Here is a 144,179-nt window from a genome sequence, read left to right on the forward strand (position 1 = left end):
GAGAGAGATAGTATATTAGAAACTCAGAAAGTGTATTACTTCATTTTGAATAAGTGATAAATGGTACGCACCTAGACAAAACAAATAGTATAAAAAGAGTAAATAAAAAGCTGTATTCCGATCCTTGATGAGATGCATTTCACATAAATGTAAAAAGGCAGACTCCTAGCTAGTTAGCTATTTTCAGTGATATGCAAAGAGCAATTTTTTAATCTACACTATATTAAAAGCACGAAGATCGTTAGCGAAATGTCGTACGTCTTTTTTACCCTTTTAAAATTGAGTTTACATTGAACAAAATAGTCATTTGGTAATTTATCCTATATTTAGAAATACTCATTTAATTATTTTCCTAATATTTAGGATTTGACTTTTCAATACCTTACCATTCTAAATTCCTACACTTTTCAATTCACATTATGTTTCGACCACTTTATAGTCCTTTTTTAGGAGGGTTTTTTTTATTAATGAATTTTTACATATTAATTTTTTATAAAAATATATTAGGATATTGGATTTCAGATCAGGTGAACGAGCACTTGAACTCCCTTTCAATTTGGGAGTCTTTATTTTTAATAATTTTTTTTTTGTATTTGAACTATATATACACAAGATTTTACTTACAATAAATTTGTTCCTTATTTATATTATATAATCTTAATTATAATTCCTTCTATATTGTTTTACTAAATAATATAAAAAGACATGTTGATTTCTGGCACTTTGCTTGACGAGGTATGAATTGCTCCTTAGCAGATGAATTCATTAAGCTTTTCTTTGTCGTTCTTTAGAATAATATTGTAAGCTTTGGTAGTCTTCTGTTATTTTATAACTTTACATAATCACTTATCAATTCTTTTTGGAGCTTACACTTTTTTCTTTACTTTTAATTTTATAACTTAAATACATTATTATAAAGTAATAATGCAATTTTTTAAAGTTGTATATTTTGCTATGGGTACATGTGCGAAGTGCGCACACTAAGACAAAGACTTTGAAATGGTCTTAAAATAGGTTTTACAATAAACAAAATCGTAATTAAATAATTTTTCTAATTTTTAGAACTTTGAAATCAACTAATTTTTTTTTTCCTTATTTAAATTATGTAGGAACTTCTAATATTTAGGAATACAAAATCAAGAAATTTTTTATTTACATAAGTCATTTTCTTATTTAAATTGTTAACGATAGTTCAATTATAGTTTACTGTTATGTGTATCTAGGGCTGCTCGATGGGCCGGGCCTGAACCGGACCGGACCGGGCCCGCGGTCCTAACGGGCCTGGTGGGCCGGTCCTGGGTGGGCAGGTCTAGGTGGGCCTCCTGAGCCCGTCACGGGCTAGTCTTCATGGTTGAGCCCACGAGCCCGGGACCGTTTAGCCCGGGACCGGCAGGCGGACCTGGGCCGGTCCTGGCGGGCCTGGCGGGCCCAACGGCTATTTTTCAAAAAAAAAAAAAAAAAAATCTCCAACGGCCATATTTAAAATCTAGCCGTTTGGGCTGAAAATATGACCGTTTTTTAAGTTAAAAAAATGGTCATTTGGCCCCAAACTTTATTTTAACCCCAAACTTTATATAATTACACTTTTCCCCATTTCTCAACTATAAATACCCCCTCATTCTTTCATTTTTATTCACCAATTCATCAATATCTCTCAATATCTCTCAATCTCTCTCAATCTCTCTACTACAATTACTTAATTTATTGTTGAAATTTCGTGAAAAATTGTGAAGTTGTTGAATTGAAGTTTTCAAGTGTTCAACGATTTTCAATTTTCAAGAAGTTGTTCGGCAATCCGGTAAACTCGTTTCAACTCTTACGTTTTTAGAATATATTTTTGTGTGGTTTAGTTTGCATAATTATAATTAATATGGCATTTACTTTGAAAAAAATGTTTGGTAAAGGAAAAGATAAAACCGGTGAAAGTAGTGGCCAACCAACTACCCTTCCCCCGGCTCCCCGACCTAGAAAAGATAAGCAAGTTGAAAGTAGTCGCCAACCTAGACGTCCTCCTCCTTCCGTAATTCTTGATAGTGATCACCCTTGTTTTCAATTTACCGATAGTGAATTTTATCATAATGTTGCACCAGGTGATAGATTAGATGATGAAATTATGAATGCTCTTTATCCTAATGAAACCATCTTAGAAAATAATGAGGAAAATGAGGATGATGATGAAACTCAAGCACCGGATTTAGATGATACACCTACTAGTCCTCTTAATAACCCAAGTGATGCACCGGTCGACCCACCTGTAGAAACTCCTACTTTTAATAGAGAACCTGCTAAACGCCTAGAAACATCATTAGTTTGGAATTTTTTTACTCAAGTAAGAGAAAAAAATAAGGCTAAGTGTAAAACTTGTGGGAAATTAATGTCGCATAAATATGTAGGAGACCGTAGCGGCACAGGTAGTTTGACTAGGCACATAAAAACACACCCTAGAGATAAGGCTAGATTTTTTCAAATGAAAGCGCATCTAGAGGGGACAAGTGTAGATTCTGCGGTTAACCCTAGTACAGGTTCAAATCTAGTTCAACCAGGAATTAACACTGTCACTGGAGGTATTTTATATTACGATCCAAATAGAGATCGTGAAGAATTAGCAAAGATGATTACTGTTATGTGCTTACCTTATACTTTTGCTTCTAATCCTAATTGGGTTCATTATATTAGAAGAGTGTTTAATCCTACTTATAAAGGTTGGCCTCGCGCAACAGTTAAGAGTGATATTTATAAATTCAAACATGAATATGAACAATATTTGCGTTATTTATTTACTCATATACCTAATCGGATTTCTATTACTACTGATATTGGTAGAAGTGGTAATGATTGTGATTACCTAACTGTTACAAGTCATTGGATAGATGAGGAATGGATAATGCAAAAACGCATAATTGCATATAGAATAATTAATTCGCGTCACACAGGTAAGTTTATAGCTAACACTGTTGCAGATATTTGTAGATATTTTTGCTTTAGCGATAAAATAATGGCAATTTCAATGGATAATGCTTCTAGTAACACCAGTGCTATAGGCATGCTTACAACAACACTAAATCCTGCATTTACTAATATTTTCCATGTTAGATGTATTTGTCATATTTATCATTTAATTGTCGGTGATGGTATGCGAATATTAAACATAGAAATTGAAAAGGTTAGAATGGCTCTTAATTGGCTTTTTTATTCAAACCGTAGAAGTAGACTTAGAGAGTATTTTAAAAAATGTGATGAATATGGCCTTAGAGAAAGAAAGGTTCCTAAACCTTGCCCGACTAGATGGAATTGTATGTACGAAAGTTTAGTAGTAGCATATGAATATAGAAACCCAATTAATGCAACGTTTAATTCTCGGGTAGGTGGTGAAGATGATGATGAAATGCTTACCACTCAAGATTGGACTAATGTTAAAATTCTTTTAGATTTTTTAGAACATTTTCAAATTGCAACAAATGCATTTTCTGGGCAATATTATCCTACTATTTCAAACTGTTTAGTTTATATTGCAGCACTATCTGATTTGTTTGTTGAATTTAGTGAGGGTGGGGATATTTATGAACTTGCTATAAATGAAATGAAACAAAAGTTTAAAAAATATTTTTTTCCTATCCCTCCTATTTATGGTCTTGCTGCAATGCTAAATCCTACAATGAAATTGGGAGGTCCTCATTTTTGGTATTCAAATATTTATAAGGCTTTAGATCTTTCAAATGAGGAAATTGCGACACTTGCAGATGCAAAAGCTTCAATTAAGATTAACGCTCAAACAGTTTATAATGCTTATCAACTTGCCTTAGAGCATGCTAGGCCAACTATTCCAACCCCTACTTCGTCTAGCTCACAATCCTCTAAAAGAGTTGCGGGCTTAAAAGCTCTTAAATCTTGGACGGAGTTCAGGGGGTCTCAAGGTGAAAATTATGATGAAACTTCACATCTAAATGAGCTTCAAGTTTATTTGTCTCAGGGACTTGAAAAGGAGAATCCAGACGGCTCTTTTGATCTTTTGGAATGGTGGAAGGCAAGGGAAAAACATTTTCCTGTTCTTGCAAGGATGGCTCGGGATATTTTATCAATTCAAGCTTCAACTGTTGCATCAGAGAGCGCTTTCAGTCAAGCAAGACTGCAAATAGGTGATCATAGAGCGTCTATGAGGGATAGCTTGGAAAAATCAGTATTGTTTAGAGATTGGATCCGCTCGGAAAGAAGAAACTTTGGAATTGCAGAAGCACAACCGGCGATAGATGAAGCTTATGAAGAAATGATAGCGGAACTTGCGGAGGATTCGGCTTCGCCCGGAAGTGGTGATGAACAAGCTTCTTTTCCACCACCACCAACGCAACCTCCTCCGAACCTTGAAGGATTTATGAGATTTGTTAGAGATAATACATAGAATAATATGTAACTTGTATTTTGGCACATCTTCCTTAGTTTTTTTCCTTCTAATGGTGGTATTAGTACCTTGTTGTGCTCATTCCATTGGGGGAAGGATGACTAAGAAAGATATGTCATTTTTTGGTAATAAAATTTATTGCTTCTACCCATGAGCTTCTTTTCGCAATATTTCTTTGTCTATACTTAGAATTATTTATAAGCTACAATATATACATAATATACAATATATATACTACAAGAAAATATATAAGAGAATATATATACATAAGATACAATATAATATACTACAAGAAAATATATTATGCGAAAATATATACATAATATACAATATATATACTACAAGACAATATATTATGCGAATATATATACATAATATACAATATATATACTAAAAGAAAATATATTATGCGAATATATATACATAAGATACAATATATATACTACAAGAAAATATATATAAGAGAATATATATACATAAGATACAATATATATACTACAAGAAAATATATTATGCGAATATATATACATAAGATACAATATATATACTACAAGAAAATATATAAGAGAATATATATACATAAGATACAATATATATACTACAAGAAAATATATAAGAGAATATATATACATAAGATACAATATAATATACTACAAGAAAATATATTATGCTACAATATATACATAATATACAATATATATACTACAAGAAAATATATTATGCGAATATATATACATAAGATACAATATATATACTACAAGAAAATATATAAGAGAATATATATACATAAGATACAATATAATATACTAAAAGAAAATATATTATGCTACAATATATACATAATATACAATATATATACTACAAGAAAATATATTATGCGAACATATATACATAAGATACAATATATATACTACAAGAAAATATATTATGCGAATATATATACATAAGATACAATATATATACTACAAGAAAATATATAAGAGAATATATATACATAAGATACAATATAATATACTACAAGAAAATATATTATGCATGACAATTTAGTGTTTTACTATTGTTTTGTTATTTTCTTTTTCGTCAAGCACTTTAATAATTAGATATACATATATACTACATATATATTTTTAATATAGCCATGATACTACAAGAAATTGTCTTTAAAAATAAAAAAAATAAATAAAAAAAGCCCGCTAGGCCCGCGAAGCCCACGAGCCCGGCACATTAAGCACAGGACCATGTGGGCTTAGGCCCGTCACGGGCCGGTTCCACCCATTGAGCCCACAAAGACCGGGACCGCCAGAGCCCGGGACCGCGAGGCCCGACCCGTTAGGCCCACTAAGGCCCGGGCCCGGGACAAAATACAGCATTATGTGTATCGATGGTTTGAAATTCTAGCATGTAGAAGAAATTAGTGCGCACGCACTCATGATGGTTTCATCAAATGCTAATTAACTAAACCAAAGAGCAAGCGGAGGGCAACTAAACTAAATATGCTATGGGACAATTAGTTCCAAATGAGAGCCGTTAATAAGAGTCCGGAACCTAAATGTTGTGTTTTTGGATTCAAAATACATAAATAGGTGGGAAAAAACTTAATGACCAAAATACAATTCTGAACCACGTTTTACCTTAACGCCCGTTTGGGACGTTAAGGTAAAACGCGTTTCAATACTACATTTTATTAAAATACCTTTTGTAAACGCGTTTTACCTGGAAGCTGATAAGACGGCTATGGAAAGTGCGGTTTATAAAAGCGCTATATGTAAAGCGCTTTTATAAACCGCGCTTTACATATATAAGTACTCGTCCCCTTCCCTTTCCCCCCACGTTCTGCACAGATCCCTCCCTTTGTTTAAAAATTTCAGCCGTCGCCCCCCCCCCCTCTCCATTAACGAGATAAAAAATTCGAGTGGACCCCACCCGTCCCATAACAACTAAAGAGTGTTAGTCCCACATCCTAGCTAAGCCTTCTATTATCGTGGATCGCTTATTTCAGAGTGAAATTTTTAATTCTTCAACTTTCCGAAAAACATAAATCGAGGTATACCGATTTAGTTTATGTCGAAACTCGTATAAATAATGCATATTAGTTGCAATAAAACTGGTATGTTATTTTTATCCGGACTAAGATATGAATATTCTAAAAAAATATGTAAGAATTGCGAAATCATTACTATTTGTTAATAAAAATATTAATAAATTACTATTACTGTTTTATATGTATTTTTGTGAATGTTTTGTGATTAAAATATATTTGTTGTTTTTTATGTGGTTTATATTATTTATTTGCTTAAAGACTAGTAATATAGTGCCCTTTTAGGTTAGTAAAATGTAATGTCTGTTAGCGTGGTAAAATATAGTGTCTTTTAGCGTAGTAAAATGTAGTGTCTTTTAACGTAGTTTCCCTGTAATTTAAGTATCTCTTATACTCAAAAATACGTCAAAATAACTGATAGATCAAACACAAACTCTGTCCAATTTTAGTCAACATATATTTGGTGTTACTGGGCCGCAAATATCGAGCCTGGAACCCATACTGTGAGCGCAAATATCGAGACTAAGGAGGTGCACTGGGAAAATACCGCGACCGCGAGCTTATAGACCTCAAAAAATTTTCCTTTTTCGCGTAGGAGAAGGTATAATTGTTTTAGTCCGACCCTACTTGGTATATATACATGGAAAAATGGTATTTTGAGGAGGTAGCACATATTTTTGACACAGATTCGACCTAAGAAGGCAGAGACACAATAGGAGCAAGACAGAAAATTCTTCTACGTGTTTTTCCTTCCTCTTCCTATTTTTTCATTGTTGGTTATGACTTTTAGTATTGTAGTTTTACACACTATTATAAATAGCTAATTTGTTATCTAGAGTTTTGATGGAACCTTTTGTAGGATAAATACTCGTTATGTTTTTATATAATTGAGCCGTTTGATTTCTCTACTTGTTCAACTACGTGTTTATTGCTGTTAATTGAATGGTCATCGATTGACTGTGCATATTTATTATGTGTTACTTGAGAAAGGACACAAATTTAGGTGGTTGTTGAACAACATCACTCCTAACGTATGTGAGAAATCAATACAGCGGGTTCAAAGGTAGGTTTAGAAATAACAAAGTCTTAACGTGGTCATAATGAGCGGTTAGATAAAGCCAACTAGCATAGTTCGAAAGAATATGTCTAGTAAATTGTTGTAGTTGCTCGAGAAAGAATTACGTCACCTAAGGTGCTCACGATCAGTAGAGAATACATAAGCGAAATTGTTGGGAAAATAGCAGGAACGATTCCAACATTTGGGGAAATCATAACTCGAGACCTCCTTAATTTAGTCTCTAACCCTTTGTCTCGTTAGTTGATAATTTTACCAGTTTCTAGTATTTGCTAGTTAATTAGTTAGAAATATAAATCTCAATCTTTATAATTTAGAAAATTGTTCAAACTTGTCTTTTTAGTGATATTAAACAGATATAGCTAAGTCTTAGTTCTCTGTGGGGTTCGACTTCAGACTTTTAGACCAAATTATATTTGCAGCGATCGCTTTTCCTTTTTAGCACAAGAATTGGGCGTGATCAGTCACTACGTTTTTTTTCCATATATTTAAATATTTTGAGTCCAAAAAGACAACATTTCGATTCCAGACTCTTAGTAAATAAAAAATAGCCAAATACATAGACAAACCAATAGACTTGGCCCAATTTTTCTTTTTAGCACTTTAATTCAGTCTTGTTTCATTTTGGCCAAATTTAACAACGTGTCTATGTATTTGGCCATTAAAAATTGTAAATCAATCCTTGATCCTGATGAGATGTATTTCACGCAATGTCAATAGAAGGAGATTATCCATTGGATTCTTTGCAGTAGATATAATTATGGCTATTTGTATTGTAGAAAGAGAAGCCAGAGGTGATATGACGGTGTTTGGGCAAAGAACGAAAGAGAAATTAAAGCGAAAATGAAATTATATAAGTAAAGAAAAAGAAGAAAGAGAATGAACTAGTATAAGTTTAGGGTTTATTTAGTTGAAGGAATGTTTTTTTTTGCCGTGAAGCTTTGGACTTAACAAATTATCCAATAAAATTCTTTATTTGCAATAGTTAATTTGGATAAAATTTGGAGTGATTTAGGTAAAAGTAAATTTGTAAATGGGATAAATAAATTTGACAGCCTTGATTTTTAATAGTAGTAGAAATGATCGAGTATCTGCACAATGCAAGAGTTTAAATCTACAAGAGAACACACTGAATATGTATTGTAAAATTTATGAGTTACACAATTTGTTATAGAGACTATATATATACGGAGTACCATACAATACAAAATACAATTTAAGTAAATATAACTACATAGTAATACGTAATAGCTACAGTGACCCCTGTGGCTTTAGCTCTTTTACCTAGGTACATTATTGTTTTCAGATAAATCACTGCCACAAGCAAACTTAGCTTACATAATGTCTTGTCATTAACTCTTTGAGTGCAGCTAACACCCCTATCAAGATCCATTTCTTTAGCCAAATTCAAATTCAGATAGTGGTTGTTAATCCTTCGAGCAGGTCTATTTTAATTTAAATGACCTCTTATGTTTACAAAAAAAAATATCAATTACTTGCTTTCTTTTAAAATTTATTGTTACTCTAATAAATGATATCTGTAGGAGTACATTTTTTTTAAAGTGTATGAATCATTTTCTACAACTAGGGCAAGGCGAGAAAGAAGACTTCGTGAAATGTAAACAAGCTGATTAAAAAAGTAGCTTATAGATTTATCCACGAGTGCATCATCTCATGTTGCAAATAAACTTATTGAAGAAGATGTTAAGTATATCAAATTCCACCATGAAGTTAAAACCTTAAACTTATGCAAACAAAAGCATATATAAATACTTTGACCGATCTAAACATGGTGGTATGAAGTTGGACCTTTTTATTATCATCCAGTCTCTACTTCAAATTCAACTTAAATTGTTACGCTAAAAAAACATACTCTTTGGTTATCCTGTTCGATCAAACTTTCACTGTTCAAAATTACCTTTTAGATTATTTTAAAATTGAGGTGTTTGGCATAGTCTGCAAGGAAAACAAAAATTATTTTGATGGGGAGTAAAAGTTTTTTAAAAAAAAAATTAAAAAAAAATGTAATTTCCCCCAAAAGCGGCAACAAGCCTTTTTTTTAATCTTTCTTTTGATAAAAATACCCTTAACAAAGAATTGTATAAATCAAAATAATTTCACTCTATTTAGCTATTCTAAACATAATTCTTTTAGGGTGTGTTTGGTATGAAGGAAAATATTTTTCAATTTTTCCATGTTTGATTGGATTAAATGTTTTGGAAAATATTTTTCTTATCAACTTATTTTCCTCCAAATGGAGGAAAATATTTTCCTTATCAAGAGAAGAGAAACATTTTCCAAAACTTCTTCTCAACCTTCTCCACCCTCACCAACCCACTCACTCTCCTCTCTCCAAAAAAGGCTTTTTTTTCTTCAAATTTTAGTTTTTCTGTTACCACCCACCCTACTACCCATCTACTCCACCCCACCCTCCCTCCGAAAAATTTTTTTACCTTATTTTTTATTTTTACAATTTCAAATTTCTGTTTTTTCATTTTTCTGCACCATCTACCCTCATCCCCCACCCCACCCCAACCCCCAACAAATAAAAAAATTACTTTTTGTTTTGTAATTACAAATTTTTGCTTTTTTTCATTTTTCTGCCTCCCCCCCCCCAAAAAAAAAAAAATTAAATATATTTTTCAATTTTAGTTTTTTTTATTTATCGGTTTGAAGGTTCAAAATTTTACAAGTTTCAAAGTTATGAGTTCGGAAATTTATGTGTTTTGAAGTTTACAGGTCTAAAAATTATAATGTTTACGGGTTCGAAATTCCGCGGTTTCGAAAGTTTAGCGCTTCGAAAGTTTATGAAATTTGTGGATTCGAAAGGTTGTTGGTTTGGAAGTTTATGGATTCATGTTTATTATATCTAAATTATTTATGAATACTCTTGAGAAGTCATTTTCCTTAATTTGCATACCAAACACCGGAAAATGAATAAGATTACTATTGTTTTCCAAGAAAAATATTTTTCGTTATACCAAACACACCCTAAGTCTATGCCTTTCGACGAACGATGCTATTAACATGATCAGAATATGGAATGCCATTCCAATTTCCATTTTCCCACTAATAGGAAAGTAAAAGAAGAATGCAGAAAATAGTGATATACACTTACCCCAATCTTCCTAGCTTGATCATTCACATAACTCCTATCTTTCCTCTTATGAGTCTCAATCCACACTTTGTCGCAATCAACTTCTTTTCCCTGTTTCTTCTGCAAGTTTAAAAAGTAAAATGAAACTAAATAACTCTTGTCACATTAAAGCGACAGTAAGTACATCGTATTAAACTACCATCAAAGCCCTTCTTCTAGCCAAACTCATAGTACCACTAGTATGGGGAAGTGTTTGTTGTCCTCGAATCCGTTGATTTCTCAAGCAAAGCATCTACGAGTCAAAGTAAGAGAATTTTTGTTACATATAAAAAAGCGACAAAGGGCCCAGTTGCATTTATGGGTGTTAATCGGGCCGGGCTGACCCGTTTTCAGCCCGCTACTGTTCATGTTGGGACGAGGCCGGGTTGTGTACGTTCACGTTTAGACTAACGGTGCCCTGAACCCGTTAAACCCGAATTTCCTTAACGGCTGAACACGGGCTGCAGCCCGTTAGCAGCCCGGTTTTTGTTTGATTTTTTTTTATTTTTTTAATTAAATTGGACCGTTCCCAACGGTCAAATTCAGAAATGACCGTTGGGGAACGACCAGAAATTGCAGAAATGGCCAATTTCGGTCCCCCATTAATAATATAGCCCTCCCACCCCAAAATCTATAAATAGCCCCCCTTCTTCTTCATTTTTTCTCACAAATTCACTCTTTTACTACTCTAATTCTCTCTCAAGTATCAAATTCTCAATTATTTAGTTTAGCCATTACAAAATTATTATAATCAAATATCAATTATTCAAGTGAAGTGTGACATCAATTATCAAGTATTCAAGTATTATCAACTATCAAGTTTCGGTCTATCAATTGAAGTTTGAATTTTGATATCAAAAATTCAAAATTAGTGTGGCATAAGGAATCCCGGTACACTCGTTCCATCTCTTTCTCTTATTTGGTGTACACTTACTTTATTAATTAGTTTCTTAATTTAGTTTCTTAATTTAATTTCTTATTTGAATTTCTTAATTTAATTTCCTAATTTAATTTATATAATGGATTTACTTAGAGCGGCCAAAAAAGCGTGCACTAGAGGTGGTAGTAAGAAAATTTCAAAAAGAACAAGAGGTGGTGTTGGTTCTTCTAGTAGCTTTACACATATTTCTGAAAGTTCACCTGAAAATTTAAATGTAGATTATGAGCGAATGCAAGAAAATTATGGTGTAGATGATGATTTAGATGCTTTGTTAGATGATATTCAATCACCCGATAATTTTGACACACCACCACCTACACCTAGTAATGCTAGTCAAACTCAAAATGTTAGGGGTGCAGGTGCAACAAGTAGGCCTCCTCTCTCTATTAAGAAGAATCGACGATTAAGAAGTAAGTGTTGGATGTTTTTTGAAAGACTAGAAGATCAAAAAATATATGTAAAATGTAAAATTTGTAGTGAACATTATAAACATGAGCCCGGTAAAGGAGGGGGAACGAGTCAACTTCGTAGGCATATGGAAGAGAAACACCCTCTTGAATGGGGAGTAGATGAGTTGTCTGGGCAACAAAGACTTAACCCGAGTACTGGTGGGTTATTTGGGAAATACGATATTAAGAAAGATCGGGAAGAATTAGCTAAAATGATTGTTTTAGGTTGTTTACCTTTTAGTTTTGCTTTTTCACCGTATCTTGTTACTTATATTCAAAGAATTTATAACCCTATGTTTAAAGGTATTCCTAGAAGTACTTGTAGAGCTGATATCTTTAGGCTTTTTGGACAATATCAGACATATATACGTTATTTGTTTGCAAGTCTTCCTTGTAAAATTTCTCTTACTTCTGATATTGGTCGTGCTGTGAATGGAAATGATTATTTGACTGTTACATGCCATTGGATAGATGATAATTTTTGAATGCAAAAACGTATTATTGCTTTTAAATATGATGAAGATCAAAGCCATACTGGTGCATTTATAAGTAATACTATACATGAAGTTGCTATATTTTATAATCTTGCAGAAAAAGTTTTGTGTATGTCATTTGATAATGCTTCTAACAACACTGCTGCTATTACAATATTAAAATTGCATCTACACCCACCAATTCCTGAAATATTTCATGTTAGATGTGCATGTCATATTTATAACTTGATTGTGAAGAGTGGCCTTGAATTATTTAGAGATGAAATTACTTTAATTAGGAGAGTTGTTGGTGTAATTCAAGGAAATAATAAAAGTGCTAGATTAAATGCATTTAAGGAAAAATGTGTACACTATGGACTAAAACCAAGACTCATGCTTGAAGAAATAGTTACTAGGTGGAATTATACTTATTTGTTCTTAAGATGTTGTTATAAATATAGAATGCCTATAACTGGAGTTGCTAATTCTCATTGTATCGATCCTAACCGTTTGTTAACATCTAGAACTTGGGAAGTCATTCATGATGTTATACAATTTTTACAAAAATTTTATGTGGCTACACTTGAGTTTTCTGGAGCTTATTATCCTACCATTTCAAATGGTTTAGTTCATATTGCTGAAATTTCTCTTTTACTACATAATTTGAAGCAGAAAGAAGGATATGCTACTGTTGTTGAATCTATGCTAGATAAGTTTAAAAAGTATTTCTACCCAATTCCCTATATTTACCTAATTGGTGCTATTTTAAACCCTACTGTCAAAATGATAAAGTGTCGCCAATTAATTAGAGCTTTATATACTTATATGGATATTGGCCCAACTGAAACTCCTGCTATTGGCACTTGTAATTCTGAGCTACACACACATTTACAAACTTTATATAATTATTATGCTAATATTGTTGATGCTTCTTCGATTGTAGATGCAAATATTCCTTCAACTAATCCTTCAACATCTGGAACAACTATGGATGATGATGATTGTGTTCAAGATTATCAGATTTGGTCTCACTAGGAGAGCATCAACAAACCAGTAGCAGGAATATTGATGAACTACAATTCTACTTGCAAAAGTCACCAGAGCCCCTCACAAAGGATTTTCTACCGCTAAGTTGGTGGAGGAGCAACTCAAATCAATTTCCTGTTCTTTCAGCCATGGCTCGAGACGTGCTAAATGTGCCGATTTCAACAGTCGCATCAGAGAGCGCATTTAGCCAAGCAAGGCAGCAACTAGGAGATACCCGTCATTCATTGGGCAGCAACGCTTTGGAAATTCTAGTGTGCTTCAGAGATTGGATAAGATCAGAACGGCGAAATCAAGGGCGTGACGAGGTAGACGAAGAGGAGGACCAAGAAATTGGAGATATAATAGTTTATGGTTCCGATTCAACCAATCCTGGAAACCAAGAACCTCATGTTGACATGGAAGAACTTACAAAAATGATGCAAAGCATGTGATGTACTATTTCTTATTTTTTATAATTATTGTAAACTTTTAAGTTTTAATTTGCAAGTTCAAAAATAAAAAAAATAAAAAAGAACTTACAAATTAATTTGAAATATTAAAAATATAAATGAAAGCCTTCGGAGTTTGTTCCTTACATTTGCATATTGGTCTTATACTCTTATTAAATAATTTTTTGTAGCCACTTACTTTCCAATTTTAATTTTATAATTATAAAATACAAATTTCAAATTTAAAACTTTAAACTTCAAAGTTTAATTCTAACCCTTAAAAGTTTGCAAATACATAACTATCAATAACATTGAATAAGAAAAATAAAATTTAAATTAAAAAAAAAAAAGAAAAAAAAATTGAGCCCGACCCGCCCGAGCCCGTGTGAGCCCTAACCCGTACCGGCCCACGAAAACCCAAAAAATCCCATCCCTATAACAGCCCGTTATCCCCAGCCCGCTAACAGCCGGCCCGCTAACCGAACGGGCTGGGATTTTTCCCATTCAGCCCATCCCAGCCCGCCCGATAAACACCCATAGTTGCATTAAGCAAAACGAAAAAGGGAAAAAAATAAGTCACATTAATGGCAGAGAAGAAGCAGCAGCAGAGACAAGTAGTGAAACAAGAAAAAGAAGAAGAAAAAGAACCTTTGTTTCCTCTTTAAAATGATAGTTAACATACAATGTCCATTGGTCCATGGGAATGCCTTCTGGATCATTCTTGATGATATCCTCTTTACTCAACAATGGATCCTCTGCCTCATGCCATAGTTTAAGCCTGAATTCCTCTCACTTTTTGTTAAGTGAATTGTTAATCCAACCTTTTACCTTTTGCGGATCACTCGTAAAGAAAAATCGAGACTTCACCGAAAATAATATATGTTACTTTACTGCTGACAGAACTATAACATACAAACCAAGAAAAAGAATTAAAAGGCATTACCATTACGAAATTATTAAAAGAACGGTTCACAAAAAGTTTAGGCATGGATGCCCAATTCTCGAAGCCAATAGGAAAGTATCGAGGATTTGTAGCAAGCTGCCCCCAAAAATCCTGCAAGAAGGCCAGCTGATTTTCCAATAGGTTGAGCAAACTCATCACATTCTACAATTATACGCGATCCATTCTCCAAGTTATGGATATCCTGAACCTTCAACCTAATAGATTTTATCACTTGACGTTTATCTGTAACAAAATAAAGAACATATAAAAATATTAATCGAGGAAATAAAATCATTTATAATTTATATGTACCTATAACATCGACAACCCAATCACGAGGCTCCGAGTCATCTGTAACTCGTCTACGTGTAGTTGGTTGTGAAGAGACTCCATCAGATGATGAAGATGGAATGACATTCTGTGACGAGACTCTGTTAGTTGATGAAGCTAGAATGTCATTCTATGACGAGACTCTATTAGTTGATGAAGGAATGTGATTCTGTGAGGAGACTCTATTAGTTGATGAAGCTGGAATGCCATTCTGTGACGAGACTCTATTAGTTGATGAAGATGGAATGATAGATTGTGTATGACGTAAAGAGTCTCGATCAGAAAATGAATATGAAGCTTGAGCCTGAGACTGAGCATGTGATGACTGCTCTGGAGCAAGTGAAGAGCTCCCTTTGATTGATTTGAATAGATTTTTCACCCGAATTTGCTTTGGCATCTCTACATATATACATGGTTGAACAAAGTGACAACCAAGTTCATATGCAAACATAGAAAATCAATAATATGCAATTTGCAATTTCAAATACAACAGAGAATTTCAACAGAGAACATTTAAGCAGAAACAATAACATAGGCCTGCTTAACAAGGATCATATCGCCATAAACAAGGAAAATAAATGAACCTTGAATACCATATTTAAATAAACAATCATTTGGATACGAACATTGAAAACCATTACAGCTACTAACCAAACGAACTATAATTGCCGCTCATATGTTTAATAGAATCCAAGAAGATTAAGTGGAGGTTAAAGTCAGTAGTATGTTATAAGGCCTGCTGTTGTGACAGAAAGAGAAAGAGAAAGAGAGAGAAAGAAATGCATTGTTTTCCAATGCTTTCATAAAGATTTTACTTTCATTTATTTACCTTGCCTAGCTTCCCAAATGTATTTATCAAAGCCTTGTAAGAATGAATATCTGGGGTTAATCAAATGTTGATTAAATTGCAATAAGCACAATCAAGCTCATTAGGAATCACACCAACTCCTACTTTAGATTTGATATCATGAAGTAATAACATTAAGTCACAACAGATTCTTCTTGTACAAGAACTAGATATTCTCGGCTCCTGAGATCATATTAAGATACAGATGATTGGATAGAGGAACAATGACTTAAAATGCAGCTAAATACAAGCCACAAAGTATAGTAAGCACAATAGCATCTAGGCTACCATATGTTAAAATGCAAACTAAACAAAGAAGATCGAGTAACAGAGAAATAAATTTACCTTTGAAAGAGAGACAAGTGAAGCAACAGATCTACAGTGACACCACCTATAAAATGGGCAAAAAAGCATTAGATATGATTTTCCAAATATGAGCAAAATGATTTCACCTCTCTGTTTCTATATATGACCAAGATTGCTTCTTTTCCTCTAATACAAAAGAACCTCAATGGTTGTAGCTTATACAATAATATCAAATAGATGCAACAATAATTACAAGTGTTGATACACAATAGCTGACCAATAAAAGTAACAACAGATACAACTCTATCAATTCATAATAGCTGAACAAGTCAACAATTTATAATGCCAAAGCAAAAAAATAAGGAATTTTCAATATTGTTGACCAACTATAATCATAGATACAATTTGGATTCTTAAACTACAAATGGTTTGGCAGTGGCTCTTCAAATATGTTCATCTTCCCCAATCTCATTTTCAATATTGCATTCACCTAATACTTCATCAATTTTATCCTCCCGACTCAAAATTAGATTATTCACATCATCAAAGAATTGATCTAAGTCTTGCACTGAAAATGGCTCATTCTCAGGAACTTCATTCTCTCCTTCTCCCATTTCATACAAGTCTTTTGGTTTCAAGTGAACAATAGTACTACATTCTTTATTCACCTAATCATCCACATAATATACCATTTGAGCTTTGTCACGCCCAAAAAACCGAGGAGCGCGACCGGCGCTCAACCGAGTAAACCCGACTGAGCAAGCCTGTTAGGTTTCATTCTACCCAAACTAATCCATTAATAAGGAGGAGATGAACTCCATTAATCATACTTTGTACATATATCATTTACGACATCCATTTCATTTCCATTAGTAACTTCATTCATAATTTTCAAAAGATATTACAAGTTTTATACATATTTTCCAAATATCAATATTTCTAATTCAATTCCCCATTACCAACTCCACCCACAACCTGTCTACGGAGCCTCTAAATACAACTGAAGAATAATATGAAAATGCTGGCAACAAGGATCCGGCTATACCTCAAAATATAAAAGTACATGATAAATAGATGAAACAAGACCCCGAAATGAAGTGGGGCTCACCAAGTCAGCTGAAAGGAAGATGCATCACTAGCTGCGACCAATACTGCCTGCTATGGAAACACCTACATCCATTTAAAGATGTAGAGCCCTCGGCAAAAGGGACGTTAGTGCCGTCGAATAGCACTAGTATGTATAACTAAACACCATCTCCATAGAAAGAACTATCATACAAGAACAAAGAAATCATAAACACCATCTCAATAGAAAGAACTATGTTACAAGGACAAAGAAATCATAAGGATTCAACAAAAACTTTAAACAATCACCACATCATCAAATAAAAGGAATCACATAGCTTTCACATAATTTCCATACCTCTAGGTTGGGACATTTCAAAACTTTGCATCATCGTTCACAATAATTCACAATGCCACTGTTCATAATACCATTGTTCACAATATGAACATCATAACCAACTCCCAATTTCAATCACAATTTCTTTGCCAATATATATATATACATATTCCACCGTGAATCTTAGCACGGAGTCCGATCTCGGCCCGATCGACTAGGCCGTCTTATTTGAGATGTGTACCTCAATCACAATTTCATTGTCACTTTTCAATCTCAATATCAGCATAATACCACCATGTGTGTGACATGGCGTCCGATCACGGCCCGATCGGCTAGGCCGCCTTACCAAGACGTTTTCCCTTTTTCCTCAATCATCTCATTTCAATATTTATTTCACATATCAATTCATCGACACTTGGGACCACAATCATTACATCATACTTGGCACTTGGCTGTATTTCATAATTCGAGTTCTTTTCACAAATTTCAAATCAATATCAATCTCAACAACAAGCCATTCAATTCAAGAGGTCAAGTACACATAAGAGGAAATACGAATCATGTTCATATAGAATATTTCAGAAATAATACACCTCAAGTTCATTATCAATGGAACTTCAAACACAAAGGGTTCTTCCAAAAAGGAGGGGACACACCAAACCATAATAGAAACACGCATCAAGTCATAAACAAGCAGTTGCACCAATTATTCTTGAATTACTCCTTTTCAATCACGACAATATACAATTTAAACATCGGTGTATGTAACAACTTGGATCATATTGGAGGTACTTATAAGGCAAATCATTATCTCGAACAGCCACTTATGGGCATAAATTGAGTACAAAGCCTTTAGGCCACTTTATTGTTGAAGTCATTTACGGAAAGTGAAGTCAAGACTCATTTCATAATCTATTTCATATTTTCTCATGTCATAGGCATCACCAAGTACAATTATAACTCAAGCTCTTGGCACGTTGGCCACACACTATTTTCCAAATTCATTTGATTTATTTCAAACATCTTTATACATAGAGGATTTCACATAGTTTGGCATAATAATCTCAATTTCAATCTTGATTTAAGGTCTAGGCATTTCAATACATGATTCATATTCTCCGCACCTTTTTAAATCATCAAGAATAGCGCATCGATCATATTGAGACACACCTTTCACGTATATAAAGTTGCAACACCAATTCATGTGGAATTAACAATCAATACATCAGCCCAACTTTAATCTTACCACATTTACACAAACACCAATGTAGGTCAATTTTAAAAAGAGGAGATTTTAGCCATACATACCTCAATAGAGATTTCCTTAAATTCCTACAAAATTCTGGGACTCTTGGCAACTTCAATCTATTTTGGAAATATAACAATCTCAAGGATGAAGACCTAGTGTTTTTTTCCTTGTTAATCTTTCAAGATTTGAGCAAGACTTGAAGAAAAATTAATGAGGGACACTTTTCCACTCTAGGGCACTCTCTCACTCTAAAAATATCCGATTTTAGCTAAAAAAAATGATCCATTGCATTTATTTGGCAAAATGAGGTTGTTTTATAAAAAAAGCCCAATTTTTTGCATAGCCGTGTAGCGTGGGGCGCCGCATGGGGAGCCGCGGTTGTGAAAAATGTGCTCAGAAAACGTTTTTGAATGCTCTCTGTACCTCCCCGCATGCGCGCCGCATGGGGCGCCGCGGTAGTGTAAAATTCTATGCTGCTTTAGGTAACATGGTCATAACTTCTACTGGGAGTGTCCAAATGAGGAACGGTTTGAAAAGTTGGAAACTAGACTCAACGACCTTTCATTTGATAGGTTATTAATACATAATACCTTATATATATTTTTATATGCTCGTTCAAAGGCTAGACTAGTGCAAGTACCTTTGGAATCTTAGCCTATTATGAAATTTTCCCATTTGGCTTACACTTAGGCCTCTTCTTGGACCCCACCTTACTTATAATATGACTCATACACTTGTTTACCAAATCCAATTCACTTACATCATATCTATAGCACATAAAATATTATAATTAGTTTACCTGGCACCCCGAAATCCTATATTGTTTCGCAAAATATTTCGAGGCCTTACATTCTCCCCCACTTAGGATCATTCGTCCTTGAATGGGAGGTAGAGCCCGACCCAAATACCTAACATAACATATCTCTTTTCCATCCTACCTCAAGTCCCTAAATTTTGACTAACTCCCAAATTTTTCAGAAATTTCGGCAGCATCTCCTTTGTAACTAGGCCTATCCACCTGTTAGAGAATCACCCAAAACCATCCTAAAAACTCATCCATAACTCGACAAAACGCCACAATGTATATACCCATAACACTAATTCTCAGCATCACAAGAACTACATTATCATAATGACACCTGAACATGGACTGCACATTTTTAGATCATAACACCTATACGGTACATTTCAAGTCAAAGCTTATTGATATACAATCAAGAGAAAATACCTTATTTCCACAACACTCTCGGCCTTCAATGTGGCCTCTTATACTTACAGGCTTTACCATAACACATTCACGGAAACAACCCCAACCTCCAAACTTATCTAACAAGGATGACAACTAGATACCTCACATAAGCTAACGATCCATTAACTTCACCTTCAATAATTTCCACCGGAATGATACACAAAGGATATCCAACTGCCTTCTTAGACATAGACACGTGAAAACACAAAATAAATGGGGAACAACTATGGGAAAACTTCATACTCCTAGCATGGCCTAATGTGAAATACACTTATATGACCTTCATTATTAACTCACATAACATCTTCAGGAGAAAATATTGAGAATAACCTATTCACCCTCCTAAATTCTAAATCTCTATACAAACACCCACGCTAAACCTTTGATGACCTTCAACAATTACTCTAAGATGTGCTATCATAAACTGACCATAAAATCACCTATCTAATATATGGGATCACACGGGGATGCTTCCTCTTTGACATGTTTGAACCTTCAATACCTAATAGATTTAATACAATGAGGAGCAACGGAGTTCAAGATCGGCCTGGAATTATTCAGCAATATATTAAGGCGCTCAGCAGAGTACTTCTTGAGGTTATATGCAAGGGACATGAAAATTACTACTAACAATGCTGACAGGGTTAATCATTGTGACGACATTAATTATTAGACAAATGAGGCATATGGGTAACTAGTACCTTTGCAATAGGAATCATTAAGGAGGAATATTCAAGTACGTGACCCAGTCGTCTCCTAGAGTGTAGGGAAAATCCAGTTATCAAGAATGAGAATATTCTGGCACCTCAAATGCGATATGGGTTTCAAAAAAAAATAAGAAGTTGAATTACACTCTTAACGTTAAATGACACAAGGAATCTATGCCACAAGCCCATGAGGATGAAAAGAAGTTAAACACTTACAAGATTATCATATTTCAAATAGCTTAACCCTTCCTGATAATTGATCCTATATGAGAGAAGTAAAGATACAATAACTTGTCTTCCAAATAAATATGCTCATGATATGTGCAAAAATCTGAAGGCATCTAATCTCAACCTTTCACGGGTGAAACCACATAGCTAGAACATCTTAATATTGGGATGAAATCATGTATTTGTTAGAGGGGTTCTAATGGTTAACATGATGCTCCAGGGAGAAAGACAAATAACACTCCTACCCACCCAGGAAGGTGGAATACCAAGGGTAGCAAAACTCCCCGCATATGACAATGACATAGTCAACGATTCTCGAAGTTGAGGGTGTAACACAACCAAACTCAATGAGATAGTATACAATAATCATGGAAGGTTTGCAGATGTTCATAATGAGTTCTCCATGGATTTTGACTTGAGAAATACCCAGATGATAATGAAAGAAAGAAAATCGTGAGAAACAGGCGTTATGCTACGATAACCCCCAAAGGTGCGCTTGGTCTTGACGGAGAGCCTAGTAAGGGTCCTTATGAGAAGGGAAGTGTTACAATGACACATAGAAGAATATGTTCTCTCATGGTTATCGAACAAGTGTTGGAAAACTAGCACAATGAATTCACTAACTTAAGAATACAATTAACACGTTGTGGAGGTATAAAGAGAAAATAATCATTTGTTATGATCTGGACATGCTTCTGCTATACTAACTTCCAAACTGCAATACAAGACCACATCATGGGAGACCACAATACTAGGAACCAAGTGAGCTACTTGCTACGAGATGTCCCAAGTGGACACGAAAGTTATACCACGATGGCGACACATGATCTTCCTATGACAGAGATGTGAGGATCTAGATTTTCAGAGAGACTTTATGCACACGGTGACCATTTCGATTGACATGCACTCATATGATAGGTGCTGATGCATGCTCTCATGTTACTTGACAGTGAGAGGGTTTCGTGATGATACTCGAAAGAGAGTAGAGTGACTGTTCAGACCATAGAAGCCATATACACCAATAAGTAAAAGAGTGACTCGAGAAGGATCGCAACACTGGGATGCTTTACATGGAACTTGACACCACATAGGTAAACTTTACGACGGTGCATGCATAGGCCCAAGTGAGCAGATGTTGTCCATTTAAATAAAAAGATCATGTAAGAAATTTATCAGGTATAGTCCCTTGTTTAGAATTTAGAAAAGCAAGTAGGAAGTATTAATAGTGTTATAACTCAATTCAAGAACATAATTATAGAGCTCAATTCCATAGGAGGCTGTAAGTAAGAGAACTGTGATTGGGAGGTTTCGTGAATAATACGTCTCGTTTAAAGAGTATGTGCATGCAATGTTTTGTGATTCAACATCTTGTTAAGACCATGTTTGTGAGGACTCTTCACTATGGATGTACATATACAACAAGTAGAAATTTTATGTTGTTCATATTGATATACTAAGGAGTGACTTACCTGGTGACTTTAGGTTGATAGGGCAATAGCTTAATCGATACCCCTCGACTCCACATCCCTAACGTACGTTGATAACATACCGATATACTACATGATCTGGTGGTGCAGAGACATTAATAGGAACAAGGGTATTCCCTTTAGCAAAAAGTTCTACCAATCCCTCTACGGCTCTATACATTCTTATAACAAACTCTTGGGCAATCTCCCTCAAATTCAATGGTAGGTCATTCCCCCCTTTACTGCTTCAAACTCGTGGATTATGGTTTCAAGATTACTCATCTTGAGAGTAAGACATAGCGAGGAAATTAGCTCCCTATCTTGAGCTCTACTGCACGATCTGGAGTATCAAAAAAGGGTGAAATTCCTAAATGTCCGAATAGCCTCCAACTTATAGATGTGGTCGACTACACACCGATAAGAAGGAATCTACTAGACACGGCTCCGAGACATCCTAGGACACTTTAAAACCTTAGGTTTTGATACCAAGTTTGTCACGCCCCTAAAACCGAGGAGCGCGACCGGCGCTCAACCGAATAAACCCGACTGAGCAAGGTTGTTAGATTTCATTCTACCCAAACTAATCCATGAATAAGGAGGAGATGGACTCCACTAATCATACTTTGTACATATATAATTTACGACTTCCATTTCATTTTCATTAGTAACTTCATTCATAATTTTCAAAAAATATTACAAGTTTTATACATATTTGCCAAATATCAATATTTCTAATTCAATTCCCCATTACCAACTCCACCCACAACCGATCTACGGAGCCTCAAAATACAATTGAAGAATAATATGGAAATGCCAGCAATAAGGCTCCGGCTATACCTAAAAATACAAAGTACATGATAAATAGATAAAACAGGACCCCGAAATGAAGTGGGGCTCACCAAGTCAGCTGAAAGGAAGATGCATCACTAGCTGCAACCAATACTACCTGCTATGGAAACACCTACATCCATTTAAAGATGTAGCGCCCCCAGCAAAAGGGACGTTAGTGCCGTCGAATAACACTAATATGTATAACTAAACACCATCTCCATAGAAAGAACTATCATACAAGAACAAAGAAATCACAAACACCATCTCAATAGAAAGAACTATCATACAAGAACAAAGAAATCATAAACACCATCTCAATATAAAGAACTATCATACAAGGACAAAAAAATCATAAGGATTCAACAAAAGCTTTAAACAATCACCATATCATCAAATAAAAGGGATCACATAGCTTTCACATAATTTCCATACCTCTAGGTTGGGACATTTCAAAACTTTGAATCATCGTTCACAATAATTCACAATGCCACTATAATGGTTCACAATATGCACATCATAACCAACTCCCAATTTCAATCACAATTTCTGTGCCAATATATATATATATATATATATATATACATATTCCACCGTGAATCTTAGCACGGAGTCCGATCTCGGCCCGATCGGCTAGGCCGTCCTTTTTGAGACGTGTACCTCAATCACAATTTCATTGTCACTTTTCAACCTCAATATCAGCATAATACCACCTTGTGTGTAGCATGGCATCCGATCACGGCCCGATCGGCTAGGCCGTCTTACCAAGACGTTTTTCCTTTTCCATCAATCATCTCATTTTAATATTTATTGCACATATCAATTCATCGGCACTTGGGGCCACAATCATTACATCATACTTGGCACTTGGCCGTATTTCATAATTCGAGTTCTTTTCAAATATTTCACATCAATATCAATCTCAACAACAAGCCATTAAATTCAAGATGTCAAGTACAAATGAGAGGAAACATGAATCATGGTCATATAGAATATTTCAGAAATAATACACCTCAAGTTCATTATCAATGGAACTTCAAACACAAAGGGTTCTTCCAAAAAGGAGGGGACACACCAACCATAATAGAAACACGCATCAAGTCATAAACAAGCAATTGCACCAATTATTCTTGAATTACTCCTTTTCAATCACGACAATATACAATTTAAACATCGGTGTATGTAACAACTTGGATCATTTTGGAGGTACTTATAAGGCAAATTATTATCTCGAACATCCACTTATGGGCATAAATTGAGTACAAAGCCTTTAGGCCACTTTATTGTTGAAGTCATTTACGGAAAATGAAGTCAAGGCTCATTTCATAATCTATTTCATATTTACTCATGTCATAGGCATCACCAGGTACAATTATAACTCAAGCTCTTGACACGTTGGCCACACGCTATTTCCCAAATTCATTTGATTTATTTCAAACATCTTTATACATAGAGGATTTCACATAGTTTGGCATAACAATCTCACTTTCAATCTTGATTTAAGGTCTGGGCATTTCAATACATGATTCATATTCTCCGCACCTTTTTAAATTATCAAGAATAGCACATCGATCATATTGAGACACACCTTTCACGTATATAAAGTTGCAACACCAATTCATGTGGAATTAACAATTAGTACATCAGCCCAACTTTAATCTTACCGAATTTTTACAAATACCAACAAAGCTCAATTTCTAAAAAGAGGGGGTTTTAGCTATACATACGAGCTTTCCTTAAATTCCTACAAAATTCCAGGACTCTTAGCAACTTCAATCTATTTTGGAAATATAACAATCTCAAGGATGAAGACCTAGTGTGTTTTTCCTTGTTACTCTTTCAAGATTTGAGCAAGAATTGAAGAAAAATTAATGAGGGACACTTTCCCACTCTAGGGCACTCTCTCACTCTAAAAATATCCGATTTTAGCTAAAAAAATGATCCATTGCATTTATTTGGCAAAATGAGTTTGTTTTATAACAAAAGCCCGATTTTTTGCACAGCCGCACCGCGTGGAGCGCCGCGGTTGTGAAAAATGTGCTCAGAAAATGTTTTTGAATGCTCTCTGTAACTCCCCGCAGGCGCACCGCATGGGGCGCCGCGGTAGTGTAAAATTCTGCGCTGCTTTTGGTAATGTGGTCATAACTTATGCTAGGAGTATCCAAATAAGGAGCGGTTATAAGCGTTGGAAACTAGACTCAAAGAACTTTCATTTGATAGGTTATCAATACATAATACCTTATATATATTTAGATATGCTCGTTCAAAGTCTAGACTAGTGCAAGTACCTTTGGAATCTTAGCGTATTATGAAATTTTCCCCTTTGGCTTACACTTAGGCCTCTCCGTGGACCCCACCTTACTTATTATATGACTCATACACTTGTTTACTAAATCCAATTCACTTACATTATATCTATAGCACATAAAATATTATAATTAGTCTACCTGGCACCCCAAAATCTTATATTGTTTCGCAAAATTTTCTGGGGTCTTACAAGCTTGTGAAGCTTCAAGATATGGATCATGCTCTTCACGATCACCAATGTGAATCAATTGTGAAAAATTAACCGAAGAAAATCCCCATGCATCCTTTCCAAACCCTCTATCCCTAGTTGTGTCAGCCCATTTACACTTGAATAGTGTAACCCTAAATCGATAGTAGTTAAGCTCAATGATGTCTTCTAATTTGCCATAATATGGCAAATCTGCTTGTCTCAGGTTTCCATCAGCACCACTAGCAATACAAGATGCGGTCGAAGTAAATAAACCCCACTGTTTTGCGTTTTCAACCCATGCTCTCGAGTTGCTGTCTGAAATTTGAACCAATTCATATTAAATGATGTAAACCTTCTAGCATATGGTGCTGGACCATTTGTTAAAAACAATTCATCAGACACAACATTTGAAATGTTCGGATTAACAATCTGAAACAAGAATGTAAAATGTGTTAGTCACAAATTTAAAGTTATAAAATTCTAATACATTTGTAACCAACCTTTCGAGGAAACCAATCAATAAAGTTTTTACTAACTATCTTCTCTATCTCCGTATTTGAAGGCTTTCGACCCTTCCACCGCCTCCGCACATAAGCTTTAAATTCACTACATGAGATTTTGATATAAATATAAAAATTAACATAAGTTTTCATGTATTTAATGCATGTTTTATTTAGATTTGCCTTAAATACTCACGTAATGAATGACATGTCACGACCTTAACCCCGTACCCGGTCATGATGGCGCCTTTCGTGAAGACAAGGCCAGCCAGTTAAATCCAATTCACTTTTTAAAACAGTTAACCAACACAAAAGTAGTGTAACCATGATTTAAATATACTAAATAGCGGAAAATATCGATAAAATGCAAAAATACAACCCGACACAGCCATAACCGGGGTGTCACAAGTCATCAGTGTCTATAGGCCATAATACAAGTCTGCTAATCCATAAACTAGTACAAATGTTTGAAGGGAAATAGAAATGATAAAAGAGTAGAGACACGGGGCTGCGAACGTCAACAACTACCTCGTAGTCTCCGAACGCTCGCCTGAAACTGAAGGGATCAGCACTCGGGAGCGGTACCAACTACGCCTGAATCTGCACACAAGGTGAAGGGAGTAAAGTGAGTACTCCAACTCAGTGAGCAACATATGTAAATAACGACTGAAAGTAAGAAAACACGTAAAGCGCAAGGCATTCTATAATGAAACAGTAAAATCACTTAAAATCAGTAAAACCAGTAAAAAGTCAAGTAAAATCCTCTTTCAACCAGTAAACAGGTAATTGACAGATAATTAAGATAAAGTAAATAAATAGAAGTTCGCCCCTCGGTCATAGTATCAACAAATCCGCCCCTCGGGTAACATCTCATATCAGTACCAGCCCCTCGGGCTCAATCTCACATCACAATGGGTACCCGCGCTCACTGGGAGTGTACAGACTCTTGGAGAGGCCCCTTACGGCCCAAGCGCAATAATAAGCCATCTCGTGGCATCAAACTAGGCCCTCGGCCTCATATCAATCTAGCCACCTCGTGGTGTACATATCTCAGGCCCTCGACCTCAAATCAGTATTAATGTCTCCTCACAATATAGGTCATCGGCCTTACTCAGTCCAAAAATCATCACAAGCCCCTCGGGCAATAGTAAAACAGTGTTTCTCAGCCCAAACAATATTTAAAATATCATTTTAGTCTTAAAACTGAGTAAACATGGCTGAGTAGTAAAACGGTGGAAAATAACATAACTGAGTTCAAGTAATGAATCAAAACAGTGAGGAAATAGTAATAAAAATCCCCGAAGGGTTCAAATAGTTGACACGAAGCCCAAATATGGCATTCAGCCCAAATCATGATGATAACAATTAAGTTTCAGTCAAATACACGGTAAAATCATCAACTGGGACAGACCAAGTCACAATCCCCAATAGTGCATGACCACACGCTCGTCATCATGCGTGTGTCTCACCTCAACAAAGCACTACGATATGCAATCTGGGGTTTCAAACCCTCAGAGCATCATTTACAATCATTACTCACCTCGAACCGGCTAAATCTCTGGCTCGCGATGCCTTTGCCCCTCGAATTGGCCTCCACGCGCGTCGAATCTATCCAAAATCAGAACGAGGATGTCAAAATATGCTAAGGGAACAAAGCCCAAGCGAAAACAATCAAAATGCTACACAAATCTCGAAATTACCAAAACCCGACCCCCGGGCCCACATCTCGAAATTCAGAAATTTTTATATCAATAGATTCCTTATCTCCCCACGAGTTAATACATATCAAAAGTTCTCAAATCCGACCCCACATGGTCCTTCAAATCCCAAATCAAAAGTCCAATTTCTCAAGCCCTAGTTCTTCAATTTTAGGCTTAGCTTTCATGATTTTCTAGGTGGAATTCACATAATAATCGAGTTTTTAGTCCAAGAACCTTACCTTCCAAGGATTCCCCTTGAATCCCTCTTCAATCTCCTTAAAAAATCTCCCAAAATGGCCAACTATGGAGGAAATAAACCTAATCCTCGCGGACAAGACGAGTTTAAAAACATTTCCGCCCAGGCATTTTTTCTTCATTACGATCGCGGAACATCCCTCGCGATCGCGAAGAACAAATCTTCAACTCCCAAAATTTACTCTATGCGAATGCGACAAAGCCTATGCAAACGCGATTCCCAGACGACTTAACGCTACGCGATCGTGGACACCCCTCCGCTTTCGCGATAAACAAAGACCAGCCAAGCCCCCAGGTCCATTTAACTCTATGCGAACACGACTACCTTCCCGCGTTCGCGATGAATGACCTTCCCATGCTATGCGATCGCGAGCCACTCTTCGCGAACGCAAAAAACAACTAGAAAGCCTCCTCAAAACCTTCTACGCGATCACAGGACTCTCCTCGCGATCGCGAAGGGAAAAGTTCTGCAAAATCTGAACCTACAATTTCTGCTATCTTCTCAACTCCAAAATGATACGAATGACCACCCGAAACTCACCCTAGGACATCGGGACCTCAACCAAAGGCACCAACACATCCTAAAACCTTATTCAAACTTGTTCCAATCATCAAAACACCTCAAACAACATCAAATCACCCAAGACACATCGGATTCAAGCCTAAGTTTCTAAAATCTTCCGAAATACGCTTTTGATAAAAAAAATCCAACTAAAACACGTCCGAATGACCTGAATCACACACATCCCAAATGACACAACGAAACTACTGCAACCCTCGGAATTCCATTCCGACCCCTTGATCGATGCCGACTCGACACTACACTATGGTAGGAAGAGCGGGTCGCAATAGCTTTTACCCGAATAGAGGTCTGGGATTGAATTTCCACAGGGAGTTAGTAGTGGAGTTGTATTTTCTGTCTAGCCTAGAATTGCGGTTGTGCTTCTAATGTCACTTCAAACATTTTTTGAGTTTTTGTATTTATAACCACTATTATAAAACTAAGGATTAAAGCTAAATTATGCTAGGAGAATATTGCTAAGTTGTAATTAATGGGAAGAAGAGCACTAGGGTCGTAGCATCACCTAGGTGGCTAATTGATGGGTAGATGTTACTAGGGATAGATTGACATATTTGGGGATTATGCTAAAACCGTTGCACAATTGCATCCACTCTCACACCTCTCAGTAGAGAGAGTGATTTTGCCCAATTGACTCTCTCGAGACCAGTTGGATAGGCCAATGAGACCAAGCAACTAGGGTTCAAGTAGGGTAATTACTCTCTCGAGATTTAACCCGTTAATTGGGACTACCATTTCTCATGGGTCCATCCCAATTTCTTGTTGAGTCAATTTTGGGGTCATAGACTCTCTTTCTCAAGAAGAGTTAAACTCACTAAGCTTGAATCAGCGTTTGCAACCACCAATTCTTGAATAAAAACATAAAATCAACCCAAATAGCATACACCCAATATCAATCTAACCCTAGACGGCAACACCCATCAATTACCCATACTAGGGTTGAGCCACAACCCTAGCTAATGGGTTTAGCTACACATAATTAAGGAAAAACTGAAGAAATAGGTAAAGAACTAAACATATTAATTAATTACTAAGAAGAAACTACAATAATCTGTTGTTAATGGGAAGCAAAATATGCCAAAAATGGCTACAACACCAAGCGCAACTTTCGTCTCAAGTTCCCCGATAAAAACCTCTCCTAATAATGGTAAAATGTTCTATTTATACTAGGCTGGAAAAACTGGACAAAAATACCCCTGCGGGGCCAGTGCGGGCCACACAAAATGGACCGCGGCCGCACTGGCTCTTGGACTTCAACTGTTTGATAACTTGAACTGGGGGACGCGGACCGCGTGGAAGTGTACCGTAGCCGCGATGGCAACTGGCGCGGTCCGCGCAGTCGTGACTGCGAACCGCGTGATCAAAAGTGCCCTTCTCTGAACCTTATGAATGCAGACCGGACAAAGTAGGAGTGCGACCGTGAAGCTTCTCCGCGGATCGCGAAAATCCTAGTGCGGCCGCGTGTCTTTAAGCCTGAATATGTCATGTCTCTGAACCTCCTAGTGCGGCCGCGGTCACTGTTATGCGGTCCGCACTAGGCCCTTTCTTTTTCAATTCTCTTGGTCTTTGATACTTGAGCAGGTTTCACTCCTTTTTGAGCCGATCTTTGACATTTCGTCACTTTTTCTCAAACCTGCAATCGAGCACAACTTGTGAGCATTTTGGGACTATTTTGTATCAATTTATACTCAAAGCATAGGAAAGTAGGGGCATAAACACGTAAAAATCCTAAGCTATCAACTCCCCCAAACTTAAGCCTTTTCTTGTCCTCAATTAAATAAAATAAAACCCACCCTTTAAAGAAACGTCCAAGTAATTCCAGCTATCCTGAAAGAACCTCAATAAGCATCATTTGGGACTAACAATTTCCCTCAATACGAATGCATCATTAACACATTTAAAACTTTGAAAACTATGGATCAAGTGTGACACAAGAGCATCAAGAGTTGAAACATTTCATCAAAGAGCTTTTTACTTACTTTGGTCATTGTGGAACCTAAACTCCCACATCCTCAACTCTCCCTAAGCGAACCTCACCTTTTAAGTATTGACACACAAACCGAGGTTAATGGAATTTCGCTCATCTCTCTCAAGAAGAAGGTCACAAGTCCGGCTCTAAGTACCATATGCTTGCCCCTTATGTAAGTATCCACTAATGTAAGCTCCCTTCAACTCGAGATCAAATAGGGCTTTTGTGGAGTCATTGTGAAGGCTTTTAGGTAAGGGTCGAGATCAAATTGGGCTTTTGTGGAGTCATTGTGAAGGCTTTTAGGTAAGGGTAGGACATATTTTTATTCAAGTGGGTTCAATCTTCCCTTAAGCATTTCTTTTGATTCATTTTGGCACAACTCTCTTGACTCTTTTGAGTATTTCACTTCTTTACAAGGGGTTAGAGAGACACATTGTCACTCTTTCTTATACAATTCAAAACATTTCTCCTTTTTCTACTTTTTCCACACACCTTTTTCACTTTTGTTTTCCTTGAGTCCCCTTTTTTTTATTCTTGTTCACATTGGACTTTCTTTTTGTCTTTTTCTTTTCTTGCTTTTTCATTGCCTTCCTTTTCTTTTGCTTTTGTACCTTTTTACCACTTCATTTCCTTTCTTGTCTCCCCCCCAAATTTAGATATTTGCCATTACTCAAGGGAAGATTTGGGTGCCAAGAGAGGGTAATCATTTAGAACGGGTATAGGCTTGTAGCATTGGTTCTTGAAAGAAAAAGGTTTAAGGCTCAAAAGGGTTAACTAGGGATCATCACATTGGTAGACTATGGAATTGTTCAATTTAACATTTGGATCAAGGGGAGCCTATAATCATTTCTCAAGTCAAATTTCACCTAGGATTTCGCCTCAACAAACATTCAGGGCAAGTTCTAGACCATTGGCTCGGGACTTGATTCACATTTCGATTCCTCACCACACATGCTAGGGGATTGCTAAAGACATTGAGTCCAGGGCCCACCATGACCTTAGTTATGATTCAAGCACACAATGGTCCGAAAAGACCACATGATGATTGTTTGGTCAACGCAAGAGTCTCAAAGCCACGACTTTCACCATCCTGAACACAACATTATGTCTTTGACCATGGGATCAAAGGCAAATGTGCTAGGCCCAAGTGAAGCTTTGCTTGAGGTACCTTTAACTACAACTATCAAAAATAAAAGAAAAATCAAAGAAACGGACTAAATCCCTTAAGAAGGTAGACACGCCATCTATCATTGGGAAGAGCCACCCAGTTCGCATAATACTCCACCCTTAGAAAGAACCGTGGCATTAAGAAAACCAAGGGCTTATTGGAGGCATCAAAAACAAAACAAGAGGCTGCGAGCCTAACTACAAAGCTAAAAACGAAAAGTTTTTGTGAAAATAGAAAATAAAATGAATATGTACAATAGGGGAGTAGAATATACAACGGGGATGAATACATACAGAAATGTAAAGTTATATACAACCCAAAATAAATAAAAAATCAACAAAAACATAAACTAAGAATCTATATATACAGTCATCCAGATAAAAGTAGGGCGTACCCCCACGAATAAAAGCTGGCATTGTCCCCAATGCCAACTATCAAATAAGCATCAAAAACAAAGTAAATGATATAGGAGCTTCCTAGGCCTGGTCCGTCTGCATGGGATCATCAGTGGTCCCCAAGTCCTCTTTATGTACGGGAACCTCAGACTGGTTCCCGATCTCCTGCTGCTCAGCTGCTGGGACTGGGGCCTGCTCCTAGACCAGCTGGATGATAGGTGCATCACTGGAGGGGGTCTCATGTGGGTCTGCTAGCTCAATAACTGCACCAACTGAACTGGGGAGCTTCCTCTTCTTCCTTGGAGGCCTGGGTGCCTGCTCATGCTCCTGCTGTGGCTGTGGCACTGGTGCTGCTGCTGGGGCTGGATCCCCGAATAGCAAGTCTAAAGGCTCTGGTCCGCCAATAGCTTGTCCACATCAGTCCTTAGCGTTCTCACTGACTCCTTGGAAGCCCTTGACTTCCTCATCTTCTTGTGATCCTTGGCAAGCTCCCTCAAAGCCTTGCCGTGTGAATCCACCGCCTTAGTCAAGGCATCCCGAGTCCTCATAATCTTCTCCTAATTGTCTAGGAGCCTCTTCAGTGTATCCTCAATGGACTGAGGAATCTGAGCAGTGGAAGGTGCTGAGTGGGCCTCAACTGTAGCAAACAATGTAGACAACTTGGATGTCGCAGCTGACATCCAATTGTTCAAATTGGCTAGTGTCCGGCTCAAGTACTGGGGCCAGTAGAAGAGGAGTGTCCTGGAGGCAAATCATCAACAGTGGTGGCAGCAGGCATGGTGGAAAGCTCTGTGGAGGGTTCAACAGAAGACTCTACCGCAACTGGCTCCTCAGACTGGCCAGCTGGGGTAGAAACACGCGGCTTGTAATTTTTGTCCTTGGGGTTGTCTGACCCCTTCAAACTGTACCAGGAGAACGGAGCCACAGGTTTGACCTTGACGTCAAACGGTCTCTTCTCCACCTCTAAGTCCCGGAAATACATAGTGAGGGTGTTGGGAAAAGGGTAGTTCCGGTCATGCTCAACCCCCACTGCAGAAATGGTGCGGGACATCACATTGCCCACATTGATAGGATAGCCTGCCATAATAGAAGCAATAAGAACCGCCCAGGTAAGTGGAATAGTCTGATCATGGGTAGTCGGGTCGAGCCGACTGCACACAAAGGTCAACCACCCTCTAGCCTCGAAGTTGAAAGTTTTCCGAAGTATTTTGGCCCCTACTTGTAACCATTCTGGAACCGACACGGGATTTCCAGGCATGAAGCTAACCACGGACGAACCTCCTCGCCCATTGCTAACTTTTCATTGTAAAGGGACTCATCTTCATCAATGAACCCCAAGTATTCATTCAGTGCCCTCCCGGTGAATACCACATTTTTGTTTCTCACCTTGGTCACCTTAGTGCCCTTCAAGATATGGGCCACATTGCTGTAAAATTCCTTGACCATATGCTCATTCGCTTTGAAACAATTGTCTTTAAAGAACTCCCAACCCGCTCGAGCCTGAAACTGTCTATGCATATTGGGGTGTAGGGGTAGAAGGTCTTTGTCAATGAATCTTCTCTCAAGAATTAGCTTCCGTGATGGCCACCATTCCCTAAACTTGTGGAACGCCACCTGGCTGACAAATCGATCTTCCCAAACTTCAGGTTTTCTAGTTCGTTCAACACCCCCAACCTGGGGCACACCACTGTCCGGTACCTCATTATCATTATTAGTCCCACCTTCTACACTCTCCCTAGATACTGAAGCTGTGGGAGAGGTGGAGTATTCACCGATGCCTGCTGCTGAGCCATCAGACAACTCAGAAGGTACACGTTGTGGGGCTTGGGCAGTATGTGAAGTTGGGACTGCAGGAGCTGGCCCTGAGTCAGAAGAGAGGTCTTGAGAGGGTACGTACTCACTCCCCGATTGGTCATCTATAAAAACTTGTTTCCTTGTTTTCAGTTTAGGTCGAGGAATGAGTTTAACTTGTTTTCCTTTTCCTCCACGAGAGGGGTCACCTCGGCCGGGTTGTTTGGCACCTCTTCCTCATTGTTTTACCATTGTCTGCAAGCAAATGCATCTAACATTATTAGTTTAAGCACAGGCAGTTAAGCAGATGAATGAATTAAGGTTGCAAACAACAAACAAAATAGTTGCAGACACTGCTGTAGAACCAGTCACCACGGCCCGCGTACAAGGGAGCGCGACCGCGTTGGGGGTACCGTGGACCTTACAAAGGCTACCGCGGTCTGCGTTGATCAAGTCACAACTAAAGTCCTTCACTGAATCTAAGCACTGCGGTCCGCATAAAATGGGTACGCGACAGCGTTGGACCAGCGCGAACCGCATAAAAGTTACCGCGACCGCGCTGGTCACAAGTTATTCCTCAGTCAATCAAGCATCGCGGACCGCGTTAGGGCACCGCGGACCACACTAAGGCGACCGCGGACCACACTGGGTCAATTTTAGGGACTAAGCTAGGGTTGCATGTTTTCTTCTATTTTTGGTCAAATTTTTACCCCTACTTGTCCCTACTCAAGTACTCAATCCTTAGTTACTTTAAACTAACATGAAAGCTACCCTAGACTAACAAATTCGAAGAAAATCGTGAAGAAAAAGAAGTTACGGACTATTGGCAAGCAAATAAAATAAAAAAATAAGAAAGTAATTAATCATGAATGCATGAAATGTTACCAGGATTAGGAAGAATGAATGCAATCTATCCAAACAATCAATAATTTCAGTCTTGGCAAAGGATGAACAGTAGAATTAGGGTTCTGGGTTTTCAAATTGTGAAAAGGGTAAAATGAGACCCTTGGTCTCTCTTTATAGGTACCCAGTGGGACCCGTGCTCACCTACCAGCGCGGCCGCGAACCTCGCTGGGTTTATTTGTGTGACCCTTCAGTAATCACCCTACGCGGACCGCACACAAGTGCAACACGGTCGCGAAAGTCCTCCACGGACCGCACTAACTTGACCGCGGCCGCGGTGAAGAACTTCAGAGAGTCCCCTTCTAAACTTATGCCGGTACGGACCACGCAAAGTGCATGGCGGCCGCACTGGCAACTTCAGAGACTATGAAATTTTCATACTTTGTTTTGCACTGCTTCAACACAATCCCTGCAACATCTCACAAACAATTAGCTCAAAAATTCATAAGCTACAAAGAAAATCAAAGAGAAAGACATGGGTTGCCTCCCAAGAAGCGCCTGATTTAACGTCGCGGCACGACGCATGTTACCACCATATCACTTTAGATGAAGAAGCGCCACTACGTGGCTGCCATCGAACTTTCCAAGATAATGCTTGACCCGGTGGCCGTTAACTCTGAAGACTTCACCATTTTTGTTTTTTAGATCAAGAGCACCAAATGGGGTAACGAACACAACTTCAAATGTCCCACTCCATTTTGACTTGAGCTTACGCGGAAATAGACGTAGCCGGGAATTAAACAAGAGAACCATATCCCCAACTTTGAACTCCTTGCCTTGAGCATATTTGTCGTGAAGTTACTTCATTTTGTGCTTATACAAGGACGAGCTTGAGTATGCATGGAATCTAAACTCATCGAGCTTATTAAGTTGTTCAACCCTCAGATTTGTAGTAACATCCCATTCTAAGTTCAACTTCCTCAAGGCCCACATAGCCTTATGCTCCAATTCCATCGGAAGATGGCAAGCTTTCCCAAACACCAACCGGTACGGAGACATACCAATTGGGGTCTTGTAAGCTATCCGATAGGCCCAAAGAGCATCATCCAATTTTTTCGACCAATCGGTCCTATTAGCATTGACAGTTTTGGACAAGATACTCTTAATTTCTTGGTTGGAGACTTCCACTTGACCGCTATCTTGAGGATGATAGGGGGTGGTCACTTTGTGATTAACTCCATATTTGGCAAGCAGTGAATCAAAAGCCTTTTTACAAAAGTGAGATCCCCCGTCACTAATGATAGCACGGGGAGTGCCAAACCTCGTGAAGATACTCTTTTTGAGAAATGCCACAACACTCCGGGCTTCATTATTGGGTAAAGACACGGCTTCAACCCATTTGGAGACATAATCTACCGCCACAAGAATATAAGTGTTTCCACAAGAGCTCACAAAAGGACCCATGAAGTCGAGGCCCCAAACATAAAAAATATCTACCTCGAGAATCGTATTGAGGGGCATCTCATCCCTTTTTGAAATTCCGCCGTCTCGTTGGCATTCATCACATCTTTTGACCACATCACCGGCATCTTTAAACAAGGTAGGGCAATAAAATCAGCAACTGAGTACCTTTGAGGCCTTCCTTGCCCCGCCATGATGGCCACCATAGGGTGAAGAATGGAAAGCCTCTAGGATACTCAATTGTTCCTCCTCCGGAACACATCTACGGATCACACCATCCGTGCAGATCTTGAACAAGTATGGCTCATCCCAATAGAAATCCAAACTATCCCGCTTGAGCTTTTTCCTTTAGTTAGAAGAGAGCTCACATGGGATTATTCCGGTCACAAGGTAATTGGAAACATTAGCAAACCACGGTATTCCACTCAATGACATCGCAGGGAGTTGCTCGTCGGGAAATGTATCATTGATCTCAAGGCCATCGCAAGCCTCCCCTCCTCCTCCAAACGGGACAAGTGGTCTGCCACTTGATTCTCACTACCCTTCCGGTCAATAATTTCTAAATCAAACTCTTGAAGAAGAAGAACCCATCTCACCAATCTTGCCTTTGAATCTTTCTTGGTCATCAAATACCTAAGGGCGGCATGGTCGGTGTGCACAATAACTTTGGCCCCCATAAGGTAAAGATGGAACTTTTCCATAGCAAAAACAATAGCCAATAACTCTTTTTCGGTGACTGTGTAGTTCCTTTGAGCCTCATTCATGGTCTTGCTTGAGTAGTATACCGGATGGAACATCTTGTTGATCCTTTGGCCTAAAACCGCCCCCACCGCAATGTCACTAGCATCGCACATGAGCTCAAATGGTAAGCTCCAATTTGATGCGGTGATGATGGGGGTAGTTGTCAGCTTTTGTTTAAGGAGCTCAAAAGCCTCCATGCACTTCTCATCGAAAACAAACTTGGCATCTTTCTCTAGCAACTTGCACAACGGGTTAACTACCTTAGAAAAATCTTTGATGAACCTCCGGTAGAAACCCGCATGCCCAAAAAAACTCCTCACCCCTTTGACAGAAGTAGGGGGAGGAAGCCTTGAAATAATCTCGATCTTGGCCTTATCAACTTCAATTCCTTGCTTCGAGATCTTGTGACCCAACAGTATACCTTCTTCTACCATAAAATGACACTTTTCCCAGTTTAGAACAAGGTTGGTATCTTCACACCGAGCCAACACTCTATCCAAGTTTACCAAGCATTCCTCAAAAGAATCCCCAACCACGCTGAAATCATCCATGAAGACCTCCGAGATATCCTCCACCATGTCGGTGAAAATAGCCATCATGCAACGTTGGAAGGTCGCCGGAGCATTACATAATCCAAATGGCATTCTAGAGAAAGCGAATGTGCCATAAGGACATGTAAAGGTGGTCTTATCTTGGTCTTCTGGGGCAATTAGAATTTGATTGTAGCCCGAGTAACCATCCAGAAAGCAATAAAAAACCCAGCCCTCAAGACGATCAAGCATTTGGTCAAGGAACGACAATGGGAAATGATCTTTTCTAGTCACCTTGTTAAGCTTCCAGTAATCCATACAAACTCTCCAACCCGTCACTGTCCGAGTCAAAATAAGCTCATTGTTGTCATTGGTCACCATAGTCATTCCACCTTTCTTTGGTACACATTGCAACGGAGAAGTCCATGAACTGTCAGAAATGGGATAAACCACACCGGCGTCAAGCCACTTGATAACCTCTTTCTTTACTACTTCATGCATAGCCTCATTTAGTCTTCTTTGATGCTCAAGTGAAGGCCTCGCATCCTCCTCCAATATGATTTTATGCATGCAAAAGGTGGGGCTTATATCCCTAATAGCAACTAGAGTCCATCCGATTGCCCTTTTTCACTTTTGAAGAAACGCCAAGGTGGCCTCAACCTGCATGTTAATAAGGCAAGAAGAAAGAATAACGGGTAAAGTAGAATTTGAACCCAAGAATTCATACCTGAGGTGTGGAGGAAGTGGCTTCAACTCCAACACCAGTGGCTCCTCAATCGATGGCTTTGTTGGTGGAGTTTTGTGGTTTTCAAGATCTAAAGATAGCCTTCTAGGCTCATAAGAATATGAACCCATACCGTGCAATGCATTCACGCACTCCACTCTACTAGCATCATCATTTACATCCATATTAAGAAGCACAACCTCAAGAGGATCTTCAACATTGATCATGGAACTTGTGTCATCCACTATCACAGCTGTGACAATGTCCACAAATGAACACACTTCCGTGCTATTGGGTTGTCTCATTGATTTGCAAACATGGAATATCACCTTCTCATCTCCCATTCGGAATGTCAACTCACCCGCTTCAACATCAACCAATGCCTTCCCCGTAGCCAGGAAAGGCCTACCAAGAATAATCGGCACTTCAAAGTCCACCTCACAATATAATATGACAAAGTCGAACGATAATATGAATTTATCAACACAGACAAGAACATCATCAATTATGCCGAAGGGTCGCTTCATCGACCGATTCGCCATTTGAAGTCTCATTGAGGTAGGTCGAGGTTGCCCAATTCCCAAAGTTTTAAAGACCGAGTACGACATCAAATTAATACTAGCCCCCAAGTCACAAAGGGCCTTAGCAAAATCCGCACTTCCGATAGTATAAGGGATAGTAAAAGCTCCGGGATGCTCAAGCTTGGGTGCCATTGAATGCACTATGGCACTCACTTGATGAGTCATCTTAATTGTTTCACACTCTATCGACCTCTTCTTTGTAACCAAATCTTTCATGAACTTCGCATACCCCAACATTTGCTCAAGTGCCTCAACTAAAGGGACATTGATTGTGAGGCTCTTTATCATGTCAATGAATTTTTTGAATTGATTGCCACTCTTTTGCTTTGCTAACCGTTGAGGATAAGGTGGAGGTGGCCTAGGCAAAGGTGCCTTGGCCTTTTGTACAACCGGCTCGGGCATGTCAATCACGTGTTCCCTAGACGGGTTCACGGCATCTTGAGTCTCCACCTCGGCTTCATCATCAATATCAATCCGCACATCATTGTTCACATTTTGATTAACCATATCAACAATCAAAGGTACATCATCATCCCGCAACTCAACATCTTCATCCATAGCTTGTTTTTGCATCGAGGCATTCACATCACCGCCTCTTCCACTTCTTGTTTTAACTGCCATGACATGATTATTATTCTCACCCTTCGGGTTCACCACCATATCACTTGGTAGAGCACCCTTGGGACGAGTATTCAATGCTTGAGAGATTTGGCCTAATTGCACCTCCAAATTCTGGATAGATGTGTTATGCGAAGCTAATTGGGCGTCAGAATCTTGGTTCTTTTTCATCATTTGCTCGAACATGCTCTCAATTCTTCCCATATCACTTCCGGACGAACTCGTACCTTGAGAAGGAAAGGGGGGTGGATTCTTCGGTTGTTGGTACATGGGGGGTCTTTGAAAGCCTTGCCCCCGGTTGCCTTGGTTCCCGCTATTGTTATACCCTCCTTGAGTGTTGTTGTTGCCCCAATTATTGTTATTGCCATTCCAATTTCCTTGGTTGCTTTGATTACCCCAATTGTTGTTTTGGTTGTTGTTATTCAAATTACTTCCGCCTTGTTGTTGATTGTTCCAATTTCTTGGAGGACGCCATTGTTAATTCGAAGAGTTGCCTCTATGCCCTTGGTAGTTATTGACATATTGGACCTCTTCACTTTGATCGCCATAACATTCATGAATAACCACCACCATCATTATTGTTGTCATATTGTTCACAATTACCTTGAGGTTGTTGTCCTCTTTGCCTCCTTTTCAACATAGACACACATTCCATTGCATTGACTTGGCGCGGGTTTTGGACTTGTTGCAATTGCGCCTTTGCCAATTGATTCATAGTTGTTGTAAGCTCGGCGATGGCTTGGCCATGATCATGTAATTCCTTGTGCAAATAGATGACCGTGGGGTCACCTTGGGGCACATTTGCTTGGCTTTGCCATGCCGAAGAGGTGTTGGCCATTTCATCAAGTATATCACATGCCTCTTGGTAAGAAAGTTTCATAAAGTTCCCTCCGGCCAATTGGTTCACAATGCATTGATTCGTGGTGTTGATGCCTCGATAAAAGGTTTGTTGAATCATAGCCTCGGTCATGTCGTTATTAGGGCACTCTTTCACCATTGTTCTATATCTTTCCCATATCTCGTGCAAAGGTTCTGTTGGCTCTTGCTTGAAAGCTAGAATTTCATCCCGAAGAGCTGCCATATGACTTGGAGAAAAGAACTTGGAAATAAATTTGTCCGCCAATTCATTCCATGTTGTAATAGAATGATTGGGGAGCCTTTCTAACCAATCCAATGCTTTACCCCGAAGAGAGAACGGGAAAAGCCTCAATCTCAACGCATCCTCGGACACGTTTGTCTGCTTGCTACCCCAGCATGTATCCACAAACCCCTTCAAGTGCTTGTAGGCATTTTGATAGGAGGCACCCTTGAAATACCCTCTTTGCTCGAGCAAGGTCAACATAACATTTGTGATTTGAAAGTTCCCCGCCCTGATTCGGGGAGGAACAATAGCACTGGCATATCCTTGATTTGGTAAAACTCTGGGAGCCATTCTCGGCGGTGCCGGAGGAGGGTCTGGAATATTGTTGTTCTCATTTGCATTTACATTGGCATTTCGGCCTCTCCGTGGAACTTGAGGTAAGACCTCATCTTGTTCTAGATCCTCTACCTCCTCCCCCGCTATCACATTGCCGAGAGGGTCATTTACATTAAGAGCCATTGTACCTGATAGTGATCCACACAAACAAAATTAGTAAATAAGAAGGAAAGAGAAGTAAAACACAAAACTAACTAAACAGATAGTGAACACCGTAAGCTCCCCGGCGACGGTGCCAAAAAGTGATCGCTGCCGACTCGACCCTACATTATGGTAGGAAGAGCGCGTCGCAATAGATTTTACCCGAATAAAGGTCCGGGATCGAATTTCCACAGGGAGCTAATAGTGGAGTTGTATTTTCTGTCTAGCCTAGAGTTGCGGTTGTGCCTCTAATATCACTTCAAACATTTTTTGAGTTTTTGTATTTATAACCACTATTATAAAACTAAGTATTAAAGCTAAATTATGCTAGGAGAATATTGCTAAGTTGTAATTAATGGGAAGAAGAGCACTAGGGTCGTAGCATCACCTAGGTGGCTAATTGGCGGGTAGATGTTACTAGGGATAGATTGACATATTTGGGGATTATGCTGAAACCGTTGCACAATTGCATCCACTCTCACACCTCTCAGTAGAGAGAGTGATTTTGCCCAATTGACTCTCTCGAGACTAGTTGGATAGGCCAATGAGACCAAGCAACTAGGGTTCAAGTAGGGTGATTACTCTCTCGAGATTTAACCCGTTAATTGGGACTACCATTTCTCATGGGTCCATCCCAATTTCTTGTTGAGTCAATTTTGGGGTCATAGACTCTCTTTCTCAAGAAGAGCTAAACCCACTAAGCTTGAATCAGCGTTTGCAACCACCAATTCTTGAATAAAAATATAAAATCAACCCAAATAGCAAACACTCAATATCAATCTAACCCTAGATGGCAACACTCATCAATTACCCACACTAGTGTTGAGCCACAACCCTAGCTAATGGGTTTAGCTATAAATAATTAAGGAAAAAACTAAAGAAATAGATGAAGAATTAAACATATTAATTAATTACTAAGAAGAAACTACAATAATCTATTGTTAATGAGAAGCAAAATATGCCAAAAATGGCTACAACACCAAGCGCAGCTTTCGTCTCAAGTTCCTCGATAAAAACCTCTCCTAATAATGGTAAAATATTCTATTTATACTAGGCTGGAAAAACTGGACAAAAATACCCCTGCGGGGTCAGTGCGGGCCGACAAAACGGACCGCGGCCGCACTGGCTCTTGGACTTCAACTGTTTGATAACTTGAACTGGGGGACGCGGACCGCGTGGAAGTGTACCGCGGCCGCGATGGCAACTGGCACGGTCCGCGCAGTCGTGACCGTGGACCACGTGATCAAAAGTGCCCTTCTCTGAACCTTATGAACGCGGACCGCACAAAGCAGGAGTGCGGCCGCGAAGCTTTACCGTGGTCGCGTGTCTTTAAGTTTGAATATGTCATGTCTCTGAACCTCCTAGTGCAGCCGCGATCACTGTTATGCGGTCCGCACCAGGCCCTTTCTTCTTCACTTCTCTTGGTCTTTGATACTTGAGCAGGTTTCACTTCTTTTTAAGCCGATCTTTGACATTTCGTCACTTTATCGATCAAACCTACAAACGAGCACAACTTGTGAGCATTTTGGGACTATTTTGTATCAATTTATACTCAAAGCATAGGCAAGTAGGGGCATAAACACGTAAAAATCCTAAGCTATCACCCCTATATCAAAATCTCGCCTACCAACCGGAAATCGCCAAAATATCAACTTCGCCAATTCAAGCCTAATTCTACTCCGAACCTCCAAAACCTATTCCGATCGCACTCCTAAGTCATAAAATTACCTCCCGAAGCTAACCGAACCATCAGAACTCATATCCGAGCCCTCTAACACATAAGTCAATATCCAGTTGACTTTTCCAACTTAAACTTTCTTAAAAGAGACTAAGTATCTCAAACCTTACCAAAACCATTACGGAGTCGATCCGACCAACCCGATACTATAAAACATGGATAACGAAGCATAAAGAAGCAGAAATAAGAGAAACAAAGCGGTAACTCATGAGACGACTGGCTGGGTCATCACATGGAATGACTTGTGGACAATATAGTAACACATATCGATGTGCTTGACATTTTTCCATAGGTGACAACTCAAATGTTACAACTCCTAGTCCTTTACCAACTTGCTTCACCAGCTAGATGACAAGTTAAATGAACCATGATTGTAAAGAATGTAAGAGGGAATAACATTTCCAGGTGATTCATGGTGATAAAATACCAACGCTGGAGACTGTCAAGGTCTAAGGGACTTATGCTTTTGGCACAGAGTTGACGAAAGAACGAACTCAACTCTATTAATGCTGCAGTCACCTTGTATGGTAAAACATTACGTGTGGCAATTGGTAACAAGTGCTGCATGAGAATGTGAAAATCATAACTCTTTATTGACTTGAGCTTTTGTTGTTTCAAGTCGACACATCTTGAAATGTTGCTAGCGTATCCATCAGGCATTTTGACATTTTTTTTAAAGTCCAGAAAAATATGTCTTTCTTAAATCCACTTTTTGAATTTAAAAGAGTGAACAAGGCTAGACGATAGCTTCCATTCTCATCTGTCCAAAGTTCTTTCCTTATACTCATTTCTCTAAGATCATTCCGAGCTTTAAGATTGTCTTTTGACTTTTCAGTATCATTGAGCAAAGTATATATCACATTCTCACACACATTCTTCTCAATGTGCATAAGGTCTAGATTATGACGCAACAAGTTAGATTCCCAATAAGGAAGATCAAAGAATATGCTTCTCTTTCTCCACTGTTTCGGTCTATCTTCAGTAATAGTTTTTCCTCGAATTCTTTAACCTTTAGCATTCGACTCAGGTACTTTCCCAAAACTATCATTGATTCCCTCCATTTGTTTCAATATGTCTGACCCTGATAATGCTATTGGTGGCTCCCGTTACTCGATTTTCCCATTAAAACGGACACGCTGCAATCTAAACCGATGGCCGCTTTCAAGAAAACGACGATGACCCATGAAACACCATTTTCTACTATGCTTCAACCGGCAAAAGTCCGTATCAAAGTTACATGTGGGACAAGCAAACTGAGTGTTTTTGTTCCATCTAGATAAGGTGCCAAGCCTAGGAAAATCACTAATTGTCCACATCAAGGCTGCTCGTATTTTAAAAATTTCATTTTTTGAAGAGTCTAATGTTTGCACTACATCGTACCACAATTCTCTCAACTCTTGGATAAGAGGTTGTAAGTACACGTCAATGTCATTACCAGGCATTTGTTTTCCTGGAATTATCATTAAAAGAATGAATGAAGTTTGTTTCATGCATTCCCAAGGAGGACGATTGTATGGAATAAGAACCACAATCCAAATACTATAGTTTGTTGCCATTGCTCCAAAATGATTGAAACTGTCACTAGCTAGTCCTAGTCGTACATTCCGAGGATCTACAGTAAATTCAGGATGAAGCAAGTCAAATTCTTTCCAAGCTTGAGAATCCCTTGGATGCCTTATCAATCCATCTTGGTTACCCGCAGAAGAATGCCATCTCATAGACTCAGCGGTTTTAGAGCACATGAACAATCTCTGTAGCCTTGGCTTTAGTGGAAAGTAGCGCAAAATCTTTGCGGGCTACATTTTTTTATTGTCCTTCCACCTAGATGTCTTGTACTTTTTTGCATTCTTGTAAGCCTTTATCTTCCCTAAAATATAACATACAATTATTTGGGCAAGCATGGATCTTGGTATAATTAAGATCAAGTTTGTTGATGGTTTTTTGGCCTCATAAAAAGAAACAGGAATCTTGGCATCTTCAAAGGCATCTTTTAACAACTCTAATATCATACTCATCGCTTTGTCAGTCATTCGACACAAACACTTGATATGATACAATTTGACTAGAAAGGACAATTGGAATACTTCGCGCACCCTTCATATAATGGTTGATTTTCATCTTCTACCGGGTCATATAACTGTGCATATTCTTAATTATGCCTTTCATTAAATGTTTCTTCACTATTCATAGGCTCACAAGACATACCAGGCTCATTGACATTGTTCCCTATGAACCCAAATGCATCGTTAATCATGGTTACCATTGGATCTTGGGGCTGCAGAGTTTCTTCTATGGCATGTGTGCTCTGAAACGTTTGTGGCATAGTTGCATTTGATTCTTCACCATGCAAATACCAAACTTTATAATTTTTTGGAAAAGGCTTACAAGCCAGGTGTTCTTCAACTACATTTCTTCTTTGCCACTTGTTAAAACCGCATTTCGGACACGGACATTTAATTACACGCCCATCAATAGACCCATACTCAAAAGCAAAATCCATAAATTTTCTAAGCCCATCTGCGTATTCAAGTGTATTTCGTGGTTTGCTAATCCAAGATTTATCGATTGGCATGGCTAGAAAAGAAAATATAAGATAGCATCACAATATCAAAATGAAAAAGCTAGTTCATAGCCACTACATGAAAATCAAAAGAATAATAATGACTTAATCACACTTTTACTTCTGAAGAATATGTAAACAGAAACCAAAACGACAAATAAACAAAGAAAAGAAAACTATCACAACCAGAATTTTCTATTATTCAAGATATATTGGATTAGCTTATTGAGTTTATGGAGTAATGCTCAATAAAGCAAATTAAACTTCTTATAGACAGACATCTTATACTGCTTTTGGCACAATTTACATTCTCAAACTTTAAAGAAACAAATCAACTTTAAGGTGGTCTGTTCATTGCTTTCTCTGTCATGTAGTTATCAGTTCAATTAAAAAGTTAAGTTATAAAAGCCTTATGCGCATTCATGCTATTATATCGAACACATTATCAACTGATATCCTAATAATTCAACTTCCTAAGAGAAGAATATCTAATAGAATAATTCATGCTTGGACAAAAAATGGCTTATATCAATTTTCTTGGACCATATCATTACGTTCTATTAGTGCAAGTCAATTTTTAATGCTAGCAATCTTTGGCTTTTTCTTTCACTTACCTTCTCTTACAGTACTTTTCATACCTAAAGGATCACTTAACTCTATTTTTTAAGACATCTAGAAGAGTTAAAACTTGCTCTTTAAATGCAGAAATATACATGTGATGGGAGCTTTGAAATTGTTTAGGCAAGATTGCCTGATGAAATAGGAACAAGTAAGCCTTGGTTTTAGGATCCTCTATCTATATCAGCCCCACGGTCTCCTTAATATTAGAAGCCAGATAGATCTCAAATTAGAGGATGAGATGATAATGCAGCCATAAATAGCTATAAGCCACTAGACTATACAAGTCTTGAGTAATAAATTCACATCTTCTTTTTCTCATTTATATTTATCTATAATACTTTCTTCTTCATGTACCACATTAAGCAAACATAATGTAGAATGTAGAACTAAAAGTGTTTGTCACACGTCACCAATCTAACAGATCCTACAGTGAAGTGCTAGTTGAGGTCAGTCAAGTGAAAACCATTCATTTTGCAAGCGAGAGCAGAATGCCCTTTGCACATACGGATTAAAGTTACATCAACATTCACAGAGGACTGTGTGAGCAGATGTAAAGAGTCTAAAACTAGTACAATTTCCAATTTAAGATGCACACCAGTCTTTGACAAAAATCCAGTTATACATGTTCTGCCTGAAATTATGACATACCAGGCAAAGAAGAAAATCTTGCTCTTTTGTCGACCTATCAAATATAATTTTGTCGACCTCGATCCCAATAGCTTTACCACCTGTTTTAGATTCCTCGGCTACCTATCAAAGCAACAACAACAACAACAACAACAACAACGACCCAGTATGATCCCACAAGTGGGGTCTGGGGAGGGTAATATGTACGCAGACCTTACCCCTACCCCGAAGGGTAGAGAGGCTGTTTCCAGGAGACCCTCGGCTCAAAAACGCAATAGGAGATGATATATTAATACCATAAAAATGCGTAATAAAAATAACAACAATATATAAGAGATACGAAATATGAAATACAGGATACGAAATACGAAATACGAAATAGATGGCTGGTATAGTACAACTAGAAGGTAAAGCCCTGCATCAATAGACGACCACTGACATTCCTAGTCTAACTCCTAACTAGATAGTCTCTCTCACTTGTGCTGTAGAAATATTCACACTCTCCCCTAACCTACAACCTTAATGCTCGACCTCCATAATTCCCTATCAAGGGCCATGTCCTCAGTAATCCTAAGTCGCGCCATGTCCTGTCTGATCACCTCTCCCCAATACTTCTTAGGTCTCCCTCTACCTCTCCGCGTGCCCACTACAGCCAGTCGCTCACACCTCCTCACCGGTGCATCAGTGCTCCTCCTCTGAATGTGCCCAAACCATCTGAGTCTTACTTCCCGCATCTTGTCCTCCATGGGGGCCACACCCACCTTCTCTCGAATATCTGCATTCCTAATCTTATCCATCCTTGTATGCCCGCACATCCACCTCAACATCCTCATCTCTGCTACTTTCATCTTCTGGGTGTGTGAGTTCTTTACCGGCCAACATTCAGTTCCATACAACATGGCAGGCCTAACCACTGCTCTATAAAACTTACCTTTTAGTAACGGTGGCACTTTCTTGTCACACAAGACTCCCGACGCTAACCTCCACTTCATCCACCCCACCCCTATACGGTGTGTGACATCCTCGTCAATCTCCCCGATCCCCTGAATAACCGATCCAAGGTACTTGAAACTACCTTTCTTGGGAATGACTTGAGAGTCAAGCCTCACTTCAACTCCCGCTTCCGTCGGCTCAACTCCAAATTTGCACTCGAGGTATTCCGTCTTCGTCCTACTCAACTTGAAACCTTTAGACTCAAGAGCATGTCTCCAAATCTCTAGCCTCTCGTTGACGCCGCCTCTTGTCTCGTCAATTAGAATAATGTCATCAGCAAATAGCATGCACCATGGAACCTCCCCTTGAATATGATGAGTCAGTGCATCCATCACCAGAGCAAATAGGAATGGGCTTAGCGCAGACCCTTAGTGCAATCCCGTAATAAATGATATTTAGGTTAATATTAGCAGAACAAAAACTAAAAATATCAAAATTTAAACAAACACAAACTTAATTGAACAGAAAAGTAACAAAACTTGACATAAAAATAAAAGAAAAAAAAATAAAACTATTAGCAGAAATTGACAGCTAAACCAGTGAAATCAACGTCCGAATCAATAAAATTGACTGCCAAACGGTGAAATCGATGGCTTAATCAGTGAATCGATAGCTAAAATCAGTGATTTAAACTGATCTTCGTCCAATACACACACATGCACGCCTAAAATCAATGAAATCAATGGCTAAATCATCAAAATCGAAACCTAAATCAGTGAAATTTACGGCTAAAATCAGTGATTTAAACTGATATCCATCAAATACACACGCACGCACGCCTTAAATCAGTGAAATCGACGGCATTTTGGAAGGAATTACACGAACGACTTGAAGCGAGTATTTTATCAGAAAAGGGTGATTTACCTTAAACGAGTTGAAATCTGATCTCCTTACGTTATTGGAATCTCAATAATGAATACTGATTTGGGAGAATCGATTAGGGCCGTCTGTTTAGAGAGAAAGAGAGAGAAGGTGTATAGAGAGAGAGAAGGTGTACAGACGTTTAGGGCTTTAGGAGTTCTAATGAATTTACTTATTAGCAACGGGAGTTTTTATGAATTATTCAAATTTAAAATTATCTGAATATGTTTAGGGCTTTAGGAGTTTTTATGTTATTTAATTATTAAAAATTAGCGGCGGTTGTAACCGCCGTAATTGTAAAAAATACGTCGTTTGAACTTTACGCACTAATGGCGTTTGGAACGCCGCCGTATTATGATATATATTGCGGCGGTTTTGATGAATCGCAGTTATTTAACCGCCGCAATAATTTTAATTTTTTACAGTGATTCCACATATGCCACGTGTTGAATATGAGCACGTCAACTAACTTTCCACAACTTGCCATCCTCACTTGAGTCTAGTTTTTTGTTAACCAAAAAAAGAAAAAAGAGTCTAGTTTTAAGATTTTGCCTTTTTATTTCACTTCAATCAAATACACATAGTATATTTGGCTATTCTTCTAAAATTAATTTATTTTAAAAGTATTTTTTGCGAAAAGATTTTTCCGAAAATATACTTTTGAAGAAAAACAATTTATACTTGACTAGCCAATTTAAAATTACTTTTGGACACCAGTTAGGGTATGGCAAGGTTTTTCTAAACTAAGTGTTAAATCACAAATAAGAACATATTTTTATTTAAGTAAAAGATAAAAATATTATGAAATTACTTTATCTTTCAACAATTTAAATATATCAAAATATCATTCAATAAATATAAAAGTGCTTACCCCATAAGTTACAATATACTAGAAATCTAGCCTTGAAATAAACTAAAATACTTATACATTAAGGATGTGTTTGGTATAAGGAAAAATGTTTTCCGTGGAAAATGTTTTCCAAGAAAATGTTTTCTTTGAAAACAAGTAATAATCGTATTCATTTTTCAGTGTTTGGTACGCAAATTAAGGAAAATGACTTGCAAGAGTATTCATAAACAATTTATATATAATAAACATGAAGCCATAAACTTTCAAACCAATAACCTTTCGAACCCACAAATTTCATAAACTTTCGAACTGCTAAACTTTCAAAACCGCGGAATTTCGAACCCGTAAATTTCTAAACACATAAACCTCCGAACTCATAATTTTGGAAGTTGTAAAATTTTGAACTTTTAAACCGATAAATAAAAAAATTAAAACTGAAAAATATATTTAAAAATATATTTTTTCGGGGGAGGGGGGTGACATTAAACAAAAAAAAAACAAAAATTTAAATTACAAAAAAAAATTGTGCAGGAAAATAATTTTTTTGCGGTGGGTGGAGGGGGGTCGGGGTGGGGGGATGGGGTAGTAGGGTGAGTGGTAACGAAAAACTGATTTTTTTTTTTAAAAAAAAGGCTTTTTTGGAGAGGGGATGAGGTAGGTTGATAAAGAGTTTTGGAAAATGTTTTTCCTTCTCTTGATAAAGAAAACATTTTCCTCCAATTGGAGGAAAATGAGTTCATGAGAAAAATATTTTCCAAAACATTTAACCCAACCAAACATGGAAAAATTAAAAAATATTTTCCGAAAAATATTTTTCTTCCTACCAAACACATCCTAAGTATATACGTCCAGATTTTAGTGTTCATAACCACAACTCCTCACGAAAAAAGAGCATTAAAGGACAATTTTTGAAGGAAAAAAGAGAGAGAGAGAGATTTACATACGAGTTGATGGAGGGGTTTGACATATATAATTAATTTCATGTATGATTATTAAATTTAATTTTTTATATCAGTAACGTTATAAAATTAATTTATATCATTAAAATCATCGACCTTCACCCATTATTTTAACAAACTCATGAAATTATTTTTTGCACCATAAAAGTAATTGAACTTACTAGTGTATCAACAAAATGACAAAACTATATTTGTCTCACTAAAATAACTAAACTATATGTTATATTCTTAAGTAGTAAAACTTATTTGAAAATCAAATTCTCGGCACCGTAAAATGATACATTATTCCATGTCGGTAAATTTTAATTTGTTTCGCTTGTCATAACCATACTATAAACTATAAAAATTTGAAAAAATAAAACTAAAAATATTTTGCGGTAGAAAACTATAGGATCGAAAGAGAAAGTGGTTTGACTTATTTGGGACCGCATGGAGTAGCTAGTATAAATATTACTACAGTTTAGCGGTGGAACTATCTTACGCCACTTAAATTAAAATTATAATCTCACTAATTATATCCTCTTTAGTTTTTAATGTTAGTTTGTATTAGGGTAGGCTGTCCACATCACACCCCTTGGAATGAGACTCTTTTTTGGACCTTGCATAAACGCGAGATACTTTATACATCGAACTGCCCTTTAATATTGTATATAATATATAATTATTATTTCATAACAATATGTAAATTGTTTAAAATAATGAAGGCTAATGTGAGATTTTTTTTTCTTCCAAAGTAATGTCTCTATGATTTTTAACTAAATTATGTTTGAATTAATTCTAACCGAATAACTTCGCCAATTTGGATGAACTCTGAGATATCAAAACAGGCCAGCTCAGTGCAACTCAGGCTAGGCCTCACGTGCCTTTAGTTTGGGGATTTGTATCTATACCCTCTTTTTGAATTACGTTTTAACTTGTGTTCACTTTGCAAAATAAATTGTAAGCGTACCCACTTTTTCACGCAACTTCAGTATTCGGGACTGAAGTAGCAAAGGCAATCACGCAAAACTTCAGCATTCTAGTAGACGGACCTGAAGAAGCAAAGGCAATACGCTGAAGTTTTTTTTTTTTTGTCCTGGATAACATGCTGTAGTTCATTTTTAAAAACTTCAGCACTAAAATAGCTGAAGTTTTTTTGTCCTGGATAGTTTTATCATAAAACTTTTTCAAAAACTTCAGCAGAAGATGTTGAAGTTATTTGGTTCATTTGTAAAACCTTCAGCACTAAATAAGCTGAAGTTTTTTGTCCTGGATAAACTTTTTCAAAAACTTCAGCAGAAGATATTAAAGTTGTTTAGTTCATTTGTAAAAACTTCAACACTATATAAGCTGAAGTTTTTTTTGTCCTGGATTCATTGGTTTTGTCATAAAGCTTTTTCAAAAATTTCAGCAGAAGATGCTGAAGTTATTTAGTTCATTTGTAAAAACTTCAGCACTATATAAGCTGAAGTTTTTGAAAAAGCTTTCAAACATACTAGATAAATAATCACCTTATTCTTTCATGGTGTATTACTACTATAAAATAATCGGATTGCCAACAATATCTAAATCATAAATTTTGGAAACAATAAACGTGAAAAGAACAGAATTACGTAGAAATATTCACAAATTATTGTGAGCACATGATTTTTGCCTCATACGAATTACTCCAAAATAATTCCCAAAATTAGGTCTTGTCTTTAATTATGTGTTATTTTAGGAATTATTGTGTGATTTTCCTGATTGTTTACATATATTTGTGTGCATGTTTAATTTTATTAATGCATTAAAAATACAAAAATATAGCATTTGCATTTAAGATTTGATTTTTACATTTTTTGGAATTAATTAATAATTAGGTGTTTTACAAAAATAAAAATTCAAAAAAATAATAATAACATATTTTTGAAATTTTAGTCAAATTGTGTGATTTTCTTTTAATTTGGCATTTAATTATTTGTGATAATTATTAGTTAGAGTTAATTAGTATTTTTAAGTTAATTTGGTGTTTTATAATTTAATTAGGATTTTAGTTTTAAATTTTTGAAAGAAAAAGAGTTAATAAAATAGAGGAGATCAAATCTGGGCCAAAAGATCCCCAAGCCCAAACAATTACCCAGCCAGACCTGATCCCCAGTCCAGCCCAACCCATTCCCTACCTGGTCCACCCCTACCAGAACCAAACGACGTCGTTTGGACACGTTTTGATCAGGGCCGTCAATTTCATTTGATCGAACGGCCCAAAGCCTTGCCCATTACCCTACCCCGACCCATTTCATCTGAGATAGATCCGGTCTTTAAATCACTCAAACGACGTCGTCCCAATTAGTCAGATGATCCAAGCCATTGATCTCGTTTGATCGAACGGCCTGGATCCAATTTCACCCCAGTATATATTTGTCCAAACAGACCCCACCCCCTCAGTCACCCTCGTCTCTCTCAAATTCCCCAAACCCTAGAGACCCGCCGTCCTAATTCCACCGGTTGTCACCGGCGGCGCCGGCTCCGTTCTCCACCAAACTCACACCCCAGAACCCCCTTGATCTCCTCTTTCATAATCCATAGTTAGTTTCTTTCGAACAGCCTTAAAACGGTTCGAATCTTGATTTTAGGCTATGAACCCTAGTAGCCGCCACCATTTACCCTCGCCTTTCGGTGGCGGCGCCACCTCCAATCAACCCCAAACTAACACCCCTTGACCACCACAACCCCATCTTCCCTAATCCACGATCCGTTACCTTCGAATCAAACCAGAACTTGTCGAATAATGAATCTGAGCTTCAAACCTAAAACTGCAAAGTCAAGATTCATCGAACATTTAAGCTAATTTTGACGTTGTTTGTGTATTCTTGATAAGAACACACAGTTAAAGTCAAAATTTGGTTTAAAAATTGAAGATTCGAAGGTTTTCTTCAGTTACTACTGACCGGTGAGTTCTTCTGTCCTATTTTCTATATTTATAGTTTAATTGGTATTATTCTGATGTTCGTCTTTCCTCATCTCTTTTTCTTTTCTCTGGTCGATTTCAATTGAAAACTCGACCAATCTTCTGGCATAAACTATCTTCTGTTCGTTGTTTTGTTTTTCAGAATGTTGGTGAATTTGTTCTTGGTTTCATAGGTTTGTGTGGTCACTTTGTTTAGAATCTGGAAATCATATCTCGTCTAATAACTTAGTCGGTTAAATTAAAGATTATCTTGAATTTGGTTAAATATGTATAATAATTGACTGATTTATGCAAGTGGTCACTAATTGAGAAACTTCTAATAGTGGTAGGGTAGAAATTGCACTACTGAATTAAATTAAAAGCACTAAGTTAAGTGGAATTAAAAAATGGAAAAGGAGATTGGTAATGGAAGCTTCGCTAACTGATTAATTTAGATAAACTAAGGTAAGGGAGGGGACACTAGAAGGAGGATTGCATTAATTGAATGCATATAAAAGGCTGAGAGATACATAAAGATTGAAAAAACTTGGAAGAGATTCTGAGAGAGGGAGACAAGAAAACATTCTGAAAATACTGGAAAAAAAAACTGGAATTTACTATTTCATTGATTTCTATTTTCTGGTTTTCAATTTCGAATTGGCTGAAACCATCTTCCATATACTATTTCATTGAACTATTTGGGGTTAATAGTTGTTTTTCTTGGATTAAAACTGGGATTGTTTTGTTGCTGGTGGTGATTGCTGTTGTTTTTACTGCTGATCTTACTCCCCCTTCGACTTTCATTTCCAGGTATTCCTTCATACCCTTTGCTAACAAATGAAGTGCCACAAGTTGGAACCAGACTGAATTTGTATACAGATTTGGATGTTCAAATTGGAATTTGAATAGAAGTCTTGTTTGAATGTTAAATTCTATTAGCTTCTACTATTTATACCTTTGTTTTCTTGTTATGATTCATGTGTTAAGTTGTCCAGCTGTGCTCAAGGTATAGATTGTATACAACAATAGCTTATGCTGAAATTTTGGCTATGTATGTATAGATTGCTTGGTCTTAACTGTAACCAATTGATGTTTCTATATAGTTTATGCCTTAGTTTAAAAGGGGATTATTGTTGATTGATATATATATAAAGTTCTTATTCATGCCCCGACTCGTTTTTCTCCCCTCCTCAACGGTTGAAAAGATTATGAAAGATCACTGGTTGGTATGGCTTCAGGGATTCGATCCTGAAGTCCTTGCTTGCAGCCGGCGTTGCCAAAATATTTGGGCCTTTGGGCCTGAACATTATCGGAGTCTCATAAGTCAAAAGAGTCTCCCTACGTTTAGACAGGCTCATTGCTCAGAAGTTTGGGCCTGTATAAATCAGGCCCTTTCGCTAATAAAATGGTTTAATAAAACCTTGTTGATTGGAAGGGACTTCTCAAGTACTTTAGTGTTAAATAATTAGGGTCTTGAAAAATGAAAATTTGAGGCAAGCCATAGTTAGACACTTAGTAACAAATGGCTCTTGTGTTAATTTCATAATGTAGAGGTAAAATAATAAATATTCGTAGAGAAACCACCTTTAGGGCCGTTTAAAATAATATCGTGATTGTGGACACGTCCGCGTGACACGGTTACGATTTCTTTAAAAATAAATCAGAGTATACGTTCGCGTAACTTCGGCTAAGCTTTCATAATAATAGAACATCGTTAATCGTGGACGAAATAATTATATAGTATCCCTAAGTCATAAATCGGTTAAAAATTTTTTTCTAATCATTCTTGTGAATAGACCATAAACTAACAAATTTTCTTTTATAAGATTATAGTAAGTTTCTTTCACATAAAGAAAGGTTTTCCTCTTTGAGTATACAGTTTTTAAACTGCTTATCCATGAAAGTTGAAAATTTCTAAGTGTTAATGTGGTAGGAATATTTTTTTTAAAAAGGGAGAAGAAAGATTATGTGATTAAGATATATAATCCATAAAGTGTGTTAGGTAGCTTGTTTGAAGTTTTGTTTTAATATCAAAAGACTATAAAGTTTTATTTTTTTTTATGTTTTGCTCAGTTTTCTATGTTAGCAAAATTTATTGCTTTGTGTGGTAATATTTTTGTTTTCTGTTAACATAGTTCTTAAGAATGCAAGTATTTAATTTTTTTTTTGAAATTTTAATCCTAAATTGCGAGAATGAGGAAGGCTCACTGTTGATCCATAAAAATCTTGCTTTCACATATTTACATCAAAACCAAATCGATAGTATGCTTTTAGATATGATCTTAATAAATCAGTCATCATGATTGTGTACATGTTCGCGTGACGTAATTACGATTTTTCAAAATAAATTAAGGTACGCGTCCGCGCGACTTTGACTAAGTTTTTTTCTTAAATAAATTAAGTGTTGTGAATTGTGTACACGTACGCGTGACATGACTCTTGACACGCCAAACCACACGAGTATACGTATGCGTAACTCGATAATTCTTTAAGTACGAGTAAATCACGTAATTAAAAGCGGTAAAGGTAAAATGCATGTAGTTTCTAAACACATAATTAAATAATTTAAGCCAAGTATAAATTGTTAAGAGACCGTGCTAGAACCACAGAATTCGGGAGTGTCTAACACCTTCTCCCGGGTTAACAGAATTCCTTACCCGGATTTTTGGTTCGCAGGCTACAATACAGAGTCAATCTTCTCCTCGATTTGGGATTCGAACCGGTGACTTGGGACACCATAAATTATCCCAAGTGGCGACTCTGAATCTTTAAATAAACGAATCTCGTTTCGATTGTCCTTTAATTGGAAAAACTCCCTTATACACTCCTTCCCGGATGTAGGAAAAAGGAGGTGTGACAGCTCTGGCGACTCTGCTGGGGAACGAACCTAGAATCTCTGGTTCAGGTTTCAAGAATTTGAGCTTAGAATAATTGTTATATTTGGCTTTATTTATTATCTGGTTTATTCACATGTGTGGGCCTAATGTGCTAAATTTTGCTTTTTACCGCTTTGATATTATCTGATCTGTATAATAAACTGTTACGAAACCCTTCTTCTTTCTGAGTCTTCTGAATTTATGGTGCACACGTGCGCGTGGCCCACCTTTCTTTTAGAAGTCATACCAAATAGAACGAAGTTGGGCCAAGTAACTAGGCCGGGTAGACTTTCGTGCTCCCGGTACGTTGCCTCCACTTTGGCTCAAGCTGTCCGCTTGGGTAAGCCAGGTCTAGAATAGTATACCCCAGGTTTTACACTTAGAATAACTCAGCTTCATGCCGGATCCCTAGTAGGAACGTTTGTTTGCATCATGTGCATTTGACTTCGGAGACTCAACACAGGGGTTGGGTCTGTCTAGGACAGGTGCACCCGAAATGAAAAGACCATCCTGATGCATCTTACTTGCTTCTTGTGCATTCATTTGTTTCGGATTTGCATGTTGACCAGCTTATAGGAAAAAGTTAGAAAAGGAAAATCAATGTGAGAACCTAGAAAGAAAATTGGCTGTTTTCGAAAAATTAATTTCCAAAATATGTTGAAATTCTTCCGAAAGTTTGAAAAAACAAAAGAAGGAAATTTTGTGTTTCTTTTTAAAATAATTTTATTATTACGAACTACGTAAGTTTGATTCTCGCCGGATGTGAGATACGTAGGCAACCCACATCAGGCACAACTATTTAAATAAATAAATAAATAAATAGATAATAAATAATTAAAATATGGGTACATAAATTTCATTGTGTTGTCATAAGTAAGGTGATGTCATTCTTGTCCAAAATATGCCGAATGTCCCCAAAAGGGCGCCGGAAGGCTGTTTTTGCAAGAACAGCCGCCTTTGATCGTTTTTTTTGTCTTTCAAAAAAAAAAATTCGGCTAGTAAACACAGCCTTTAAATCTTCTTCATCGAAGTGTTGTTTTTTATATATATGAATTTTATTTTAATGATTTTTTTTTCAAAATGAGTCTTGATTTTGGTTTTTTTTTAAATTGAAATCACTCACAGGTACAAAATGAGCACCATCCAAAACCCACCGTTCACAGATGTAGATGAGTTTCTATTTCGGCTTCAGATGTGGTGGCATGAGTTAGGAGAAGATGGTCAGAAATGGGTCATTAAGTATTTGGAAGCTCTCACAGATATTATGAAAGTTATACCACGCGATGATTTGATTACGGCACTAGTGACTTTTTGGGACCCTATTCACAATGTCTTTCGCTTCTCTAATTTCGAGCTTACTCCCACATTAGAAGAAATAGCTGGATATTCCGGTTTTGACGGAGATTTGAGAAACCAGAATCTTATATTCCCAAAAGCTCCCTCAGTACACCGATTCTTTGATCTCCTGAATATCAGTAATCAAATCAGAAAAAGCAACGTTGTCAAAGGGTGTTGTTCTTTCAACTTCCTATATTCAAGGTTCGGAAAGCCGGATGGATTTGAAATTCATGAAAAGGGCCTTACTAACAAACAAAACAAGGACACCTGGCAGATTCACCGACGCTTCGCTTTTATGGTAGCTTTTCTAGGAATCATGGTCTTCCCAAACAAAGAGCGGACGATCGATATTCGCATAGCCAGAGTCGTACAAGTCCTCACTACCAAAGAACATCACACTCTTGCCCCGATCATTGTCTCAGACATTTATCGGGCATTGACTTTGTGTAAATCCGGGGCAAAATTCTTCGAAGGTTGCAATATTTTGTTGCAAATATGGTTGACTGAACATCTCCGACGTCACCCCAAGTTCATACAGTATGGTCCAAGCAAGGACAATTTCATCGAGAGTTATGACAAAAGAATAAAAGATTATAAATCTCCAGAAGGGGTGGAAGCCTGGATATCCCATTTAAGATCTTTAATGGCGAGTCAAATTGAGTGGACTTTGGGATGGCTCCCAGTAAGAGAGGTGATACACATGTCAACCTTGAAGAGTTATTTGCTGCTGTTGGGTTTGAGAAGCGTCCAGTCGTATGCACCACAAAGAGTTCTAAGACAACTAGGGAGATACCAAGTGGTGCCTGATGATGAAGATTTGAGTACGCAAGTGATTGAACTACACCCCGAAGCCACTCTCCCTGAGGCTTTAATCCAGCGGATTTGGAATGGTTGTCGATACTTGAAAGATGATACCCAAATTCCAGATCCTGTAAAAGGCGAGATAAATTCGGGTTACGCTAGGTGGTTTGAGAAAAGATCCCGCATGGATGATGCACCAGAACCTGATCCTAGAAGGCCCATAAAAAGACTGCATGTTCAAGCCTTTGATGACAAAATCCAAGAACGGTTGGCTTGGGGAGAAAAGGAAAGGGGTACAAAGCAACTATTCATGCCTTAGAAGAAAGCCTGAGGAACCTCAATTTGGAGAAAGACTTACAAGCATAAGAAGCAGAAGGTGAAAAGAAGAGTCTGATTAGCGAGAATAAAACTCTTCGCGCTCAATTTCAGCAGATGAACAAAAAACCTCTGAAGCGCCAGTGAGAAGTTGGAAAGATCGAAAAATCATTGCCAATCTGATGGGAAAAATGCAAGATTATGACTCCATTTTGACAAAAACTGAAAAAGCCTTAGACAAAGCTAAGGAAAAAATCATACAGTTAAATGATGAGGCCAAATCAAGTAAGGAACGCCAAGTAATGAGATTCGAAGAAGAAATGGCTCAATTTAAGAGAGAGAAGGACCATTGGATACATTCAGAAGCTCAACTTCATGCACAGTTAGAAGAAATGAGAAGGTACAATAGAGAACATCAGCACGCAGATATTAATAGGGAGAGAGCACAGGCAAGACTCGATCAGGCCAGATTTCGAGCTCAATTGGAGTCAGCTTTAGATCGCGAAGACCACATAAGAGATATAGCCACCACTCGCCAACAACTATTGCAAAACCAAGACCAAAATCTCCAAGATTTCAGAGCACAAATCCATGATTTGGCCATTTATACTTCTCAAAGTTACGTGAACTGCCAAGGGATGGATTATGAAAGGTTTCTAGAGCATGCACCTACTTTTGCCCATCATCTTGAAATGGAGTTAGAGAGGATGTACCGTACACTAGGAGGTCAGCCGGGTCAAGCCCCACCATGAGCAGTTGTTCCAGTGATTAAAAGCAAAAGATTGTGGAGTGAAGTGTAGTCATAGTTGTTGGAACTTTTCATATAATAGTCATATTTTAGTTTAAGTCCATGTTGAGTCTTTTAAACCATTTTCTTAAAGTGTTGTCCAAATGTAATGTCATTTCTGTCTTTGTACTATTTCGCTTGTTAAAAATAATAAATAATTATGACCACCAGAACTACGCTTGGTTTGATTCATGCAGGGTCATGATACGTAGACAATCTTCATAAGATTTGACCACAACCAAAAGAAAAGAATAAAATGAAAAGGGGAGGGAAATAAAAATAGGCGTGAGTGACAATAAAAGGGAAAGGTCAGGAAAAGTTGGGATGATACAAGCAACCGAGCAAATACATGATAGAAAATGGTTAATTGCCTAGGTGCATTGCATCCCAACGTGCAATTACATATGTGTTAAACTCTAAAAACTAACAAGTTTGTTGTTTTCCAGAGAATTCAAGCAGTTAGTTTATCTAGAGTATACTGGCACATTATTATTACCAAACCAGATCAAAAGGACCAATACCAGAAATCATGTCTATCCCAGATGTCGACACAAGTGTTGAGGTAGAGGAGTTGGACGTCAGTAAAATGAAAGAGGAGATGCTCAAACTTAAGCAACATATGGCCGAGATGTATCAGGCCTGGTCTAGAGGACAATCACCCCCATCTTACCCTGCTAACCCTGCTTTCACTCCACCACCGGCTCAAACTCAGGATCATCCTGCCACCAATCTATCCCTGAGCTTTCCCATTTACCAGCACTACCGGAGCACCACTTCTCATACACCACAATCTCCACCCCCTAAACCAATTCCATACCCCCCTCCGCCAATAACTCATGTCTTCGTAGCACCTCCACCAGCTACACTCCACAAATCTCCTAGAGAGCCTATGTTCCAGGCCCAGGACAACCAATACTACCCTTCGGAGCCCACTTTCAAAGCCCCATAAACCCATTCATATACTCCTCGCTTTGACCTCCCAATAGAAGCTGATAAACCAGTCAAAAATACCGAACAGGAGGAGATATTCAGGAAAGTTAAAAGTTTAGAACAATCATTCAGAGACATGGGGGGGTTGGGAGGGCAAGTCAGCATAGCCTACAAGGACTTATGTCTGTTCCCGAATGTGCAATTACCGGCAGGTTTCAAGATGCCCAAGTTAGATCTATACAACGGGCACGGCGATCCAGTAGCCCACTTGAGGGGTTTTTGCAGCAAGATGAGGGGAGCTGGAGGAAAAGATGAATTATTAATAGCTTATTTCAGTCAGAGTTTGAGTGGATCAGCATTGGAATAGTGCACCCGCCAAGACCATGGGAGATGGTACACATGGGATGATCTGGCGCAAGCATTTGCTTGTCACTTCAAATACAATCTTGAGATCATTCCAGATCGACTGTCCTTGACTAAACTTGAGAAGAAGCACAGTGAAAGCTTTAGAGAATATGGTTTCAGATGGAGGGAGAAAGCAGCAAGAGTAGATCCCCCAATGAAGGAAAGTGAGATGGTAGATTACTTTCTACAGGCGTTGGAACCTACTTACTATGGCCATTTGGTCTCAGCTGTGGGAAAGTCATTCAATGAAGTAGTAAAGATGGGGGGCATGGTAGAAGAAGGCCTCAAGTCGAATAAAATCATGAGCTATTAGGCTATCAAAGCAACTACTCAGGCTATTCAGGGCGGCATAGGAGGGATTGGGAAGAAGAAGAGAGAGGAAGCAGCAATGGTTGATTCAGGAACTTGGTCCGGATCCAGAGGTTCACCTTACCACTACAATTAACCTCGACCCCACCAACAAACTTATCACCACAATCCACCCCAACACTACTATCCCCCACCAGAACCTCATTTTTCCGTCCACCATGCACAAGCATACAACCAACCTCATGCCCACACTCAATGGCGTGCTCCTGTCCTACCAAATACTTATCCACATCCACGAGCCTACCAAAACACTCCCGGACTAAGTTTCAGGCCTAGTCAAGCACTCAAGGGTGAAAGGTTGCAGAAAAAGAAAACCTTTACTCCATTGGGAGAATCATACACCAGTCTGTTCCACAGGCTAAAATAGCTAGATATGTTAAGGCCGATACAGTCCAAACTGCCAAATACTCCTCCAAAGAATCTTGGCTATACAGAAAAGTGAATTGAAGAATTCTGGTACTCCGGGTCATGATACAGAAAAGTGCTGGCACTTGAAAAGTGCGATACAGGAGTTGATTGATACCAATAGAATTGAAGTTCAAGCTCCCGAAGCACCCAATATCAACAGGAATCCGATACCAGCCCATCAGGAGGCAAATATGATCGAAATAGTGCATGCGGAGGTGGAACCCAAGAAGCCATCACAGACCGTCATGATGATTCGGTCTAGTGGAGTCAAGACAGATAAACAATCAGCAAATGAGAATTTGGTGCTCAAGTAGAGCAAAAAGAGTGTTGAGCCATCTGTGGCAGTAGAGAAGGGGTCTTTAAGCAAAGTTACAACGAAACAGGAAGGGGTAAAGGTGATTGTATCGGGAGCGGCCAGCAAACCCATCATAATCGTGGAAGGAGCCCGCACAAATCAGGTTATTATCAAGCTAGTAACCCAGTTACCAATGATCAACAGCAAGGCTATTCCATGGAATTACGAACAGGTAACGGTGATGTACAAAGGGAAGGAAGTCAAGGAAGAAATCTGTGAAGTACAGGGTTTGACTCGCTTGGGAAGGTGTTTTACTCCTGAGGAGTTAAGAAGAGCTAAAAATAATCCAGCACTAATAAAGAAAGCCATAACTGAAGAAGAAGCAGAAGAATTCTTGAGGAAAATGAAGCTACATGACTACTCTATCAGGGAACAATTAAGAAAGACGCCCGCTCAAATTTCCCTATTGTCATTATTGATCCATTCGGACGAGCACCGTCAAGCTTTACTGAAGATCTTGAATGAGGCACACGTTTCCGATAAGATCTCCGTGAACCACTTGGAAAAAATATCCAACAAAATCTTCGAAGTAAACAAAGTCACATTTTCTGATGATGAATTGCCTGTAGAAGGTACTGAGCACAACAAAGCTCTTTACCTCACATTAAAATGTGAGAACTCTGTGGTGACCCGGGTATTGGTTGACAACGGATCAAGCGCAAACATCTGTCCTCTCTCCACTCTAAGCAAGTTGAAAATAGAAGATGAGAGGATCCATAAGAACAGTATTTGTGTGCGGGGATTTGACGGCGGAGGTAAAGATTCAGTTGGGGACATAGTACTGGAGCTGACGATAGGGCCAGTCTAGTTCACAATGGAGTTTCAGGTGCTGGATATAGCTGTTTCCTATAACTTACTGTTGGGTCGACCCTGGATCCACGCCGCTAAAGCGGTCCCATCAACACTACACCAGGTAGTCAAATTTGAATGGGATAGACAAGAAATAGTTGTGCATGGGGAAGACAGGTTATGTGCTCGTAGCAATGCCATTGTACCAGTCATTGAGGTGGAAGATGACCAGGGACCATGGGTCTACCAGGTTTCTAACACGATGTTGGTAGAGAAAGTTCCGGAGGGGAAATACATTCCAAATCCAAAGATAACCGCCGCATCAGTCATGGTAGCCTATGAGATGTTGAAAAATGGTTTTGTACTCGGTAAAGGTTTGGGCTCATCTTTGCAAGGCATCATACAGCCGATGTCTCTTCCCGAAAACTTGGGAACATTTGGTTTGGGATTCAAGCCCACTGCCGAAGACATAAGAAAGGCCAAAAAGCTAAAACAGAAGGAATGGGTCCTTCCAAAGCCAGTCCCACGTCTTTCCAAATCATTTGTCAAGTCCGGTACCAGAAGTCGCCCGGTAACAACAATTCCCAGTTCTATGATTAATCCTGACGAGGAGTTAATTGAAAGATTTGAAAAGTTGATTGATGGTGTAAACATGGTGGAAAGTGGTGAAGGTCCTAGCAACGCAGAAATTCAATTCGTTGGGCCAGAAACAAAGCTTAATAATTGGAAAGCCACTCCTCTCCCCATTCGAAAGGAGTCTTGGTAGTTTATTTTGATTTTCCTTCAGTTTGTCTGGATCATTCCAGGGTTGTAATCCAGATTTTTATCTTTCAGTCTGTTTGAAGTGTGCAAGCATTGTTTCATTCAATGAAATGCAGTTTCCCTTTCTTTATCATTCCTGATAGTTTTCTTTTATTTTTCTTTTCTGTGCAGTTCTTTTTACGCTGGCTCTAGTGATATGGCATGCATAAGGAATCCTCAGGCCAGTCTTAAAAATCAATTTGATTCCGAAATAATAGTTCAAGAAGTAGGTTGTGATTACGAATCAGAATACGATGAGGATGAGGCCTTCGAAGAGATTAGTAAGGAGTTAATTCACTTCGAAGAAAAACCCAAACCCAACCTGAATGATACAGAAACCGTCAATTTAGGAGACACAGATAATATCCGAGAGACTAAAATAAGTGTCCACCTCGAGCCAAAGATCTGGGAAGAGTTAATCAAAGCACTCATCGAATTCAAAGATGTTTTTGCATGGTCATATGACGACATGCCGGGCTTGAGCATTGATTTAGTGGTCCACAAATTGCCCACCGATCCAGTGTTTCCTCCCGTCAAACAAAAGTTGAGGAAATTCAAAACTGATATGAGTGTGAAAATTAAAGAAGAAATCACCAAACAATTGGATGCAAAGGTCATTCGGGTCACTTGATATCCTGTTTGGTTGGCTAATGTCGTGCCTGTGCCAAAGAAAGACGGCAAGATCAGAGTATGCGTCGATTACCGCAATCTCAACAAAGCAAGTCCGAAGGATAACTTCCTATTACCCAATATCCATATTTTGATCGATAATTGTGCCAAGCAAGAGATAGGATCTTTTGTGGATTGCTATGCCGGGTATCATCAGATTCTAATGGATGAAGAAGATGCAGAAAAGACGGCATTCATCATACTGTGGGGAACTTATTGCTACCGGGTAATGCCATTTGGTTTGAAAAACGCCGGGGCAACTTACATGAGAGCAATGACTACAGTGTTTCATGACATGATACATAAGGAGATTGAGGTATACGTGGATGATGTGATCATAAAATCAAAGCATCAGGCCAACCACGTTGGGGATTTGAGGAAATTCTTCCTGAGACTTCGCAGGTACAACCTCAAGCTTAACCCTGCCAAGTGCACATTTGGTGTTCCATCCGGAAAGCTGTTGGGATTCATAGTCAGCCGGCGAGGCATCGAGTTGGACCCATCAAAGATCAAAGCCATCCAAGAATTGCCACCTCCGAGGAACAAGATTGAAGTGATGAGTCTGTTAGGGAGGTTGAACTACATCAGCAGGTTTATTGCTCAGCTCACGATAACTTGTGAGCCTATTTTCAAATTGCTGAAGAAGGATGTTGCGGTCAAGTGGACAGATGAGTGTCAAGAAGCATTTGATAAGATAAAAGGATACTTGTCAAACCCACCTGTCCTGGTTCCTCCAGAACCAGGAAGACCTTTGATTCTTTACTTGACAGTCTTGGAAAATTCATTTGGTTGTGTACTGGGGTAGCATGACATCACCGGCAGAAAGGAGCAGACCATCTATTATCTTAGCAAGAAGTTCACGGCTTATGAGGTTAAATACACTCATCTGGAAAGGACATGTTGCGTCCTAACTTGGGTGGCTCAGAAATTGAAATATTAATTGTCATCCTACATTACTTACCTCATTTCGCACTTGGATCCATTAAATTATATCTTTCAAAAGCCTATGCCGACAAGGAGACTTGCAAAATGACAGATATTGCTCACAGAGTTTGACATCATCTATGTAACTCGGACTGCGATGAAAGCCCAAGCATTGGCCGATCATTTGGCCGAAAACCCGGTCGATGAAGATTACGCGCCATTGAGAACTTATTTTCCCGATGAAGAAGTGATGCATATCGATGAACTGGAGCAAATTGAAAAACCAGGCTGGAAACTTTTCTTTGATGGGGCTGCCAACATGAAAGGAGTCGGAATAGGAGCTGTGCTTATTTCTGAAATAGGGCATCACTATCCTGTTACAGCTCAGCTTCAGTTTTATTGCACCAACAATATGGCTGAGTATGAAGCCTGTATTTTGGGTCTAAGGCTAGCTGCAGACATGGATATCCAGGAAGTCTTGGTCTTGGGAGACTCAGATCTTCTGGTACATCAAATTCAAGGAGAATGGGAAACGCGAGATTTGAAGCTCATACCGTACTGACAATGTTTGCATGATCTTTGTCAACGGTTTCGATCAGTGGAGTTCAGGCATATTCCAAGGGTCCATAATGAGGTCGTCGATGCTTTGGCTACCCTGGCATCAATGTTGCACCATCCGGACAAAGCTTATGTCGATCCACTGCATATTCAGGTTCGAAATCAACATGCTTACTGTAACATGATTGAAGAAGAACTTGATGGCGAACCATGGTTCCACGATATCAAGGAGTACATCAGAATGGGGATATATCCAGTGCAAGCCACGGGGGATCAAAAGAGAACAATTCGACGGTTGGCAAATGGATTCTTCTTAAGCGGAGGAGTTTGGTATAAGAGAACACCAGACCTTGGATTATTAAGATGCATAGAATCTAGACAAGCTACGGCTGTCTTGTCCGAAGTACATTCGGGAGTCTGTGGACCATATATGAGCGGATATGTGTTGGCGAAGAAAATTCTCCGAGCAGGCTATTATTGGTTTACCATGGAGCGAGATTGTATCAATTTTGTGCGCAAATGTCATCAGTGCCAGATACACGGAGATTTGATTCATTCTCCACCATCGGAATTGCACACAATGTCTGCACCATGGCCCTTCGTTGCTTGGGGCATGGATGTCACTGGACCAATTAAGCCAGCAGCATCCAACGGGCATAGGTTCATTCTGGTAGCCATTGATTATTTCACCAAATGGGTTGAGGCCAAAACTTTCAAATCAGTGACCAAGAAAGCAGTGGTCGATTTTGCTCACTCAAATATCATCTGTCGATTCGGAATCCCAAAGGTGATCATCACAGATAATGGTGCTAATCTTAACAGTAACTTGATGGAAGAGGTATGTCAACAGTTTAAGATTACACATCGCAATTCTACCCCATATCGTCCCAAGGCGAATGGAGCAGTCGAGGCAGCCAACAAAAACATAAAGAAGATACTTCGGAAAATGGTAGAAGGTTCGAAGCAATGGCACGAAAAATTGCGTTGTTGGGATATCGCACTACTGTCCGTACTTCGGTAGGTGCAACTCCTTATTTGTTGGTATATGGCACTGAAGCAGTAATACCTGCAGAAGTTGAAATCCCTTCCCTTCGGATTGTCGCTGAGGCTAAGATTGATGATGATGAGTGGGTCAAAACCCGTTTGGAGCAGTTGAACTTGATTGATGAAAAATGATTGGCAGCAGTATGTCATGGCCAGTTATATCAAAAGAGAATGGCAAGAGCATACAACAAAAGGGTGTGTCCCCGAAAGTTTGAAGTGGGTCAGCAAGTGCTGAAACGTATCCTTCCGCATCAGGTTGAAGCAAAAGGCAAGTTCGCCCCGAATTGGCAAGGGCCATTTATTGTAACCAGAATATTGTCCAATGGCGCTCTATGTTTAATAGATATCGAAGCAAAAATGCATAGACATGGCCATCAATTCCGATGCAGTCAAGAGATATTATGTATGATTTCTTTGTTATAATTGTTGATTGTTTGTACTTGGCATTGTTTTGAAGAATGAAATGATGAAGGCAATTTGTTCCGCTATCTAAACACTCTACCCTTTGTTCCCCTTTTGAGCTGCATTTGTTTATTTCATACCCCTCTTTAGGAATCAATAACAAAAAGAAAAGAGAAAAGAAAAGAAGTGAAAAGAGAAAGTATAACAACAAGGAAATTCAGGTGTGAACTACGTTTGACCTGATTCCTGTTAAAGATACGTAGGCAGCCTCATGGCTCGGTCATAGTAAAATAAAATATCAAAAGATCCCCAAGCAAGAAACTGGGGCAGAAGTTGTACTTGTAATAAGAAATGTGATTCCAAGAGTTGTAATTTTAAACCCATGTCAAATTATTTTGAGCCTTTGATACCCTTTCTTTCTAACCCCATCCAAAAGCCCACATTACGAACCAAAGAAAGACCTTCCGATCAGTCTTCGAGAGATGCCAAGTTGAGCAAATAGAGTTGATTCATACTAGGATAACACTCTGGTCCAAGCAGGAAAAGTAATGAAAATGAGAAAATCTTATTGGTAAAAACCTTCACGGGCACCATGAGGCGACGAAAGCTGAGAGAAAGTAAAAATGAGAGAGTCCTATCGGTGAAAACCTTCTCGGGCACCATGAGGCGACGAAAGCTGAGAGAAAGAAAAAATGAGAGTCTTATTGGTGAAAACCCTAATGGGCACCATGAGGCGCGGAAAGCTGAGAGAAAGTAAAAATGAGAGAGTCCTATCGGTGAAAATCTTCACAGGCGCCATGAGGCGACGAAAGCTGAGAGAAAGTAAAAATAAGAGAGTCTTATCGGTGAAAACCTTCGCGGGCACCATAAGGCGACAAGGAATTGAGGAACAAACGAATGAGAGAGGTTTGTTGGTGAAAACCCTTCAAGGCACTGCAAGTCGAACAAGGTCCGTAAGTTGGCGGAAAGTAAAATTGGGTTGTGAAAATCTTGGAGAACAAAGTAAAACAATTGGAAAGGAGACTGGTTAAATAGACTAGGCTGATTAATCCAAAATACATACCATGAACATTGGTGCAAGTGACTCCACTCAGATAAGTTCCTTTTTTCCTATCTCCAACAGTCATCCAAATCTGGATTTTCTTCTTTATTCTTAATTCTCAAAATCGTCGCATTTCATTGTTGTTAATTTTTACTCCTCTAAAGCTCTTCCAAGGTTAGCCTTGTTCCAACAAATAAGAAGGAATGCCAAAGTGTACTACCGGATTCAAAGTTGCACAAAGCAAAATATGGCTAGGACATGCTGGAAATAGTATGACGAAAAATGGGACCTAGGGTGTAATCAAAGGTTAAATCGGCGGAATGGTTCAGTAATGTCATGAGAGATGTATGGTTACGAATAAAAGGGTCAGAAGTGAAAAAAAACAGTTGGGGATCCTGCAGTTAAGGATCAATCATGAGGTCAAAACAGTCCTTTCGACCGGTTCAAGGCAGTTTGTTGAAGCAAAGTAGGGCAAAGAGAAAACCCTCCCCAGCAAGAATGCCACAACTAACTACCACGTTTTAAACTGATAAGATTTTCTTTGATTTGAAAATAGGGGAAAAGATGGCATTTGTTTCAGGAAGCACCCTGTGAGGGAAGCAAGTACCATGCAGGTTTGATCGTATAAATTTTCAGGACCCTCCTCGAAAATGGGACATAGTTTAAAAATCAAAACAATCATAAGTAGCAAAATCTAGCATAAATGTACCCCAAGGAATATAAGTTGGTTTCAAAGTTCGCATAAGAGTTGTCAGGACCCTCCTGGATAATAGGACATAGTTTAAAACTGGTTTAGATAACAAGATTTAGCAGAAGTCATGCCTTTAAAAGATATAGCTTAGATTTAAAATTGTCATTTAGTTAAGAGTTGTCAGGACCCCCCTGGATAATGGGACCTAGCTTTCAAATTCTTATTAATATTTGGTAATATGCTTCATTTTAACACTCACAGATGCGCCCAGCTACCGAACTGGAGCAGAAAATTTTCTTTTGTTTTGTCTATTTTTGTTGAAGTCAGGTGCCCATCTGAAAAACATGGAGAGCAACACAGATGTTAAAGATAAGAGCATGACCAAGTACTAGCAATCAGGCGTCCACCTGGAGAACAAGGAACAACAGTTGAAGTATCAGCAATCAGGCGTCCACCTGGAGAACAAGGAAAAGCAGTTGAAGATTCAGTAATCAGGCGTCCACCTCGAGAACAAGGAAAAACAATTCAAGTTTCAGCTTTCAAGTTCTTACTAATGTTTGGTAACATGATTTAGTTTACACTCATATATATACCCAGCTACCCAAACTGGGGCAGAAATTTTTCTTTGTTTTTGCCTATTTTGTTGAAATTAGGAGCCCACCTGGAGAACAAGGGAATACAATTCAAGTTTTCAGCAATCAGGAGCCCACCTGGAGAACAAGGGAATACAATTCAAGTTTCAGCAATCAGGAGCCCACCTAGAGAACAAAGGAATACATTTCGAGTCTCAGCAATCAGGAGCCCACCTGGAGAACAAGGGAATACAATTCAAATTTCAAGTAGTCAGGAGCCCGCCTGGAGAACGAAGGGAAGAAGCAATTCAAATTTCAAATAATCAGGAGCCCGCCTGGAGAACAGAGGAAAGGAAACAATAGTCAAAGGAAGACGTTTAAAGGGTTCAGCAATCAGGTGACCGCCTGGAGAAGAAGGGAAAGCATTTCAAAGAATACCATTCAAGTCAGCCACAAAGGAACTTCTGAGGAAAATACAAGTCAACGAGGCAACATCAGTCACAAGATCAAGTTTGAAAATAAATCTTTGTAAAACGTAGATTATAGCTTAGTCTAGCTTCTTCAATTTTGTCATGGTGTAATAAGGAGGTCAGTAGGCAGTATCAGCAGCAGCAACAGCAGTAACAGTAAAACCGCAGCTTCATGGTAGTCCCAGCTACCAAAACTTCCCGAACTACATTGACCTGATTCCTTTATAGCCAAGGATATATAGGAAACCTTTGAAGCAGGGGTTCGGTCAAATCTTTAAAAAAACGCTTCCCACGGAGTGTTCAAACAGGCAAAAATTGCTCGTATCCACTCACTTTATCTTTGCACGAAAACTCTTCGTGTTTCCGGACAAAAAGGGGCAGCTATGAGCACGTGATTTTTGCCTCATACGAATTACTCCAAAATAATTCCCAAAATTAGGTCTTGTCTTTAATTATGTGTTATTTTAGGAATTTTGTGTGATTTTCCTGATTGTTTGCATATATTTGTGTGCATGTTTAATTTTATTAATGCATTAAAAATACAAAAATATAGCATTTGCATTTAAGATTTGATTTTTACATTTTTGGAATTAATTAATAATTAGGTGTTTACAAAAATGAAAATTCAAAAAAATAATAATAACATGTTTTTGTAATTTTAGTCAAATTGTGTGATTTTCTTTTAATTTGGCATTTAATTATTTGAGATAATTATTAGTTAGAGTTAATTAGTATTTTTAAGTTAATTTGGTGTTTTATAATTTAATTAGGATTTTAGCTTTAAATTTTTGAAAGAAAAAGAGTTAATAAAATAGAGGAGATCAAATCTGGGCCAAAAGATCCCCAAGCCCAAACAATTACCCAGCCAGACCTGATCCCCAGTCCAACCCAACCCATTCCCTACCTGGTCCACCCCTACTAGAACCAAACGACGTCGTTTGGACACGTTTTGATCAGGGCCGTCAATTTCATTTGATCGAACGGCCCAAAGCCTTGCCCATTACCCGACCCCGACCCATTTCATCTGAGACCGATCCGGTCTTTAAATCACTCAAACGACGTCGTCCCAATTAGTCAGATGATCCAAGCCGTTGATCTCGTTTGATCGAACGGCCTGGATCCAATTTCACCCCAGTATATATTTGTCCAAACAGACCCCACCCCCTCAGTCACCCTCGTCTCTCTCAAATTCCCCAAACCCTAGAGACCCGCCGCCCTAATTTCCACTAGTTGTCGCCGGCGGCGTCGGCTCTGTTCGCCACCAAACTCACACCCCAGAACCCCCTAGATCTCCTCTTTCATAATCCATAGTTAGTTTCCTTCGAACACCCTTAAAACAGTTTGAATCTTGATTTTAGGCTATGAACCCTAGTAGCCGCCACCATTTACCCTCGCCTTCCGGTGGCGGCGCCACCTCCAATCAACCCCAAACTAACACCCCTTGACCACCACAACCCCATCTTCCCTAATCCACGATCCGTTACCTTCGAATCAAACCAAAACTTGTCGAATAATGAATCTGAGCTTCAAACCTTAAACTGCAAAGTCACACAGTTTGTGTATTCTTGATAAGAACACACAGTTAAAGTCAAAATTTGGTTTATAAATTGAAGATTCGAAGGTTTTCTTCAGTTACTACTGACCGGTGAGTTCTTCTGTCATATTTTCTATATTTATAGTTTAATTGGTATTATTCTGATGTTCGTCTTTCCTCATCTCTTTTTCTTTTCTCTGGTCGATTTCAATTGAAAACTCGACCAATCTTCTGGCATAAACTATCTTCTGTTCGTTGTTTTGTTTTTCAGAATGTTGGTGAATTTGTTCTTGGTTTCATAGGTTTGTGTGGTCACTTTGTTTAGAATCTGGAAATCATATCTCGTCTAATAACTTAGTCGGTTAAATTAAAGATTATCTTGAGTTTGGTTAAATGTGTATAATAATTGACTGATTTATGCAAGTGGTCACTAACTGAGAAACTTCTAATAGTGGTAGGGTAGAAATTGCACTACTGAATTAAATTAAAAGCACTAAGTTAAGTGGAATTAAAAAATGGAAAAGGAGATTGGTAATGGAAGTTGCACTAACTGATTAATTTAGATAAACTAAGGTATGGGAGGGGACACTAGAAGGAGGATTGCATTAATTGAATGCATATAAAAGGCTGAGAGATACATAAAGATTGAAAAAACTTGGAAAAGATTCTAAGAGAGGGAGACAAGAAAACATTCTGAAAATACTGGGAAAAAACTGGAATTTACTGTTTTATTGATTTCTATTTTCTGGTTTTCAATTTCGAATTGGCTGAAACCATCTTCCATATACTGTTTCATTGAACTATTTGGGGTTAATAGCTGTATTTTTTGGATTAAAACTGGGACTGTTTTGTTGCTGCTGGTGATTGCTGCTGTTTTTACTGTTGATCTTACTCCCCCTTTGACTTTCATTTCCAGGTATTCCTTCATACCCTTTGCTAACAAATGAAGTGCCACAAGTTGGAACCAGACTGAATTTGTATACAGATTTGGATGTTCGAATTGGAATTTGAATAGAAGTCTTGTTTGAATGTTAAATTCTATTAGCTTCTGCTGTTTATACCTTTGTTTTCTTGTTATAATTCATGTGTTAAGTTGTCCAGCTGTGCTCAAGGTATAGATTGTATACAACAATAGCTTCTGCTGAAATTTTGGCTATGTATGTATAGATTGCTTGGTCTTAACTGTAACCAATTGATGTTTCCATATAGTTTATGCCTTAGTTTAAAAGGGGATTATTGCTGATTGATATATATAAAGTTCTTATTCATGCCCCGACTCGTTTTTCTCCCCTCCTCAACGGTTGAAAAGATTATGAAAGATCACTGGTAGGTATGGCTTCAGGGATTCGATCCTGAAGTCCTTGCTTGCAGCCGGCGTTGCCAAAATATTTGGGCCTTTGGGCCTGAACATTATCGGAGTCTCATAAGTCAAAAGAGTCTCCCAACGTTTAGACAGGCTCATTGCTCAGAAGTTTGGGCCTGTATAAATCAGGCCCTTTCGCTAATAAAATGGTTTAATAAAACCTTGTTGATTGGAAGGGACTTCTCAAGTACTTTAGTGTTAAATAATTAGGGTCTTGAAAAATAAAAATTTGAGGCAAGCTATAGTTAGACACTTAGTAACAAATGGCTCTTGTGTTAATTTCATAATGTAGAGGTTAAATAATAAATATTCGTAGAGAAACCTTTAGGGCCGTTTAAAATATTATCGTGATTGTGGACACGTCCGCGTGACACGGTTACGATTTCTTTAAAAATAATCAGAGTATACGTTCGCGTAACTTCGGCTAAACTTTCATAATAATAGAACATCGTTAATCGTGGACGAAATAATTATATAGTATCCCTAAGTCATAAATCGGTTAAATTATTTTTTCTAATCATTCTTGTGAATAGACCATAAACTAACAAATTTTCTTTTATAAGATTATAGTAAGTTTCTTTCACATAAAGAAAGGTTTTCCTCTCTGAGTATACAATTTTTAAACTGCTTATCCATGAAAGATGAAAATTTCTAAGTGTTAATGTGGTAGGAATATTTTTTTTAAAAAGGGAGAAGAAAGATTATGTGCTTAAGATATATAATCCATAAAGTGCGTTAGGTAGCTTGTTTGAAGTTTTGTTTTAATATCAAAAGACTAGAAAGTTTCATTTTTTTATGTTTTGCTCAGTTTTCTATGTTAGCAAAATTTGTTGCTTTGTGTGGTAATATTTTTATTTTCTGTTAACATAGTTCTTAAGAATGCAAGTATTTAATTTTTTTTTTTTGAAATTTTAATCCTAAAATGCGAGAATGAGGAAGGCTCATTGTTGATCCATGAAAATCTTGCTTTCACATATTTACGTCAAAACCAAATCGATAGTATGCTTTTAGATATGATCTTAATAAATCAGTCATCGTGATTGTGTAAATGTTCGCGTGACATAATTACGATTTTTCAAAATAAATTAAGGTACGCGTCCGCGCGACTTTGACTAAGTTTTTTTTTCTTAAATAAATTAAGTGTTGTGAATTGTGTACACGTACGCGTGACATGACTCTTGACACGCCAAACCACACGAGTATACGTATGCGTAACTCGATAATTCTTTAAGTACGAGTAAATCACGTAATTAAAAGCGGTAAAGGTAAAATGCATGTAGTTTCTAAACACATAATTAAATAATTTAAGCCAAGTATAAATTGTTAAGCGATCGTGCTAGAACCACGGAATTCGGGAGTGCCTAACACCTTCTCCCGGGTTAACAGAATTCCTTACCCGGATTTCTGATTCGCAGGCTACAATACAGAGTCAATCTTTTTCTCGATTTGGGATTTGAACCGGTGACTTGGGACACCATAAATTATCCCAAGTGGCGACTCTGAATCTTTAAATAAACGAATCCCGTTTCGATTGTCCTTTAATTGGAAAAACTCCCTTATACACTCCTTCTTGGGTGTAGGAAAAAGGAGGTGTGACAATTATTGTCTACTAACTTAGGTAATTATTTATAATTTATTTTTAAATAATCTTATAAACATACTTATGACAATCATCCCATGAACTGAAGTTTCATAGCAGCACCAACAACAGCAGAAGAAAGAAGAAAAAGAAGAAGAAGAAGAAAAAGAAGAAGTAAAAGAAGGAGGAGAAGGAGGAGGAGAAAAGGGGCTAAAGTTATATAAAAAGTGGGTACTAGTTAAAAGAATTTTAAAAAAATGGGTATAGGTTATATTTGAACGACCAAATAGGACGCCCCGTGCAATTTTTACCTTTAATTTTGATAGGCAAGGATGGGCCGACTCGACATTTGAATGAGCCTTTAAATTTCCAGCCCAAACCCAGGCCTAAGAGGACTGTAGCTAGGACGGACAATCCCTTTATTTTTTTCACTTTTTTTTTTAGTGGGGTATTATTAATTTTAGCTCGTGCCAAAAATTATTTACATTCAGTAATCGAAAAAGTATATAAAATTTATATAATTTTTGTATATGACATACCAAATGTGCGCGTGTGTGTACAAAAAGTATATATTTTTTCGGCTATTATTGTGAGAAAGACTATACAGTGTTATTTTTTCATTTTTAATTTATAAGAATATTTTCATTGCATAGTCCCCCTAATCATGTGAATGACTTCTGTTTGCATATAGCGGTACAAGAAGCTTAATATTTGATTATGACTCTCGTAATAAAAATGCAAATTCTTTATATCTCTAATTTCTTCTTTCTTTTATCTTTTTATTTTTTACGCTAAGATGAATATTTTCTTAATATATTTTTAACTTCTTCAGGTTCGGAGATTGCTTAAAAAAATTTATATTAGAAGGTCTTTAATTTTTATTTTATATCATTTGTTGATTTCATCATTTTTGTAATATAAACCTTAAAATTCATAAAATTTGCTAGTTGTCATAGGTCAAGGTCAAACATAATTTTCTCTTGATCTAGTATAGCAAGACATGATCAATTTATAATTTACGATACTAGAGAAATGCACTTAATTAAATGTAACGATCACATGGAGATATAAAGTAATGTATAACGTTTGGAACTACATATACAGTTAATTTCTGATCAACCAAGACTTATACAATTATTCCATTCGATGTAATTTAATTTTGGGCCCAACGTCTCTCAATCCTCAAAAAATTGTATATGTGTATTTTTTGGGTGCCCCTACTTAATTTGTACTCACTTTTTAATTTTTTTTTTAGCTTATATCCATTTTTTAAAAAAATTCAGACATTTTTCTCCTCTCCAGTAACATTGATTTTATATGATATTTGTGAACATATTTTAAGGTAGTACATGATGTTTTACAGCGGTGAGCTATTCTGTCACTTTATTTTTTTTTACTATTGTTTAGGTTTTTTTTTTGTTTAATTGCAAAATGGATTCGTTAGATTTATCGTTGTTTTGACAAATTGATGATTGAGGTTTGTTCTTGATGATATTTGGAGGTTATGTTTCAAATTTGAGCTCATTTGGAGTAGATTTAGGTACTAAATCGTATATTGGATTGTTAAAATTCAAAAAATAAATTTCTGTTTCCGGGCAATTTGCACTTCAGGCCTATTTGGCCTTAAGTGTATGTAAACGTCGGTTGCACTTCAGACCTTTTGGCCTTAAGTACATCTGAAGTGCAATTTTTCACTTTAAACTTATTGGCCTTAAGTGTAGGAAAACGTTTGTTGCACTTCAGACCTTTTGGCCTTAAGTGCATCTGAAGTGCAATTTTTCACTTCAGACCTTTTGGCCTTAAGTGTACCTGAAGTGCAATTTTTCACTTCAGACTTATTGGCCTTAAGTGTAGAAAAACGTTTGTTGCACTTTAGATTTTTTGGACTTAAGTGCATCTGAAGTGTAATTTTTCACTTCAGACCTTTTGGCCTTTAGGTCATCTGAAATGTAATTTTTCACTTCAGACTTATTAGCTTTAAGTGTAGGAAAATATTTGTTGCACTTCAAACCTTTTGGCCTTAAGTACATCTGAAGTGCAGTTTTCACTTCAAACTTATTGGCCTTAAGTGTATGAAAATATTTTGTTGCACTTCAGACTTATTGGCCTTAAGTGCATGAAACCATTGGCTGTACTTCAGACCCATTTGGTCTTAAGTGTATTTGAAATGGAATTTTTTCACTCCAGACTAATTATTTTATGAGAAATTTTCATAAAGCACTATCTTTTAGAGTAATTAGCTATTTATAGATACCATTTGCTATATTACGGATTGTAGATACGTTTTCTGTTGTTATAAGATGTATTAGATGTATTTAAGCTACTGTATTCATGAATACAGTAGCAAAAATAGGCGTGAATCAGGGAAGTCAAGCTAATCAGTTGTTGTATTCGAGTGTATTCGACTGTATTCATGGCGTGAAACATGGGATTACAGCTGGACAGATTATTGTATTTGACTGTTTTCACGGCGTGAAACAGGGGATTACACTATTTTTAAATAGAAAGTGAATCAATTAACATAATAGACTCCTAATAACTCAACAAACTCAATTATAACACACAAATTTTGTATTTCCAGTTATAAAAAAGATTCTCAATCGAAAAATACCCCAAAAGTGTAGCAATCTTCAAATAAATTATATAATACATCTGAATACATAAATTACAAAAATAATATACGAATACATTCATGGCATATAGCGAGACAGTAAATATAATGAAATACATGGAATACAACAAGATACAACAACAACAACAACAACAACAACAACGACCCAGTGTAATCCCACAAGTGGGGTCTGGGGAGGGTAATATGTACGCAGACCTTACCCCTACCCCGAAGGGTAGAGAGCTGTTTCCAGGAGACCCTCGGCTCAAAAAAGCAATAGGAGATGATATATTAGTACCATAAAAATACGTGATAAAAATAACCACAATATACAAGAGACATGAAATATGAAATACAGCATACGTAATACGAAATACGAAATACGAAATACAAAATACGAAATACGAAATAGATGGCTGGTATAGTACAACTAGAAGGTAGAAGGTAGAAGGTAAAGCCCTGCATCAATAGACGACCAATGACATTCCTAGTCTAACTCCTAACTGGATAGTCTCACTCTATTGTGCTGTAGAAATATTCACACTCTCCCCTAACCTACAACCTTAATGCTCGACCTCCATAATTCCCTATCAAGGGCCATGTCCTCAGTAATCCTAAGTCGCGCCATGTCCTGTCTGATCACCTCTCCCCAATACTTCTTAGGTCTTCCTCTACCTCTCCGCGTGCCCACTACAGCCAGTCGCTCACACCTCCTCACCGGTGCATCAGTGCTCCTCCTCTGAATTACAATGAAAAGAAGACAATGAATACAATGAAATACACAAAAATACAGCGTAATACGTTGAAGATACATTGAAATATATTAACAGAAAAGATTTCTCTTTATCCCCTAGCATAATCAAATTCTGACCCTTGAACAGTATTATCAGATCTGTAGTATTGTCGTGACCCTGATAAAACGGTTCAAGATTGTACCGGAAAAATTTTGGCCATGAAATAAAGCCCTAACTTCAATGGAATCATAATAAATCCCAATTCGTTTGTTGGGATTTCTGATGGAGGCATTGGGATTTTAATGGAATCATAGTAAATCCCAATTCGTTTGTTCAAGATTAGTTACGAGTATTGTTTTTTTTGTGGAGAGATCGAATTGGGTAAGTGAGGCGTCAGCGACGTTAATTGAATATTAGAGCTTCTAATTTGATCGAAAAGATTAGTCTTTTTTGTATTTGCAACGGATTTCTTCATCGCCTTTTGAATCTTTGGAACAGAGGTATCTAATAAATTTACTTCATTCTTCTTCTTTATCTCGATTAATTTGATTGAAAAGATTCAGTTTTTTTTTTTGCTTGACTCGTCCTTTCTGGAGCTTCGATTCGGAAATGCTTGCTAGGGTTCTCGTTGGATTGAGATTGAGCATTGTGTTTTCAGGGAACGAGGGAAGAAAATGGCATGTATCAAAATAGAGAGAGAAAGAAAATAGTGTAACTGAATAGTGTAACCAAAATTAGATATTTTGCTATAAACATTAAAAGATATCTATAGAATATAATTTTTTTAAATGACATTTATTTAGAATAAATAAGGTGTTAATCTTTGGTATAGGAGGTAAAAATTCCTTGTTTTTTTTACTTCAGACCCGATAAGTCTGAAGTTTTTCATAAAATGGGTAGGCTTGCAAAAACTTTTACAAAGTGGGTATAGATTCAATTGTAACTCCAAAACCGGGTATAATGCAAAAGCCCCCTCAATCCTCAAAGGCTAGCGGATTGACTTGGGTTGGGTTTCTAAGCTTCAATTTCAATGGGCTCAAAAATTTCAATCCCACTTCTATTCAAATAGGGGGCTGGGTTGGGCTGACCTCGATAACCAAACCCGTTTCGACACATACATCGATTTAAAGATTTATTGTTCTCTTGTAGCATATGATCTTGATAACAACAATATTCAGACCTCTTCAATCTGAACATTGTTCATTGAACTTCTTCTTCCACCATCAATCTTCTTCTTCAACTTCCAACAAATTTTTTCTTCGTATTGGGTTGAGTTATTGTAGTAGAAGAAATTAACAAGAGCAATTTTGATTTTCAGAGTAGGCGTTGTATCTTGTGAATACATTCTTTTGTTAGCCATTAGCATAGTATGGGAAAATTTATTATCCTAACGATAATTTCATGAAAACACCTTACTTGATCATTTCATATTTTCGTTAAAATTATCTTGCTTGATGTTTACTCATTTGGATTACTTTTAATATTTCTACAACATCTGACTAATCCAGTATCTGCCAAACAGAGTCCTAGCAACAAACTTTTCCTACTCTCTTCTCTACACTGCATATATACAACCCTTCTACTTCCTAAATCCTAAAAGATGAAAAGAAAATAAAGAGAGAAAATTTACAAGGACTAATTAATTAACTTCAGGTATACTCTGTAACGCAGGCCTCCATGACCGATGATGCAGCTCAAACCCCTCACTGACCTTCATTAACTCCGTCAATAGCTGATGTACGGATATGCCTTGTACGTCTGCCTTACCCGTCAACTCCGACAACTGTTTTTTTGTGATCTTAATTTTTACCTCTTTTACTACGGCTACGGGCGTTGAAGAATGAATGCTTTCTCTCATTAAGAGATGATGATCTAATTTCATGGATTTATGATAGAAATCCTCCGACGACGGCGGCGGAGATAGTGAGCCCCAATCTTCGCCGCCCCATTGCACGGAGGAGGATTTTTTCCCCATACAATTCCCCATATTTAATTTCTTTCTTGATGTTAATGCTGGGGTTCGTTTTACCTTATAAGCTTGGTTGTAAGGTTTTTGTAAGGATGAGGTTTGTGACATATATATATATATATATATATATATATATATATATATATATATATATATATATATAGTGGCAAGGAAAAACTTCAGATTAAAACAAGCGACGTAGGTGGGAAATACCACGTTGGACTGGGGTAGTGTTTGACCTAATCCTTCGTGGGTCCAACTCCACCTATATTTGGGTTAGGTCATACCTGTGACACCACCGCTTACATTTTGGTTGTTCAAGGAATCGACTGGCTCAGCTCAGCTGCCCTTATTTGTTTATTTATTATTTATCTTACAACATAAGAAAAGTAATAAAGATAATAAATACTTAGACATTATGGAGTCTCTTTGCTCATAATCGTACAGATAGAACTATATATGTACGTAAATGATATAAATGATGAGAAGAATATTCTCAATCAGGAAACTTTCACATTGTAAACCTAACAAAGAAGGATTCGGATCGAAAAAGTGTACATGGCAAAATTTGTTGGTAACGGGTGGTCGAATGCTAAGATGGCACATGGAGCCCAAGATAGATAAATGACGAGTCGGGAAATAATTAGTACTGAAATGCAATGTATGTGACTGGTATCGGATGGATTTCGAAGGGAATGTAGTCGGCAGTAGAAGTTCAAAGATTTGCCATCGGACAATATTCAATGAGGGAATATTTGCTAGCGTTAAATGACTAGCCGTTACAAAGAATATTTGCATTCAAGGCATGTTGTTACATATTCATCAATGACATTTTTATTCTCATTTAAAGAGGAGTTTGATCCTAGGATCTTGTGTCCCTAAGTAGAACTATAAATAGTGGGGTTAACAGCCATTGTAGGGGCATGAAATATTTTGCACGCAAGAGATATACTTTATTATTTTGTTCTCAATCTAACAGTTTTTTTGTCGCTTTATCATTATTTTCACGATCTGCTCTCGGAAGCGTGAGTTTGGAACCGGACTTGTTATCTTCTTTAATTTCAATCATTCAATCTTAATTTCAATCCTATTTCTTTATTATTTTTGGATTAAATCGATTCGCCCGTCTATAAATCACGTTACAAAGTTAACTATCCGTTGTACAGGTAAACAAAAATTAGTTTCATAATTTAATTATCTAACTAGACTCAAGATATTTATTGGAACTAGCTAGGTAATACAATGATTCAAATAAATATTTTATTGAGGGCCGAATTTAGCACTATATGGAAACTGAACAATATGAGCATTCAAGAGAGAAGAAAATAGAGAAAACAAAACAGAGATGAAAATGAAAAAAAAGTTGGGTAAGACGGCCATCCGGCTAATGAGCCAAAGCCGTATAAACGAGGCTTCAGTGTGAAAAGGGTTTGGTATCGAATCCTGGACATTAAAATAGGTGTGAACGCAGCTAAGTAACTGGAATCTTGCATGTTTAACCGGGCTTAAGCTGCACTACTTACGTGTCCCACCTGGTCCCACCACTTAGACGTGGTTAAAAGTTTTTTGTTTTTTTTTTTAAATCTTAGCTAGGAGCTAGGTAAAGTGTACATCTAAATAGGTACGTTATTACTTTTAACTTGAATCAAATTAAACTTGATTGTGATAAAACTACTGAACTGAGAGTTGTGTTATCTAATATTTACTCAAATCAGTCAAAGTAAAACTTAATGTTCGGAGGATATTCGTACGTAGTATACGCTTAATTGGAAAGGGGGTCTGTCCAAATTTTGGATGATCATGAGCCAGGGCGGAGCTAGATCGCGATTTACTGGTTCACCGAACCAAATACCTTTTATCCGTACTATGTATTTGTCTTAAGAAATTCATCAAATATGTATAATTTATTAATTTAGAACCCAATAACTTAAATAGATTAAATTCCTTAACTCATAAACTTTAAATTCTAGCTCTGTTAGCGGAAACGTAAAAGAAAGAACACAAGATTTAACGTGGTTCGGATCAAAATAATCCTACGTCCACCAGAGAACAGTTGCCTTTTTAATATTAACAAAGGAAGGGGAGAGTTCCCAATTACACTTAAGAGAATTTCTCTCTTAACTCTCTACTCACTACAATGTGTTGTATTATTTTTGGGATGGTTTCTACAAATGAAGGAGTGCATCTATTTATAGAGGTAAAGACCTCCTCTTGATGTCATTGGTGACATCAAACTACCTCCTCTTGATGTCATGGGTGACATCAAAGGAGGAAGCTTCCTCCTAGCATCCACACCAACTCTTTCCACCAACTCTTCCAATTGGCATGTCATTGTTGACTAAACATAAACCAACACTTTCAATCTCCACCTTGGTTTGCGTTTCGAGTGTGCGTGTGAACAACTCTGGCCAAAACTTCTAAGCTTACTGGGCAACCCCGTTGTAAGAAACAAGAAGAATCAAACCATTGTTGAACATACCACCTCCACCTAACAACTGTTCTCTTCGGAGTTGCATCAGTTGATGCACACCCCCGCCAAGTCCTTGCAGTGTGCAAACTTAGCGAGTGGGACTATCTTGGTCAACATATCTGCAGCATTATCGTCTGTGATAACCTTCACGACCTTGATAGTTCCCTCTTCAACAACATCTCGAATAAAATGAAATCTGACATCAATGTGTTTAGTGCGCTCATGAAATCTCTGATTTTTCATTAGATGAATAGCACTCTGACTATCACATCTAAGAGTTGATTCCAGCTGAACCAAACTCAATTCCGCTACTAAACCTTTCAACCAGATAGCTTCCTTCACCGCCTCCGCTGCTGCCATGTATTCTGCTTCTGTCGTAGACAAAGCGGCAATCGACTGCAGAGTCGACTTCCAACTAACGGCACTGCCAACGAGGGTAAAGATGTATCCAGTTGTGGACCTTCTTCTGTCAAGATCTCCTGCATAGTCAGAATCTACATAACCGAGAATTGAAATACCTCCACCACTTTTTCGAAAGGTCAGACCAACACCAGAAGCTCCTTTGAGATATCTCAATATCCACTTGACAGCTTCCCAATGCCTCTTTCCTGGGCTGGACATGTATCTACTTACCACACTTACAGATTGAGCAATATCTGGACGTGTGCATACCATAGCATACATAATGCTACCAACTGCACTGGCATAAGGAATCTTTGACATATGCTCCACCTCATCCTCGGACTGAGGCATTTGTAACTCTGAAAGTTTAAAATGAGGAGCTAATGGTGTACTTACAGGCTTGCACGTATGCATATTGAATCTCTTGAGAACCCTTTCAATATACCTCTTCTGAGAAAGATGTACAACACCGTCTTCTCTTGAAATCTCCATACCAAGGATTTTCTTTGCAGCTCCTAAATCCTTCATGTCAAATTCCTTACTCAACAGTTTCTTCAAAGCATTTATCTCTGTAATGTTGTTAGCAGCAATAAGCATATCATCAACATACAACAGTAAATAAATCATTGAGTTACCAGACATCTTCTTGTGATACACACAGCTATCAAATGCACTCCTTGAGAATTCATGTGTAGTCATGAATGCATCAAACCTCTTGTACCACTGTCTAGGGGATTGCTTCAAACCATACAAAGACTTCTTTAGTTGGCATACGTGATCTTCTTTTCCCTCAGCTAGGAAACCTTCAGGCTGATCCATATAGATTGTCTCTTCTAGATCACCGTGTAAGAAAGCAGTTTTGACATCAAGCTGTTGAAGCTCCAAGTCAAATTGGGCAACCAATGCTAGTAGCACGCGAATTGAGCTATGCTTCACGACTGGAGAGAAAATCTCATTGTAGTCAATTCCCTCCTTCTGACTGAATCCTTTTGCAACCAATCTCGCCTTGAACCTAGCATCTTCCACTTCAGGAATTCCCTCTTTCTTTCGGTAGACCCACTTGCATCCAACTGTCCTCTTCCCCTTTTGTCTTTTCACTAAGACCCATGTCTTATTCTTGTGAAGAGACTATATCTCTTCAGTCATGGCTAACCGTCATTGTACAACATCCTTGCAAGAAGTTGCTTCAATATACGAAGAGGGCTCCAGATCCTTAATCTCTTCTTGTGCAGCTACGAACGCATATGCAATCAAGTTTGCTTGATCTATAAGGCATTTCGGTTCTCGTGTCTGCCTTTTCTCCCTCCCCTTTGCAATTGTGTATGGTTCATTGACAACAAGTTCTTCAAGGTCTACATCTTCTGACTCATCTTTAACCTGAGTCTCTTGATCCTTTTCCTTGGCAAGCTCCACCGGAAGCTCCACCTGCTCGTCGTTCTTGTTTCCTGAAAACTCCACGGAAACTTTACGGGGATCAAGTATAGAGGATTCATCAAAGGTGACATCTCTACTAACTATAAATTTGAGTAAAGACAAACACCAAAGTTTGTACCCTTTTACTCCATCCACATACCCTACGAATATGGCCTTCTTAGCCCTTGGTTCAAGCTTTCCTTCATTAACGTGATAATAAGCTGGACACCCAAATACTCGTAAGTATGAATAGTTAGAGGGTTCACCTGACCATACCTCATTCGGAGTCTTAAAGTCAATTGCCGATGCTGGAGATCGATTGACAATATGAGCAGCAGTGTGAACTGCTTCAGCCCAAAATACTTTGGACATTTTGGCTTGTAGGAGCATACAACGAGCCTTTTCAAGAAGAGTTCTGTTCATTCTCTCGGCAACTCCATTCTGCTGTGGGGTATGCCTGACAGTCCTATGTCTTGAGATCCCATGAACCTTGCAGAATTCATTAAACTCTTCATTGCAAAACTCCAAGCCATTGTCTGTGCGAAGATACTTGATTTTCCGCTCCATTTGATTTTCAACCAAAATCTTCCACTCTTTAAATGCTTCAAAAGCATCACTTTTTGCCTTCAAAAAATACACCCAAACCTTTCGTGAGAAATCATCAATAAAAATGAGAAGATACCTCTTTCCGCCCTTCGATGGAAGTTTAGAAGGACCCCATAAATCTGAATGGATGTAGTCTAGCACTCCTCTTGTCTTGTGTTTGCCAGTGCTGAAGCAGACCTTCTTTTGCTTCCCTAGAACGCAGTGCTCACAGAAGTCAAGTGTGTTGATCTTCTCACCTTCCAAAAGGTTACGATTGCCCAATATCTCCAGTCCACGTGTGCTCATATGACCCAGTCTCATGTGCCATAGTCTTGCCTTGTCATCATTAGATAACTGCACTGTAGATGCATTTGCAGAGCCAACAATGGTGCTTCTGGCCAATGTGTAAAGGCCGTTCTCCAGCTTGCCTTTCAGCATGACTAAAGAACCTTTAGTCACCTTTATAGTTCTTGCTTCGCTCATGTACCTGTAGCCTTGTTCATCCAGAGTACTCAGGGAGATCAAATTCTTCTTCAGATCAGGAACATGACGGACTTGTGTAATAGTCCTCACGACTCCATCATGGCAGCGAACCCGAACTGAGCCAATGCCAACTATTGCACAAGTTGCATTATTGCCCATTACTACGGTTCCTCCACTTTTCTCATAGCTGCTAAACCAGTCTTTTCGGAACGTCATATGCAGAGTGCAAGCAGAGTCTAACACCCATTTGTTTCCATAACTACTACTATTATTACACGATGTTGTTAGTACATAATCATTATCAAAATCATGTACCCGTTCAACTGTGGATGCACTCACCTTTTCCTTGGACTTTGACATTGGGCAGTCTCGTTCAAAGTGCCCCTTCTTACCACAATCCCAACACTCTGTATTCTTCTTGTTCACATGAGACTTTGATCTGTGCTTTGATTTGCTCTTTCCCTGTTGGCTAGTCCGGCCTCTCACAAAGAGCTCATTTGCCTGGTCATCTCTATCTCCTTCAATGTGCCTCCGCACATCACTAGAGTTAAGTGCCTGCCGCACTTGCTCAAGCTTGATAGGCTCCTTGCTATACATCATTGAATTCTCAATATCACGATATCCTGAAGTCAATGAAAATAGCAAAGCACATGCAAGCGTCTCCTCCTCCCTTTTTAATTCCTGCAATCTGTAAGTCCATGACAAGTTTATTGAACGCATCTAAATGATCTTGTAACGAAGTACCTGACCCCATCTTAAATGTGTGAAGACGCCGTTGTAACAACATCCTTGTTGTCACTGATCGGTCTTGGTATAGCCCTTCTAGCTTTTCCCATAACTGTTTGGCCGTCTCTTCGGTACCCGTACTCACTTCACAAAGCACGTTAGGTGCAAGGGATAGTTGGATTGCACTCAATGCATCCCCTTCAATCTTCTCCTTGTCGGGAGCTGATATATCCTTAGGATACTTTCCGTCAATAGCATGGATTGAACCTTCCCTCCGCAGTAACGCCATCATCTGGATCTTCCAGATATTGAAGTTGTTGCGTCCACTGAATCTATCAATTTCAAACTTCATGGAACTCATCTTTGCTTGTTCTTCCTCCTTGGATCGTTAAAGAATCCTGTTGCTCTGATACCAATTGTTAGCGGAAACGTAAAAGAAAGAACACAAGATTTAACGTGGTTCGGATCAAAATAATCCTACGTCCACCAGAGAACAGTTGCCTTTTTAATATTAACAAAGGAAGGGGAGAGTTCCCAATTACACTTAAGAGAATTTCTCTCTTAACTTTTTACTCACTACAATGTGTTGTATTATTTTTGGGATGGTTTCTACAAATGAAGGAGTGCATCTATTTATAGAGGTAAAAACCTCCTCTTGATGTCATTGGTGACATCAAACTACGTCCTCTTGATGTCATGGGTGACATCAACGGAGGAAGCTTCCTCCTAGCATCCACACCAACTCTTTCCACCAACTCTTTCAATTGGCATGTCATTATTGACTAAACATAAACCAACACCTTCAAGCTATCATGAGCATGCCTAGCCTGTCGAACTAAGCAATTCCTTTAATTTCCATGAAATAAAAATTATTGAAATGAGAAAGTGGTTGAGTTCACTTTACAGGAAAATAGGTACGGGGTTGGTTGGAGGGTCTAAATTGGGTGCCTCACTATTGTTTGATTAAGACAAATGACTGAAATGAGGCCACTAAAATATGGCGCTAGTTGGTTTCACTTTGGCTACAGGACCCCCCTAGCTATTAATAGTAAAGAAACAATAGAGCTTTCAATGGATTCATTAAGCAATTGCGACATCAAGATAGGCGTAATCAATGATCCAGTTCGATAAAATTGAAATGGACAGAGAAAATTAGTATGAATCCTGTACAAATACGACAACCACAAATCGAGAAATGGTTTAAATTATTTTGTTACTGACCCAGTGGCCACCAACTCAACGCTCTAGTTTGTACTTTTGTCGTACAGAATTATACATGTTGCGGAGAAGAAGTTGTAATTAAATCCCACTAAGCTACAAAGTAGAGACATGAAAAGCATAATACTAATTTGGTGTGCGTTTGTATGACAAGTTATTTTGAGGAATTGTGGTGTATGAAAAAATTTATTTTTGGCGTTTGATATGACCCAAGTTATCTTTCAGAAAAATATTTTTCATGTAAAGGAAAAAATAACTTTCTTCGCCTGGGAGCGGAAGTCATTTTTTTTTTATAATTAGTTAACTAATACTTAAACATCAAGTATTATTTATCTCTATTATTTAGAAATTTCATCAAAGTCGGACTTCCTACTTAATACTTTTCATGGAGAACATTTTCAAAAGAAAAAGAAATACTTCTTTTAAAAATGACTCCCGGTACACCAAATACATTATCTAATCTTAAGTTATGCTAGGAAGCCCTCTGGAGTGCCACATACCTTATTTTTATCTTGTAATGGTTCGTTAGTGCTAGGCAATTTTAGACCGAAAGAGAATATGGTAGGCTCTGCTAAGCTAATAGGTTAACCGTTAATAGAGGGTATTTATAAAACAAATCCAATGCGATATTTTTGAACCTTTTCCGGTTAAACTATTTGTTGCACGCTTTTTTCCATTTTCTGTCTCAGTCAACATGCACGTACGCATTCTTAGTCCTCATAGATTCATCTTCTACTGGTGACTTCTGTTTGCAACAAATTATACGTGATACAAAAATAAATTGCAACAACAATATAAGTATGAAGAAATATAATTTTATTGATAAAGTGATGCGGGTACAATTCTGTATGTTCCTTTGATTCTTCCTCTGAATTGTTTTCCGTGATTCGAAGGCTGGATCAACGTATTCTCGAACATAGGATGATATAGACTTCTCTGGATTATTTAATCTCCATGAAAGTCTATGCTTGTATGAATATTCTTCTTGAAGTACTTGATTATCAAGAAGAATATTTATTGATCACGACATTATTTTATACCTTGATATGTGAATATCCTTAAAATTTCGATGTCTACAACATCTAATATATATATATATATATATATATATATATATATATATATATATATATAGCTTTACAAGTTGAAGTAGTTTACTGTTAAAATGTTCAGAGAGAAATATAAAGCAACATTACGTACGTAAAGTTCACGTATAAGAGATTAGTTAATTTTGAATGGATTGTTTTGCCACGTCGACAAACTTATCTTTGTCATCTCAAGCCATTATCTCAGTTGTAAAGTTTGATTGATGACAACTCTACGTCAATGTTTGAAATCGCTATTTGCATAGTAATGTTGAGATTAGTAGTGGTAGTGGTGGTTAGGTTCCATTAGTTAGTTATAACTAACTTATATTAGAGTAGAGTTAGTGTAACTAGAGTTAGCATTAGTTTTAGAGTTGGTTTTAATTCCTCTTCTTCTATATATATGTGTGTGTATAGTTACACTTGTAATAACAAAATTGATGGATACATTTTTCATTTCCTATTCTTCTAGAACATTCCGTCAAATTCCCTCTTTTCTCCTTATCTAACATAGAACTTGAGCTCCACGTCCATGACTGAGCTCCATGGTTAGCTGATTTCTTCATGGTATCAGAGCCACACGACCATTAGTGTGGTCTTATCATCTTCAATTCTGTTCTCTCGAAGCTGATTTGAAGGATCAATAATGGCGACTCTCGATAACACCGAACCAGAGAAGTTAGGTCACAATCACCCACTTTTCCTGAATTTTAATGACAATTCAGGAGATATATTGATTTCATTGCAACTAAGATGACCGGAAAATTACTCCGTGTGGAGCCAGGCAATGAGGATTGCACCTAGGTCGAAATAAGCTAGGTTTCATTGACGGCACATGCAAAAGGGAAAACTACGGTACAAATCTAGTTGATCTCTGGGAGCGTTGTAATGCGATTGTTTTGTTTTGGTTGATGAATTGTATTTCACTGGAATTATTGAGTGGAATGGTGTATTCCTCAAATGTTAATGAGGTATGGGATGATCTAAAGGAGCGTTTTGATAAGGTGGATTGTTCTAGGATTTTTAGATTCACAGAGAAATTGCCACTGGTAGACAGGGCACTAGCTCAATTTCAATTTATTTCTCAAAATTGAGAGTGCCTTGGACAGAGTTTGATAGTTTGGCACCAATTCTTGGTCATGATGCTGCAAATTCTCGTGAATTTGTCCAGTTTATGGAGCGTTAAAACTTTTACAATTCCTGATGGGACTCAATGAATCTTATGAACAAGCTCGTAGTCAGCTTTTGATGATGGTGAGCCATCAGTAAACAAGGATACTCTATGCTAATGGAATGTGAAAGCCAAAGAACTATGTCAAATGCCTCTGCTAACATGGATAATACTGAAATGAGTGCCTTGATAGCAAATAGAGCTGGAAATCAACAGAAAATGAGGAAGAACTACAACCTCTTCCGTGACTTTTGTAATATGAAGGGGCACACTAAGGAAACATGCTATAAAATAGTGGAATATCCAAATGATCATAAGTTCAAGAAGAAGTACAACACTCAGGCAACAACTAATATGGCAACTGAGTAGACTGCACCTGCATCATTCACTCCCACTCCCACTGCACCAACCTTCACACCAGAACAATACCAGCAGATTTTGCAGCTGCTAAATAGTAAACCCACAGAAGTTACAGCTATTGCAATAGATCTGGAGTCAGGTAATATCACATCCTTAATGACTTTTCTGAATCAGGATGTTTGGATTATAGATAGTGGAGCCTCCAATCATATGACCTCAAAGATTGAACTACTCAATAATCTAAGTCCCTTAAGTAGTAGTAGTTCAGTTCACCTGCCAAATGGAGATTTAGCTAAGATCACTCATAGTGGATCAGCTAACATATTCAAGGACTACAAAATTAGTGATGTACTTCATGTTCCAAATTTTAAATATAGCCCGCTTTCAGTTTCAAAAATTACTAAGGAATTGCAGTGCAGGGTTGGATTCTTCCCTGACCTATGTGTATTTCAGGATTTTTACACTGGCAAGGTGTTGGGGATTAGTAGTGAAGCTAATGGGCTATACATTCTTAGGAGCTGCCTTCATAAGATACAGTCATTTACACCAACTGTAAATACCACATCTATGCAAACTTCAACACAAAATAAACAAAGCTCAATAAATCTAGGAGTTTGGAACCAAAGGCTTGGACATCTTCCTATGGAAGCCATTAAGAGAATTGACAAGATCAAGCAGCATTTCAAGAAAGATTGTTCACAGGTTACATGGTTAGACTGTCATGTTTGTCCATTAGCTAGACAAACTAAGCTGTCATTTCCTGTTAGCACTAGCAGAGCACATGCTCCTTTTCATCTTTTACATGCAGATGTATAGGGGATTTATAGGGTGCCTACTCATGATAATAAAAGATTTTTCCTTACAGTTGTTGATGACTTCTCTAGGATTACTTGGTTGTTTTTGATGAATGCCAAAGATGAGACTTATTGGCTGATGAAAAGGCTAACTTGTATGATTCACACATAGTTTAGTTGTTCTGTTAGAACTATAAGAACATACAATGGGTCATAATTTGTCAACTCATATATGAAACAATTTCTAGAATCACAGGGAATTGTTCACCAAACAACATGTATGTATAGTCCACAACAAAATGGTGTTGTTGAGAGAAGGCACATATATATATTAGAAGTGGCAAGAGCTTTAAGGTTTCAGGCTGCAGTCCCTCTAAGATTTTGGGGTGACTGTATTCTTACTGCAGTGCACATCATAAACAGGTTGCCTTCCACAGTTTTAAAAGAAAAATCTCCATATGAAAAGTTGTTTAACACTGAACCTTCTATAGATCACGTGAGAGTCTTTGGATGTCTATGTTATGTTGTAAATGTAAGGAGGCAGGATAAATTCTCAGCTAGAGCATTACCTATTGTATTTATGGGACACTCCCAACCAAGAAAGGCTATAAACTATATGACTTGCAGACTAAGCAGTTCATTGTCAGCAGGGATGTAGTACTTAAGGAACATGTATTTCCTTTCAAACAAATGAAGTTGCCATATGTTCCAGTCTTTCCAGCACTTGAGCCAACTGATTTACCAAATACTACAGGAGCATTGTATCAAGATCAGGCAGATGAACATGATGCAACCCACGACACGGATGCTGTGCAGGGGTCTGATGCAGTTTCTGAGGCAATATAAGCCTTCATTGATGCTTCTCCATTACCAGTTGATGAAGAAGTTGATGCTGCTCCACAGTTACAACATGATTCTTCACATTTGCAAGTTGTGGATGATGTATTGCCCATTGCAGTTAGAAAGCCACCCAGAAGTACAGGTCCACCAAAGTGGATGCATGATTTTGTCTCTACATCTTGTGTATATCCTATGCCAAACTATCTAAGTTATGATAGTATGTCACCTTCCTATGCTAAATATCTATCAGCTCAATTCTCCATAGTTGAGCCCAAACATTATCATGAGGCTTCAAAGGATGCAAGGTGGATAACTGCTATGCAACAAGAAGTTACAACATTGGAAGAAAATAACACCTGGGATGTTGTTGATTTGCCTGCTATTAAGGTTCCTATATGGTGCACTGAAGCTAATAAAGAAGTAGAGAGATTTAAAGCAAGGTTGGTAGCCAAAGGTTTCAGTCAAAAGGAGGGCCTGGACTACAAAGAAACATTTTCCCTGTGGCCAAGATGGTCATTGTTAGATCAGTCATAGTAGTAGCAGCTTCTAAGCATTGGCATATTTACTAAATGGATGTGCACAATGCTTTCCTGCCAGGTGACTTATTTGAGGAAGTGTAAATGTATCTCCCACAAGGGTACAACATCAAGGGGGAGTCCAAGACCAAAGTATGCAAGCTAAAGAAGTCACTTTATGGTTTGAAGAAGGCCTTCAGACAATGGAACTTAAAATTGACTGAAGCTCTTAGAGATTTGTGGTTTGTTCAAAGTCATTTTGATTACTTCTTGTTTACACAACAGAGGGGTTCAGCCTTGGTGGTTATTTTAGTCTATGTATATGACCTCCTAGTCACAGGTAATGATCCTCAACTAATTCAGTATGCTAGAGACAATCTGCAGAAGAAGTTCAAAATGAAAGACTTGAGGGAACTTAGATTCTTTTTGGGCATAAAGTTTGCTCGCAGCAAGGCTGGGATTTTAATGAATCAGAGGAAATATGCCATTGAGTTGATTGCTGACTCTGGGCTAGGGGGAGTTAAACCAGTATCTACCCCATTAGAGTGCAATCAAAGGCTGGCCACATCAGAATTTGATGAGGATGTCTTGTGCTCTGATGATGACACAGGTGCAAGAGTCAAGGACTGTGTGTTTCCTGACCCTGAACCTTATCAAAGGTTAGTGGGCAAACTATTATATCTAACTATGACTAGGCCTGATATAGCTTATGTTGTTCAAGTTCTAAGTCAATTCATGCATAAACCAAAAAGGTCACACATGAATGCAGCTCTGAGGGTGATTAAGTATGTCAAAAATGCACCAGAATTAAGCTTATTAATGTCTTCACAACAGCCTGATAATTTAGTAGCCTTCTGTGACTCAGATTGGGCTTCTTGCCCTCAATCCAAGAAGTCTGTTACAGGCTATCTAGTCAAGTTTGGAAACTCTTTGATATCATGAAAATCTAAGAAGCAAAACACGATCTCCAGAAGCTCAGCTAAAGCAGAGTTCAGAAGCATGGCTTCCACAGTGGTAGAGGTTTCGTGGTTATTAGGGATATTCAAAGAGTTAGGAGTCCAAATTCAACTGCCCATTGCCTTGCATTGTGACAGTAAAGTAGCCAGTCAAATAGCTGCAAATCCTATTTTTTATGAGCGGACAAAACATATTGACATTTATTGCCATTTTGTGAGGGAGAAATTGCAGCATGGTCTTATTAAAACTCACCATATCAACACCAAAGCTCAGTTGACAGATATACTCACTAAAGGACTAGGAAAGGTCCGACACTACTCTTTGCTTAGCAAGCTGGGAATTGAAAACCTATACTTACCCATCAGCTTGAGGGGGAGTGTTGAGATTAGTAGTGCTAGTGGTGGATAGGTTCCATTAGTTAGTTATAACTAACTTACATTAGAGTAGAGTTAGCATTAGTTTTAGAGTTGGTTTTAATTCTTCTTCTTATGTGTGTGTGTGTATATATATATATATATATATATATATATATATATATATATATATATATATATATATATATATATATGTGTGTGTGTGTGTGTGTGTGTGTGTGTACAATTACACTTGTAATAACGGAATTGGTGGATTACATTTTTTATTTTCTGCTCTTCTAGAACATTCTGTCAGATTCACTCTCTTCTCCTTAGCTAACACAGAACTTGAGCTCCACGTCCATGGCTGAGCTCTATGGTTGGCTGATTTCTTCAAGTAAAATGATAAATTTGACTACATGTATTCAATTGTGATTTAATCATTTATATGCCCCGTTGACTCGTTAAGTAATTAAAAGTGCACCTCTGGTTGGAACTTTATAGTCTGTTTGGCCAAACTTCTTCAATGTTAGAAGCACTTTTTTTTTTCCAAAGCTGAAGTGTTTGGCCAAGCTTTTGGAAGAAAAAAAAAAGTGCTTTTGCGGAAAAACAGAAGGAGAAAAAAGTAGTTTCTCTCCAAATGCACTTTTTTGTAAAGCACTTTTGAGAAAAATACACTTTAAAACAGTTTTTAAAAGCCTGGCCAAACACTAATTGCTGCTCAGAAGTGCTTTTTAAATTAATTAGCCAAACACAAACTATTTCTCACCAAAATTTTTCAGAAAAAACACTTCTCAAAGTAAGCTAATTTTTGCAACTTGGCCAAATAGGCTGTTAATTTGACACCTGGTTCTTCCGTCTTAGAGCCCGTTTGGCCAAGCTGTCAAAATCTACTTATTTTAAAAAGTACTTTTTTCGGAAGTACTTTTGAAAAAAAAACAGTTTGTGTTTGACCAATTTATTTAAGAACTACTTTTTGCAACATTTGGTAAACAAATTGTATTTGGCTAATCTTTCTAAAAAGTGCTTTTGAGTATCAAATTACCAAAAAGGATAGTACCAAGGTCTTATAATTATTTTAAAGAGAAAAATAAACTTAAATATTTATTGTAAGAGACTTTTATTATTTTTATTTTATTTAATTAAAATATAAAATATAAAGTAAAAAAACATAATAAAGATTTAACTCAATGTTACATATATAGTTATATCAAAATATATAATATTATCTAGTATAATTACTTATTGTTACATAATAATTTGAATAATCAAAATACATCATTTCGTATGAATTAGAAGTCTATGCCACAAATTACTATATACTTATAATCTACCATGAAATAATAAGTAAAGTCACTCACACATGATAATATTTCTTAACAATTTCATTTCTGCTTCTATCACACAATGCCTCCATATTAGTAGAAGACTTGCCTTGCATTTCTAAAAGAATATCAGAAGACCCATCTCCTTCCTCAATCTTTGCAATAATGTCTTCATTAGCATAATAGTTGAATTCCATATCGGTAGAAGAATATTGTCGGATGAAATTATATATAGCTTGATAGTTGTAACTAGATGATTTTGAGTGACAAACTTGAAATATGGCATTGAGCGTAAAATAAAAATAATTTTAAAGAGTAACTAATCATTAGCAACACATAATGTATAACTTAATTTTTTTTTTAAATTTTAAATTAGAAACTAATTATTACCTAACCTAACCAACTTTATCGTAAATTGCCTAGCGACCTATTGTGAGACTGTCATTTGGCTTAATGTGGATGTTTCTTCATCTTTTAATAATATATAGATAGATTATGCGATGAAATTATAAATTTAATACCTATTTGTAGGTAATTTTCACAAATTAAACTTGATAACTGTTTTAAAGATTCGAGAACTAATAACCTATAATAGAAAAAATTATAAATAATTTTTTGTAAGAAGAGAATTGATAATCCAAAGAAGGAGATAGATAATTTGCTTTAGTGTGAAGAAAGAAGAAGATAATTTGAAAAGTTACAAGACATTACACCAAAAAAAAAAAAATCAAAAACAAGAAAAGTCAATAAAGAATTTGGAAAGTTACAATATGATTCATGTATATGATATTTTTAAATTTAAGAGAATGATAAAAATCAGAAACAAATATGAAAAAAAAACTTAAGTTAGTAAAGGATAATTTGAAAAATATAAATTTTAAGGTGGGGATAGTTTTGTCTTGAATAAATTAATTTTCTGCTTATGCTTCTGCTTCTTGGAAGAAGCTAGAATTTTCTGCTTCTTTCCAAAAATAGAAAAACTGCTTCTGCTGCTGGCCAAAAGTACTTCTTTATTTTGGCCAAACAACTTAAATTTTTTAAAAAGTACTTTTTTAGGGAAAAAAAATATTTTTGGTCTGCCAAAAAGTACTCAAAAGGTGTTTTCTTGAATATATATTTCCTAGTTCCTCTCAAAAGTTCTCAAGGGAGAAAGCATCTCTATTTTGGTTCAAAATTCTAAAGGCCCTGATGGTTATGTTTGACTTATAGCAAGTGAAAGCGACTAATTTAATGGGAAGTGTATATTGTTGTTCCCACTTTGTTTTTTAAATAGTATATGGAATTTTGAAAACCATATACTAATACCTTGCAATGCGGCATTCTTGACAATTATCAGGGGGATGGTGTAAAAGTTATAACTTGCTCACCATTATTCTTTTGGAATTATTTTGCTAAAAAAAATAGAGGTGTACTAGCTTAGCCAAACTTCTAAAAACTAAATATTACTGCTCATTTTTCTTTTCTGAAAAGTTCTTATTTGGAGAAGTATTTGTTAGCATCAAAATAGTTAGGAGTCATGCAGAAGCTAATAAAGTAAACCTTGAATAATGATAAATCAGATAATAAAAGAAAAATATATCAAAAAAGACACAAACATTTAACGTGGTTTGATCGTCAATTGACCTACGTCCACATGAGGAGATAAACAATCCACTATAAAAAAAATACAAAATATCGAGAGAACAACCTCACAAAGAGGTAAACACAAGCGGCAGGCTAACACTTGTCCCGAAAATTCTCCCTCGAAACAAGTCTTTCAAATCCTTTATGGCTACATTGTGGATACTACTAAATGAGAAGAAATAATCCTTAATTTATAGAAGTTCAAAACATTTTCCTCTAAGAAAAAGGACTAGTCGAAAATGAATGAATTATATTTTTCTTTTCGTAAAAGGTAAACTGAACTATAAAGTAAATTTGTAGCCCTTCCTTCAAGGAATAGAAAAATCAGTATGATAAAAAAACAGGTCAAATACCTAGTAGATATATACCATTTGCTAAAATTTTGTATTTACCAAACTATCCCCACAATATGGACAAAACTATTGTCATATATTTTCAAGAACACATGCATAATAACTCTGCAAGATGTGTCAATCTATGGCAAAAATCTCATAAATTTGTCCTTTCTCCATTTTTTCGCTTTAAAAAAGTTCTGCCAAAACTCCTAATTTTCTCTCTTAGATCCATCAATGGCAAAAACAAAGGTAGAATCATAAATAATAATCAAATACGAGTCAAGAATACTTACCCAATTTAAGTGGATAAAAATCGCCTCAATTCGAGCTCCCAATCTTAACATATGATAAAATAAGCTCAAAGTCCCAAAAATAATAACTTAAAGGTCTGCCAGCGATACCCTTCGCGAATGCAGCCCAAGCCTCGCGTTCGCGAGGCACAACCCAGTACTGGCCCAAAATAACCCTTCGTGAACGCGGTCAGACACCCACAAACGTGATCATAACATCCACTGGCCTATGCGAATGCGGTCACCACCCGCGAACGCGAAGGCCAAATGCCTGAGGACCCCAACAGGTCTTCCCTCTATGTGAATGCGATGCCCAGGTCTCGAACACGAATGACCACTACCCCAAGCTTCGCGAATACGACACTCTCATCGCGAACGCGAAGAGAAAAAAATGACATTACTCTCTCCGCCCTATAACTGAAAAAGGAGCACGGCGAAAAGCCAACCTGATTTTTTTTATAGCCTTCGCGATTGCGGGACCTACTCTGCATTTGCGAATTACACCAGATATTAGCAATTGCAGCAGTTCCAAACTTCGCCAAAATGATTTGAAATCCATCCGAAATAGTCCCGAGCCATTCGGGATCCCGTTTAATCATACCAACCAGTATAAAACTCGAGGTCTCAAATCACACAATGTAGCATAAAAAACTATAAATCTCAGCTCAGTTCAAGCTTAATGAACTAATCAACTTTCACCTTTCAAAACTCATGTTGAACCACGTCTAATCAACTCAGAATAATCCCAAATTTTGTATACAAGTTTCAAATAACATAACGAACCTATTCTTACTCTTTGAACAATAATACGAACCCGATAAACCTCAGAGTCAACTCCCGGTCAAACCTATAAATTTATAAACCTTCAAATCTCTAACTTTCGCAAAAAAAAAAAAAAACAAATCAACCTATGAACATCCAAATTCAAATTTGGACATAAGCCTAAGTCCAAAATCACCATAATAACCTATTGGAACCATCAAAATGTCATTCTGGAGTCGTTTACACAAAAACTAAACTTCGATCAACTCTTATAACTTAAGCTGTCAACCTTGGAACTAAGTGTTCCTATTCACTCCAAAACCTTCCGAGAGCAAACTAATCATCCTCGCAAGTCACAAAACAACGAAGAAACATACGGGAAGTGTCAAATTGGGAATGGAGCTTAAATATACAAAATGACCGATCAGATCATTACATAAACTTGCGAGAGGAAATTATAGATTGCAAATAGGATTGAGTAGAGTGTGATTCTATATTCGTTCCTCAGGGAATGATTTTATAGTTAGGATAGAGTTGTACCTAACAGTCTTTCTTAGTCATTATATAGGAATTAAAAAGGTACTCGTATTAACTCTAATTCTATAGGAATATAGGCGTTAGAATAACTTGATTGAGCGAGTACGATATAGAGAGATTCCGACGAGTAAAATTAACCACGTTATTAATAAACTAGATAAATTAAAGAAGCTGACTCAATTGATAATACAACATGATTGTTAGATAGCCCATAACCCTAGACTGTTCTCACCACATTGATAACATAAAAATATGCTCTTTTTTATTTATTGAGAGTTTATTAGTCATTTCCTTTTTATTTTAATTAGTTTAGAATCAACCACTTTTAAGGTTAATCTATCTTTAGATAATTAGGATCATTTTATCTAGTTAATAGTTGATAACAAATCTTCATGTGAAATGATACCTACTTATCAATTTATTACTTGTAAATCACGTATACCTGGGGCTGCAATAATTTTTTGACACCACTGCTAGGGATTTATGTCCCAATTTATGAGGCACCATTTGATTTTGAGAGTGAATTCAAATATTAAAATTTTTAAGCTTTTTGAAATAAAAATTTATATATTTAAAACTTACGTAGGATATACTACAAGTCACAAATTAACAATTAAAAAAATATTTAAATAGCATATTAAAAAGAATACAATCAAACAAGAATTCATTTGACTCTTGAAATTTGAACGATGACACATAAATTGAAAAGAAGGGTGTATTAACAAATCCATTAACTATTTATACATATTTGACTCTAAATTAAACTATTACCGCATATTATCTTGAGGTCGCTTTAGGAATCATAAATATTAAATTTTGAATTCTTTTACCATGAATAACACCTATTACATGATTAGTGTCAACGAGGACTATAAAATTACACTAGCTATTTATGAAAAAGTCTACGGCATGTAAATCAAGAAAAAGTCTCCCTAGTACTCTTGCATTTAAGAGAGCTTTCAACGGGTGATATGAATGGGTGACAACAACCTTAATTAGAAATGTGTCAAACAAAGGAACGGTGATGCTAGAGAGAGATTGGACCCCTCTGTTCGGCAGGTAATTTTCGTATAACTAGACTTTCTCTAATTTGCCAGCAATACACAAATGAAAAGTCCCAGGCATTTCGTTGAATTAATTTTCCCCCCCTTTCTCTCACTATATGTTTATATGTACACCATTTTGTGAAACTCATTTTGCTAAAGCTAAACTCAATAGAATAGTTCCTTCAAGATGTTATAATGCATGATAGCCGGCCCTAGGGCGCCTTCAAGAAAATTACTCGGACGTTAGCATTTGAGGCTGGAGAGAAGGAATTTGTTTTAATATAAATCCTTGCTAACATAGTGTTAAACTGGATCCGACATTGGAGCAGAATGTACTTATTTGCCTCTTTTACGGTCTTGGAAATATTTACCTCATAAGTTAGCTTTTATATAAGATTGAGTTAGGCTCTTAATCTGCATCCTATTCTAATATTAAAGTCAGATCCATTTTAGTTCTTGATTTACCTGATATTGAACCACCATGTTTATACTGTCTACGCTTCAGTTAACACGGTCTTAGCGCACAGGTGTTAGAATCCCATATATTGGTGTGGGATGAGATTATTTGTCTCCTTATCTGAAATTCCATTTCTAATCACATTACAGAGAAAATACTCATACCTGTATAACGTATTGCACTCTAATAATTACAATCAACATTATTTTACGTAAGTTCAAAGTTACAATTGCACCGAACCTTAGATTCTTCTGTCTTGATCATATGGGACATGTAACAACCAGGAACTAAAAAAGAATAAAAAAGAACAGAAAAGTGAAGAAAAAGAATTAATCAAAACAACCGACCGAGAAAATAGCTGCTTGTACAGAAAAGCAAGTAGAATAGGCAAAAAGATAATAAATTGAGAAAAAGAAGTTAAAATTAACAAAAGAATTGTTTCATATAAAACCACGTCCATTTTTTCAAGTACATGGTTTCTTTAATGTTGCCCAGACAGTGTCCTAGTGACAATCTTTTTAATGGACTGCACTCTGCAGGCAGAAATTCACTACTCCTTAAACCTAATACTCGTATATATATATATATATGCATAAACAAACGAATGAATCCTTCTACCTCCCAAAAAAAAATGGAAAACAAAGAATATACACTAGCTGGGGACTTATTAATTGTCCTCAGGTATACTATGTAAGGCAGGCCTCCATGAGCGATGACGCGACTCAAGCCCTTCACTGACCTTCATCAACTGCGTCAACAGTTGATGTACGGATATGCCTTGGACGTCTGCCTTACCCATCAACTCCGATAATTGCTTCTTCGTAATCTTTATCTTTATCTCTTTTACTGATCCGGCCGGCGTTGAAGAATGAATGCTTTCCTTATCTTCTTCCATGAGAAGATGATCATCCTCCGATTGCATGGACGATTCTATTCTGATACAATTTCCCATAATTTCTTACGTACTTTGTACTTGATTCTCTTTTCTCTTTGTAAGCAGAATTATAGTAGGTAAGGTATTAATATAGATGAAATTGTTGTTACTTATATAATACTGAAGGATTAAGGAATGGTTCAAAATTAATGAAGCTTAAGGACGACAAGTTGACAAGGGGTTGGCACTGTGCCACGAGGGACCGGATCTGATCTGGGGGATGTCCAACTTGGCAGGTAATGATATTTTGACTTTATCCAACTCCACCTACTTTTGGATACTCAAGGACTTCTGACTCTAACTCAGCTCATCTTACCATACTTTCCTGTTATTTTTTTCATTTATATATATATATATGCGTAGCACTGTGAAATACGTGTTCTCTCTTACTAGCGTAAATGGGTCATTCTAGACGAAAATTCTTTAAGTTCTTTTATTTGACCTTTCGAATATATAGAGATTTTTCTAAGTTCTCTGATGTATTTTAGATGTACCAAATATACTTTAGAGTTATATATATTCATATCACTTAGGAACTCTATGTTAGATTTTCTCATTTTGGTTTTTACTTTTAATTACGCACATTGTCTTAAAATAATTAGAGCAAGATATATGCGAGAAAGAAACATAGTAATAAAAAGATGAAAAAGGGGCGTTGTCGGCTAAGAGTCTAAGACAGGCATGAGCGCCAAATACGTACGAACAGGATTCAGTGTGAAAAATGTTTGGCATGGAATCTTAGATAAATAAATTAGATTAGGTGCGAATATAGTTATGGAGGGGAGCCTCTAAACTAATGGGAATCTTGTTGGCTTTAGTCACGTGTTCATTTTATGAGCGCATATTTTCCCTTCTTAAGTCAAACTTAATTTAGACGATAAAAAGATTATGGTCATCTAGCTAAGTACCTAAAGTAAATTGTTACTCCCTCCGGTCTAATTTAGGTGAACATGTTTAACTTCGTACTTTGGAATTTGTGGTCCTAAACAATTCAAAAAAGGGTCCAGAGTATTTATGTTATTATAAAAACTTCTCATTAAGGGTACAATTGTAGTTTAAGCTTAATTGTTACCAAATTTAGAAATGAGTCATTCTTTTTGGAACAAACCAAAAAGGAAATAGGTTCACATAAGCTGGAACAGAGGGAGTAATTCTTTATGGAATATTTATACTTTAACTTAAGAAATCGAATTGAACCCTATCGTATACTACTAAGCATCTAAGTTCTTTCACAAAAACATTCTTGAACTTTTATACAAGTAAATTCAAAAATTATTGTTATAGTTTATTTTTTATGCTTTTTCTTTGAGGGAGCAACCCCGAATCAATTTAGTATAAAGTTGCCATTATTGAAAAAAAAATTAGTGGTAGTCAAAGTTCTTGATGCAATATTAAACTTTTATTTCTAATTTTAGACTTTTAATATTGGTGAGTGTAATATAATTTGTCATCATGGTTTAGTATGAGGTGGGCAAAATCAACCTATTTTTAAAGCTATCCAACCCCTTCTTCACAAAAAAGGCATATATTAAACAAATTGATTTTGATAGGTTTGTTGACTTGGCTCAACGATTATTGGATCACTGTGTCAAACTAATCAATCTAATTTGGAGCTGAAGTGTTTTGATTGATTGACCAAATAAAGATATGGTTAAAGTAGTTTTCTTTAAAACTACATTCAATTTTCTTACTTTCTAATCATTAATTATCTCTTACTTATATTTTAAACTTTTTCTTGAAATTTGTCCCAAAATATTATTTCTTTCAATTTTAAAATTTACTTTTCAAATGAACAATTACACGTGGCAGTGTGCCACCAATGACAAATCAAATTAAGAAAGAAAAATTAATCTAATAATCAACGAAGGAAGTATCATGTCTCCCAAAATATTTAACTTGAGCGTCACAGACGCATGCAAAGTGAACTACTAGCAAAGTGCAAGTTAAAATAATCTGTTGAGGAAGAGGAGTGACTTAAGCATGAAGGATAGTTTAGTCTATTTATACATGTCCGGATTAGTTAATTTGTTAGAGGTTAATGATGTAAGTGATTGATTAGTTAGGAAGTTATATTAGTACTAAGCTAATTGTATATATAGGCCAATGTAAAAACCATAACACAGAGAATGAAAGTCTCATTGTTTCATTCATTTCTTCCACTTCCTCTCTTTGTCTCTCTTCTCCCTCTCAGCTAGGGTTTCTGTTGTCCTTGATCTATAAACTTTAACATAGTATCAGAGCATTGAGCTTTGAATTGAAGCCCAAAGTCGATCCTAATCCTCTTTTTTGCTCTAAATTCAGTTGTTATTCTCTACATCTGAGTCAATTGTGATCTCAATTTATCTAATTAAAAGCGTCGAACAACTCAACAATGGCGGTTGATGATGAAAACACAACTATCACTACCGAGAATGCATCACATGCTTCATCGGATGATGAATTTGAGGAAGGTGTTACAGTAGCGGTTACTCATCCTCTGTACCTTGCTCCTGGTGATACAAGCCGCATCTCCTTGATTTCATTTCAGTTGACTGGAACTGATAACTACTCCTTATGGTATCGATATATACAAATTGCTCTACTTGGCCGAAATAAGCTGGCAATTATTGATGGCAGGTGGGCAAAGGAGAGATTTCGTGATAAGTATTGGTATTAGTGGGAAAGATGTAATGCTATCGTACTGTCGTTCTTGATGAACTCAGTTGCTCATTCACTAATTAGTAGTATAGCTTATGCCACTAGTGGGCAAACAGTGTGGCTGGATCTATGATAATAGGCTATATAGTTGTTATTTATACCATAATTGCCCATGCTTTGTTGTTGGTTTATAATATAAGTTGCCAATAAAATGCTTTAATTAATGCTATTTGGTTTTGCAGGGAATATAAGATGTGAGGAAGCAACATGAAGTGTTTAGAGGCAATAACGTGAAGAAAACACCCACTCAAGAAGTACCCAAACACAAAAGAGCAAAAAGAGAAGGAATGCGGAGACAAAAAGGCCCAACACACGCACCGCGGTTGGAGGCAGTTTTCTCCGCGGTCAGCGCCGCGGTCGACGCCGCGGCCGCGGCGGCATGTCCACAGCCCAGAATTTAAGGGGCCAAAGTGTCAAGTCGGGAAAACTTTTGTAAAACCCTTATAAGATATAGGAAACTTGCCCAAGAGGGGAGAGCTGATTTTGAGATTATTTTGGCAAGAAGAACAAGTGTGAGAGATCACCCAAAACATCATAGTTCTTATTCTCTTCTAATTTTCTTGCAATTTTTCCATTATGAATATTTTCGTAGTTTATTCTTACGTTGTCATGAGTAGCTAAATACTTTAATTTAAGGTTTTGGTGAAACCCATTGGGGATGACTTGGTTGTTATATTAATATAGTTTGAATTGGTTGTTAATCTCTATTTGTTCATCTACGTTTTGATTGTGGTTAGTTGAAAGGGCCCTCAATTATCCATTCCTATTTATTATGTATCTTCTTGAGAGAGAGTGCATATTTAAGTAGTTATTTGAACAACATCACTCCCGGAGTATAGACGAGAGTCATAACCGAGAGTTTAGAGATTGGATTAGAGATAACGATATCTCAGGTGCAATCTAAAAGAACGGTAATGTGAATCTAGCTAGCGTAGCTTGAGAGAGTGCGTCTAGTAAATTATCATAATTTCTTGAGAGAGATTTATGATAGCCGGAGAGTTCTTGATTGATAGAGACAACTAAGGCATCACTATAAGAAACATACAACTAAGGAAATCACCAACGGGAGAAACCATTACCTTAGACCTTATTCCAACTGTTTACACATCAAGCATAGTTAATTTTCAACTGTTAATTATTTTCGGACTTTAGTTGTTAGAAATATCATCAATTGTGAATTACAAAGTTTGGGAAAAATTGATTCTGTGAATTTAGTAAATCAGTCAAAAGTAATTGATAGGTTAATTCTCTATGGTTCGACTCTGGGCAGAATTACTCAGATTATATTTGCTACGTCCGTGTGTGTCTTTGTATAAGGCATAATTTGGCGTTATTAAATTTTGGCACCGTTGTCGGGGACTTAATGACGTTATCAATTACAATTGAGAGAAGTACAAAAATTTTAAGTGTAGTCAGTTTTCTCTATACTCAATCTTTTCATTGAAATTCTAACGTTTGAACTCTTGCAGGAAGCAGATGTATGCCTAGAAGTTCTTCGAGGACTGGAGAACTGCTAGAAGGACTCTCAAACCCCGAGAAAACATTCAGGGCATTAAACCGTGCCAACAAAAGACTTCAACAATCTCAACAGTCACACCAACTCGAATTTGACATGGGTGACGTAGATAACGTCAACGGAAACGTCAGGATTGAGCCAGCTGACTTAAATGTCAGAAGGGTGGCACCTCTTACGCCTGAAGCTGCACTTTATGACTGGGCACAGCCCACAACTGATAATCTGGCCACTGCCATAGCTGTGCCCGCAATTCAAGTGGATACATTCCAGATCACCAACAACATGCTGCATCTGCTGCAGAATAAAGGACTGTTCTCCGGGTCACACATTGAAGACCCGCAACAACACTTGAAGAATTTTCTATCAATTTGTATGACCCAATGGCAGCCAAATGCAACTCCAGAATCAAGCTGCTACTGTTTCCATTCTCGGTAAACGGGGAATCTCAGACTTGGATAAATTCGCTCCCTATCAACTCTATCACCACCTGGGAGGAATTAGTCAAGCAGTTCCTGAACAAGTTCTATCCGCCTAACAAGACTGCAAAACAGATTGATGACATATTGTAGTATAGGCAGCAACCCTCTGAGTCCTTGCAAGAAACTTGGGAAAGGTGTAAAGGGAGATTAGTGAAGTGTCCTCACCATGGCATTCCAGACCAGATGCTCGGCCAGAGATTCTACATGGGGCTAGCTGACAATTTGAAAGCAAATGTGGATGCGTCAGTTGGAGGTGCATTTTTAAGTAAAACATTCACTGAGTGCAAAATCCTTCTCGATAAGATGTCACAAAATTCGGGGTAGATGACTAGAGGTACAACACTGGCACCCATAGTGCATTCAGTTCCTTTTGACCCAAATAATTCGCATGCAGAGAACATGGCCACACTCATGAACCAGATGAGCATATTGACAAAGAAGATTGATGAGATAGGTACAAAATAGGTGCACATTGTTGATACAACAAATAGGGAACTGTGTACACCTTGTATTAATCAGTCTTATGTGTGTTCATGGAGCGGAGAAGGTGAAAATCAAGGGGCAAGGGTAGATATGAATTATGTCAACAACTATGGGGGTCAGAGGCAAGGAGCACAACAGTGGAGACCGCAGCAAAATCAGCAGTACAAGCCTAATATACAGCAGCCTGGGGGTATGCACCCTTAAAACCAATTGGTGCCAGTACCATATCAGAAACCACAGGGCTATCCATAGCAAAATCAACAACAATTGACATACCAACCACCCCCTCAGCAGCAAGATAACAACATGGTGGAAATCAGGGGTATGCTTCAGCAACTCATTGGGACAAATAATAAAGTGCAGGAAAAATTGCCAGTGCATGATTCAACCATAAAGAATATTGAAACGCAGCTGGGTCAGCTGTCCATGTCTTTGAACAACCATCCTCAGGGAACTTTGCCTGCAGACACAAACATAAACCCCAAGGACCAAAACCCGAATCAGCTGATGGCAGTAAGTCTTCGGAATGGGAGAGATTTAGATAGAGAGCAGGATATTGCACAAGCCAGCAAGGACACTACACCAGCCACTCCAGTTCAATTAGAGGTAGAGGAGCCAACAGAACTTACTAAAGTGGTGGTTGAGCAGAGTCAGGAGGAAAAAGGCAAAGATAAGATGAATGAGCAAGTTGCAGAACAGGTGGCACCTCTTGTGCCAGAAAATTCTAACAGAGAGAAGCCAACAAGCAATGCACAAAGCATGATACCTGCACCCTTCCCTCAAAGACTGGTCAAACAAAAGAAGGCAGACCAATATATGAAGTTCATGGAGATGCTGCGTCAAATTCAGTTGAATATTCCTTTGATGGATGCCTTGAGGGAGATGCCCGACTATGCTAAGATGATGAAAGATCTAATCTCACGGAAGTTTGATTTTCAGGATCTATCCACTGTAACTTTGACACAGACCTGCAACGCAGTGGTGGCAAAACCGATGACTCAAAAGATGTTGAACCCAGGTAGCTTCACTATTCCATGCACAATTGGAAGTTATGCCTTTGCAAAGGCGTTGTGTGATTTGGGAGCCAGCATAAATTTGATGTCGCTGGCTGTGTACACCAAACTGGGCATTGGTAGAGCTAGGACAACTTCGATGCTGCTACAGTTGGCTGACCGCACAGTGAAGAGGCCCACTGGTATTCTTGATGATGTGTTGGTACAAGTGGGGAAGTTCGTGTTCCCAGCAGACTTTGTTATCTTGGATTGTTAGGTGGATGAAGAGATACCCCTTATTTTAGGGAGACCAATTTTAGCCACGGGGAGAGCACTGATCGATTGTGAAACTAAGGAATTAAAAATGAAATTGAACGATGAAGAAGTGATATTCAATGTTCAACAATCTATGAGGAGACCCAGTGAATATGCTAATTGCTCTCTAGTTGAAGCAGTGGATGTAATCCTGCAAGAAGATGATATGACCCTAACAGTAAAATATCCATTGGAGGCATGTCTGATGAATTTAGAAGAAATGGATGGTGAAGGGTTAGCTGAATGGGTCATGGCACTGGAAGGCCGAGGATTTTGGTCAAGGGAACCTCAGTTCGAGTCCCTTGAGCTAGAAAAAAGGGTCACTCCTCCAGCAAAGCCATCAATAGAGGAACCACCCAAGTTGGAACTGAAGCCACTCCCAGATCACCTCAGGTATATGTTCTTAGGCCCTGATTCGACCTTGCCTGTTATCATATCATCCGGTTTGTTAGATGTGCAGGTAGAACGGCTCATACAGGTACTGCAGGAAAACAAGACTGCCATTGGCTGGACTATGACAGACATAAAGGGTATCAACCCAGCTTTCTGTATGCATAAGATTCTCCTGGAAGAGGGGCACAGACCTTCCAGGGAACACCAACGAAGGCTGAACCCAAACATGAAAGAGGTTGTAAAGAAAGAAGTAATCAAATGGTTAGATGCGGGAATCATCTTCCCCATCTCTGATAGTAATTGGGTCACCCCTGTCCAATGTGTACCGAAAAAGGGGGGATGACTGTTGTAAAAAATGAGAACAATGAGTTGATCTCAACTTGTACAGTCACAGGGTGGCGTATCTGCATGGATTACAGGAAATTGAACACAGCCACCCGGAAGGACCATTTCCCCCTACCTTTCATTGACCAAATGTTGGATAGGCTGGCTGGGCGATCGCACTTTTGTTTCTTGGATGGATATTCGGGGTACAATCAGATATCAATAGCCCCCGAAGATAGAGAGAAAACGTCTTTCACCTGTCCGTATGGCATCTTTGCCTTTCGGAGAATGCCTTTTGGGCTTTGCAATGCACCCGCGACTTTTCAACGGTGCATGTTAGCCATCTTCACAGACATGGTGGAGGATATTATGGAGGTCTTTATGGATGATTTCTCCTTGGTGGGAGATTCATTCGAAGACTGTCTTCACAACTTAAGGAAAGTGCTTAAAAGATGTGTGGAGACAAACTTAGTGCTAAACTGGGAGAAGTGCCATTTTATGGTACAAGAAGGTATAGTCTTGGGGCATCGAGTGTGTCACGACCCAAACCGATGGGCCGCGACAGGCACCCAGTACCTTACTTGACTGAGTACCAACGTAATGTACCTTTATTATTACATCATTATATACATGTGACATATGGGCCTAATAAGCTAACATAATCATTTATAAACTCAAACATAGGCCGACAGGGCCGTACAATCTTCCACGTATACGACATATGTCTACAAGCCTCTAAGAGTACATAAGTGTCACAAAGGTCGGAACAGAGTCCCGCCATACCAAACAATAGACGTCTAAATCATACTAACCAAATACGCAGCTCCGAAGCAAATGGAGCGCACCAACATCTTTCGCTGAGCTGATAGCCTACTTGGAAGGCTCTCGACCTGTCTATCAGGACCTGCGGGCATGAAACGCAGTGTCCCCAGGCAAAAGGGACGTCAGTACGAATAATGTACCGAGTATGTAAGGCACATAAATAAATACATAGGAGACATAGAAGACATATGGAGTACACGACTCAACCCGTACGTCTGAATAACTTTGTAAATCATAAATTACTTTCAGCGTCATGAATATGCGTATGAATGTCATGTCGTGCATAGGTATATGTTTCATAACATCATCAGCCTCTGAGGGCATCCCATCATATCATATTGGCCACTGTGGGCAAAATCATCATCGTATACCAGCTGATCAGATGGTGGTGCGTATATAACGCCATAACCTTTCCCATATCCCATATACATATATATACATATATATATACGCGTATATAACGCCATTTGAATACATACATATATATATGCGTATATAACGCCATTTGAATACATACCCATATATGCCTATATAACGCCGTTTGAATCATATTTCAGCCACTGTGGGCAATATCATCATCATATACTAGCTGATCAGGTGGTGGTGCGTATATAACGCCATAACCTTTTCCCATATCCCATATACATATATTTACATATATACGCGTATATAACGCCATCTGGTCATGGGTCAGTGCACATGAATGCAGTGCATAAAAAGTACGTCAATAAAATTATTCGGAATGTCATAAGACTATTTTGCCTCTGAGTAATATCATAAAGTAAACTCTTTTCAACTTTCGTATTTTTCTAAGACCCATGAACAGATAATAAAATATTATGACACATGGGAATTAAAGAACATAGATATTTCTATTACTTCTATGAGTAGAGTCACTTATGGAATTTGTGCATTTGCAAGTTTCGTTCATATCGTATGGATCATGCCAAAAGAAAGAAGGGATAGCCTTAACATACCTGGATTAGGGAAAAATCCGTATGATATTTTTGAGAAGGATTGCACCGTACTCCCTTAGAATTGCAAAATCCCGTTGTTATTCTGTAGTGCAATTTCGTATGAATTTCAAAACTCCCTCACCTTCGTTCCTTGTTTTGTCTATAAACAATATGTCCGTACTGCTTGAAACGAATATATAAAAACACTAATTTGGGATTAAAAAAATAATGACTTGAAGCCTTCTAATGGGTAATATTCGGTGATTTGAGTGCAATTCTTTTAACCCGATTTTCCCTTTCTTTCCTCCAATTCACTAATACAATAGAAATCTTTTGAAAAATGAACCTACTTTCTTTCATATCTTATCTAATGAACTAGACCAACTTTTTAATCTCTGAATACTCAAATTTGCTCCCCACATATATATTGTTAAAGACTAGGGAACTTCCACAATTTTGCCACATTTCATATGACTTTAAGAGTCATCAATACGTTAAGGGAAGGGCTACCACGCTCTTGCCTCTTGGTCTTATCCAAGATGATTAATTAATTTAATTAGATTATATCCCGCTACTCGGTAATTAACCAATTACCCGTATAATTTAAAAATTATCCCAACTTAATTAAATACCACTCTCTTTTAACATATCTTGTATACCTTACTATCAGGGTCATGTAGCACTTTGTATGACACTAGTCTATTAATACCGAGTATTTTAGCTCGGGCCGTATTTTATCCCAAAATGCCAAACTTTGACAAAAATTTATTTTCTTAGACTTGCTCCCCCTTTCACCTTCATGGATTTACTAATCACTTATGAAATAGAATAATTCTTATAATCCCCAAATAATCTTTTCCTTGGACTAATGTCAATTACCTTATGACAAATTCAACGTAAAATATTGCAGGACGTAACATCATCGTAATATATTACTGCAGAGCACAACATCGACGTAATAATGTGGGGCATAACATTATTCCCCCCTTTGGAACATTCGTCCTCGAATGTTGACTGATGCACTTATCACTTTCATAACTTATATCTTCTGAATACTTTAGAACTTCCCTTACCATCTAAGCGACTATTCTGTGAATAAATCCAAAGGCCAAGGCATTCCCCCCTTTAGGCCTCTTTCTCACACCATGGATTGTGGTCGGAATCCTTCCAACCTCGTAACTGTTGCTGCCTTCCATTATGCAGTCTGTACGACTCTGAACTTGTATGCACGCCTATACGACTCTTATCTCCTTATTTCCTAGTCTTTAGCCAATATCTAGGCGTCATAGAGCTTGATAAGATGTCCCTTTGGGCATATGTGAGTATACTGAAGTTCTTCGCTTGGTTCTTTGTTGAATTCACGAATATTGCTATATCTCATTACATAGGTCCGTTTAGCCATCCGTATGAATTTACTGCCATAACTCTTACTTTAATTTATCGTTGTTGAGGTATTTTACCAAATCCCAGCTTACTCTCGTATCGTATCTTCTATCTCTTTCATAACCTCCCTTCCACCTAGGTGTAATTCACGTCCATAACTTGAAGCTCTATTATAATACTTGCACTTCTGGTACATACACAATCCGGTGGGAGCTTCGTACTGACTTCTTATGAGGTTGGTACTTATTCTAACTGGATTTATCGTAGAGCTGTTATAGAATATATTTGTTGTGCTATCTTTCTTGCTCCTCTAATATTAAGAGTGCTTTTGCTATGTTCTCATCCATGATTCCTATAACTTCTGGGTCCAATAATCAGACTCCTGATTACTTAGTTGATGTCATTCTTTAGTTTCCTCTTGCTTCTGATCAGCCTTTACGTAGGCTTAAGCTATCTTCCAATTTGTGGCTCATGGTACTGGTTATTACTTTAGCCTTTCATAGGCATTGAGGGATATCCATGGTGCAATCTTCTAATAATTCAATCCTTTGTCTATGCCTTGGGTTTAATTCTTTATTTTATCTTATACCGGAGTCTTATATGGCTGTATGATTGTCAACAAATATGCTGCTTGGATAATGTTCCAAAATCTTGAGTGTGTCCATAACATACTAACTCTGGATCATTGATCAAATAATTCCTTCGTTCCGTCTTAGCTTTCTTTAAACATAAGCTATTACTTTTCCTGGTCTTTCTGCCCCCTTGTTGCGTCCATACTTAGCTTATCTTAGAGCCCACACTTACCATAGTTTTCATATAACTCATATGATCTCGAATATTACTTTGAATTCATACTTCCCATTTATTAGCCACGTTAACTGCCATTTTCCTTTGGAATGCTTACAATGTTATTACGAGATTGTTGTTACACGACCATTTCCTCTTTAGGTCGTTGTGCTTAGGTTGAAGCCTTCTTTCTTATCTCCTCAGCTAGTCTTTTGTTGTAGTATTTAGGGAGAACCCTTGACTCTCGTAAAGTTGTGAGCTTATTACGAACCTTTTTGATGTCCTTACTTGCCTGTAATCATCCGTAGTTCCTTACCTTCATGCCCTTGTGCTCGTATGGTTGCTTCTAAACTGATATTTTGACTGCCTTCTCAGTGGCACATTCTTTTATCCCCGTAACACTCATACGGTATCTTTAGCTACCCCGACTCTTGTTTGAATATATTTCAAGTATTATAATGGTATTCTTCGAGGCTAAACTCTAAATGTTGGGTTCTACTTTGTTTATCTCACACGGTCTGATGACTCGTCTGTAACCTCCTGTTTAGCCATAATTGGGATCTTCCTGACCAATTACTAACTACTCGTTGGCCCATTCTCATATCAATATTCCTTTTAATCTTTCTTGGGTTATTTCCTTTGTCTTAATTTACGTCTCGCACAGGCTCTTTATTTATTAATAATAGTTCGGGCAGGAACCTTTACTTTATCTCCTTGACGTCATGCTTGCACAATATTCTTGAATCGTAGCATATCTATAAGATTTGGATAAGTGTCGTTTCATTCCTCTTTTATTTATCGCATTCTTCCTTTACCATTCCATAGTCACTAGAACCACTTAATTCTGACATAATACCACATCACTCCATATTCCCCCCCTTTAGGGGTGTACTAAGAGATGAAGCTACGATGATCTACCTATAGATGTGTTACCTCTTCATCATTGGCGTCTTTTCACATCATCAATGACCCTTACTCTCCTTGCGACAATCCTTTTGTACCAAGGATAACAAAGTTCCTCACTCGCGATGGTAAAATTTAGTATAGCTGGCACATACAGTCCCTTAAGCTGAACTTTTCTCACATTGCTTGTTGTAGGGAAGCGTCTTCCTGAATCACCATTCTCTGGTTTTCTCATGAATCTTCATTTATGGTCCATTCTATTATCGCCGGAAAGCAATATGAAGTTCTCATAACGCCGACCACCATCAAATTACTCAGTCCCTAATTCATATTTGGTTTATCTTGTTTACCAGTCCATACTGATTTCTTTTCCTCTAGGGATTAACTCTTCCCTATGGTTGTCTCATTGGAGTCACGAACTTAATTCTCGAAATGAGGATATAACCTTATGGCATGTACTCTATCGTTGTCTTAAGGCCCATCACCTTTAGTCTCTTCCTTCATTTGACTATCAATTCTGTAACACTCTACCGTTTTCATCCATGTATCACACCTTATTCATAATGCTTTCTTATTCCTTTTCTTATTATTCTGCTAATATTTCTGCATATCCCTTTTCTTGTGAAAACTTCAATATGACATTCTTTCGCTTTTAGCTTTCCTTTGCTACATCCAGTAGCTCTTCAAGTTGCTTAACGTTCTCGCTTTACTAAGGATAAGGGCAACACTAAGGTAATATTTATCCCTTCAAGGCTTATAGTGCATGTCCTTGTAGCACTCATATTTGGCTACACAGAGTGCACCATCTGGTGTCTCATAAGGAGATTTATTAGCATATTTGCAATATCCTTCGGAAATGTCAACTAACGCAAACAATTCATCTATTATATCTTCTAATAATACTTTTGTTAACCCCCATAGGGCATATCTGGAAGGGGTGCGACCAATTGTATATATCTTTGTTACTATTAAATATAACTCAAAAGGCTTATGTTCTTATGCCTGAATTATAAACATTGTTAACCTTTATTAACCGGGCGCCTCATACCCTTCTTTATCTTGCTTCTTTTACTTGCTGAAACTTGTACTTATCTTCTTAATCTCTCATTTTCCTTCACCATAAACATGGATAGGCATTCTTGCCTTAAGGCTTCTTATCAGAAAGCTTACACCTTTCAATATACCCATGATTTTCTAAAAGACCTCATATTTACTTATCGTAGGCATCATACAAAAATCGAATTCCTTTGACTGAGATCACCCACAACTATCTTTCTTTCCAATCGTCTTTCGGGATGTAGGTATCGTCTTATTATGAATAATATAGAATTTTGAAATTTGACTTCTTATAGCTGAGCTCTACCACACGATCTGGAGTAAGAAGAAAGAGTAACAATCCTAAATGCCCTGTAGCCTCCTGTTTATAAGTGTGGTGCACTACACACCCATAAAGAAGACTTTACTAGATACGGTTTGTAGACAACCCTAGGAAAGAACTGCTCTGATACCACTTTTATCACGACCCAAACCGATGGGCCGCGACGGGCACCCAGTACCTTACTTGACTGAGTACCAACGTAATGTACCTTTATTATTACATCATTATATACATGTGACATATGGGCCTAATAGGCTAACATAATCATTTATAAACTCAAACATAGGCCGACAGGGCCGTACAATCTTCCACGTATACGACATATGTCTACAAGCCTCTAAGAGTACATAAGTGTCACAAAGGTCGGAACAGAGTCCCGCCATACCAAACAATAGACGTCTAAATCATACTAACCAAATACGCAGCTCCGAAGTAAATGGAGCGCACCAACATCTTCCGCTGAGCTGATAGCCTACTTGGAAGGCTCTCGACCTGTCTATCAGGACCTGCGGGCATGAAACGCAGTGTCCCCAGGCAAAAGGGACGTCAGTACGAATAATGTACCGAGTATGTAAGGCACATAAATAAATACATAGGAGACATGGAAGACATATGGAGTACACGACTCAACCCGTACGTCTGAATAACTTTGTAAATCATAAATTACTTTCAACGTCATGAATATGCATATGAATGTCATGTCGTGCATAGGTATATGTTTCATAACATCATCAGCCTCTGAGGGCATCCCATCATATCATATTGGCCACTGTGGGCAAAATCATCATCGTATACCAGCTGATCAGGTGGTGGTGCGTATATAACGCCATAACCTTTCCCATATCCCATATACATATATATACATACATATATACGCGTATATAACGCCGTTTGAATACATACATATATATATGCGTATATAACGCCATTTGAATACATACCCATATATGCGTATATAATGCAGTTTGAATCATATTTCAGCCATTGTGGGCAATATCATCATCATATACCAGCTGATCAGGTGGTGGTGTGTATATAACGCCATAACCTTTTCCCATATCCCATATACATATATTTACATATATACGCGTATATAACGTCATCTGGTCATGGGTCAGTGCACATGAATGCAGTGCATAAAAAGTACGTCAATAAAATTATTCGGAATGTCATAAGACCATTTTGCCTCTGAGTAATATCATAAAGTAAACTCTTTTCAACTTTCGTATTTTTCTAAGACCCATGAACATATAATAAAATATTATGACACATGGGAATTAAAGAACATAGATATTTCTATTACTTCTATGAGTAGAGTCACTTATGGAATTTGTGCATTTGCAAGTTTCGTTCATATCGTATGGATCATGCCAAAAGAAAGAAATGATAGCCTTAACATACCTGGATTAGGGAAAAATCCGTATGATATTTTTGAGAAGGATTGCACCGTACTCCCTTAGAATTGCAAAATCCCGTTGTTATTTTTTAGTGCAATTTCGTATGAATTTCAAAACTCCCTCACCTTCGTTCCTTGTTTTGTCTATAAACAATATGTCCGTACTGCTTGAAACGAATATATATAAACACTAATTTGGGATTAAAAAAATAATGACTTGAAGCCTTCTAATGGGTAATATTCGGTGATTTGAGTGCAATTCTTTTAACCCGATTTTCCCTTTCTTTCCTCCAATTCACTAATACAATGGAAATCTTTTGAAAAATGAACCTACTTTCTTTCATATCTTATCTAACGAACTAGACCAACTTTTTAATCTCTGAATACTCAAATTTTCTCCCCACATATATATTGTTAAAGACTAGGGAACTTCCACAATTTTGCCACATTTCATATGACTTTAAGAGTCATCAATACGTTAAGGGAAGGGCTGCCACGCTCTTGCCTCTTGGTCTTATCCAAGATGATTAATTAATTTAATTAGATAATATCCCACTACTCGGTAATTAACCAATTACCCGTATAATTTAAAAATTATCCCAACTTAATTAAATACCACTATCTTTTAACATATCTTGTATACCTTACTATCAGGGTCATGTAGCACTTTGTATGACACTAGTCTATTAATACCGGGTATTTTAGCTCGGGCCGTATTTTATCCCAAAATGCCAAACTTTGACAAAAATTTATTTTCTTAGACTTGCTTCCCCTTTCACCTTCATGGATTTACTAATCACTTATGAAATAGGGTAATTCTTATAATCCCCAAATAATCTTTTCCTTGGACTAATGTCAATTACCTTATGACAAATTCAACGTAAAATATTGCAGGACGTAACATCATCGTAATATATTACTGCAGAGCACAACATCGACGTAATAATGTGGGGCATAATAGAGTGTCCAGTAAAGGAAATGAGGTCAACCATTCTAAGGTTGACGTGATTGAGAAGTTACCAACGCCCACTTCAGTCAAGGCGGTGAGAAGTTTTCTTGGTCACGCTGGATTCTACCGGCGTTTCATAAAAGATCTTTCCAAAATTGCTAACCCATTATGCAAACTCCTTGAAAAGGATCAGCCTTTTGTGTTTTCTAATGATTGCAGGTTGGCATTTGAGGAACTGAAGAAGAGATTGATCACTGCACCCATCATTGTTGTACCCAACTGGGAGCAATCATTTGAGCTCATGTGTGATGCCAGCGACTATGCTATTGGAGCAGTCTTGGGGAAGCGAAAAGATAAGCTGATGCACCCGATTTACTACGCAAGCAGAATGCTAAGCGGTGCACAACTCAATTACACAGTGACGGAGAACGAGATGTTGGCGGTGGTGTTTGCGTTTGACAAGTCCCGATCATATCTGATTGGTTCCAAGGTAATTGTATACACTGACCATGCAGCACTCAAGTACCTAATTGAGAAAAAGGAGTTTAAGCCGTGCCTGATTCGTTGGGTGCTACTCTTGCAAGAATTCGACCTTGAAATTCGTGACCGTAAGGGCACAGAAAATCAAGTCGTTGATCATCTATCTCGACTTGAAGGAGTTGAAAAATCAGTCGAGGTCGAAGAGATCCTGGAAACCTTTCCAGACGAGCAGCTGCTCGCAGCCAGTCTTGAGGAAGTGCCATGGTATGCAGATTTTGCAAACTACCTATCCTGTGGTATTGTTCCCTATGACCTTTCATCTGTCCAAAAGAAAAAGTTTTATCGTGATTAATGCATGTATTATTGGGAGGAGCCTTATTTGTTTAGAATCTGTGTTGATAATATGATCCGGAGGTGTGTCCCCGAGATAGAACAATCTTCTGTTTTGCAGGCTTGTCACGCATCAACATATGGAGGACATTTTGGAGGAGCCAGGACAGCTGCGAAAGTGCTAGAGGCCGGGTTCTTTTAGCCAACAGTGTTTAGAGATGCACACCTATGGGTGAAGGGCTGCGACGAATGTCAGTGAATCGGGAACATTTCCTGTCGCCACGAGATGCCCATGAACCCGATTCAAGAGGTAGAGGTGTTTGATGTTGGGGGGATTGACTTCATGGGCCCCTTCCAGCTCATTTGGCAATAAATACATACTTGTTACTGTGGATTACGTATCTAAAGGGTGGAAGCTGCAGCGTTACCCACTAATGATGCAATAGTGGTGATAGGTTTTGTGAAAAAGAATATATTCACCCGATTTGGGATACCAAGAGCAATCCTCAGTGATGGAGGCACTCACTTCCGTAACAGAGCCTTCGAGAAATTGCTTGCAAAGTATGATGTATTCCACAAGGTGGCTATCCCTTACCATCTGCAAACCAGTGGGCAGGTTGAAGTGTCCAACAGGGAGATTAAAAGTGTACTAACCAAGACGGTGAATGCCACACACACTGATTGGGCAAAGAAGCTTGATGACGCACCCTAGGCCTATAGAACTGCGTTCAAAACACCAATAAGTATGTCACCATACAAGTTGGTATTTGGGAAGGGCTGTCACATGCCTGTGGAGCTAGAACATCGAGCTTGGTAGGCATTGAAACAATTGAACATGGATCCCGAAGCAGCTGGACAAAATCGACTGACAGAGTTGCATGAGCTGGAAGAATTTAGATATCAAGCCTTTGAAAGCATGAGGCTCTACAAGGAAAGAATGAAGAAGATGCATGACAAGCACATTGTGGACAGAAATTTCAACCCCGGTGACAAGGTAATATTGTATAATTCAAGGTTGAGATTATTTCCGGGTAAGTTAAAATCCCGATGGTCAGGGCCATTTAGAGTGGTGCAAATGTTTGCAAGTAGAGCTGTTGAGATCGAGTCAGAAGATGGGATGAACAAGTTCTCAGTAAATGGGCAAAGGTTGAAACATTACCTTGGAATAGCTGAAGAAAAAAGGGGATACAGTGGTGATCAATTTGAAAGAACCCCAGTACGCGAAGGAGGAGTGATGGCTCAACTACTTGCGTCGTGCCACGATGTTTTTAATCAGGCGCTATGTGGGAGGCAACCCACGAATGTGTTGTAAGTGTAGTAAAAAAAAACAAAAACAAAAACAAAAATTTTTGCCAGCCGCGACCGCGGGTGGAGCGCGGACCGTGGCGAAGACCGCGGAAATCTCTGGACGTCAAAATTTTCACCGCGGCCATGGCTCAAACCGCGGGAGACTCTGTCTCAAACCGCGGCAACGTCCGCTGAAATGTTAATTTTTTTTTCTTTTCCCACTCTTCTTTTTAATTTTAAAACCCTTCCCTATATCAAAATAAACAATCAACCCCCTCCTAAAATCCCCACTTCTCTCTCTCTCTCTCTCTAACCCTCCCCTCCATACTCTCTTCTTCTTCCTCCTTCACAACACCCCTCATCTTCGTCCCCCCCAAGGTATGTTTCCGACCCCCCTTCTCCTTTTCTTCTATTGTTTTTGTTGCATTATGCTAGTTCATGTTGTTCTAATGTAGTATTAGTAATAAGATTTTGTTTTGTTTAGTTCTTCTTCTTCTTTTTAGTTTAATTTCGTTTTTAGCATATGTCTGGTGAAGGGGCTGTGTTTTGAATGTTTGGAATGGTGTTGTTGGTGGGTGATGGTTAACAAAGAGTGTGGAATGTGTGGGTGTAGTAGATAGTTGAATTGAGAAAGTTTTCTTGATTCCCTTGGGGCCATGAATATGAAGATAATGCCTTGCCCACAATGTGTTTGAGAAATTGCCTCAATGGTGATATAAGGAGATGTTGTGACATGGTTGTGGTGAAGTCTGAGTAACCACCCATAGTCACACATTTTAGGCTTATCCTAATATGTGTTTCTCTATTTTTACAGGTATTATGAGTTCAGCCCGTAAGAGACGAAACACCAGGTCCTCCTCTAGTGGCCTAGGAGGCTCCTCACGAGCTAAGGGCCAAACCAGTGCACCACGGTTTGATAGCACTCGGTTCGTCTCTGTCGAAGCGGAGGCAAAGTACAATCAGAAACTTGCCAGGAAGTTACTCCATGAGGTCCATATCGACAGGAAGGCTTTGGTAAGGGAATTCCCCAATATGTTTGATGAGCTACGGAGGTGTCAGCTGGACATCTTCTTTGAGGCTCCCGAGGAAGCAAATATTCAGCTAGTGAGGGAATTTTATGCAAACCTGCCAGAACACGAGGACAAGGTTGTGACTGTGCGCAACACCCCAGTTAATACTGCTATAGAGGTCATCCGCAGAGTGTATCGCCTCCCCTCATTCACGGGTGATGATCATTACATCATGACTAGTCACCCGATGATTGACTGGGACAGAATTCTAGAGGTCATCTGTATACCGGGCAGACAGCCCAAATGGGTAGCACAATCGACGACTTTGCATTCCAAGTCTCTTACTTGGGAGGCCAAATGTTGGCTCACTGTCATCACCACTTGGTTGCTACCATCCAGCAATACCACCGATATAAATGGGCCACGGGCCGCTATGATCTACTGCTTCATGACTCACCAAGGGTTTGATATCGCCCGAGTCCTCTCTGAAGAAATGTTCATCCGATCGCCCGAACTAAGCAAAGGCCACTACTTCCCTTCGCTTGTCACCCGTATATGCCGCCTTGCTAATGTTCCTGAGAACTCCCGAGTTGATGGGAAATTACCTATAAAAACCCCTTTCCGGGCGAGAAAAATTGGGCAAGAGGGACGAGAGCCAGTACGACGCAATGATGACTCGTCTGATGAGTCTGAGTCTGAGGATGATTCTGATGCTGCTGAATCTGTTGAGATCACAACTCCTCCTAAAGGGGACGAGGCAGGATCATCACAGCCACGCCGGAGTAGTCGGATGGATGCTTTGGAGCGGGAAATGACTGGACTGCGGACCTCCGTCACTAACTTGGGGTCCCGCATGGATGCTGTGGTTGACCGATAGGTGAAGTCGGAAAAGAAATTCATGGGTTGGTTGAGAGCACTAGGTCGCGCCTGCAACGTTAACCCAGACACAGTTTCAGATCAAAAGTGACCCTTCAGGGAAGTTTCTTTACCTCACTGCTCTTTATATTGTCAAGCCATGGGGACATGTCTTAATGTTAAGTGTGGGGTGGGGGAAACTTCGTTGTATGTTGTACTTGTGAATATTATCTGTTTGTTTTTGTTTTGTGTTAGTTGCTTTAGAAATAGAGTAACAGATTTTTTTAGGAAGTTAAAATAGAAGCGATTTGTCCCGACGATGGATCTCTTTTGGCGGGGTTCTTGAGGGACTAACAACAACAACAACAACAACAACAACAACGACCCAGTATAATCCCACAAGTAGGGTCTGGGGAGGGTAATATGTACGCAGACCTTACCCCTACCCCGAAGGGTAGAGAGGCTGTTTCCAGGAGACCCTCGGCTAAAAAAAAGCAACAGGAGCCGATATATTAGTACCATAAAAATGCATAATAAAATAACAGCAATATAAGAGATATGAAATACAGAATACGAAATACGAAATAGATGGCTGGTATAGTAAAACTAGCAGGTAAAGCCCTGCATCAATAGACGACCAATGACATTCTTAGTCTAACTCCTAACTGGCTAGTCTCACTCTATTGTGCTGTAGAAATATTCACAACTTTCCCTAACCTACAACCTTAATGCTCGACCTCTATAATTCCCTGTCAAGGTCCATGTCCTCAGTAATCCTAAGTCGCGCCATGTCCTGTCTGATCACCTCTCCCCAATACTTCTTAGGTCGCCCTCTACCTCTCCGCGTGCCCACTACAACCAGTCTCTCACACCTCCTCACCGGTGCATCAATGCTCCTCCTCTGAATGTGCCCGAACCATCTGAGTCTTACTTCCCGCATCTTGTCCTCCATGGGGGCCACGCCCACCTTCTCTCGAATATCTTCATTCCTAATCTTATCCATCCTTGTATGCCCGCACATCCACCTCAACATCCTCATCTCTGCTACTTTCATCTTCTGGATGTGTGAGTTCTTTACCGGCCAACATTCAGTTCCATATAACATGGCAGGCCTAACCACTGCTCTATAAAACTTACCTTTTAGTAACGGTGGCACTTTCTTGTCACACAAGACTCCCGACGCTAACCTCCACTTCATCCACCCCACCCCTATACGGTGTGTGACATCCTCGTCAATCTCCCCGATCCCCTGAATAACCGATCCAAGGTACTTGAAACTACCCCTCTTGGGAATGACTTGAGAGTCAAGCCTCACTTCAACTCCCGCTTCCGTCGGCTCAACTCCAAATTTGCACTCGAGGTATTCCGTCTTCGTCCTGCTCAACTTGAAACCTTTAGACTCAAGAGCATGTCTCCAAATCTCTAGCCTCTCGTTGACGCCGCCTCGTGTCTCGTCAATTAGAATAATGTCATCAGCAAATAGCATGCACCATGGCACCTCCCCTTGAATATGATGAGTCAGTGCATCCATCACCAAGGCAAATAGGAATGGGTTGAGAGCAGACCCTTGGTGCAACCCCGTAATAACTAGAAAGTGTTCAGAGTCGCCTCCTACTGTCCTAACCCGAGTCTTAGCTCCATCATACATGTCTTTAATCACCCTAATATAGTCAACCGGGACCCCTTTATCCTCTAAGCAGCTCCATAAGACCTCCCTAGGAACCCTATCGTACGCTTTCTCCAGATCAATAAACACCATGTGGAGATCCTTCTTCCTATCCCTGTACTGTTCCACCATCCTCCTAATAAGGTGGATAGCTTCTGTGGTAGATCGCCCCGGCATGAACCCGAACTGGTTGTCTGAAATAGACACCGTCCTTCGCACTCTCATTTCTACCACTCTCTCCCAAACTTTCATGGTATGACTTAGTAATTTGATGCCCCTATAGTTGTTACAGCTCTGGACATCACCTTTGTTCTTATACAACGGGACCATTGTACTCCACCTCCACTCTTCAGGCATCCTATTAGTCTTGAATATAACACTAAACAATGCAGTAAGCCATTCCAAGCCTGCTCTACCCACACACCTCCACAGTTCAACCGGAATTTCGTCTGGCCCGGTAGCTCTGCCCCTTCTCATCTTACGCATTGCCTCCATGACTTCATCGATCTCAATGTCCCTACAATTACTTACTTCATGGTGACTGTCGGCATTCCTCGATTCCCCAAGTATAATATCCTGATCCCCTTCTTCACTTAGAAGTTTATGAAAGTAGGTCTGCCACCTCCTCTTAATCTGGTCATCTCCCATCAAAACTTTGTCGTCATCATCTTTTATGCACCTCACTTGGTCCAGATCCCGAGTTGTCCTCTCTCTCGCCTTAGCGAGTCGGAATAACTTCTTCTCCCCACCTTTGTTCCTTAGTTCCTCATACAGACGAGCAAAAGCTGTCGTCTTAGCCTCCGTCACTGCCATCTTCGCCTCCTTCCTAGCTACCTTATACCTTTGACTGTTCTCTCTCTTCTCCTCCTCGTCAGTGCTCCCTACTAACCTTAGGTAAGCCGCCTTCTTTGCTTCCACTTTACCTTGGACAACTGCATTCCACCACCAATCTCCTTTGTGTCCACCATAGTGGCCCGTAGATATCCCTAACACCTCTCTCGCCGCCTTTCTTATACAGTCCGCCGTCGTTGACCACATTATGTTTGCGTCCCCACTACTTCTCCAAGCTCCCATTGCCGATAACCTTCCTTCCAACTCCTTAGCTTTATCCTTAGTTAAGGCGCCCCACCTAGTCCTGGGGCGTCCTTGTACTGACCTCTTCTTCCTCCTTATCCTAATACAAATGTCCATCACCAAAAGCCTATGCTGCGTTGAGAGGGTCTTACCTGGGATAACCTTGCAGTCCTCGCACAACCTTCTGTCGCATCTCCTGAGGAGGAGATAGTCAATCTGAGTCTTCGCTACCGAACTTTGGTAAGTAACCAAATGTTCATCCCGCTTCGTAAAACTCGAGTTCGCAATGACTAGATCGAAAGCCTTGGCAAAGTCCAACAGCGAAATGCCCCCTCCGTTCCGCTCCCCAAAACCAAAGCCGCCATGCACCTCAGTGTACCCACCTGCAGATGACCCAATATGACCATTGAAATCTCCTCCTATGAATAACCTCTCAAAAGGCGGTATACTATGAACAATATCATCCAACCCCTCCCAAAAGCGCCTCTTAATATCCTCATCCAAGCCTTCTTGTTGTGTGTACGCGCTAACAACATTTAAAGTACCCTCACCCACCACCAACTTAATAGTCATTAGTCTATCATTCACCCGCTTGACCTCTACCACGGACTCTCTAAGATGACTATCTACCAGGATACCCACTCCATTCTTACCCCTCAGGACACCAGAGTACCACAACTTATACCCATCCACGTTTTTTGCCCTCGATCCGACCCACCTAGTCTCCTGGACACACGCTATATTAATCTTCCTCTTCTGCAGGATTTTCGCCAACTCTATGGATTTACTCGTTAGTGAACCTATGTTCCATGACACGATTCTCAACCTATAGGCTCCCTTGCCCCCTCTACCTCCCCTGCTACCCGACCCACCCCCTGACCCCAGCCCCACACTCTGCCCCACCCGTGGACATGCCTTTATTACTAAGTCGAGAAAAAAAAAATTGAAATATAAAGACTCTTCCTAATGACGGATTCTTTAGACAAATTTTCTTGAGGGACGCTAGTCTATAGAAAACACCAAAAAGAATTTTTATTTCTTAGGTAGTGTAGTAACTCCCCCTTGATTTTTCTTTGGGCCACAGTTCTTTTCCAAGGGTTTAGCTTGAACCGGGTATAGGTAGATTTTTTTTTTGTTTTAGGTTAGGATTAATGGGTAACGAGCTTAAAATTGAAGAAGAAAAACCCTTAGCGTTCTTACACCCGAACACGATAGACGCTAGAGTGTAGCGCTTAGCTTCAAGGGTTGAATCTTGTTTAAGTGCCTTAAAAATTGTATGTTTGTACCTAACTTGAACACTCAAAAGAGAATGTCCAGAGTGAGTCATGTGCCATGTGGGTGTGAGTATCATTGTATTCCATGCTGTACATTTGATGCCTAGAACTTGCCCTGTATTTGCAAAGCGAAATAGTAGCTTCATTCGGTTTTAGAAGTGATATAGGCATTTCTTTGTTGAGCCAGACATATAAAACGAACCCACCTGAATGCATTACATCTTAGTTAACCCCGTTGAGCCTATAAGACTGTTTCTTTGGCAACCACAATGTGAACCTTAATCATTTGTTTGAATAGCCTACTGTTTGAACAATTTTCCTCCCTCTCACTAAGCACTAGATTGGTATTGAGATTATGTGAAAACAAAAGTGTGGGGTGATGGTTTGGTTTTTGAAGTGGAATCATGGAAATAGAGAAAAGGTGCAGAATGTGAAGCTTAAAAAGAAAAGCACCACGAAAAAAAAAGTTCATATATATTTTGTAGTGATTAATAAGTGGTAGCTTGTACAAATTGCACCTAATGCATGGGGATGTTTAAATAAATGTGGGGGAGTGTTGGCTTACAAAATGATCATTTTTAAATTCGACGTAATTGTACTAAAAGTGCTTAGGGAGGTTAGTCACTATATCCAAATGTATCCTACCCGTCCCTTAGCCTACATTACAACCAAATAAAGTCCTATTGATCTTAGACTGAGTGGGGCTCGATTAGTCGAGTACTACACTAGGGGCAAGCCTATGGTGCATCTTTGTGGCATGTGAATGTTCTTTTTGGAGAGTGAGCGAATTCTGTCTATTTGAGTTCCTAATTGTTATCACTATCATTATATATATGGAACTACTCTCTTGTGTGATGTGAGGGCATGTGATTCACAAAGGAAAGGTGCATCTTGACTATTGTGTAGAGTGATTTGAGTAAGTGCAAATGTTACAGGGTACGAAAAACTTGATTCTTGAGGTAAAAGTTGTTCACTACTAGGTGTAACTCTTGTTAAATGTTCATGGCGTGAGTCGTTGAGGGAAAAGCATAGGAAATGAATTTTATGGAGTGTGGTGAATTGCTCGAAGACTAGCAATAATTTAAGTGTGGGGTGTTGATAATAGGCTATATAGTTGTTATTTACACCATAATTGCACATGCTTTGTTGTTGTTTTATATTGTAAGTTGCCAATAAAATGCTATTTGGTTTCGTAGGGAATATAAGCTGTGAGGAAGCAACATGAAGTGTTTAGAGGCAATAACGTGAAGAAAACACCCACTCAAAAAGTACCCAAACACAAAAGAGTAAAAAGAGAAGGAACGCGGAGACAAAAAGGCCCAGCACACGCACCTCGGTTGCCACCGCAGTTGGAGGCAGTGTTCTCCGCGGTCAGCGCCGCGGCCGCGGCGGCATGTCCACAGCCCAGAATTTAAGGGGCCAAAGTGTCAAGTCGGGAAAACTTTTGTAAAACCCTTATAAGATGTAGGAAACTCTCCCAAGAGGGGAGAGCTGATTTTGAGATTATTTTGGCAAGAAAAACAAGTGTGAGAGATCACCCAAAACATCATACTTCTTATTCTCTTCTAATTTTCTTGCAATTCTTCCATTATAAATATTTTCGTAGTTTATTCTTACATTGTCCTGAGTAGCTAAAAACTTTAATCTAAGGTTTTGGTGAAACCCGTTGGGGATGACTTGGTTGTTATATTAATATAGTTTGAATTGGTTGTTAATCTCTATTTGTTCATCTACGTTTTGATTGTGGTTAGTTGAAAGGGCCCTCAATTATCCGTTCCTATTTATTATGTATCTTCTTGAGAGAGAGTGCATACTTAGGTAGTTATTTGAACAATATCACTCCTGGAGTATAGACGAGAGTCATAACCGAGGGTTTAGAGATTGGATTAGAGATAACGATATCTCGGGTGCAATTTAAAAGAACGGTAATGTGAATCTAGCTAGCTTAGCTTGAGAGAGTGCGTCTAGTAAATTATCATAATTGCTTGACAGAGATTTATGATAGCCGGAGAGTTCTTGATTGATAGAGACAACTAAGGCATCGCTATAAGAAACGTACAACCAAGGAAATCACCAAACGGGAGAAACCATTACCTTAGACCTTATTCCAACTGTTTACACATCAAGCATAGTTAATTTTCAGCTGTTAATTATTTTCGGACTTTAGTTGTTAGAAATATCATCAATTGTGAATTACAAAGTTTGGGAAAAATTGATTCTGTGAATTTAGTATATCAGTCAAAAGTAATTGATAGGTTAATTCTCTGTGGTTTGACTCTGGGCAGAATTACTCAGATTATATTTGCTACGTCCGTGTGTGTCTTTGTATAAGGCATAGTTTGGCGTTATCAATCTACATGAGAGATTTGATAAGGTAAATGACACTCGTTGTTATAATTTGCACATGGAAACAACCACTTTTTGTCAAGGTACCTCTTCTATCTTTGTCTATTATTCAAAACTTAAAGATCTCTGGGATGAATCTGAGTCTGTAATACCTAGCCCTGGTGTGATTGTGCCAAAACAAAGGAGTTTATTGTGCATCTACGAATACAAAAAGTATATCAATTTTTAATGGTCCAAAATGACTCTTACTTACAAGCTCGTAGTCAAATTCTTATGATGAAGCCCTTACAAACAGTAAATAAAGCCTATGCACTGTTTATGAGTGATGAGAGCTAACGGGATGTAGCTGCATCAACTGGTGTGTTAGGTCCTCCTCCTACTGTGAATGCAAATACCTATGACTCTACAACACTCTATAGTGTTAAGTCCAACTCTAATCCAAAGTTTAGAAAGAACTATAATGTTCAGTGTGAGTTTTGCAAAATGAAAGGTCATAGTAAGGAGAATTGTTACAAAATAATAGGATATTCCTCTGATTATAAGTTAAAGAATAAAGGGGGAGCTAGTGCACATAATGTAATGATAGAACCTGGTTACTTCATGCCTTTATATGCTGATAGTGCCTCTCAGCACATGCCAATGCAGTCACTGCCTGTAAACTATGGTCATCATTATGCAATGGGTCATGGTGCTGAAAACTACCAGGTACAAGGGAACTCTGGTTCTCAGGTTCAGGCTAGTTCTGCTGTTTCACAGGTTTAAGGTACTGCAAATACCAAGCCATCAGCTCAAGGAGGTGGTTTTCCATTCACCAAAGAATAATATGAGCAAATCATGCATATTTTGAACAACAATCACAATGGCACTTCATCATCTACTTCTCAGGAAAATGCAGCAGGTACTACCATTGCTCTTTTGGCATCTTCTAGTCCACAAGAGTGGATCATTGACACAGGAGCCATAAACCATATGGTTTTAGATATCAATCTATTAACCAAAACCTCTTTAACTGCACCCACTAATCCCAGAAAAGTTCTATTATCTAATGGAGATGTCACTCAAGTAACTCACATTGGAGATAGTCATATTTCAGACAACAATGTTATTAAAGAAGTTTTCTATGTGCCTCAATTCAAATTCAACTTGTTGTCAGTCTCCAAAGTGACAAGACACCTAAGATATTTTGCTTCTTTTTATCCTGATTTCTATGTATTTCAGGATCTTTTCAGTGGCAGGGCGAGGGAGATTAGTAGGGAGAGAGATGGACTTTGTTTCATGCAAAATCATGGTTCCAAGAAGTTCATTGCAATCTCATTGGCTGCTGCTGGAATAAAGTCCCATAGGAGTAACTCTACCATTGATGTTAGTTTGTGGCATAAAAGATTGGGACATGTGTCTAGTATAGTTCTTAAGAAGTTATTTCCTGCCAAACTAGCAAATATTACTGATACCATAAATAAATGCACTGTATGTCCATGTGCTAAGCAGACCAGATTGCCCTTTCCTAATAGCTGTATTAAAAGTACTACTGCCTTTGATCTAATTCATGTGGATGTTTGGGGACCTTATAAATATGCAACATTTGATGGTGATAGATATTTTCTAACAGTTGTTGATGACTTCACCAGAATGACTTGGTTATTTCTCTTAAAACTAAAGTCTGATGTGTGTGTAGTCCTTACTCAGTTTGTTGTCTTTGTTCAAACTCAATTCAACAAAACTCTGATAGTAGTCAGATTTGATAATGGATTTGATTTTGTAAATTCTATTTGTCATGCACAATTTCAAAAGTACGGTATTATTCACCAGAAGACTTGTGCATATACCCCTCAGCAAAATGGAGTTGTTGAGAGAAAACACATGCATATTTTGGAGGTAACTAGAGCCTTGAGGTTTCAAGCACATATTCCTATTAAATATTGGGGTCAATGTGTTATTGCAACTATTTATATCATTAATATAATGCCAACTTCTATTCTCAATGGCTTGTCTCCCTTTGAGCTAATATATGGACAAGAACCTACACTGGAGCATTTGAGAGTTTTTGGATGCTTGTGTTATGCCAAGCAAGTTCAAGAGGCAGATAAGCTTCTTCCCAGAGCTAAACCTATTGTTCTTATGGGCTTTTCTGACACTTAAAAGGGCTATGTACTGCGGGACCTTGCTACTAATTGCTTCTTTATTAATATGGATGTCTCCTTCAGGGAGGATATATTTCCTTTTAAGGAGTCTCAATCCTCACCTTTACCTGTGTTTTTGTCATCTGATTCTTCTACTTATGATGAAGATTACATCTCAGCTTCACATGAGTCTCACAGCTCAAGGCAGGCCCCTTCTCCGTCTACTTCTATTAGCCTTAGCCCTGAGGGTGATAACTCAAGACAGGAAGCCTCAGAGCAGCCCTCCAGTGCCTCTGCAGGAGTGTCAACATCATTGCCTTCTGCTGATCAACACACCACTGTCCTAAGAAGATCTCTGAGGACCAAGCAGGCTCCTATTTGATTGAAGGATTTTGTAACATGTCCAAGTCACAAATTTGTTTCTTATTCTATTGTCGACTATATCTCCTATAATGGTGTTTCCCCCAAGTATCAATACTATCTACCTGCCTTCTCTTCTATAGTAGAACCTATTACATTTGAAGAAACAGTCAAGGATCCTAGGTGGTTTGATGCAATGCAAGCTGAAATTGCAGTTTTAGAATCAAACCATACTTGGGATGTAGTGCCTTTGCCCGATGACAAGGTACCCATTGGTTGTAAGTGGATCTACAAAGTAAAGTACAAAGCCACAAGAGAGATGGAGAGGTTCAAAGCTAGTCTTGTGGCCAAAGGGTATAGCCAACAAAAGGGCATTGACTACTAGGAAACTTTCAGTCCAGTAGTCAAAATGGTTACTGTTAGGATAATTCTAGTTGTTGCTGCTTCTGCACATTGGCACATATCCATCAAATGGATGTGTAAAATGCCTTTCTGTCGGGAGATTTACATGATGAGATCTATCTGACTCTTTTTAAGGATTTCAGAGTCAGGGGGAGAGCAGACCAACATGCAGACTTCTGAAATCTTTGTATGGAGTTAAACAGGCACCAAGACAGTGAAATGCCAAACTTTCTGAGGCACTATTGAAGTTTGGGTTCATGCAGAGTCAACATGACCACTCATTATTCATAAAAGGGATAGGAAAATACGTTATAGTTGTCCTGGTGTATGTGGATGACATGCTCCTCACTGGTCCTGATCTGATACTATTGGAAGAGGCCAAGGCCAAACTGTAGCAGGCTTTTAAAATTAAAGACCTAGGTGAACTGAAATACTTCCTTGGCATTGAGTTTGCCAGGTCACAACAAGGCATTCTAATGCACCAAAGAAATATACCCTGGAACTGATCTCTAAACTTGGGCTGGGAGCTGCAAAACCAGCTGTCACACCTATTGAAGCTGACATTAAGCTAACCAGTAAGGAGTATGATGAGAATATTAGTATTCACAACATAACAAATGATGAATTGTTACCAGATCCTAGCAAGTATCAAAGACTACTAGGAAAATTACTCTATCTGACTGTCACAAGACCTGACATAGCCTTTAGTGTTCAGACACTAACTCAGTTTATGCAGAAACCCAAAAGATCTCATATGGAAGCTGCACAAAGAGTAGTCAGATATGTGACAAATCAGCTTGGACAAGGCATACTTTTATATAATAAAAAGAAGAACATCATCACAGCCTATTGTGATGCTGACTGGGCAGCTTGTCCTCTCACTAGAAAATTAGTAACTGGCTTCTTCATTATGTATGGTGAGTCACTAGTGTCCTAGAAGTCTAAGAAGCAGAGCACTATCTCTAGAAGTTCTGCTGAATCAGAATATAGAAGCATTGCATCAATTGTGGCAGAGTTAGTTTGGATACTTGGATTGTTTAAAGATATTGAAGTGTCAGTTGCGCTTCCTGTGAACATTCACACTGATAGTAAGGTAGCAATTCAAATAGCTACAAATCCAGTATTCCATGAACTTACCAAACACATTGTGATCGATTGTCATTTCATAAGGGAGAAGATACAAAATGGGCTGGTGAAGACAGAGTATGTTGCCACGAAGGAACAACTTGCAGATGTTCTAACTAAAGGCTTAACTAGAGTACAATATGAATACTTGATGTCCAAGCTAGGTGTTCTTAATGTCTTTATACCACCTAGCTTGAGGGGGAGTGTTGAGGAAAGAGGAGTGACTTAATCATGAAGTGTAGTTTAGTCTATTTATACATATCCGGATTAGTTAATTTGTTAGAGGTTAATGATGTGAGTGATTGGTTAGTTAGGAAGTTATATTAGTACTAAGCTAATTGTATATATAGGCTAATGTAAAGACCATAACACAGAGAATGAAAGTCTCTCACTGTTTCATTCATTTCTTCCACTTCCTTTCTCTTCGTCTCTCTTCTCCCTCTCAGCTAGGATTTTCTGTTGTCCTTGATCTATAAACTTTAGCATAATCTGATAGTGATATCGACTCTCCATAAAAGAGAAATTTATAATCTTGAAAATAAAACAAATATTATATTTCAACAAGTAATTATAATTTATTAGCTTACATAGTTCTTTACCGTGATAGCGTATAAAAGTTAAACTTAAAACATAAAAATTCAAGCATCATATCGGCATCGTCTTTTGTTAGCTACGTCTATCACTACTGAATTTTAAACTATTTTGCGTCTTTATGCTTTTCGCATTTTTCTATCTCAGTCAACATGCATGCACGTTCGCTTAGTTCACTTGGATAAATGTGCATGTGCCTATTTAATCCACATATATTCATATTTTATTGATGACGTTGTATAGGACTTTGGGGCGTTACAAGTTGCAGTGAGTTATTGGAATTTATTTAGTCAAAATATTTAAAGGAAAGTGCAAAGCAACAACATACGTAGAGTTCAAAGTTTGAATTCCCTATTTAATTTGCAGCCTCTAATGATAGTAAAATGATTAACTTGACAGATGTATTCTTATTTGTTTTTGTTGATTCCCACCTGATATTCAGTAATTGCGTTAGAGCTCGATTAAATTTTAGTTCGTACCTAAAAACCTCATATTAGAGGGTTAAAACACCCCTTACATAGAAGATTTCATATTCAATTATGATTCAGTCATTTATACGTAGTTTGACCCCTCGATAGTAACAAGCTAGCTTTTTATGTGTCTCGTAGACTAATAAGTAACTAAAAGTGGGAGTCTAATTAATATTAATTTGGATCCTTGCTATTCCGGCCTACATGGATTAATTAGAATGAATTATACTACTCCCTCCGTTTCATATTAGATGAGCTAGTTTGACTCGGCATAAAGTTTGAGAAAAAAGAAGAAACGTTTGAAATTTGTGGTGTTAAAAGCTTAAGGGTAAAAGGTTTGTGGGGCCATGACATTTGTGTGGCTATAAAAGCTTCTCATTAAGAGTAACTAGTATTAGTACTAGTGCGATGCGCGGACACAAATCATGTCGGGTTGTGATTTGAATTATTTGAATTATGTATAAATAACTTTAAAATATAAACCTTCCAGATAAAATTTATTGATAATCATTAGATATTAATTAAGAAACAAGACATGAAACCATTTCGCAAATCTCGTAGTGGATAACCTATTTTCTTTTTCTATATTTATATAATCCAATAGGTTAATTTTAGTACTTGAATTTCGTTTCGTTATCAATATGAAAAATTACTAACTATGTCATGTGTTGATTTGTCTCGTTTGAACATATTAAATTATATTATTTTAATAAAATTCTTAGTATTAGTTTATTTTTTATTTCAAGCTTTAATAACTCTTATTTTTTTAAATTTTACACAATTTTTTTTGTCCTTTGCTTATAATTATTATATTATTTATTATTATTATTATACATGTGATTTTTTTTGGCTTACTAATTGAATTTATATTTTGCTTATTATCCTTTTAATAATTGTAATATATTTTTTATTCTTGAAATTTAATATATTTTACGCTTTTATCCTCTTATTAAAAACTATTTTACTATTTAAATCTATCAATAATATTTTTGAAAATAATTCAATTATTTACTTTATTTTATTTTAAATTAATTTAAAGTATAAATATTCTTACATTATATCTATTTTTTTCTTTATATAGTCTCTTCCCTATTAAGAAATTTTTAATTAGTATTTTACCCGTAATCAAAATAATATCATATTAGCCTTTAAGTTGTAACTTTGATTAGTATAAAATATTAATATAGAAGTTCTTTGATTATTATATTCCAAATCTATTAAGTTTTCTTATATTTATTTTTTGTATTACATGCAATAAAAAAAATTCTCTTTTAGTTTCAACATACAAAATTTGACTTTTAATTTTAGTTAATAAAATTACTTATATTAGATATTTATTTTATATTTTTAAATTTTAATTCTATATATAGTAAGACTTTAATTTTTGGTGTCACTTTATTTAGTATTATTATCCATTACTATCCTTTAATATAATATAGATAATCTAGAAATTTTTTAATCTTAAAATAAATATCTATTTTATTTTAAAAATATTTCTTGAATTCTTAAGTTATTTAAATTTATCAATAGTATTTTTATGTATTTTATTTCACTTTATTTTATTTTCTAAACTAATTCTTAGCATAAATATTCTCACGCTATTTCTAATTTATTTTAGATATTTTTAAGTTATTATTTTATCTGTTAGACATAAGTTGCGTGGTATTATCCACAATATGATATTTCTTATCATAATAGATAAATAACAACTTTCTCATCTCAAATTTAAATAAGTTTTATCATTTTCTTTATGATGAAAGATTTGATTAATTTCTCTCTATTTATTCCTTATTTTTGCTATTCTATTGTTCAATACATAATATTATTACAATTGTTATGTAGCTTTCATTAGCTTGTTTAATTTAATATCTGTTTCTACCACATTCATTTTAGTATTTATCATAAAAGTTAATTTCTTATTTGTTTGAACACATTATATCTAATGATAATGTTTTCATTATCATTTTATTTCTTTATGTACTATTTCTAAAAATAATAAAATTATGAAATGAAAGAAAAGAAAACAGATCAAGTGGTTAGTGAATAATTATATTTGGAAAGCTATCAAAATTTATTTACTATAAGAATGTGAGTTAATTTTAATTGATTTCTACCATAAATTAAATTTGATCAAATCTAAGTTGTTTTATTCCTTATTAAATTTGTCTAAAAATCTATTTAGATTATGTCTTAAAAATGTTAAGTGACATTTTCTGAATATGTCCCTTAGCTTAATGTCATGCCTCACTACCTTCCTTTTAATTTAATATATATATATATATAGAAGATATAAATATTTAAGTTTTTTCTTATCTTATAAATAATTGTATACTTTATGTAAGATCTTATTTTACTGCTTGAATATTTTAATTTTTTGAAGTCAATAAATCTTTAATATCATAAGTAAATTTTAGTTTTATTATATATTTTAACTTACTTCAAAGTATAAATAGTCATATGTTATCTCAATTTACGTTTTTCTATATTTTTTATTTTTTTCAATTATAGTTTTTAGTTAATTTTTTACCTCCATATTTCTAGCCAATTTAGAAGAAAATCTTCGAGTGAATCAATATATATATATATATATATATATATATATATATATAAAGAGAGAGAGATTATATTTGTCTAAGATATATTTAGATTGTGTAAGACTCATTAAACTACTTCTCTTAATTACTTTCCATTTATAATTTTTAATAATTAATATTGTCTTATAATTGCCAAGTGGCTTCATTTTAGCTTGCCACTTGGCTTAACCACAATGTATACTACTCTCCTTTTAATATAATATAGATAGTATTAATACTCGTGCGATACACAGATAATTAAAAAGAACGATGTACACCATATAGTTTAATATGTTAGTGTTAATACCATCTTTATAACCAAACATTAAAAACATATTAAGATTCCGGTAAAACTTTCATTCCATCTCCTAATAAATGCTCCATAAGAAATAATAATACTATACAATTTGCTTGATATGAATGTTCCACGAAAAATAATAATGCTATACAATTTGCTTGATATGAAGCATGTGCCTAAGGGAACATTATTGTAGCAAATGCTCATGGACATAATTTTCTAGAAGTTGTCCTCTGTATTGAGGTTTATCACTACAAAAAGGCATGGGTAAAAATTCAAGAAATTTTGGTCCTTGGGCGACAATTTTTGACGGAAATGAGAGACAACATATATTGTATTACTGATGAGATAATGAAAAAGACATGCCAGAATGATCTTTAGAAGGAAACTTAGTTGGCATCTAATATTATTGCTCACTTTCAGATATTTTGATTAAGTGTAGAATAAAATATATTCAAATACATCAATAGCTTGGATTCTAGGAAGCCAATAGATCTCATCACACCAACATCAGAATCTAGATGAGCTTCATGCACTTGGACTGCAGATAACATAGTCACAGGACACTGTTCCATGTCACTACAGGTGACATCTTTTTAGACTTTCTCAATGCATCTAGCTTATTTATGCTCTCTGCAATATCCAACTTTGGATTAAAGTAAAAAGTTGCATACTACCTCAATATAGAATTCCCCAGTTTCTGGTTCTTTGGCGAGTGTTACTGTCCACCCAGCAGCAGATGAGGATTGCTAGTATAATCCATTAGTATTCTCCATTTCTCACTAATTTGCAAGCTCTAACACGACAGTATCACTCAAATATGATAAAAACTTGTGGCAGATTAATCACAACAACATGACAATAAAATACACAAATGCATTAAACAATAATGACATAGAGTAAATCATACATAAAGAAAACAGAGAAATACTTAACTGGCTTCAAGATTCTAGGAGTGAGGGGCTGAAAAAAAAAAGCTAAAATGTCATCTCTGATGAACTGCCACATAACATAGTTATACTAAATTAAAAATATTAACTAAAGAAAATGATATATAAGACCAAAGGATCATAAGACAATAACAATACTCAATAACTAAATGATAAATCATTTAATAATAGCTCTTCCAATAGTTGCTTGAATTCGATCTCCCTAAAATAAAAAATTTGAAAAGAAAGTTAAGTTAGTAATTAAGGTGCATAACTTGAAGAAAATACATCGCAACTCGAAAAAATAACAACAGCTAAAAGAGTATGCACCTTTCATCTTGAATAATTAATTCAATTGAATTAGAATTTTCTGGTTTCTCGCGGTCTAGAACGTGCCATAATCTAACAATACGAACCTTCAAATTCCAACTCATTTTGGACGTTGATATTTCGCTGATATAGTTATAGTTCGGAGCTATACTTTGCAGTAGTTTGTGCGTAAGCTAAACCCTAAGCAATGAAGAGAAGCCAAACCTAAATAAAAGTTGCTTAAATAAAGATTTCTAAGGAAAGACTATCGAAGTAAATCAATTTTAAGGCATATGAAATCCTAATATTTTTAAAAAGTATGTATAAATCAATGTGTAAGAGCGAATGTGCTCAAGAAATGATACAGATCTTCATTTTTTAGCTTTGGGCTTTTTGAATTTTCAACCTTCGTTTATTTTTTTTGTTAACCACCAAACTTTAATTTTTCTTGTCTTTTTCTTTGTCCTCTTGTTAATAATATCATTTCCTTTAATATAATATAGATGTAATATACAAATATTAATTTAATTAATTCCTTATTTAATTAATTCCTTCTTAAAAAAGAATACCTACCATAACTGAATTATACACACAATTTAATTAAAGATACCTATAATAAGGTATATTGTTCACAAATAAGGTCAAATACAAATTTGTACTAAATAAAAATTATTATTTTAACTTAAAATTAACGTGTAAGATACAAAACGAAATTAACAAAATTTTAAATAATTCTTTCTTAAAAAAGGATATCTTCCGAATTATAGACAAAATTTAATTAAAGATACCTATAGTAATGTATATGATACCTATTGTAATGTATATTGTTCACAAATAAGGTCAGATACAAAGCTTGTACTAAATAAAGAATTATTATTTTAACTTAAAATAAATAGCTGTCACACCTCCTTTTTCCGCCCCCGAGAGGGTACAAGAAGTTTTTCCAATTAAAGGACAATCAAAACGGGATTTGTTTATTTATTTCAGAGTCACCACTTGGGAGATTTAGGGTGTCCCAAGTCACCAATTTTAATCCCGAATCGAGGAAAAGAATGACTCCATATTACAGTCTGCGTACCAGAAATCCGGATAAGGAATTCTGTTAACCCGGGAGAAGGTGTTAGGCATTCCCGAATTCCGTGGTTCTAGCACGGTCGCTCAACTGTCATATTCGGCTTATTTATCTGATTTTAATACAATTATGAACCGATGTGCCAATTTTAACTTTTTACCGCTTTTATTATATTTTTAAGGAATGTGAACATCGTTTAAAACATGTCTTTGGATTGCGTCACATGAAATGCACCCGCGATCTGGAACATATTTTTATTCAATGTTTTAGGATTTGGATTTGGGTCGCATGAAATGCACACCCGAGTTTAAGAAGGTAAGATTATTAAAATACGCGCCTAAAGCGATTAGCGTATTATTATTTCTGGGTAAAGCCGTGGAATTTTGCTAAACGGCCGATCCCGAGTTCTAAGTAATTGAAGCGTACATTTTGTGAGGGCCCCGCAATCTGTGCATTTTATTTGGCGAGGCTCGTCTCATTTTATTTTAAGGATAAACCTACAGTGACTACATTTCTTCTATTAAGTTTGTCTCTAAAAATAAAAGAAAATTTCTCAATTAATTACATGCTGAAAAACGTAACTTATTAGTTATTAAGTTACGGCTAATGTGAATGGAAAATTGCGATCGAGTTTGTACAAAGAAAAACTGCTTTCATTCTATATTCTATTATTCAATAATACTAGAACATGAGATAGATAATAACATCAAAACAACTTTGATTAATTTAAACTAATATTATAGATGAAGAAGTTATACATATGCAACCCCATTACTCATTAATCAGTCAACTACATTTTTATACAAAGGAAGGAAAATTTTATTCAAACACAAATCTAAACAAAAGGAATTCAACAGGAACATGAGCCTGATTAATATTTCATTTCGCTTCAAGCCGAGAGTGTACAATTGTGTACCTGGAAATGGCAGTACAAGAACAAAAGAAGTAGGAGTCAGTAGCAATAATACCACAGCAACAGCAGATTCAGCAACACCGCAAACCAGTAACAACCAGTAGAATAACCCAGTAACAGATTGAAAACTCAGCAATATCAAAGTGCAATCGTAGTCAAAGCAGAAGAGAGACGGATACAAGATGCAGTAGTTTACCGATTTTCAATAACACTCGAGAAAAGCAAACGGAAATTATTCGAGTGAAAGTTCAAATTGCATTTCTCTTTTACTCTCAAAATGTTTCAAGTCTGTCCGCTCTCAAGTGTAAAAATCTGTTTAATGTTCAAGTCCTCTCTCAAATCTTGGTCCTTTATTTATGTTCAACTCTAAAACTCTCTCTCAATAATCTTCTCCGTCCCAAAATGTGTCTAATGACCCTATATATATAGCAAGACAAAGTCTTGAATCCCCAACCCGAAATTATTCCCCCAAGGCATGCTTTGTCCCCACTACTTAATGTTTTCTTTATTTTAAACCTTGTCCCCCCATGCCTACATTAAATAAATACATCATCCCCAACCCATTACAATTTGTCCCTCATGCCTAACATAAACAAATACAATATTCCCCTCCACTACATTATGTTTTGTTCCCCATTATGTTAAACAATTATATCAAACACCACCCCATCATATTTTGTCCCCCATGCCTACATAAACAATTATAATAATGTTCAATTATCAAACTACCCCTCCGACCTTATTGCAATTACCATTTTACCCCTGAATGTAATGTAATTTACCAAACTACCCCCATCAGCTCTAAACAATCAATTAATCAAAACTTAACCAAAATATAGACAAGATGACCAATTTCTCAACAATCTTCAACAACAAATCATATGAACACGATGAACAACAAATTCAAATTAATGGAAATAAGTTAACCATATTGGGAACCAATCCTGGTTAACTTAGACCAAAAAATGAATGAACAAAGAGACAACAATACAAACAACAATATGCATGATTCAAATTAAATCAACAAATCCAAAACCAAAACAAACTCAAATTAAATTACTGGACGAACTTCAAACAATGAATAAACATGCATTAAAATCTATTTTAAACAACAAACATGACAGATTAAATGATTTAACCAACATTAACAATTTCTGGAAAAATACATAACACATGAAACAAATTGAAGAAATAATTAATTAAATTTCAATTTGAATCCAACAAACATTAAACTAACAAATATTTACCTAAACAATACAACAAATATGAAATAAACATTAAAACAACTAATTAATTTTCCATTTAAAATCTGAAAATTAATTCAACAAAACACATGAACAAACAAAACAAAAAATCAAATATCTAACGATTTTAGATTCGAGAAATATCAAAACGAAATACGGACAAACATAAAACTCAGAATCTACTAACCGGATCGAAACAAAATATGTACAGACTGTTTTGACGACCCTCGACAAAACTCGAACAAACGACGACGAACATGAACCTACGAAGCAACAGAAGCAACATCATCCGTCGACGCGGCAGAAGCGATGCTCGAGCAGCAACAACATCCATGGACGACGACGAGGAAGGGTCAGCCATGGAGTCAGCAGCGACGAGCTGCTGTGTCGACGAAACACGAAGAAGAAAGCAGTGTTTGGACTGTTGTTCATTGGACGAAGAAGATGAAGCAGAAGCAACGGGAAGCATGAACCAAGAAGAGGGCAGCCATGGACGAGGTTGCTCTTCTGTTTTCAGCCATGGAAACGAGTGGTCGACGAGGGCACTGACAGCAGTAGCAGCTGCGTGAGCAGCAGGTGGACTGTTTGGGTCGTCACTGGTTGTCGACTATAGTCGACGGAAATGGGGGTTGACGATGAGGCAGGCAGCCATGAATATGGAGTAGATGATGCAGCAGAAGTAGTGCTCGCCGAGCAAAAACGCAGCAAAAGCAGCGGCGAAGCAGACGGGGAGGTCGACGTGGATGGTGGTGACGTTAGTTGTTCCGAGCTGGACGTAGCGGAAGGTAAAGGGCAGCCATGGGAGGTGTTTTTGAGTTTGGGGAAGAAGAAGCCAAAGTTGGGGGGGGATCCTTTCTCGATTTTTAGGGTTTTTGGGTTCTTTATTTTTTTGTTTTGTTTTGTGTTTGGACAAAAAATGAAGAAGGGGTGTTGGGTATTTGGATTAATGGAGCGTACCGGGTCGATCCGGTTTGAAGTGGACCGGGTCATGGGGAAGGTTGGACAATTGCTTGGGCCTGGGGTTGAAATTTGAAGAAGTGGCCCAATCCGATTTTTTTTGTATTTTTGTTCTCTTTTCTTCTTTTATTTTTCTAAAAATAAATTATAAAAATACTTAAATTATTATTAAGAACTAAATTAAGTTATCAAAGCGCAAATTAACTCCCAATAACAATTAACGCACAATTAAGTAATAATTAAGCATAAAATTGTATATTTGGACATTAAATGCTAAAAATGTAAAAGATGCCTATTTTTGTAATTTTTATTTTTTATAAACAAACTTAATTACTAAAAAATTGTAGAATTAAATCCTACATGCAAAATGCGATATATTTTTGTATTTTTATTAATTTAACAAATAAATATGCACAGACAAATACAAATAATTATCCAAAAATATCACAAAATCTCACAAAATTGCACACCAAGGAAAATCATTTTATTTTGAATTTTTTTGGGAGTAATTCTCATATAGGGCAAAAATCACGTGCTTACAGCTGCCCCTCTTTGCCCGAAGACACGAAGGGTTTTCGCGCAAAGATAAAACGAGCGATTTTTGCCCATCCGAGTACTCCGTGTGAAGCATTTTTTTTTTTGAAAAAGATTTAACCGAACCTTTACTTCAAAGGTTTCCTACATATCCCTGGCTAAAGGGGAATCAGGTTAATGTAGTTCGAGAAGTTTTGGTAGTTGGGACTACCGTGGGACTGCAATGTTACTACTGTTGCATGCTGTTATCATTGCTTACCGATCTCCTTGTTACACCGTGCTTAAAAAAAACAAGAAGCTAGGCTAGACTGAAATTTGTTCTTGTTGCCTTTCTTTCTTGTCGGCTTGTGTTTCCTCCGGTGCTTTTCTTCCGTGAATTTGGGAATGATACTAGCCCTTTGCTTTTTTGAATACCAGTTTTCATCATTTTGCTCGGTCCGCTGGGGACATGGCTTTCTTCATTAAGCTTTTCGGCGGTTCCTCTGGGGGGTACGACTCTCTTTATCAGACTTGTTGTGCTGGGTATGATTTAATGTTCACCAGCTGCTTCTTTTAAGACGCGTCTTTTCTTCCTTTTGACTCATGCGCCTGAATTTGTGCTGGGACCTCTTATTGCAACCTTCTGCTTCCCGGTGCTGGGGATTTTTATTGTTTCCTGCTGGGGATTCCTGTTGTAACCTTCTGCCTTCTGGTGGGGTTACTGATTTCCAAAATCTGCAGTATAAGACTCAAAAGTATTCCTTTTGTTATACAGGTGGGCGCCTGAATGCAAAAATATGAAATGTATGCCCGCATTATACTGGTGGGAGACCTAAAACATGAAATGAAAAGACAGAAATGTATACCCGCATTATACTGGTGGGCGACCTAGAACAGAAATGTAAAGACAGAAATGTATACCCGCATTATACTGGTGGGCGACCTAGAACAGAAATGTATTCCCGCATTATACTGGTGGGCGACCTAGAACAAAAATGTATTCCCGCATTATACTGGTGGGCGACCTAGAACAAAATGTATTCCAGCATTATACTGGTGGGCAACCTAGAACAGAAATGTATTCCCGCATTATACTGGTGGGCGACCTAGAACGGAAATGAAAAGACAGAAATGTATTCCCGCATTATACTGGTGGGCGACCTAGAAAAGAAATGAAAAGACAGAAATGTATTCCCGCATTATACTGGTGGGCGACCTAGAACACAATGTATTCCCGCATTATACTGGTGGGCGACCTAGAACAGAAATGTATTCCCGCATTATACTGGTGGGCGACATAGAACATAAATGTATTCCCGCATTATACTGGTGGGCGACCTAGAACAGAAATGTATTCCCGCATTATACTGGTGGGCGACATAGAACATAAATGTATTCCCGCATTATACTGGTGGGCGACCTAGAACAAAATGAAAAGACAGAAATGTATTCCCGCATTATACTGGTGGGCGACCTAGAACATGAATGTATGCCCGCATTATACTGGTGGGCGACCTAGAACATGAATGTATTCCCGCATTATACTGGTGGGCGACCTAGAACATGAATGTATTCCCGCATTATAATGGTGGGCGACCTAGAACAAAAATGAAAAGACAGAAATGTATCATTATACTGGTGGGCGACCTAGAACAGAAATGAAAAGACAGAAATGTATTCCCGCATTATACTGGTGGGCGACCTAGAACAGAAATGAAAAGACAGAAATGTATTCCCGCATTATACTGGTGGGCGACCTAGAACAGAAATGAAAAGACAGAAATGTATTCCCGCATTATACTGGTGGGCGACCTAGAACAGAAATGAAAAGACAGAAATGTATTCTCGCATTATACTGGTGGGCGACCTAGAACAGAAATGTATTCCCGCATTATACTGGTGGGCGACCTAGAACATGAAATGTAAAACAGAAAAGTATTCCTCTTATTATACAGGTGGGTGCCTGTTTTCAACAACAACTTTGAAAATAAAATCCTATTTAAGGGCAGATGAACCCAACATATCCTATTTGAGGGCGGATGAACCCAACATATCCTATTTGAGGGCGGATGAACCCGACATATCCTGTTTGAGGGCGGATGAACCCGACATATCCTGTTCGAGGGCGGATGAACCCAACATATCCTATTCGAGGGCGGATGAACCCGACATATCCTATTCGAGGGCGGATGAACCCGACATATCCTATTCGAGGGCGGATGAACCCGACATATCCTATTCGAGGGCGGATGGACCCGACATATCCTATTCGAGGGCGGATGGACCCGACATATCCTATTCGAGGGCGGATGAACCCGACATATCCTATTCGAGGGCGGATGAACCCGACATATCCTATTCGAGGGCGGATGAACCCGACATATCCTATTCGAGGGCGGATGAACCCGACATATCCTATTCGAGGGCGGATGAACCCGACATATCCTATTCGAGGGCGGATGAACCCGACATATCCTATTCGAGGGCGGATGAACCCGACATATCCTGTTCGAGGGCGGATGAACCCGACATATCCTGTTCGAGGGCGGATGAACCCGACATATCCTGTTCGAGGGCGGATGAACCCGACATATCCTGTTCGAGGGCGGATGAACCCGACATATCCTGTTCGAGGGCGGATGAACCCGACATATCCTGTTCGAGGGCGGATGAACCCGACATATCCTGTTCGAGGGCGGATGAACCCGACATATCCTGTTCGAGGGCGGATGAACCCGACATATCCTGTTCGAGGGCGGATGAACCCGACATATCCTATTCGAGGGCGGATGGACCCGACATATCCTATTCGAGGGCGGATGGACCCGACATATCCTATTCGAGGGCGGATGGACCCGACATATCCTATTCGAGGGCGGATGGACCCGACATATCCTATTCGAGGGCGGATGAACCCGACATATCCTATTCGAGGGCGGATGAACCCGACATATCCTATTCGAGGGCGGATGAACCCGACATATCCTATTCGAGGGCGGATGAACCCGACATATCCTATTCGAGGGCGGATGAACCCGACATATCCTATTCGAGGGCGGATGAACCCGACATATCCTATTCGAGGGCGGATGAACCCGACATATCCTATTCGAGGGCGGATGAACCCGATATATCCTATTCGAGGGCGGATGAACCCGGCATATCCTGTTTGAGGGAGGATGAACCCGACATATCCTGTTCGAGGGCGGATGAACCCGACATATCCTGTTCGAGGGCGGATGAACCCGACATATCCTGTTCGAGGGCGGATGAACCCGACATATCCTGTTCGAGGGCGGATGAACCCGACATATCCTGTTCGAGGGCGGATGAACCCGACATATCCTGTTCGAGGGCGGATGAACCCGACATATCCTATTCGAGGGCGGATGAACCCGGCATATCCTATTCGAGGGCGGATGAACCCGACATATCCTATTCGAGGGCGGATGAACCCGACATATCCTATTCGAGGGCGGATGAACCCGACATATCCTATTCGAGGGAGGATGAACCCGACATATCCTATTCGAGGGCGGATGAACCCGACATATCCTATTCGAGGGCGGA

At 37.8% G+C, this 144,179-nt stretch overlaps 1 protein-coding gene across 1 annotated transcript; it reads left to right on the forward strand.

Moving 5' to 3' along the window:
- Positions 1-106,120: 106,120 nt before the first annotated feature.
- On the forward strand, positions 106,121-107,083 carry LOC104248936 (uncharacterized). The gene has a single exon (XM_070148370.1). The coding sequence runs from the start codon at positions 106,121-106,123 to the stop codon at positions 107,081-107,083; it is 963 nt and encodes a 320-aa protein (XP_070004471.1).
- Positions 107,084-144,179: the final 37,096 nt, after the last annotated feature.

The sequence above is a fragment of the Nicotiana sylvestris genome, chromosome 6 (genome assembly GCF_000393655.2).
Source record: "Nicotiana sylvestris chromosome 6, ASM39365v2, whole genome shotgun sequence".
Taxonomy (NCBI): domain Eukaryota; kingdom Viridiplantae; phylum Streptophyta; class Magnoliopsida; order Solanales; family Solanaceae; genus Nicotiana; species Nicotiana sylvestris.

What these genes read in the sequence shown, in the direction of transcription:
- LOC104248936 (XM_070148370.1), top strand. Translation starts at nt 106,121, where the DNA reads ATGGTGGAAATCAGGGGTATGCTTCAGCAACTCATTGGGACAAATAAT.